Source organism: Saccopteryx bilineata, chromosome 4, assembly GCF_036850765.1.
Source record: "Saccopteryx bilineata isolate mSacBil1 chromosome 4, mSacBil1_pri_phased_curated, whole genome shotgun sequence".
Taxonomy (NCBI): domain Eukaryota; kingdom Metazoa; phylum Chordata; class Mammalia; order Chiroptera; family Emballonuridae; genus Saccopteryx; species Saccopteryx bilineata.
The window spans coordinates 56,410,352-56,528,971 of NC_089493.1; the positions used below are offsets into that span (position 1 = coordinate 56,410,352).

The following is a 118,620-nucleotide window of genomic DNA, read 5'->3' on the forward strand; positions in this document are numbered from 1 at the left end:
AGGAGTATGATACCCCTGGCTTTTGTTTTTTATTCTCAAGATACTTTGTCTATTCAGGGTCTTTTGCGGTTCCATACAAATTTTAGGACTGTTTGTTCTGTTTCGGTGAAAAATGCCATTGGAATTTTGATAGGGAATGCATTGAATTTGTAGATTGTTTTGGATAGTATGACATTTTAACAATATCAGCTCTTCCAATCAGGTGATGACCTTTTAGAGGAGCTTTGTTCCCTGAAGCCTTCTGTCCATGTGTGTCATTTGATGGGCAACCACCTCATTTTGGATGCTGAAAGTCTACTTTCCACCCTTACCCACTCAGTAATGGTTACTTATCAGCTGACAACAGCCCCATCTGATGACGGCAAAGCAAGCTGGTACAAGTTCAGCCACACAAGCCTCCGGTGAAGCCTCTGGCAAGGAAAGTTTCCAGAGTTGAGAACTTAAGCAGGTTAGCTTTGTGCTATTTGTTGGGGGGGGGGGGGGCTCAACCTTCAGCTTCAATACTTTGGTCATTTCATACATTTCTGTTTGTTTTTCCCCTTTGCTCCTCTAACAAAAAAAAAAATCATCCAAAGCATGTAGCACAATCGGTCTAAGTTTAAATTCTCTTTTAATTGCTACCCATTCTTCCTCGTTAACCAGGTCTCTGTTATAGATATGCAGTGAACATCCCAACACTCTCCTTTTTTCCCATTAAGCACAGTTCACAATTTTGCCTTACTGTTCCATTAAATCCAACCCACTTTTTAAAAACCTCTCCATCTCTGGGGATCCCTGGAGAACACTTAGAGGTGCATGTTCAAGGAGAAATTGAACTTAATGTTTAGCCAGATGTTATGGGAAAACCACTGGAGTGGGAGTAACAAAATGCATGTTCATGGCCTGGTTTTCCTTTAACTAGTCCTGAGATATGGGGCAAGTGATTTCACCCTGATGGGTTCAGTATGTGCATCTCTGAACTGCAGTGGCTCCTCCCCCCTCTTGGGTGCCTCTAATACATTCATCTTCTAAAGCCCTTGATGACAGATCAGACACACAAATGTCTTTAAAACCACAAATGAAATGCTCACTCACCTCTCGGGAGCTCACTCAAGGCTCTTTATCAGGAGTTGCATGCAGAAAAGGTCATCCTTAAGCCTACTCTGGTCTGGAAGTACTTGTAACAAGATTGTCTTTGTAACTACTTCCTTAACCAGACTTCAGAGACCTTTATTAACCAAGCAATAGCTGAACTGATAGGGAAAGAACAGTTGTACCCCTTGAAATGGGGATGGCATGTGCTTCCTGATTGCTCTCAGCAGAAAATTTTCTCTATCCCTCTGAAACCACCATAGACTGGTGGCTTCACCAGTCACTGAGGCCAGCCTGAGAGTCCACTTAGGCTGGGGGGTCCTCATAGACCTGAGAGAGGAAAGGGCTGGTCAAGCCGCTGTGGTCAAAAGAAGAGGGCAAGATGGACCAGGTCATGAAACCGGGGGTCATGTACCAGTGCTCAGGGTGGGCACTCTTCAGCAGACCATGTGGCCTGAACAATGTCCGTCAGCCGCAGGGAGCCAAGAGAACAGGCCGGGTCACAGCGGGAAGAAAACAGCCCTGCACCAGGAGCAGTGCAGGGGCACTCAGTGGGCCGGGGAAGTCAAAACACAAATGACAAGGGTGGTGAGAACAGCAAGTCATGATAACAGCAGCAGGAAGATTTAGGGAGTATTGGGGACAATAGGTTACCATATTTTCCCATGTATAAGGCACTCCCATGTATAAGATGCACCTTAATTTTGGGGCCCGAAATTTGAAAAAAAAATTATATAAAGTTATTGAACTCAAGTTTTATTCATCATAAAATGCATATAACTCCTCATCTACACAAAAAGCGGGAAATTCAAGTAAAAAAGTATAAGATGCATCCAGTATTGAGACCCCAAATTTTTTGAGAAAGGGTTTGTCTTATACATGGGAAAATATGGTAATTAGACCTTGGACTTAACAACATGGATTACATACAAAGGAGATCATAATCACACAAATATGACTAGATGTATGTATTCAAATATCTAAATAAATGTAGCTATGTGAGAAAAGTGGGCAGAAATAAGCAACAGCGATGATAATATGCACTGGAAACAGAACTAAGACACTGATTTAGACCAAGATGCAAAATGCTTAGTACAGTGCTTGACACATACTAGGTACTCGATAAATCACGTAAATCCCTTTCTTCCATCTTCCACTGCTACCCAGAGAAGGGACCTGCCCCTCATCTCAACTCACACCCCTCTTGCCCAGAGAATGAACGGATTATAAACAACCCTGAACCTCGTCTGCTCATCTGTTATTAGGGGAAATCTAATTGTTTAGTAAAGCTGTTCACTTGCACACTACTGTGCTATTTACCTATTCTAAAATAATGTCTTTGCATCTGAATTTCGAAGGTAAGACCTTATCAGGAAGCACTATACAATCCACAGAAATTATGCATTATTGAATGCAGCCCCTCTGCTGTCTTCTAGTCTCTAATATGTTCCCTATCCAGAAACTAGAGCGCTGAAGGAGAGGCTTGTCCACTTGGCATTGCACTTAGAGGGCTTCTCATTAAAGGCAGTGAGAGACCAAGGACACTAGAGTGAATCCCTACACGTTCTCTTCCCAATGGGAGTGATCACACACGCCTACCAGCTGCTTCCACAGAAAACTGCGTTCCCAGGTCAGCCGCGTTCAGGAGCGCGCGGTCCACTGCCCCACTGAGAACGGCTGAAGTCAGGGCTACAGCTCACCTGGGAACTGGGGCGCCATACCTTCTGTAGGCAGGGCGTCCTTCCCCTCCGCACGATGACATCACGGAGCGGAGTTGCTCCATAAAAGCAACTCGCCAGAAGCCGCGAGCGCAAACACCACAGCGCCAGAGCTGCGCACGCGGTTCAGAGCACGCCCGCCAGCCCCAGCTCCGGGACCAGAAACAGAAGGTGCCCCAATCCAAGGCAACCCGCGTCTGCCCAGCAGGAGCCACCCGAAGATGCCCCACTGCAGCTTGAACGCAGCGGCCATGCTACTGCTCGTGATCTTAAAGGAACAGCTTTCCAGCCCAGCCCCACTCAACGGTAAAGTTTCTGCCTCTTTCCTAACAGTCCTGGAGCGCTCAGCCACACCTGGACGGAAGGATTTCCTGCGGGACTCTTTTAACAATAAAGTTAAAATCATTTAGAGGAAAACAGGGAAGGACATGCATACTATCAAATGGCACATTTTTTGAAGGGATGCTCCATTTTTCCTTGGAACGCACGACCTGCTTTGGTTGGGGGAAACGCATTATTTTCGTATTAATATTTTTGCATGTCCTCTAAGCACCTGGAGCTCCGGAGGGGTTGCTTGGGAACTTGCTCACTGGGGAGGGGGAACCAGGATTTAAAATATTGTACTCCAGTTCACGTGCGGATTGTACAGTGACTGTGGCATCCTGAGCAGTGTCACTACCAGAAAGGGTTTGCAGTCGCTCCGGTGCAGAACCCTCCGACCCGCGACCTGCAGTGGGTACTTTACTTTGGAGGAGAGACTCGGCCATTAAGTTTTACGTACAAGTCAACGGGATGATGTATTCCATCCTTAATCATTGTTTTTCTCTAGAAGGGCTCTACTGTCCTGAATGTACTGTGTATGTGCACTCAGATGAATATACACACCTTGTTTCTGTGTGTAATTAGGGCTCTTAACCCCAAAGGGCTGGAAGCTGAGGGTGTGGAGTTAGGTGTCGAAGGTGGTGGGTGGATGCCACTGTAGACTCAGATCTGTGCAGTCAACTGGGGTGAGTAGGTCAGGTTAATCAGTCCTTTGTAGCAAGAGGAAGATGCCAAGCTTTTCCTTGCCTCTCCAACAGCTGGGTGAATGCTTTTCTGAGAGAGTAAATAGTGACTTTTGTGGAAACTTCCTGGGTAATAGATTGTGGTTCCTGCTGTTGACAGGGTTTTCTTCAAGCTGTAGAGACATTTGTGGGTGCTGTGATTCTTGAACCCAGGTTAGATTGAAACGTTTATATTAGGGCCCAAAGGGACCATACTGGCTTAAAATCTATTCTCCCTGCCTGGGCAGTGGTGGTGGGAAATTGTCCTGTTCAGAAGCGTGAAAGCTTGAACCCGGCTTTTTCTCAGAGGTCACTGTGCCTGGAGGGCAGGGCCGGAGAAAGTGGGGAGCTGGGCTGTCAGCAGCTTTGGCTAAGTTCAGTTATAATCCTCTGGCTGGCACAAACAGTGGTTTTCAATCTTTTTATACTCGGAGACTGGTGAAAACAGGAGAATTATTTTGGGGACCACTAAGGCCAAAATCACCCTGAGCATAAGCAAATTCTACTAAGATCATTAGGTCTATAATATTCATACAACATCAGGGTGGTTAACTCTTTCATGGGCCAGTAAAACATTTCTGGCAGACCAGCAGTTGATAAACACTGATATACCCAATATTGTCTCCCTCAGGGAGAGAGAGAAGGTAGGTGGGAGAAAGGAGTTAGATAAAAGTGGAAATTAGTTTTTAAAACTGCAAACGTTAACGTGTATTCCCCTCTAGAGAAAGCTGTACTGAGACCTCAAGTTTCACTAGAAGTCTCCCTTTTATTTCTTTTATTATTTATTTATTTATTTGAGAAAGATAGACAGGAAGGGAGAGAGATGAGAACCATTGTCTCGTTGTTGTATCACTTTAGTTGTTTATTGATTGCTCCTCATATGTGCCTTGACTGAGGGGCTCTAACTGAGCCAGTGACCCTTTGCTCAAGCAAGCGACCTTGGGCTTCAAGCCCGCGACCTTGGGCTTCAAGCCAGCGACCTTTGGGCTCAAGCCAGCAACCATGGGCTTCAAGCCAACAACCTTTGGGCTCAAGCCAGTGACCATGGGATCATGTTGATGATTCCATGCTCAAGCCATTGACCCCACACTCAAGCTGCTGAGCCTAGCCTCATGCTGGTGACTTCAGGGGTTTGGAATCTGGGACCTCAGCATCCCAGGTTGATGCTCTATCTACTGCACCATCAGTCAGACTAGAAGTCTCTGTTTTAGTTCTAAAACAAAAAAACAGCCATTCATTAGCTCTCTTTTGTCAACGTCTATTACTGCCCTTACTCTGAGGGAAGCTCCTCTTCCCTCTTGTTCTTTCCCTGCCCAATAACCCTCCCCTTCCTTGCTTTTCCTCTTCTCTCCTTTTCTCTCCATTGCCACCCTGTCCCTTCCCCATCCTCCAAGTTTGGATGGGGGAAGCTTGTAGTAAAAACTCCACTTTCACTTCACACTGAGTAACCCACTTGCCTACCTCTGGATTCTAAAAACACAGTTTTTATTTTGTTATTTCTCATGAGACTCTTGGTTTTTTAACCACCTTGGGGATAGGGTCAAAGCAAAAATCACTGAGGTGTAGAGGATCAGTATTAACCCAAGGTTGGGGCTGGAGGGGGGTTAAGCTGGGTGTTGGGGTCAAAGTGTAGTCTGTCCTCTGCCCGGGGCATTTAAAATTTCAGAAATTGGCACTGGTGCATGTCTGAAAAAATCTATCTGGGGTCAGGGAGGGAGGGAGCAAAGTAAGGTGAAGTCCAGTGTCCCCCGGAGAAAACCTTGGAATTCTTAGTTGCTGTGAGGGAATATTTCAGTGACTTCTGCAGAGTCTGCTCTGTCTGGACCTGGTGTGGAGAGCTGGGCAATCTTAAGAACTCAGGGGAGATTTGAGCACCCAGGACAGGAAGCAGGCAGGGCCCTGAATCCTTGATCTGAATCTTTGTAAATATCACTCCCTCAGTGAGAACCCAGGGCATTCTCCCCTGCCCAGTACACACTGGGCCTGCAGGTTCTAACAGGCATTGGCTGGGCCTTCCAAGGCTCTGACCTTCTTGGGAAGGAAACAGTTCCCCTCCCAGAAGGGCCTACTCCCTCAGGAAGCCACCAAGGTGTAGCTGCAGCAGCCTTGGCCTGACCTGTCTTGTGGGGTCAATTTGGCTCTGTTAAGACTCCTGCTCCTAAAGCTAAAGGTGAAGAATCAGAAGGTGGTGTTTCCAAATAAAGCAAACACTCACACTTCCTTTATTAAGTCAAGATCACTCTCCCTTTCATTTTATGGTGCTTATTTCCCCCAATTTCCCTCTCCTGAGCCCCTCCAGACACTGCCATTTATAAACAAAGCACCAAGTCTTTAGGAGCAGTCAGGCTTGCTCCGAGAGAGGAGGGCAGGACAAGTTGCTCTGGATGTTGCTGCTTTTCAAGAACAAGTCTTGGATGCTGTGTCAGCACCGAGGCCCTACAGCCTTAGATGTACACTCTACAGCCTTGGTCTCCTTGAGCTTCCCAGAGTACTGTGCTGATGCCTCAACTGAGGCTGAACACTACAATAATAGGAAAAACCTCAGTTAGAAAGCTTTGGGGAGCAGAGCAGAAAATGCAGGGTATTGTGGGTATGATTCATTTGGGGGGAAGTGCAACTAAAACTTCTGGCCAAAGCAGGACTGCTCAGAGGCAGCAGCTCTTCTTTGGTGGCCTTGAGGATCAGCAGAGCGGCCTGTGTTTCTCCTGGTGAGCAGTGAGGAGGAACTCCTGATATTTGTACAACTTTACATTGCTGACTTCCAAGTGCTCTACCTGGCTAAGTGGAAATGATCTTTTTTTTTTATTGATTGGTTTTAGAGAGACAGAGAGAAGAAGGAAGCAGAGAGTAGAAGAAAGAGGGAGAAGGAGGGATAGAGAATAAGAGGGAGAAAGAGGGAGGGGAGGGAGAGACATTCATCTATTGTTCCACTTAGTTTTGCATTCATTGGTGGCTTCCCTTTTGTGCCCTGACTCAAAATCGAACCCGCAACCTTGGTGTTTCAGGAAGTTGCTCACCATTGAGCTAACTGGCCAGGGCCTGAGTGCAAATAATCTGGCTTCTCTGTCTGAAATCCATGATTGTATTTTAATAGTGAACTCCTCAAACAAAATGCTGAAGGAAAACGTTCAGGGAAGAGGTATGACGTCTTCTGGATCTTAGCTCGAAGGCAATGCTTTCTTTGTTCCTTTTTGTTATTACTCTAGTGAAAGGCTAGTGTAAATTTGGGTGTCACATACAAATTTGGTTTACCCATGGTTCTGCATATCTTTAGCTAATTGGTAATGCAGGGGAGATTAATCTTGGGACAGTTAACTCTGGTTGGGTCCATAGGAGGTTTCAGGAGTTCTGTGGACCTCCTGAAATTAATTGTATATGAATTTTTCTGTGTCCAAGCTTGTGAGCATTGAACTATATACATCAGATACTTGGAACGGTCTGGATTCTCCTGCCCCCCAAAGACCAAGAAGAGACTCAAAGATTCCTTAAGTTCATGGGAATTTAGGAGTAAGATGTCAATAAATGACTAAACTGAAACAAATCATGAAAGAGCAATATAGGGGCATGATTTTTAGTGATGTGGAGATAATACCAAAGAATTAATTAAATTATTCAAAGTGGGTATTCAAAGTGGGTGCCGTAGGGGTCAGGAAAATGACTGGGAGTGTCAAGGACCGGGTTTTGGTGGGTTTTTTTTTTAAATAAAAAGCCTTGTAGAACCACCTGACTCTTCAAACCATGTACAAGTATATTTTGATAAAATTACCAATTAAGCCCTGGCCAGTTGGCTCAGTGGTAGAGCGCCGGCCTGGCGTGCAGGAGTCCTGGGTTTGATTCCCGGCCAGGGCACACAGGAGAAGCGCCCATCTGCTTCTCCACCCCTCCCCCTCTCCTTCCTCTCTGTCTGTCTCTTCCCCTCCTGCAGCCAGGGCTCCATTGGAGCAAAGTTGGCCCAGGCACTGGGGATGGCTCTATGGCCTCTGCCTCAGGCACTGGAGTGGCTCTGGATGCAACAGAGCGATGTCCCAGAGGGGCAGAACATCGCCTCCTGGTGGGCATGCCGGGTGGATCCCGGTCGGGCGCATACGGGAGTCTGACTGCCTCCTCATTTCCAACTTCAGAAAAATAAAAAAAATTTAAAAAACCAATTAATATTGAGAATTAAATAATTAAAAACACTGAAGCAAAGAAATGAAACAGAACAACAAAAATATGAGATTAAACCAGCTTAAAAAAAATAAAACAAAGCTCTCTTTTAATTTTTAAAAACCATAGCCTGGCCTGTGGTGGCACAGTGGATAAAGCATTGAGCTAGAACACTAAGGTCGCCTGTTCGAAACTCCAGGCTTGCCTAGTCAAGGCACATACAATAAGAAACTACTGCAAGTTGATGCTTCCTGGTCCTCTCCCCCCCTTTCTGTTTCTCTCTCTTTTGCCTCTCTCTAAAAATCAATCAATAAAATCTTTAAAAAAATTAAAAACCACCATCGACTTGAGTAGGAAAAGAAAGGAGGCGTAAAAACCTTTGTCTTCCCACTGTCCCTGTGGGCTAAGAACACGGGAACATTGGGAGAAGCCAGGAGAGAGGGACTGCTTCTAGGAGAAGAGTTGAACAGTCCTTTCACTGTGATGTGTCCCCGTAGACATCCTGATGGAGGTGGCGGGGAATGAGAGCCCAGCTCTGCAACCAGTGGTTAAAAAAACACGTTCTGATGTAGGAATGAAGGAGTTTTATGTGCGCAGGGAGCAGCCTGGGAAGCGGTGGGTGACTTTTCATTGTATTCCTGGCAGAATTTTTCCTACGAGTTCCTGCCATCCCTAGAATGTGATTCGGAGGAGGGTGGAGGCCCCCCCACAGAAACACCCTCCTGTTGAGATTAGTGCTCTCCTCTCTGGGTACTGATGTGAACTCTTCTCCAGGGTATGCTGTCAAGTGGGAAAAAGCAAGATGCAAAGCGTTGTTTCCAACATGCCAACATTTCTGTGGGAAAGGAGGGTGGAGACTACAACTACAGAAGCGTGTGGTCATGCTGTGAGGGGTGTCCACCCACTGGGGAAACTGGCCGTTTCCAAGCAGGGCGATCCCACGGGAGTACAAGACAGTACAAGAGCTTGCACTGTCTACCCTTCGGCAGCTTTGGGGTTAGAACCTTCTGAATTTATTACTACTGAGCTAATAAAATTCAGCTTCTCTAAGATGTCTGGGGAAGCCTCCCCCCTCCCCCATGGACTCTGCGCACACGTACTGTCTGTGCCGCCCTGGTGAGCATGGCTGCGAAGGAGAAGCACTGCTCGCACGGGGACTCTGGAGCGCCACCTTTAGGTTCTGGGCTCCCATCTCCTTTTCAGTCTCACCCATTTCAAAATATAATCAGTGTTTTTCTCTAACTTGTTCAAGCTCAGTTGTACTTACTTTGCTTTGTTTTGTTCTTTGCAGGATCCAAGTGGACCTATTTTGGTAAGTACAGACCTTAACTATTTTTTATGAGATGGCCTTGCTTCATGAGACAGCCAGAAATGTCATGATCTGTGGAGAGTCTTTTGTGGGGTTGAGGAGAGCAGTTCTGATATGGTTAAAAGGGCACAAAGGCCTGTCTACAGAATGGCTCTGTACAGGTAGCAGACTGCGCTTTCCCCATGCCAACGAGACTGCTCTGTGCACTTGAACTTTGACCAAACCTCCCACGTGAAGATGCCCTGGGTACTTCCACACTGCCAGGGCCCTGGGCAAGAGGGAGCCTTTCTCTTCCGCAGGACATTTATCCTCCAACAAACAAAGAATAAAGGCTCCTTTCTGAAAGTTTGGCTCAGGCCTCAGAACTCAAGCTGTCGGTATGTCTAGAGTTAACATCTTCTTGCCCTATTTGTAAGCAAGCAATAGACGAAGTGGAGATGGTCAGTCCTTAGTAAAAGAGAGACACTTGTCTTAAATGGGGAGAGAGTGATATCAATTGTGCAACAGGGTTTCTGTGGGTTTGGGTCAAGAGTGACATTGGCCACTTGCAGGTCTGCAAGATCAGCAGCTTGAAATCAGCTTAACTGGTGTATTGCAGTGAATTGGAAACCTGGTCATCAGCTCTCAGAGTGGGAATGGGAGGCCAAGCAACTGGGTCCTCCGGCAAGTGCAGGAATGTTAATACAGTGGTCCCCCCTTATCTGCAGTTTCACTTTCTGTGGTTTCAGTTACCCAAGGTCAACCACAGTCTGAAAATATTAAATGGAAAATTCCAGAAATAAACAATTCATCGGTTTCAAATTGCGCGCCATTTTGAGTACAGTGATGAAATTTCTAGCTGTCCCCCTCTGTCCCGTCCGGGATATGAATCATTCCTTTGTCCAGTACATCCACGCTGCATGTGCTACCCGCCTGTTAGTCACTCAGTGGCTGCCTTGCTTATGGGGGGTGGGGGAAAGACCACATGCACATAACTTTGGATACAGTACTATAATTGTATGGGATACAGTACTGTAATTGTTTTATTATTATTTTTGTTAATCTCTTACTGTGCCTAATTTATAAACTAAAATTTATCAAAGGTATGTATGTGTAGGAAAAACAGTCTGTAAAGGGTTCGGTACTATGTGTAAATTCAGACATCTACTGGGGGATTTGGAATGTATCCCCCATGAATAAGGAGGGAATGCTGTAATGTCCTGTTAGGGACAGAGTCACAAGGGACTTTCAAGATAGCTTGTTATGGTGAGCAAGAGGGTAGAACTGGGCTCACTGGCTCAGGAGGGGTGGTGACAAGCCAGGGAAGTTGATTACAGGCAGTCTCCAGGTTATGAACGAGATAGGTTTTGTAGGTTTGAAAATGTTTAAGTAATTATATGCACAGAAAGGTAAAAATAAATAACTTATGTTAAGACAAACATCTGTCCAATGTGCATGTAATAGGTAAATGTACCTGTTCCAACTTACACACAAATTCAACTTTGGAGCAAACCTACAGAACCTACTTTGTTCATTACTGGAGGACTGCCTATATTACCTTGGGAGCAGAATACAGAGAAAGACCTGGCTTAGATTTGAAAAAGTTAGCCTTTGGATGTTTGGTAGCATAAGAGGCATAGAAAAGTCATCAAACTAATCAATCAATTACCTACAAGCCAAGGTCTTCTTGGCTCTAGCATTTTATAGCTCCATCATTACTAACATTCCTTATGTACTTATTAGGTAGAAAGCATTGTTGCTAAGTGGGTGGGTAATTAGAAGGATAGGCTGTGGTCTATAGCTGGGAATTACTTAAGACTGACAACAGAAAGCAGAATATAATAGGTAATAATAATAGATAATAAATGGTTCAGTTCTCTGATGGTTCAGAGAAGGATGAGAATGCTAGGGCTGCATGGTCAAGGGAGGCTTCCTGGAGGAGGAAGGCTTTTACCTGGACCTTGAAGAATGGGAGGATTCGGTGTGACAGGGTAGAAGTGCTATTGGCCAAGATGATGATGGCATCACATGAGCAGAGGCAAGAAAGAACAAAGTGATATTTGAGGGAAATCATGTAGAGAAGGAGTTATAGGGGAGTGATGGACTCTAAGGTCAAAAAGATAGGTTTGGTCAAACAGAGGAGGCATTGTAGGCAGGCCAGAACCTTCCCACTTCGTCTCATAGAAGGAGGGGCAGGGCAGGGAGTAGTCTGTGTTTTAAGGAGAGTAATTTGGTGGTGGGGGCTGAGAGGGAGGTGAGGATGGGCATGAGGCAAAAAGGTGTTTGGCCTTTGTAGCAATATCATTCTGCTTTAACATCCATTTTTTTGATGACAGCAGAAAGAGCAAAGGAAAGGGCAGGGCAAGAGGCCCCACAAAGGAAGAACAGAGTCAGGGCCTCAGGCTGCTTGGGCAGGTGTAGTGGGCGGGAGGTGACAAGAGCAGTGCTGGCACGGAAAGAAGGCGGGACTCGGGTCCTGGGCCTTATTCCATATGATCTTGAATAAGCCACGGGAGCCCTCTGGGCTCACTTTTCCCCTACCTATAACCGGGGAAGACGCTGTCTAGATCAGTATCCCTCCAACTATGGCTTGTGTCCCTTATATCAGAACCACCTGGAATGCTTTCCAAGTATGCAAATTTCTGGGACTTAGCCAGGACCTGGGGAAGGGAGGGAACCTGAAAAGCTTGTCTATTTCACGTACTTCCCAAGTGACTCTTACTCACACTCTTCTGGAGAACCACTGACGAGATGATTCCCAAGACCTTTCTAGCCTAGTCAGGGGTAACTTGCCCTACCTTTTCTATTGGCCTCTGAGGTATAATGGAAACACAACTCAAATCTCTCCAGGGCTCCTTGCCTCTGACAGCTCCCACCCCGCTCCCAAGGGCAGAGTGTGATAGATTCAGAGAATGGAGAGTCAAGAAGTTGTGGGAGGAAGATTTTTTTTTTTTTTTTTTTTTTGTATTTTTTCTGAAGCTGGAAATGGGGAGGCAGTCAGACAGACTCCCACATGTGCCCGACCGGGATCCACCCAGCATTCCCACCAGGGGGCGATGCTCTGCCCCTCTGGGGCGTCGCTCTGTTGCAACCAGAGCCACTCTAGCGCCTGAGGCAGAGGCCATAGAGCCATCCTCAGCGCCCGGGCCATCTTTGCTCCAATGAAGCCTTGGCTGTGGGAGGGGAAGAGAGAGACAAAGAGGAAGGAGAGGGGGAGGGGTGGAGAAGCAGATGGGTGCTTCTCCTGTGTGCCCTGGCCGGGAATTGAACCCGGGACTTCCACACGTCAGGCCGACACAGGAGGAAGATCTTACTGCCCCTTAGTCGTGACATGGTGTTCCCCAAAGGAGGGCCTCCCTTTCCAGCCATACTGACTAGTTCAGAAGCATTTCCCCCTGATCATTAGCACTGGCCAGCCATCTGTCCCTCTGTCCTGCACAATTAAAGCAGCTCTTTGCTGAGGAAGCAGAGGGCAGAGTCTAATGATGCACACCATGAGTGTGGAGGGGTATTGAACACAAAGGCAAATCTGGCTTTTCATTAGTGAAATGAGCACATGTGATATGGAGTTAGCCCTCAGTGGGGGCCAGTGAAGGAACACGGAGGGAGGACAACTGAGGAGGCAGACACGTCCTGGCTGGCAGCTGGCACCTGGGCGCAGAGTCGCGTAGGTGAACAGAGGACCTAGCGTAGGCACTGGGAAAAAAATCTGTTTCCAAGCAGTAAGGGCTGCACGGAATGGGGCAAGTCCAACCAATGCTATGTGGTTTTCCCAGGGTGCAGACCTCAGCTACTTCGCGTGTAGATGCTGCTGAGTCATCCTGATCCAGGGACCTCCTGCCGCCTGGATCACATGGCAGGGCTTCCAGAAGCACATGGAGAGAGAACTCTACCCCCATGCCCCTCCACACTGAGTCACCTCTCAGATGCCCGCCCTGGAGACAGGGGTACCCTCTGACAGCTAAGGGCAGGGGGCACTCATTCCCTGTGTCCTCCTTCTGGGTGGCTAAAGCGGCAGCTGGGCAGCTGCTGGGCTTAGAGCTGCTGAGTGGGCCCTGCCCCTGGAAATCAGTGCCAATCAGTCCTGCTGGGAATTACCTAAGGCTCACAATTCTGAAGAAGCCCTGGTGGCTTCATCAACTCTGAACTGGAGGGCGGCTGTAAGTCAGGTTGTCATTTGAGCTGAGGATAACCTCCGGCCGACTATTCTTTTAGGAGTCAGGAGAGTGGGTGCCCTCAGGGCAGGAGGTGGCTGGCAGGAGGCATGAGGAGAGGTGCTGGTTATGTTCAGTTTGTGAAAACCCATCCTCCTGCTCACTTATGATCCAGGCATGTCTCTGTATATATATTCTAGTTGATAAGAGTTGACAAATTCCAGTTGGCTCGAGAGTCATCCTTACCCTGATCGTTTTTCTTGGGGAAGGGCTAAGAAAACTAGCAAATGAAAAATATCCCTTAGTGTGTTCAAAACAACAGAGCAACCAAAAAGAATGACTCTTACGGAATTAACAACCCAAGAACATGTCACGTGAGCAGAGAATGGGTACCACGCTCCATTCATCCTGAGGGTGACCAGACATCACTTTGGTGTTCCTCAGATGTGAGCTAGTTCAGAAATCAACAAATATCACTGTTTTCTAGAGATTTGAGGCAAAGAACACCCTTAAACCCTCAAAGGAGAAGGGATAAAAAGGGGCCAAGGCAGCCAAGCTCACCTCCTGGATGGTGAGAGAGCCTCACCTTTCCCCTAGTTAGGGCCCAGTGAGGCAACCGCTTGACCAGCCCTTCCACCTGCTGCAGGGAACACTGGAGGATGGTGGCTTGGCCTGGGGGTGCCAGGCAGCAGGCTGCAGCCACTCCCAGGCCCTCCTGCCCACGTGCTCAGCAGTGGCTGGACAGCCTTCAGCTCTGGTAGGACACCATGTGACCCAGGAATGCCACAGCATTTCTCATGCTGCTCTCTTTTCCCTCAGACTGTGGATTCTCTGTCTTAAAGAATTGCCTTGATGCAGTGGATAGAGCATCAGGCTGGGATGCAGAAGACCCAGGTTTGAAACCCCTAGGTCTCTGGCTTGAGCATGGGCTCACCAGCTTGAGCGTGGGGTTGTTGGCTTGAGTGTGGGATCATAGACATGACCCATGGTCGCTGGCTTGAGCCCAAAGGTCACTGGCTTGAAGCCCAAGGTTGCTGGCTTGAGCAAGGGGTCACTCGCTCTGCTGTAAAACCCCCCCCCCCCATCAAGGCACATATGAAAAACCAATCAATGAACAACTAAGGTGCCACAACGAAGAATTGATACTTCTCATCTCTCTCCCTTCCTGCCTGTCTGTCCCTCTCTCTGTCTCTCCCTGTCTTTGTCACACACACACACACACACACACACACAGGAATAATTGCCTTTGGGCCTGATCTGTGGTGGCACAGTGGATAAAGCATAGCTCTGGAATGCTGAGATTGCGGGTTCAAAACTCTGGGCTTGCCCGGTCAAGGCACATATAAGAGTTGATGCTTCCTTCTCCTCCTCCCTTCTCTCTCTCTCTCTCTCTCTCTCTCTCTCTCTCTCTCCCTTTCTCCTCTCTGAAATGAATGAAGTCTAAAATGAATCAATAAAGTCTTTAGAATTTTTTTTAATTGCCTTTGGGGCCCTGACTGGGTTGCTCAGGGGATGAGCATTGTCCCCGCGGTCCAAGGTCACAGGTTCGATCCCCAGTCAGGGCACACATGAGAAGCAGTCAATGAGTGCACAGCTAAATGGAACAACTAAGTGGAACAATAAGTTGATGCTTCACTTTCTCTCTCTCTTACCCCTGACCCCTCTCTCAAATCAATGGAAAAATTAAAAAATAATAATGATAATTGCCTTTGGGAATCAGGAAAGGATTCTCTATGGGGCAAACATTATTGGTTGGCCAGGCTTCTGGATTCCACCTCCCCCCACCTTCTGTCCTGAATCTGCTGGAATATTAAATGGCTGCAAGTGACCTTTCCCTGGGACTTGGGACATCCTTCCAAGCCCTTCCCAAACTCAGAGAACCAGACACGAAACACATGGAAGGAGGCTGAGAGGAAAAACTCTTTCCTTTCTGTTCTTTAGAAGTGATGAAGGGACCATGTGACCACACACTGAAATGCAGTATGAGCTGCAGGCCAAGTTAGAGCCTAAAGGGAGAACTCAGAACGGCAGTCAGGCAGCACGTGCAATCCAAAGGCTGCTTGAATTAAGGAGGGCACTTGTTCTCCCCAAGGCAGAGAGGTTGAACCAACAAAAACACCCCAGTGACATCTCTCCCACTCCAGCTGCCCTTCTGAGGATGAATAAGGAGAGGCCCAGGCATTCAGGGGAGAGAGCAAGCAAAGACCAGAGCGTGTTTTTCATACCAGGAAATCCTTAACCCTGTGTCTTGGGGCTGTCCCCTGTGGCTGGCAATCCAACAAACTACCATTTATTAGCTCTGAGTTATAGTTCCAGTCACTTGTAACTGGAGTGGTGATGTGCCTCGTCTGAGTAGATGTAGTGTGATTCACCCCCTGGTAATTATTTCTCATCTTTCCTGAGTTGCAGCATTGAGGTTTGTGAGTTCTGGAGGATCTTGGCCTGTAGCTGCCCAAATATAGCCATCCCTTAACAACTGGGTAAAAAGATAGGGAAGCTAGCACTAGTTCCTAAGGCAGGCGTGGTGTTGGGGGGCCGGGTGAGGCAGAAAACCAGGAGGAAGAAATGTAAAGAGTAGAGCGCCCCAAACCAGGCAGACCTCCATGGGAATATCTGCTAGGTCACTTTCTGGATGAATGACCCTAGGAAAGTAACTCAACCTCTCTGAAATCTCGGTTTTTCTCAACTACACCATGGGATTAATAGCATCCATCTCAGTGGTTCTCAAACTGTGGTCCCCAGACCAGCAACATCAGCATCACCTGGGTGTCAGAAGCCTTTCCCAAACACTAAGCATTAGAAGTGAAATACATTTAAAGGGGTTGGGAGTAAAAGCCAAACCATTCATCTCCTGATCTTCAGCAGAAGTAAGATCACCATGTGTGACTTGGTTAGAAATGCAAATTCGTGGCCTGTTGCAGATGGATCAAAAATTCTGAGGCAGAGCCAGCAATCTAGTTTAACGAGGCCACTACAGCTCACTCAAGCTTGAGAACTAACTGCTTCATAGAGTTGTGGTGAGGATTAAATAATACAGCAGGATTAGATAAGGTATACATTGAATAAGATGCCTTAGGAACTAAACTCATTTATATCAATTAGCCTGTGGTTAAAACTGGTTTCATTATATGTCATTTCTCTTAAAAACCTATGCACCAGGTCAGGTGAGGACTTGCTGTATACAGAAAGAGGCTAACAGGGCTGGCACATTGTAAGCAATCAGTAAAACTAATCATCATTTCTTTCCCTTCACCTCAAAGTTATGGTAAAATTAGATTAGCTAATATGTAGGAAAATGCATGTATACTCTATAATACCAAATAAACGTGAACTTTGTTAGAAAGGATCTGCTTCTCTGTATCATTCCAGTTTTAGTACTTGTGCGTCGAAGCAAGCACTCCATGCTTTTCTGAATTGCCTGAGTTTCTAACAGCAAAGAGATACTCCTATTATAGTCTAAACCAGGGGTCTCAAACTCGCGGCCTGCCGAACAATTTTGTGCGGCCCGCAGACTAATCCACGAAGTTCAAAATATTTTGGATAAAATTAAGTAAGCCTAGGGGCCTACTTGTATTTTTCATTTCTCTAGCATCCTAGCTAGATATTAGCTTAGTTAACAGCAGTTGTGATGCAAACTACAGTTTCTGGTCGTTTTGTGACACTGAGTAAACTGCATGTACGATTGTGCTTGTTGTACTGATTTTTTTTTGTTTTCAACTGCAGTGAGAAAAGTGTTGCGTAACAGTTGCCTTTTGTAGACCTAGTGCGGCCCGCCGAATGGCTGTGACCTTGCTCTGCGGCCCACATGCTGAGTTGAGTTTGAGACCCCTGGTCTAAACAAAGGGTGTTCCTTTGTGAGAAAGAAACGGGTTGAATGAAAAGACAAGAGTTCTAAGCCTCACAAGGGCATCGCAGACCAGAATGTTTTTTCTAGCCTTGTCCATCCGACCAGGGTGAAGTCAGACCTAAGCTCCCTGGTGCTTCCCTGGCCTCTAGGGACTGGATATCCAGTTCCACAGCCATGGCCGCTTCCGCCATGCAACTGAAGTCAGGGGAGAGGAGGCCAAGTCCCCAGCCTCCCCACCTCGCCCATGGTGGCTGTGCCCCATTCACACCTGAGCCTCTGGGCTAAGCCTTGACCTAGGGCTCAGGAGTGAAGGCCTGAACCTGGGAAGAAACCTGGGTGTCTGAGCTACATAAGCCCAGCCCCGTGCAGGGACCCTCACCGACCAGAGGCAGAGTAAAGCCTTGGAACTGCGAAGTGAGAGCTGGCTTTGGGACCGGAGTCAGCCCTGCCAGGCCTCTAGCTGTGCTCAAACTTGCCCTTTCTGCTTCCTGCTAGTCTGGAACCCAGGCATTCAGGTGAGGGCAGGGCACAGCCCTCCAGGTGCCAGTTAATGCCCTCGGTAGCCCTTCCCGGGCACACAGAGAGGCGCCCTGGGGTAAACCAGCTCAAAGGAAAGATTTAAAATAAGGAGGTTGAATTCAAAGCAGGTGTGTGAAGGCAGCTCCAGGCAGGTAGTAAAAAGTCTGGTTTCTAGGAGGAAGAGAATGGATCAGAGGTTGTTTCAGTCTCCTTGGAGGGAGTAGGGACCCCTTTCTTGGTCTATTACTGTCTTCCTGTGTAGTGGCAGCCGGGGGGTGCAGGATGCAGGCACCGCTGTGGAGCTCAGGAGCACAGCCAGACTCCTCTACGGGCTGCGCCTTATGGCCAAGAAAGAGAGCACCTGTTGCAGACAAAGGCCATATTTCATTGGTTCTCAGATATATACTTTGTCTACATTTTAGCCTCTCTGAACTTGAGATATATCTTATCATCAGTAGCATCTAGAAACCAGGAAATATGGTAGTTGTCTCACACTCACTCACTGAGAAGCACCCTGTTAGGTGCTAAGAACACAAAGAAAGTACTTGAAATGATTAATTTCAACAATTAAATAGTGAAAACAGTGGTGGCAAAAAAATAGTGTAAAAATAATACTAGTTTGCATACTGTTCAACATACATACAAGAAAGATGGGGAAAATTAGATTTTTATTTCTTCTTTTCCAAGTGAAAGGAGAGGGAGATAGAGATAGAGATAGAGATAGAGATAGAGATAGAGATAGAGATAGAGATAGAGAGATAGAGAGAGAGAGAGAGTCTCGCATGCATCCCGACGGGATCCACATGGCAGCCTCGTCTGGGGCAGATACTCTGCCCATCTAGGGCCATGCTCACAACTGAGCTATTTTTTTTTATTTTTTATTTTTGTTTTTTTTCTGAAGCTGGAAACGGGGAGAGACAGTCAGACTCCCACATGCGCCCGACCGGGATCCACCCGGCACGCCCACCAGGGGGCGACGCTCTGCCCCCCCCCCCCCCCATCGCTCTGCCTCGACCAGAGCCACTCTAGCGCCTGGGGCAGAGGCCAAGGAGCCATCCCCAGCGCCCGGGCCATCTCTGCTCCAATGGAGCCCCAGCTGCGGGAGGGGAAGAGAGAGACAGAGAAGAAGGAGAGGGGGAGGGGTGGAGAAGCAGATGGGCGCCTCTCCTGTGTGCCCTGGCTGGGAATTGAACCCGGGACTTCCGCACACCAGGCCAACGCTCTACTACTGAGCCAACTGGCCAGGGCCACAACTGAGCTATTTTTAGCACCTGAGGTGGAGTTTCCATGTAGTCATCCTCAGCGCCTGGAGTCAACTTGCTCAAACCAACTGAACCATGGCTGCGGGAGAGGATGGGAAGGGGAGAGAGAGAAAGAGAAAGAGAGAAAGAGAAGGGTTGGGGGAAAAGCAGATGGTTGCTTCTCCTGTGTGCCCTGACTGGGAATAAAACCCAGGATATCCACATGCCAGGTTGATACTCTACTACTAAGCCAACTGGCCAGGGCCAAAAGTTAGATTTTGAGCTATAACTTTTTCCAATCTTTAGTCAATTCATAGTTCATATATACTTTTTGATGATGTTCAATCAGTATTACAAATGTTTATAAACAAAGCAAGTTGAGTGCTACTTTTTTATTTAACAAAAGTATCCCTTTAAGGATCAAGCTTTCCAATGACCTGACAAGCATCTGATTTATGCCAACCAGGAAGGAACAAATAGCAGCTGCCACCTCCTTCTGTCTAAAGGTTGTGTCTATAACTGGTGTAACTCTGAATGAAATGGTTCTTTCAGCTCATCTAACTTCTTAACTTCTTAAATGATTTTGCAATCATTAACTTGTGACTGACTAGTTCAGCTATGTGACTTTTGGGAGAAGTGGCTGAGATCTTCCCAGATTTGCTTGCAGGTTTAGGGCAAATGGCTTGTGCTGCTCCCACCTTCTAGGACAGGTGGCTCAGGAAAGGCTCCTTAGAGATGCTGAAAGTGAGATTTACTTATAGCGGGAAAGTTACATTGGCACATGGCGCCTGATACTTTCATAGGGTGGTGACTCCTTTGTGCCCCGTCTTCTGAGGATTACATGAGAAGAGGAGGAAGGAGAAGAGGTGACTCTGAAGGTTGTGTAACAAAGAGGTTTTGTAGCAAGTCTGAGGCGTGCAAAGGATTGTTTGCCCTCTGGCTTTGGCCACCAGGAAGCCCAGAGGCAAATCGGTGGCCCCAACTTGAGTAACTGTCTCCTGTGACCTGCAGATCTAAAGAGTCTCTCTTGCCTTCTAGTTTAGAGGGATTTTTCCTGGTCCTGAGCCAAAATGTTACAGCTTAGACTGCAGAAATTTATTTCTAGAAGATGCACCCTACATTCTTATCCTTCTTTTTTTCTGTCTCCCTTCATGGATACCATTGTTTAAAAGATCTGTTTTTAACAAATTAATATACAAATAAAATAGTTAATTTTCTACATTTATTATTCATCAAAGGCAGATATAAAAAAAAAACAAGTTTTTGAGCATCCCAAGATAACTGGTTCACATTCATTCCACAAATATTAAGTAAACACTAAGTGCCAAGTGTTGGACTAGTTGCTAAGGAAATGATGACTTAGATATGGTGCCTGTCGTTATGGGCCTGAGAATCTCATAGGAGACGGTAAATTAGACAGGGTCTTACACCACAGAGCGACAAAGCACGGAAGAGAGCGACCTCACCTGGTGTTTTTAGGGAAGGACGAGAGCGGGCTTCCTGGCGGAGGTGATGTCCAATCTGAGACTTCCAAACTGGAGGACACATAAGAGCTAGCCAGGCAAAGGGAAGGGATACAAGGGCATTTGTGCAATGATCACCTAGGCTTGTACATTCTGGGGACTACCCAGGACCTCAGTGAGGAGGGAAGGGGCAGGAGAGATGGGCCAGGGCCAGAGTATGGGGAGCTCACGAGTCAGACTGAGGAGCTGGGACCTCATTCTGAGGCAGCAGGGGATTGCTGGGGCACTCTAGAACACCGAGGTGATCGGTATGTGTTTTAGAAGGATCAGCCTGGCTGCAGGTTGGAGAGTGGATTGAGTGTGAAACACTGGAGGAAAGAAGACCAAAGGGAGGAGGGGATCCAGACCTGAACAAAGGGAAGGGGCAATAGTGGCCTGACCTCTTGGTGTAATTCAGCTGGAAATGTAGACATCTAACATTGTAACTGGCCAGTGCAGCCTGATTGAGGATGAGTGCTCTGCTTGTTGGGCGTCATGGAGTATTCAGAAGTATCAGTAAGAGTGACATTTTCGCTAAGGTGGGGCCCCAGGGGGTGTTGATGTAACCAAACTTCCACCCCAGCTTGTAAATGAGGCAGGAGAAACTCAGAGCTGTCAAGTGGACCAAACAGAGCATGAGGAGTCGAGTCAGAACCAGAACCAGGTCTCCTGTGCCCATCACGTGCATTTTCCTGGCCATCTGGTGAATGCTTGTTTTATGCCAGTCATTGTGTGCCCTACCCTACACATCATGAGGTTGTGTAAAAGCCATTCAGGAAAGACAGTGATTTTTTTTTAAGTAAATAATATAGATTTTCCAGAAACAACTTATGGCAAATTAACTTGCTTTACTTTCCTACATCAGGGCAAGAGGCTTAGTGGTTAAAAAAAACAACATACACACACACAATAGACTTAATACCTCTTGACATAAATGTTTGGTACAGGTCCTTGTGAGACAACCATGGAAATGTGGATAAAAGACCAATGTGGTTGCTATGGAAAAGAATCAGTAGAATCCAACATCAATCCTGTCATCACATGGCTGAGAGAGAATGTCGAGATTCTTCCAGGGGCAATCCTAAATCAATACCCTTTTTGGATTCTCAGGAAGGGAACGGGCAGCTAAAGGAGTGTGGTGGTACAAATCGGAAAGATCGGTGTTAGAGGGGAGAACAGGGGGTAGGGGACAGGCACAGGTGAAGAAGCATGCCAGAAAAGCGGATCCAAGTGAGTGGGCTGGGCTGCAGGGCAGAAGTATCACGTAGTGAGCAAACATCATGTAAGCTCAGCAAACTGCAAGACAGAGCCCAGCTGCAGACTGAGTGGAGAGGAACGCCTGGCCTCCGGGCTCAGTGTTTCTGGTTATTCAGGAAGGCCTCATTCACACATCCACATGCCCACATCCACATCCACACTCTCAGGACTGCCTATACCCCCCACCCCCACCCACTCCCACCCCCATTGCCTACACCATGACCTTGCAGTGAGCCTCTCGGTGCTTTCTGAGTTCTGGGTATAGATACTTTCATCTCATGCTTGGAGCGGGGGTGTGTGTGTGTGTGTGTGTGTGTGTGTGTGTGTGAGAGAGAGAAATCTTAAAGTTACTCCTCAGTGCTTCTTATTGGCAGCTCCCCAATACTCTTCCCAGCTTTTTTAAAAATTATTTTTATTTTTTATTTATTTTAGAGAAGAGAGAGAGAGAGAGAGAGTGAGAGAGTGAGAAGGGGGGAGGAATAGAAAGCATCAACTCCCTCCTGTATGTGCCTTGACCAGGCAAGCCCAGGGTTTTGAACCAGCAACCTCAGCATTTCAGGTCGATGCTGGATCCACTGCGCCACCACAGGTCAAGCCTCTTCCCAGCTTTTGATAAACTTTTTTTTTTTTTTGTATTTTTCTGAAGCTGGAAACGGGGAGAGACAGTCAGACAGACTCCCGCATGCACCCGACCGGGATCCACCTGGCACGCCCACCAGGGGCGAAGCTCTGCCCACCAGGGGGCGATGCTCTGCCCCTCCGGGGGGTCGCTCTGCCAAGACCAGAGCCACTCTAGCGCCTAGGGCAGAGGCCAAGGAGCCATCCCCAGCGCCCGGGCCATCTTTGCTCCAATGGAGCCTTGGCTGTGGGAGGGGAAGAGAGAGACAGAGAGGAAGGAGGGGGGCAGGGTGGAGAAGCAAATGGGCGCTTCTCCTATGTGCCCTGGCCAGGAATCGAACCTGGGTCCCCTGCACGCCAGGCCGACGCTCTACCACTGAGCCAACCGGCCAGGGCCGCTTTTGATAAACTTTTTAATCTTTTTTTTTTTTTTTTTTTTTTTTTTTTTTTTTTACAGAGGCAGAGATAGACAGGGACAGACAGACAGGAATGGAGAGAGATGAGAAGCATCAATCATCAGTTTCTCGTTGCGCATTGCGACTTCTTAGTTGTTCATTGATTGCTTTCTCACATGTGCCTTGACTGTGGGCCTTCAGCAGACCGAGTAACCCCCTGCTGGAGCCAGCGACCTTGGGTCCAAGCTGGTGAGCTCTTTTCTCAAGCCAGATGAGTCGGCGCTCAAGCTGGCGACCTCGGGGTCTCGAACCTGGGTCCTTCCGCATCCCAGTCCGACGCTCTATTCACTGCGCCACCACCTGGTCAGGCTTGATAAACTTTTTAGTGTGATGTTGAAACTTGTCCCTCAGCGAGGATGAAGTACGGAATGTGCCATCACTGAGTAAAACTGAGTGCGCAGGGTGTGCAAGTAAGACTGAATGTGCAAAGATGACTGGTCAGAAAACTTGGTATACCCTGGAAAAAAATGAGAACTGCAGGAACTGAATGCTTGTAACTGCCCTTACGATGCGTAGGTACCTTGTGGGTTAATAATCAAGGGCTATCTTTCCAGCTTGGGCTAACCTGTTATCACTGGAGAATTGTTCCCGTGATGGTGTTTTTGAGCATGGACCCATGCAGGACGGTCGGCATTCTAGGGCCTCCAAGGAGTTCAGGGGTGAGCCAAGAACATTTCTAGCCTCAAGGAGAGTTATCCAGATAGAGGACGGAAGGCCCATCATGTGGGTGTGATACCCTCCTAGGGGCTGCTCGGGTAAGATGCTCAAAGCCAGCCCAGGGGAGGGGCTCAGGAGACATTTCTTGAGTGCATGAGGAAAGAATGGTTTATTCTTTTATTTTTGGCTCTGAGAGCCAGGGAAGGCACCAGGGAGAAGGTGACACTTGATCTGGGCTGGTAGGATTTCAGAGGGGAAACCAGTCTGAAACAAAACGCCGCATTACCGTGCATTTCTCATTAGGAGTAAAAGGAGACGCGGGGAACCATAGATTTGTTTTCCAGCGAGGTAAAAGGGTGAACTTTCTCTAAAGGATTGGAAAACACCCCTAAGAAAAAAAGGAAGAGTTGAAACCATTCAGTTCAGAAAGGCCTGGGAACCAGCATGTCTTGGAAGTTCCTCACATCTGGATCTGACCTTTGCTACCGCGTGTAATCCTCACCACATCCCTGTGCCACTTTCATTCTGCAAGAGAAGCTCAGGGAATCTCAGAGACGTGTTCAAGGTCACAAGCTGTGATTGGCAGCTTGGTCAGATGACTCCAAAACTCTCTTCTCACTGCCTTTCATGACCTTCCCACTGTACTTCTTGCCTCTCTGGAAAGGAGACTGCCTGCCTGATGGTCTTCAGGTGCGAGAAGAACCATTAAAAAGCAACTTTTCTCCCCAAGAAGGGAAAACTGAGGAAGTATCTTTAAATAACAGCAAGCGTGCTATAGATTAGATATCAGAAAAGACTTTCTCATTGTGAAAACTGGTAGTGGAGAATTGGGTCGTCACATCGGCTGGCTTAGGCGCCAGCTTGCCTTCACTTTAGACCAGGTGCCACCCGAGGTAACTGCAGAAAGTTTGTGTCTTTTTATCCAATCTTTTCTTTATGTTATTTCCAGACTCCCCAGGGGATGTTTACAAGGTCGTATATCCCTCCGTTGCTGCATCTCCCCTCTAGCTCTGGACAATTGCCCAGGGCTTATCTCCTAGTCACCTCTCACCACCTCATAACCACTGCCACTGCCCAGGGTATGACCCTCCAAAGCCTGTGGAGGGGAACGTGAGCTGTCAGGCTCAGACCCAGCCTGGCTACTGACTGGAGTGGGCATATTACTCATTCTCTGGGCTTTAGTCACCTCACCTATTAAATAAGAACATAGTACCTATGTTGTTGGGTTGGTATGCAGATTAAATTAATTAGTACATGTTAATATGGTTGCCAAACTATGGTCCCCAGTCTACCAAGAAAAACGGTTTTCTTGAAACACAGCTGTGTTCATCTGTTTGCATATTTTCTGTGGCAGCTTTTGCACTATAACAGCAGAGCTGGGTGGGAGTGACAGAGAGTGGATAGTTCCCAAAGCCTGAAATATTTATTTTCTGGCCTTTTGCAGGTAATGCTAGCCAACCTCTGATACAGAAGGATGCATGGCACATAATAAGTTCTCATTAAATGGTAGGTTAGAGGACCTGGCCGTTTGGCTCAGTGGTAGAGCATCAGCCTGGTATGTGGATGTCCTGGGTTTGATTCCTAGTCAGGGCACACAGGAGAAGCGCCCACCTGCTTCTCCATCACTCTGCCCTTTCACTTCTGTCTCTCTCTTCCACTCCTGCAGCCATGGCTCAATTGGAGCAAGTTGGCCCTGGGGTACATGGCCTCCTGAGGATGACTCCATGGTCTCCACCTCAGGCACTAAGAAGAGCTCAGTTGCAGAGCAACAGAGCAACACCCCAGATGGGCAGAGCATCAACCCCTAGTGGGCTTGCTGGGTGGAACCTGGTCGGGATGCATGCAGGAGTCTGTCTCTGCCTCCCCTCTTCTCACTGAATAAATAAATTTTAAAAAAGATAGGTTAGAAAAACCCAACATTATACTAAGTAGGCCTTGGAGTTTAACAAAATTTGATTGAGATCCTGGAATGACAAAAGGTAAATATAACCTAAAAGGAAAATCCAAAACAGATATCTCTGTCATTAGTACTCCCTGAGAGCAGCAACCATCCCTTTTCCCAGGGGTCCTCCACCCTCATATTGTTGGCACTAGCCTTGCTTTCCTGGCCTGGAGTCCTTCTATGCTTCCTCTTCCCTGAGGCCGGACCTCTTTCCTCCCCCAGGATTACTGACAGAAAGAGAACCCAATTCCTTTGGAAAGAATCTCTTCCACAGTGTGTGTGATCTGTTCCTTCCTTACACGTGGTCCAGACAACACAGTCACAATAATCTAGTCCAGGGCTTCTCTGCCTATGCACTATTGACATCTTGGGCAGGATAATTCTTTGTTGTGGGGAACTATCTTGAGCATCATAGGATGTTTAGTAGCATCTCCGACCACTACCCAGTAGACACCAGTAGCAAAAATGTCTCCAGACATTGGCAACTCTCCTGATGGACAAAATCACTCCTGTTGAGAACCACTGGCTGAGTTTAAAATAACAGTATGGTGGCAACAACATTCCAGTCCAGGACAATAAAATTTATATTTAGAAAAACAACATTCTTTGCAAGGACATGGATCTGTTAAAGAGGCACTCCGTTTGTATCACTGGACGGCTGACCCAAACGCTCAGCCTCTCAGCCTGAAGCCGCGGCATTGGCATTCGGATTGCTGCCGCTGGGGCGCTGCCTTTGTCTTTACTGGCCTCATGCCTGTGTAACTGAGAAGGCTTATCAAAGCGCTCCTTCCTACAATGTGGGTAGCACCTCCCCTCCCCAAGGACAAAGTTCTGACCCCTCCCCCAGAATGTAGAAAATGCTGAGGAACCCCAGGCCAGTTTTCCAGTTTCATCAGTTTTTACATCCTACTGTACCTCAAGTGATGGGAAGGAACTGCTGGCAGCTTTAAAATAACAGTTTTTTTCACTAATTCATTTATTCTGTCAAGCCGTCCTTAGTGATCGCCTTTGTGGACTGGTCAGCAGGGATCAGCGACAGGATAGCACAGCATTTGCCTTCAGTGGGCTGATGGTTGAGGGGCTAGCAGACACGTAAACAGTTCATCACAACAGATAAAATTAAGTGCTATATGATAAAGTTCACGGGTTCTGTGGACACAGAATGGATACAAAAAGTTGCAATTTGGGTGCAAGGGTGGCTATTAGGCCTGCCTAAGGAGCTGATTCTTGAAAAACAAAGGAATTAGCAGGGCAAGGAGAGAGTGTGTGTTCATATGTGTGCATTACAGAGATGGGACAGCACCCCACTGCAGGCAATAGAAGTCCAAAAAGCAGGCGAGAGTGTGCGGCCCAGTTAGAGAGTCAGGATGCTGGAGGCCAGTGCTCCCTGGGTCTCCTGTTGCATCACGTGTGTTAGCAGAGATACTGACGGCTTTTGTTCCAGACTCTCTTTTCAAGGATGTTTATATAGAAAGCTGTCTTATGAGATAGAGAGAATGTTGTCTCCTGCCAGGGCAGAGAGCAGATTTGTTTCCTGTCAGTAAAATAAAGATAATGTCTCCCTTGGAGGCAGAAGTTGGGCAGGTTTGCTAATTGCCCCCTTTAAATGATTGAGGTTTCCTAAGCTGGAGTTCCTCAGCCACTTGCCGAGTAATTTGCCTGTGCAAGCGTCACCTGGTCCTGTGAAATTGAGGCTGGGGAAACAGGCGCAAATGTCGCTCTGAGACCTTCATGATGAGCACAGCACGTCCTCGAATAACGTCATTTCATTCAAAGTCGTTTTGTTATAACATTGATGAAATGCTGCAAGAACTAAACTCTTGTTTATAGCAATTAGCCAGTGGTAAAATTGGTTTTGTTATATGTTGTTTTGCTTTAAGTTGCAGAACCTGTCAGTGACATTTAGTGAGGACTTACTATATTAAACTGTCCTTAGTCTCTGACTAAGGAGTCTCATGTCTTCGCCAGCATCCACAATACACAAAAGTGTGGTGGGCTAATTTGTTAATCTGAGTGAAGCCTTGGACACCCCCCACACCTCCCAGTTTTTTTTGTTTTTTTTTGTTGTTGTTGTTTTTTTTGGTATTTCTCTGAAGCTGGAAACGGGGAGAGACAGTCAGACAGACTCCCGCATGTGCCCGACTGGGATCCACCCTGCACGCCCACCAGGGGGTGACACTTCGCCCATCCAGGGCGTCGCTCTGTCGCGACCAGAGCCACTCTAGCGCCTAGGGCAGAGGCCAAGGAGCCATCCCCAGCGCCTGGGCCATCTCTGCTCCAATGGAGCCCCAGCTGCGGGAGGGGAAGAGAGAGACAGAGAGGAAGGAGAGGGGGAGGGGTGGAGAAGCAGATGGGCGCTTCTCCTGTGTGCCCTGGCCGGGAATTGAACCCGGGACTTCCGCATGCCAGGCCGACGCTCTACCACTGAGCCAACCAGCCAGGGCCACCTCCCAGTTTTTGACAGGTGAAAGGAGGCTGGCATCATGAGGATCTAGGGGGCTGCACTTCAGACCTTGGGATTAATCCTGAAGGCTTAAGGGGCCACTGAAAAACTTTCAGCAATGAAATGTCTTGATTTGGTGTACATGCGTGTGGAGGGCAGAGGGTTGTGAGGGAGGCCTGGACAAACAAGACTACTGAGAGGATAGATAGGGAGCTATGGGTCTGAACAGGGCTGTGCTGGGAAGGACAAATGAAGGCCAAGTTTTCTGTTTGTTTGTTTGTTTGTTTTATTTTTCTTAAGTGAGAAGCAGGGAGGCAGAGAGACTCCTGCATGCACCCCAACCGGGACCCACCCGGCAAGCCCACTATGGGGTGATGCTTTGCCCATCTGGGGCCATTGCTCCGTTGCTCAGCAACCAAAATATTTTAGCACCTGAAGTGAGGTCATGGAGCCACCCTCAGCTCCTGGAGTCAACTTGCTTCAACTGAGCCATGACTGGGGGAGGGAGGGAGGGAGGCAGGGAGAGAGGGAGGGAGGGAGGGAGGGAGAAAGAGAGAGAGAGAGAGAGAGAGAGAGAGAGAGAGAGAGAGAGGGAGAAATATATATATACAGAGAGAAAGAGAAGGGAGGAGAGCTGGAGAAGCAGATGGTCGCTTTTGTCTGCCCCGGGAATCAAACCCGGAACATCGACACGCTGGGCCGACATTCTACCAGAGCCCACTGGCCAGGGCCACTTTGTTTGTTTGTTTTTTAATTCTATATGGTCCTTGATAGCATTTTTTTCTGATCCAGGAATCAGTCTAGATAGCCTGTTGCATTTATTTGGGTGTCTCTTTAGATCCCTCAGGCCCTTGATAGTTCTGGGGCATACGGACCAGATAGCCGATAGACTGTCCCTCAGCTTGGATTTATCTGGTGTGAGATTCAGGTTGTACATTTTGGCATGAATCCCACAGAAATAATGTGTTCTTCACCATGCATTACATCAGGAGACATTTGATGCCACTTGTCCCATTACTGGTCATAATATTGATGTCTGTTCGCTTTCTCCATTTAAATGGTACCATTTCCCCCTTTATAAATAATAGGTAATCTGTGGGAAGATCCTTTGATACTGGGTGTAGACATTTCAATACTGATTGTATATAACAGTATTGTATTAATTGTTAAATTTCCTGACTTTGATAATTATATTGTGATTTTTAAGAATATGTCCTTGTTATCAGGAAATGGATACTGAAGTATTTAAATATGACAGGGCATGATGTCTGTGACTTTCTCTCAGAGGGCTCAGAAATAACAATAATAACACATGCATATATGTATATAGAGAGAGGGTAATAAAGCAGGTGTGGCAAAATGTTAACAACTGGTGATTTTACATGAAGAGTAATGAGAATTCATTGTGCTATTCTTATAATTTTCCTGTTTACTTAAAATGAAAAAAGAGTAAAATTGTTATGTCTCTGTGCCTAGAAGTGGGGGCAAAGGAGAGGAAAATAAAGAGTCGATAACGATTCCAGGCTTTTGGTGTGGTGGGTGGGACCATCCGCTGACACAGAGGATGTTGAAGGAGTTGGAGAAGGTTTTGGAGGGAGGTGAGTGAGAGGAAAAGATGGTGAGTTTGCATATTTTAAAAAATTATTAGCCCTGGCCAGTTGGCTCAGTGGTAGAGCATCAGCCTGGCATGCAGGAGTCCCGGGTTCGATTCCCAGCCAGGGCACACAGGAGAAGCGCCCATCTGCTTCTCCACCCCTCCCCCTCTCCTTCCTCTCTGTCTCTCTTTTCCCCTCCCACAGCCAAGGCTCCATTGGAGCAAAGTTGGCCTGGGTGCTGAGGATGGCTCTGTGGCCTCTGCCTCAGGCGCTAGAATGGCTCTGGTTGCTACAGAGCAACGCCCCAGATGGGCAGAGCATCGCCCCCTGGTGGGTATGCCGGGTGGATTCCGGTCGGGCGCATGTGGGAGTCTGTCTGACTGCCTCCCCGTTTCCAACTTCAGAAAAAAAGAAATTATTTGTTTGCCTGTCTGCCTCTCCCTCCAGCCATGTCGGATGTCAGGAGTCTGCATACTAACTAGTGGAGGCATCCAGTAGGCACTAACTGGTCTAGAGCTCAGGAGGAAACCGTGGCAGGGCAGAGGTGGTGTTGAAGCCATGAGAAGGGAGGGGACTATGCCAGGGGAATGTGTGTGAGCCAAGGACAAAACCTCAGGACAGCTGACACTGAGGGACAGGTAGCTACAGAGAGCTTAGAAGGGTTAGAAAAAATGGTAGAACAACTCAGACAAAGCCATGTCCCCAGAAACCGGGAGAGGCTTCAGAAATGAAGGGGTTGGGGAAGAGGTACCATGGCCAAGGGCTGCAAGAAACACAGGGCTCAAGAGTCTATTTGAATTTAGTGGGACGTGAGCTGGGGAGTCAGCATCCCGGACAGCGAGATTGAATGGGAAGAAAAGATGCAGAAGTGAGCAGTGTAGGCTCTTGTAAGATGCTCAGCTGCAAAGAGGAGGGGAGAAATCAGAGCAGAGGAAGGCAGCTACTCGTCCTAGTAAATAAGTAGCAAAAGTCCACAACTAAATCATTTGTATGGGGCCACGTTCAGCTTAGATAACTGGGTTCGTCCCTGACATATTAACTGCCCGATCCAGTCACGGCTTCCTCACGGCCACAGCCAGCCTTACACTGTCAACGAGGACGAGTGCTGAGAAAGTGGATGGGAAGGGAAGACATGTCAGCCAGAAAAGGCAGCTATGCTAACGATTAAAAGCACCTGTGACAATTTCAAATCTCTCTTTGCCAGGGAAGGAGACTCACTAGGCTGCCTCTGTCCACATTATTCGTTCTCCCACCAAGTTCCTTTTAGTGTCAGAGAACATTACTACATCACCTTGTACAGAAGATGCTTTTATTATCATTATTTTTTTAATTGATTTGAGAGAGAGAACAAGAGAGAGAAAAATCAATTTGTTGTTCCACTTATTTATGCATTCATTGGTTGATTCTTGTGTGTGCCCTGACTGGGGATCAAACCTGTAACCTTGGCATTTCAGGACAACACACCAACCAACTGAGCTACCCAACCAGGGCCTATTATCATTGCTACCTGAAGATTTCCCTTTTCATGCAGGAGCCTGTTACAAACAATAGCCTCATCAACCCCTAGAGTCTTATTTCCTCCCTGTTACTTTCATGCCAGCTCTGTCCCTGGCTTATTTTCTGAAACCCACACAGGACAAATGCCAATGCTTAATCTCAGTCAACAACCATTTTACAGAAGAGAATAGCAATTTAACCAGAGTCAAATAGGTAAACTACAATAAAAAGCAACCCTTAAGGGGACAAACAAATACTGGTATATCCATTCAATGGGATTACTCAGCCATAAAAGGGAATGAAGCACTGATACATGCTACTGCACGATGAACCTTGTTATATATACCAGATGAAAGAAGCCAGACACAGACTATGATTCCATCTAAATGAAATACACATAATAGGCAAATCCTTAGAGATAGAAAGGAGATGAGTGGTTGCCAGGGGCTGGGGGGAAGAAGGGAAATGGGAAATGACTGCTTAGTGGGTATGGGGCTTCCTCTGGGGTGATGGACATATTCTAGAGCTAGACAGTGGTGATGGCTGCACAGCCCTGTGAATATCACCAGTGGTCAATTTGTGTTGTATATATTTTGCCACAGTAAAAATTAATTACAGTTGACCCTTGAACAACACAGGTTTGAACTGCCCAGATCCACTTATATGTGGATTATTTCTGGTAAAAACACACTGGGCTGGGGAAGGGGTGTTCTGGAACTAATCTCCTGAGGATACCGAGGGGTAACTGAAGTTTTAGGGAAGTTAAAAGTTATACAAGTTGAAAAGTTATTTCAACTGCATAGGGTATTAGTGGGCAGTGTTGGTTCCCCTAACTCCCAAGTTTTCAAGTGTCAACTGTAAATTTTTTTTTTTTTTTGGAAAAAAAAGCAATCTTACCTGACACTGGAGAGAAAAAAGCCCTGGTTCCAGCCACGACGCTGCCGACCTGCTGAGAAGGGCTTTCCACCAGCTTCTCTTTACTTTGGCTGCATATTAGAATCACCTGGGCTGCTTTTTAAAGCCTTCTGTATCTGGACCCCACCTAAGGCCAATTAAACCTGCTCTCAGGCCCTGGGTCAGGAGCAAAGTTAGAAGCTTTTGGAGATTCCAGTATGCACCCAGGATTGAGAAATACCGTATTTCCCCATGTACAAGATGCATCTTAATTTTGAGGCCCGAATCTTTTTTTTTTTTTTTTTTGTATTTTTCTGAAGCTGGAAACAGGGAGGCAATCAGACAGATTCCTGCACGCACCCGACCGGGATCCACCCGGCATGCCCACCAGAGGGCGATGCTCTGCCCATCTGGGGCGTTGCTCTGTTGCGACCAGAGCCACTCTAGCACCTGAGGCAGAGGCCATAGAGCCATCCTCAGCGCCTGGGCCAACTTTGCTCCTATGGAGCCTTGGCTGCGGGAGGGGAAGAGAGAGACAGAGAGGAAGGAGAGGGGAGGGGTGGAGAAGCAGATGGGCGCTTCTCCTGTGTGCCCTGGCCGGGATTCAAACCCGGAACTCCTGAACACCAAGCCAACGTTCTACCACTGAGCTAACCGGCCAGGGCTCTGAAATTTTTTTTTAATGTATTACCTAAAGTTATTGAACTCAAGTTTTATTCATCATAAAATTCATACAACTCCTCATCACCTGTCAAAACTCCCATCCATTAGCTTGTCCTCATCTGTGTCTGATGACTCGTCCTCAGTTCCATCTATGGCATTTGAAATGCCACTACCACTATATAAGACGCACCCAATTTTTAGGCCCCAAATTTTTTCAGAAAAAGGTATGTCTTAGACATGAGGAAATAGGGTACTGCTCTAGACCCATGGGTCTCAAAGTGTGGTCCCAGACCAGTAGCATCTGCCTCACTGGAAATATGTCAGAAATGCAGATTTTTTTGGCTCTGCCCCTGTCACGGAGATAATGACTACTCAGAGACCACATGGTGTGCACCGAGGGACCTAGGAGAGACCGCCTCACGATCCCCCATACAGGTTTCGTGAGACAGCCCTGACCCCCAGTCCTTACAGGTATTTATTGATATACATAAAATAAAAGCAGGGACAAATGAAGAAGTAAGGAAGCAGAGAAGAGAATGAGGAGAAGAGAATGACAAGTCGGGAAGTGGAACTTCTTTAGAGCAGATTAAAGGGCAAGCGAAGTAGCTCAAATGTCCCCATCTATTGATTAATCAGAATTGCTAATTCTATCCCTGTTGTGCTGCATTCAGCATAGTACCATGTTTAGTACTTTTGTCAGTAAAGTCACTGTGGCCTTTGCCTCTGTCCCTGTTTTATTTTCCTATTCAGGGCCTCTACACACCCTAAAGTTGCCGAATTTGGCATTCTGTGGGTGGGGCACAGTGATTCAGCTTTTAACAAGCAAGCCACCCCAGGGAATTTTAATGCACACTCAAGTTTGACAACCACTGTTCAGAGTCTAGACCAAGTATTTTACAGAAAGTTTTCCTCAACCAATGAGAGTTTACTGAGCATCCAGCAGAAGGTTGGTTCTGTGCTGTGAAAATATAGAGACTTAACTTGACTCTACATCTAGTGGGTTAGATTCTTGGGAAAGAACTTGTTCATTAAACTGAGATGAAACTTTTTATGATCAAATATATTCTATTGTATGCCTATACCCCATTTTGTTTACCTACTCACATGCCAACGGGCAAAGTAACTTAGGTTACTTCCACCTTTGGGCTGTTATGAATAATTCTGCTATGAATATTGGTGTACAGGTATCTGTTTGAGTCCCCACTTTCAATTCCTTTGAGTCTATACCTAGTAGAGTTGCTGAATCACACGATAATTGCATGTTTAACTTTTTAAAGAAGCATCAAACTTTTCACAGTGGTTGTACTATTTTATATTCCCACGGGGAATATCTGTTTGGGATGATGGAAAAAGTTCTGGAAATGGATAGTGGTTCTGGTTCCACAACACTATGAATGTACTTAATGCCACTGTACTCACTTAAAAATGGTTAAAGTAGTAAATACTGTTACCACACACACAAAAAAAAGATGAAATGAGCCAAGAAAACAGGTTTAGAAAAGGAGGTTATGTTCCCATGGTCAACAATGAGTAGCCATCTTTTTAAAGAGGGTAGAACAGGACGGCCGGCTTGACTGTGGACTTGGCACGTTCACATCCATCATGCTTCCTCTGAAAATGAGCCAGAGAAGATCAAAGGGAATAATATGTATTGAGCCCTGGCTGGTGACCCAGGTCTGGCTGGGTTTCATTCTTCAGGTTAGGCTGTTTCCTTACCACTTTAGAAACTTGTCTAACTTATTAGTAGTTTGTTGTTTATTGTTCAAGAGCCATTTGCTGAACACTTCAGTCTACCAGGCTCAGTGGGAGGAGTTGGGTACACAGGAATGAATGAGCTGAGAGCCTCGTGCAGTGGTTCTCAGCATTCATCAAGCACCAGAATCACCTGGAGGGCTTGTTCAATGACAGATGCCCGGGGCCACCTCCAGAGTGTCTGACTCGCAGGTCTGGGGTAGGGCCCGAGAACCTGCATTTCAAGTCAGTTCCCAGGTGATGATGATGATGCTAATGATGATGATGCTGATGCTTGTCCAGGGACTGCACTTGGGGAGCTTCTGGTCTACTGCAGTAAAAGATCTAAAATCTTATTTTGACAAGTGTAGGTGCTGCTAGGAAAGAGAAATGCAAAGGGCTCTACAGGAGCATGGAGAAGAGGGAAACACCTGTCCTGCCTTCAGGGGTGAGGCAGGCAGAGAGAGGGCTTTTCCGCGGATGGAGACGGGAAGCAGCTTGGTGTGTCTGAATAATGCCAGCAGCTCAGCATCGCTGCAACACAATGTGGAGGTGAGAGAAGGTGCAGGGAGGCCCGGAGGGAGGGCAGAACTCTCCCCAGTAAACACTCTTTAAGAGGGTGGCAGAGATGCAGGAGCAGAAGCAAGCAGTTGTTACCCATCTACCTTTGGCAGCCTCTAGGTCCCACCCTCCCCCCTATAAAAACCTTCCCTCCAGAGATAACCTGGCAGAGTCCCCTCTTCTTCACCCCACTCCCTCCACCTCTACTCTCCCCTCCACCCCAGCAATACTGCCAACAGATTATAGGACAGGGAGGGCCCTCTAGACATGGTAAGGTAGAGAGGAAGGACTTGCCAGGGGCTCACAGAGTTAAGTTGACAGCCCCAGTCTTCAGCAGCCGCCTTCTCACTTCCAGCCTGCACAACAGGCCCCCTCTGCCATGGCTAAACCAGAAATGATGCTAAGAGTGGCTTGGGAGGATTTATCCAATCCTAGTCTCAGTCCTCCTTCTCAAACTGACCCAGACAAAAACTGACATAAGAAAGAAAAAAGTTTGCCTGATCAGGTGATGGCACGTGGATAGAGCATCGGACTGGGACGTGGAGGACCCAGGTTTGAAACCCTGAGGTCACCAGCTTGAGTGCAGGCTCACTATCTTGAGTATGGGGTCACTGGCTTGAGCCCAAGATCATTGGCTTGCACCCAAGGTCGCTGGCTTGAGTAAGGGGTCACTAGCTCTGCAATAGCTCCCCGGTCAAGGCACATATGAGAAAGCAATCAGTGAACAACTAAGGAGCTTCAACAAAGGATTGATGCTTCTCATCTCTCCCTTCCTGTCTGTCTGATCCTATCTGTCTTTCTCTCTGTCTCTATCACAAAAAGAGAGAGAAAAGTTTGATATAAAGTATGGATTAAAGCATCTTTAGAAAACTTTTCTACTTGTATTGATCTATAACATAAAATCCAAGGAAGAGTGAGCCTGCTGGGGCAGTCCTGCTTGAAGCTTTGTCAGTAATAAGTAACCTGACCCTCGAGCCCTTGCTCACTGCCCCGGCTCTGATTCATTTGTAACATTGACACCGGAAATGTTTCAACACCAGTTTGATTCCTTGGCTTCTGTTTGTTTATAACAAAATCATAAAACTTCATCCAGCAATCATTAACCCACACCCCTGCTATCCTCCTTTCCTTCTGGGCAGGATCTTGGGCTTTATGGCGATGCTTTTCCACTGGGCCGGCAGGAAAACAGGCACAGTCAGCAGAATGTGGCCTTCTGCGGGAGTGGGGTGGGTGGTCAGAATCCAGCCACAGTGGACGCTCTGGAAACTCCATACTACTGACAGGCTGAACCCCACTGGACTTCTACGAGAAGCTGTATATAGTTTAATCAACTCCAGAGTGTGCTTCAGGAGATATAAAGAACACAGTAAATCTATTTTGAAAATGTGGCCTCCACATCCCAACAACATTCTGGGGAGTTGTATTGAAATGGATTTAGAGAGGACATGGAGGCTGCCTTCCCCTGTGAGTGGGGTCCTGTGGCTGAGCCGTTTTCTCTGTGGTCCCAGCCACAGGACCATGACTGATGGATGACCCCCAGAGAATAGTGGGTTCCAGCCCCCTGAAAGGATAACCTAACAGATAGCGGAGGTTACTTGAGCAGGTGCTGAATGATTCCTGCTCAGCCTTGTCACAAGGCAGTGCCCAGCCTAGCCAAGGGGAAGCCAGATGAATCCTGTGTTCTTTCTGAGTCTTTACATCACATACACACAAAATATACAAGCACCCTGCTGCTGCAGGGCCTCTGAGCACGCTGTGCCCTCTGTTAGGTTTTACTCATGGCTCAGTCCCATCCTTTAAGTCTCAACTTGAATGGCACGTCCTCTGAGAAGCCTGCCTGCACCGTTGCTGACTAGACCATTTTACAAATATTGATCGACTTACGACCTATGCAACTTATGACCATTCGACTTTATGACCACAATCGCTAGCCACGACTGCTCCACGTCTGGCAGCGCAAGCGTTGCCCAGCTGGGCGTTCGACAGTGCAAACCAGCTTCTGGCAGCACTACCATCTCCACGTGCACTATTTCAACTGTTATCCCAGACTCGGTACAGCAATTTGTGTTTTGTGTCTTGGATATTTTTCATCAAACCCCTCCCAAGATGTCTACCAAGAGGAAATTGTCTTTGCAAATACGAAACCAGTTATACTGGTAATGCAGTGTTTTACTTAAACCTGACGAATGTAAAAATAAGAAACAAAATGGTGTAGAGATGATACAAATGGCATAAAATGAACAAAGAAAATTATGATATATAACAATAATGAAAGAAAATTATGATAAAATATGACTTAAAGATTTTTATAACATCATTTCACAGTACTGTACATATAGCCTCCTCAACTTACAACCAAATCGTGTTACGACTGGTCTGTCAGAACCAGTCGTGGTCGTAAGTCGAGCACTAGCTGTATTTATGTGTTAGTTTGCTTATTTTTAACTTACTATCAATCTCTTCCACTGGACTATAAGCTCTATGAGGAACAGAGATCAGATCTGTTGTGTTCTCCATTGTGTCTGCAATACCTAGTACAGTGTCTGGCACATAGTAGGCACATTTACTGAAAAAATGAATAGATTAACTTCAAAATTAAATAGCACTCCAAGGAGGGTGTTTAGCAATTTTCTCCTTTACTCAGCATTTGAATATTCATTTTTATTGCAAATGTAATCTATCTCATTAAATGTATATTCAAATTTGAGACATAAGCTGTGATCACTTTCATCTAAATACACATGCCAGGATGAATTACATTTTTACTATAATCAGATCATGTTACAAACTTTGAGGGCTGACCTAAGGTTTTACTGTACTGAAACTTTGACTAAAGGTATGTCAACATCCAGAATGTATAACCCTTGCCACTCTAAGTTTATCTGTTGGGGCAAGTTTTGACCTGACTGTGTTCGGTAGCCAGTCCAAAGTGCCATGCCCTGGAGCAAGTGGCCAGGACTGACTCCCAGGCAGCTGCTTGCATTTACCTGGACGCTGAGGGGCTCCACCTCAAAGAGTAGGACCACCAAGGAATGTCCGCGGCAGCAGGTAGATCTAAAGGACTTAAAAGTGTCCAAAAAACCAACTCAAAATAGGATAATGAATGTACTCTTTTTTTTTTGAGGTCCAGACTCATCAATACAGTTCAAGTTATAAACAAATAAAAATGAAAAATTTACTTTTATTAACATTTTTTATATATTATTCTTGAGCACACAGGATGAGAAAGAGTAATCAGAATGAATGGGTAATTACATAGTTCTTGTTTTCTCCCAGGCATAATGTGCTTTTGTTATTATAATATGTGCTATAATGTGTCATGTTAAAAAATTACTCAACCCATAAAATTTTTACTACCTGAAACTAATAATATTATATGTCAATTGTAATTTAAAAAATTGTTTTAATTTTACTTACCCCTATTATCATGCCTGAAAAAATGTTATAATAAAATTATCCTTCATTTACTTGCATAAATTATTTGCCCAAGGCAAGTAGTGAGTCTGTACACACATAGGTAGAGTAAATACGCCCATGCTGGAGAGAGATGAAAGGAGGAGGTATAGGTAAGAAGAAACTTGAGACATATTAATGAATCACAATACATGGACCTTATTTGAACTCTGACTCAAATGAACTGTTAAATGAATTGGTGGAACAATTGGGGAAATGTGAACACTAACTGGATAGTTGATGACATTAAGACATTATTGTTAACAGTTTTAAGATGCAAAAACAATATTGTGGTTATTTTTTAAGGGCTCTTTTCTTTAGTTATACATAAGCAAACATAGATTTTTTTTTTCTTCAAAGTAATCCATTGGAGGGGAAGTGGATGGGGTGGGGGATAGATGAAATCAAACTAGTTGTGAATAGTTAGGTACATGGGGCCATCATACTATGCTCTTTATTTTTGTATCTGCTTTGAAATTTTCTGTAATTAAATTTCAAAACAAGGCACATGTATATTAATAACCCAATATAAGTTCAGTTTTTAAAATATCCCATGGACATTTTTAGGCTCATGGGTGTGCTCTGGCTGCATACATCTCGGAACATGAGAAACTTAGACTGCTGGTCTTCCCATAGCCAGTCCTTCTCTCTGATCACCTCTGCCGGCTTGCAGGGTCCCAGGATTTCTGACTGGGCATTTCACCCTCTGGGTTTCCTTTCCAGGCAGGCTTCAGTGTTCTGGTCTGACCTATTCGGCAAACATTTACTGAGTGCCTCCTTCAGCCCAGAGTTCATTTCTACCTCTGCCGGCTGCTGGGTCCCCACCCCCACTCTCTTCTCAGGGTCACACTCCATTAATGAGCCCCTCCTTCTCCTGGGCCCGCCTTCCTTCTCTGCTCCCCTTTCCTTCGTCATGGAAATATGCTCACATCGCTCCATTGAAAACCCAAAGAGTTCCTGTTACGCCTGACCTGTGGTGGCGCAGTGGATAAAGCGTCGACCTGGAAACACTGAGGTCGCCGGTTCAAAACCCTGGGCTTGCCTGGTCAAGGCACATATGGGAGTTGATGCTTCCTGCTCCTCCCTCCCCCTTCTCTCTCTCTCTCTCTCACTCTCTCTCCTCTCTAAAAATTAATAATAAAAAAAAAATGAATAAAGCAAAGAGTTCCTGTTACCTTCATCTTCCTATAATGCATGTGTGCGCGCACACGCATACACGAACACTCTTCTCTTGTCCCTTTATGGCTAGATTTCTGAAAATGAGCTTAAGAAACCCTTCAAATCAATTCATTAAGTGTTTCATAAGTGCTGCTGTGTGTTCAGACATGGGGGATGTGAGCAAAAGCTCTAGTCTTTGAAAGGTCTTTAAAACTTGTAGACTTGGAGTTTTAGACTGGAATGGGTTTATGTTCTAGTCTGGAGACAACAGTCCTAGGTGAAACAGGTAAATGACAAGTCGAGTCACTGTATTTGTAGCCTAGCTAAGGCCTTCGGGGCAGGGAGAAAGCCCTGGAGTAGCTTTGGCAGGACTTGCGCTGGACTTTGAGGAGTGGATAAGATTCGGAAAGCTGAAGAGCAAAAAAAAAAAAAAAAAGCACTTTATGCAAATCCTTAGCATAAGAACATTTATGAAGGTTGGTGGGCATATCACATTCTGAGGACAGGGAAGCTGGCCTGGCTGTGGGGGCTGACCAGGAGGGCCGCTGCAGGCCTGGCAGGCTGAGGCGTTTTAGGCTGGCCGTGCAAGATGGCTCTGGTTCTACTTTGTTTCACTGAGGTGGGGCAGGGCATATGCGAGAGAAAGGGAATGGAGGGACAGGGTGCTGCCACAGGGGCAGGGCCACACCTGGTTAAACTGGGTTATATAGGAAAGGAGCCTGGCAGCCAGCTAACAGGAGGGGCCGAGTCAGGGGCCCTGCGGGGAGCCTTTGCCATGTGATGTGGCGAGGGCCTCTCAGGGGCAGTGGAGGTGCTGGGGGAGAAGGAAACTAGACTCCATGACTGAATGAGGACAAAGAATGGACTGCGCCAGGCAGCGCTGAGATTTTGAGTCTTGAGAGAGTGGGTTCAATTGTTCTCTGATGAGTCATTGCCCAGTTAAATCGAGATCTAGGCCCTAACACATCAACAAACTGCTATATGTGGACCTTATTTGAATCCTGAATTTTACAAATAAGCCATGAAAAAGTTATGAGATAGTTGTAAAATTTTAAAATTCTGCCTGGACTTGATACTATTAAGGAATTGTTTACTTTTTAGATGTAGTAATGGTATCATGGTTTGAGTCCTTATGCTTTGGAGAGACATACTGAAATTTGTTCAGATGACATGTGTTTGGATTTATTTCAGAATTACCCAGGGCCGGAGGAGCGTGGGTGCGGCACAGGCGACACTGGCTTGGCTGCGGAGTGGTAGCTGGTGAAGCTGGGGGCCATGGGGCTCATTTGCTCTTCTCCCTACTGTTGTGTAGATGGGAAATTTTCCCCACAAAAGTTGTGGGCCTCAGGCAATGCACATCTTGCATCCTAGGGCTTATATGTATCATTCCCAATCAGAAATCACAAGAGGCATTCTGAGCTGTGCCACATTTATCTCTTGTTACATTTCAAAACAGAAATTCAGCCCATGTCTGTTTTGCCTAAAGCAGAAAAATTCATGAACTGGAAAGAAATAATGCCTTGCTTTTATGTGGAAAAACAAACTGGGAGATATACATGATCTCCTTTATCACAATCAGGGAAGGAATCCAACCAACTGAAGAAGCAAAGTCAAAACTCAAGAGGAAAGTCACATTTTTAGGTAGCTGGAAACCGATGCTTCTTTTGGAAGAGTTGGTCCCCAGGAAGGTGTTCTGACAGGACAGCACGTGGCATGAGGGTGAGAGCTGAGACTGGATTGAAATACGACAGCCTGGACTACAGCCACCAGTGAAGAGGCAGGGTTATCATGGTGGCACGTCGCCCATTGCCCAGGCAGAGTGTGGGGGCCAATAGGCATCTTGCTGCCACCCTGGTACTGGTTGTTCTGGTGCCCTCCCACGTGGCATCTTTCTTCCTCACTTACAAGCCACAAAGATGGAGGCTGCTCTGACCATGGCCCAGCCATGCAAGATGGGGACACCAGCCATCATCCGCTGGTGGAGGGTTTTATGAACTGGCATGATGCCCCATACTTGGCAGGCCATCCCCCAGGCTACAGTGGCAGCCACCAGATTTTTTTTTCTTTATTTTCTTTTTTTTTTTTTTGGTATTTTTCCAAAGTTAGAAGCGGGGAGGCAGTCAGATAGACTCCGGCATGTGCCCAACTGGGATCCACCCAGCATGTCCACCAGGGGGTGATGCTTTACCCATCTGGGGTGTTGCTCTGTTGCAGCAGCAGCCATTCTAGCACCTGAGGCAGAGACCATGGAGCTGTCCTCAGCACCTGGGACAACGTTGCTCCAATGGAGCCTTGGCTGTGGGAGGGGAAGAGAGATAGAAAAGAAGGAGATGGGGAGGAGTGGAGAAGCAGATGGGCGCTTCTCCTGTGTGCCCTGGCTGGGAATCTTACCCAGGACTTTCACACGCTGGGCAGACACTCTACCACTGAGCCAACCGTCCAGGGCCCAGATTTCTTTTTTAATGAGTGGTCCCAGACAGAACAAATCCTCATGTGTATAATCTGGAAAGCGAGGAGGGTAAACTTTGAACTTAAGGAAGTAACACTATTTTCCTTTTCTTTTTTTTTGAGGGAAAAAATATCATATTGAACAATGAGAGGCTAGGAGATTAATATAGGTGTGTGCTTTCCTGGGGACAAACAAGCATTAAATTAGCATGAGAAAACATGTGAGGGCCTGCTCTGTGCCAGGCATTGTGGACAAGGCAGGGATGAATGAGACATGGTTCTTGCCTTCAAGGATAGTGCAGGAGAGGGAGGAGACAGGTGCACAAATCTCCTGGGTAAATACTGAAGCACTGACCAGGCGGTGGAGCAGTGGATAGAGTGTTGGACTGCGATGCAGAGGACCCAGGTTCGGGACCCTGAGCTCGCCAGCTTGAGCGCAGGCTCATCTGGTTTGAGCAAAACTCACCAGCTTGGACTCAAGGTCGCTGGCTCGAGCAAGGGGTTACTCGGTCTGCTGAAGGCCCACAGTCAAGGCACATATGAGAAAGCAATCAATGAACAACTAAGGTGTCGCAACGAAAAACTGATGATTGATGCTTCTCATCTCTCTGCGTTCCTGTCTGTCTGTCCCTATCTATCCCTCTCTCTGACTTTCACTCTCTCTGTAAAAAATAAATAAATAAAATAAATACTGAAGCAGAAGAGCCACAAGTCCTGTGACTCAGGCCAGGTAACTTAGCCAGTCTAACTTTGGGCAAATTGGCTCATCTCAATTTTTCATCTATAAAATGAGGCAATTCTTGCCTTGCTGACACTGTAGCATTGTAAGGATCTAGACCACTAAAATAGTAACAACAATAATAAAGAAGCATCAGCAGTCACAGTAGAAAAGGCTTTCAGACCCTCTCACCTGAGGGCCTGTGACTGCGCTTAAAGATGAGTACCCCTGTGGATGGCAGACGAGACCCACGGCAGGTTCCTGATGCAGACGCTGTCCCTCTCCAGCCAGCCCAGGAGCAGTGGCACCCTGTGCCCTCAGTCCCCTAGCTGGTTCTCACTAGGCACTTGGTCACATGCCCAGGAGCTGCCTTGGCATCAGCAACCCTCTTCAACCCGTTCAAACTCACCTGATTCAGAGGGTGAAGTCGCTTAGTTCTAGTAATCTTAATAAATCTTAGAGCTTAAGAGCCAGAAGGGACATTCTAGAACATAGTGTCCAATCCTCTCATTTGTACGAAGGGCAGAGGAGACTCGGGCAGGGAATGTGACCTGTTAGAGGTCACGGACCCCTGGTTCCGGAATCTCATTCTCTGGACTCTCCCAGTCCAATAAAGCTGCCTCTCTTTCCTAGAAGGTTTTGCCACCACTGACTCTACTGCCTTTTATAACCTTAATCTCTCCTGTCTCCAAATACCTAATTCAGCCTAACACCAAAGAAAAGAGCAGTTGGGACAAAATAATAGAAAAATTCTTCCTAATAACTTTTCCCAAGCTCTCTGTTCTCTGGGATCTTTCATTCTTTGGGAAAATGTTTCCTGTGACCCCCAACCATAACATGAGTTCGCAGAGATGAAAATGAGATGTCACAGTCCCCAAGGAGCTCTTGGCTTAGCTATCACTAAAATGTTCCTTCATGAAGCCTTCTGGAACCACTGCTCTGGGGAAAGAGAGTCCTCACCTAGTGCCCTCTGGTTGTGTGCACGGAGAAATCTCTCAGAGCCTCTTTACTTCCTGAGAAGTTTCATTGATGCCCATCTGGCAGCTTCCGCCACCCTGACCTTGTGCCCAGGTGGTGTAGTGAGCAGAGAAGAGGCCGGCAGCATTGCTCTGGAAGGCTTACCACCCAGACCTTCCTAACCCCTCAGGTGTGCATGACACCCCAGGATTGCTTTATCTCTGCTTCCTCCCGTCCCTAAAGATTTTGGTTTTGCCCTGAGCTGAACAACTGTCTTCCTCGTCTTCTCCCCCAGTCACCATCGTGGTATAGTTGATTTGCTTTGAGTCCAGGACTTTGAGGCCTTGCATATAAAAACAGTATAGTCCAGTGGAAAATCTGACTGACATGTGCAAGTGAGAAAACTGGGGTCCAGTGTGAGGTTGGACTGGAGATTCTGAAATCCCTTGAAGCTCTAACATTTCTGAAAAGGTAAATCCAAAGGTCGGGCAGCCTGAAAAACCTGCCGGGTCTACTGCCTGCATCTGGACCTAGGACCAAGTCCTCTCAGCATTCCAACTGCACGTGGGCACCAAGTTTGGCTTCTGACTCTCCCCACTTTCAGGTGAGGTCCCCTATTTAGTGAACAAAGTGCAGGAAATCAGGATTTTGTGGGCCGGCCATAAACACACTGACATTCTTGTGGAATGGTGCTGTTGTCTATGGAAGGGTTCCCAGAAGAAGTGGTGTTCCTTCTGCCTCTGCTCTAGTTAACACCCTCTCTGAAGGTGTTATAAACACAGAAATAAAGGGCTGAAATGCTGATGAGTGGACCCCAGAAAGCTTGGTTCCCAGCTCCAAGAGAGCCAGGCCACCGCCGTTCTCCTCTCAGGAGCCACGATGTGCCGGTTATCTGCCTTTCTGGAGAAACCTCAGTCTGAAAATCTGCTTAATTACCATGGGAGATAATCTTTTAAACATAGCTTTACATTCTTGAAAGACTTTTCCCTATGAGAGTAAGAAAGTTTATCTGAATGCGGGATTGGATTGTTTCTCATTTCCAGAGGAACGACGATTACCTGGCAGTTACCAAGAAGCCTGAGATCTGGGGGGTTTATTTTTTAAGTCTGTTCCCCCTCACTGATAGTTTGTCACATTGTAAAAATTAGTTTATAGTATTGTCATACTTCTTCTTAGTGTAAACCTTGCACTTTGCTCTGTCATTCCTGGCTCATGATGACTTGATATTTTTCAAGTATCCCTATCAGGTTGGGTTCTATACTTGTCCTAGGATGTGAGTATCAGGAGTCAATGTCCTCTAGAGCAGTGGTCCCCAACCCCCCCAGGCCGCGGACTGGTACCAGTCCGTGGGCCATTTGGTACCGGTCTGCACAGAAAGAAGCAATAACTTACATTATTTCCATTTTATTTATATTTAAGTCTCTGAACAATGTTTTATTCTTTAAAAATGACCAGATTCCGTTACATCCGTCTAAGACTCACTCTTGACGCTTGTCTCAGTCACGTGATATATTTATCCGTCCCACACTAAAGGCCGGTCCGTGAAAATATTTTCTGACATTAAACCAGTCCGTGGCCCAGAAAAGGTTGGGGACCACTGCTCTCGGGTTTTCTCTCAGGAAGATCATACCTGTAAACCCATTAGCCTCAGAGACCTACCTGGAGCTGTAGTCAGTCAGACACCAATTTTTCCAGCCACTAGAATGCAAGTTGGGCCAGCAGGGTCTCTAGTGTTGTGTTCAACCTGGCAGCCTTAAGACCCAGAGCAACCCCTGCTCATAATAGATAAATTGCTGAAAGTCAGTAGGTCTTCATGTGGAGAAAATGTGTATTGTGTCACAATATGAACAATGGACAAAGTAAAGGCGAGCTCAGTGGCCCTAGTCCCTGGCATGGGGCTGCTCTCGTCCTTCTTTCCCACATCAAGTCAAGAGCACGTGGTCTTAAGGCGTTTGTTGGACCTGATTCTGTAGGCTGAGATCTCTGAGCCTTGAAGAATTTACCTCTGTGGATTAAGAAGAGAAAAGGAGTAAATATATTGAACACAGAAATAAAAGGTGAGGAAAACTGAGTAAATCTTGGGCTTGAACCTCTCCTTCCAGGTCCTGACGGGGAGAAGAACTGGCCCAAGCACTACCCATCCTGTGGGGGCCTGATGCAGTCCCCAATCGACCTGCACAGTGACATCCTCCAGTACGACGCCAGCCTCGTGCCCCTGGAGTTCCTAGGCTACAACGTGTCTGACGATGAGCAATTTATCCTGACCAACAACGGCCATTCAGGTGAGGGAGAGACCCCAGAGACCTGCAGGGGATGTGTGAGCTCCCCTCAGCTCCCTGCCTGCCAGGGGAGGGGCACCACTGAGGCGCCTGAGGGGAGGGGGCGAGGGGAGCCCGTGGGGGAGGCCCAGACCAATCTGTCCAGGGGATGCTGAAGGCCCTGGGCTCAGGCCTTTCTGCCAGGATGGCACCTCTCAGAAGAAGCACGTGTTTTGGGATGGGGGAAGAGACAGGCCTGAGCCATTTGGCCATTGGCTGTGGTGCGGGAGTGAACTCTTAGGCATCATGACTTCAAGGAGCCACAGAGTTTGCTGCAGGCACGCAACACATCCAGGCTTCGAGTCAAACCTGGATTTGCATTCTGGCTGGAGTGCTCATGACCTCCTTGAATGTTCACCTGGAAAATGGGCATATTAGTGGGTACTGTGAAGATGAGATGTTACTATGTTGGGATCTGTTATAGATGCTTCAGAAATAGCAATTATTATTATATTTATACTAGTTGTTGTGATCAAATTCTGCAGCTTGGCAGGTACTTCGTTAAAGGTTGTGTCTTCCTAATCAGGTATGCAATGTATGGACATGTAAACAAACATCCGTCCACTGGTCTAGTATTAGTGTTCCTGCCCCATTTTCCAAGGGGGACCAAGAAGGTCCTGGAGCCACTGGAATTACTTTGGTGAATTAGGGACGTCCTCAAGGAAGGAGGCCAGGTTTCTGACCCACAGGCTGTGTCTCTGTAGTCTCCATCTTGCTGTACCCACCTGCCGCCTGTCTGGGCCCGGGCAGGTGCTGGCTACCTGACTCTGAAGGTGCCCTCTACTCCCCACAGCGAAGCTGGAGCTGCCCCCGGGCATGTATGTCCAGGGCCTCCCCTCCCTCTACAGCGCCACCCAGCTGCACCTGCACTGGGGTAACAAGAACGACCCCCACGGCTCCGAGCACACTGTTGGTGGGAAGCACTTCGCTGCCGAGGTGAGTCGGGTGGCCAGGCTGGCAGAAGCTGCCCAGCGGTAGGCGATCTGGCATTCTTCCACTAGGCTGGTGTGCAGATAAGATCAGAGCACGGGCGGGGGGGGGGGGGGCGCTGCCTTCACGCTCTCTACACCTACACAGGCCCCGTCGTAGGCAGCGAGGAAGGGGCAGCGACTCCAGCCATCCTGCAGCTCCTCTGCAGTGTCCTGGTCCCCTCGCTCTCCTAAACAGGCTGAGCGTGTCTGTCTTTCACTGAGCGGTGCTGCTCAGGAGCCAGTGCTCCCAGGGGCACAGTGGGACACATATGCCCCTTTTCTAGGCATCACCCTTCAGTTGGCACAGAGTAAGATCCCGCCAGCGGGTCTCGCTGATGCACCCCACTGCTGAGTCATACTAGGCTAATAGCTCCCCAAAACGCCTGTCTTTCACCACATGCCATGCTGTTTGCCTAGGTCTTTCCCATCCCATCTTTCCTTTCCCTGGACACGGGCTGTGCTGGGAACTTGGGAACCCAGGTCCAGGGCTTTTCTTCTCCTTGGCCACAAATCAAGAGATGACTGGCCTCATAACGTTCAGGGCATTATGGCAACCAGAGTCTCACTGAGGATAGCTTGGGACTTCAAAAGAGCATTATGCTATGGAGCCCCTCAGGATGCCAAAGGAAAACAGGGAGACGCCGCATGTACAGTGGGGACAGAGGGGTACAGTTGCTATTTCAGAGCTCCCATGGGCTTGAACTTGGGGGAGTGTTCTGAATGTTTACAGGGCAATACAAGGAGATAAATACTACTGATTAGCCAGTGGAGCCCATAGTAAATACTAACATGATCACTCTCCTCTGTTCTTAATTGCTGAACTGGTTAATGTCTCAGGCTAATTATAGGTTGAATTACAAATGAGGGACTATAATTCTGGCCAAATAGAATGGCACTGCTGGAGGTGCACATATTTCAGAGCACGCCGCCCTCTGAATCTCCGAGACCGTGAGTTCTTCCCAGCTAATTGCAATCTGGAGGCTCCTCCTTTCCCATGGGGAATAAAGAAGGAGTTAGGGTATAGGCTGGGAGAGTTTGGACATTTAAAAACATTTCTAGTTATTGTATGTTCTGCTGACATCATCAGACCAAGAGTTTGGTAAAGATGGGCCATAAGTGTCAGTAACAGAGAAAATACATCAAGTTAACCCTAAAGTGATAGATTCTCTATGGAGGACCCTTCCGAGTGTAAAGGTTCTTCTGGATTCAATCTCTATAAGAAAACCCTTATCCTCTCAGCAGGGAATTTCTTTTGTTTGTATTAATCTTCACCTGCTCTTGATTTAATCTCAACACAGTGAGGAAAATGGTAAGACAGAGTACAAGTTCAAAGGCCAGCTATAAAGAGAAATAAGGCTCTAGGACCTCTGGGGTTTTAGCCATATAGAATTCTGCTCCATTTGTCAAAGTGATGACAGACCAGGATGGCGTAGGGCACTACAGGAAGCTATGTCCTTTGGGGCGGGGGGGGGGGGGGGAGAGGATGGTGAAGTAGGAGCTGCTAATAGGACCACTTAAAAGAAGCAATAATTATAATTTGATATAATTTTTATTTATTTATTTTTATTTATTTAATTTTTTTTTTTTAGAGAGACAGAGAGAGAGTCAGAGAGAGGGATAGATAGGGACAGACAGACAGGAACGGAGGAGAGATGAGAAACATCAATCATTAGTTTTTCGTTGTGATGGATTAGTTGTTCATTGATTGCTTTCTCACATGTACCTTGCCCGTCGGCTACAGCAGACTGAGTAACCCCTTGTTCGAGCCAGCGACCTTGGGTCCAAGCTGGTGAGCTTTGCTCAAACCAGATGAGCCTGTGCTCAAGCTGGCAACCTTGGGGTCTCGAACCTGGGTCCTTCACATCCCAGTCCGATGCTCTAAACATTGCGCCGCCGCCTGGTCAGGTGATATAATTTTTAAAAATTAGAATTAGAAAGGGCCACTTAAAAAGTAGGGAACATTGAGCTGTAGTCAATAAAATATTCTTGAATTCTATATATAATCATATACAATAGTAAAAGAGATGGATAAAGAAAAACAAGAGAAAAAATTTCAATGTATCACAGTCACAAGAGGCAAAGAATCAACAAAAAATGCATGTTTCATATCTATAGATCTATTTACTAATACAGTTTTTTAGAGAACAAGTGGTACCACCTTTAGGATTAAAAATCAAGTTACACATTGCCAGAATTTGTCATAACTATGTCTTAGTGCTCACTTAGGCTTTTTTTTTTTTCACTTAAGACCAAATATTAGACAATGTATTAATACATGTGAGGAAAACAGATAAAGAATTTAAGCCCAATAAAGAGAACCCCTGTATCTTCTATATACTTCTCTTTCCACATTTCTAATTGTAAGGAGGTTCTTTGGGCTGTTGTCTTGGCAATAGCATTATGTCCATCTCCATGCATTCCAATCTTCAATTGCATTGTCCCCAGTGAAACAACATCAGTAGAACTGGCTCCCTGGATCTTATTCCCTCTGTCTCTAGCATTATCTCTAGTGTCCCACACCCAGAAGGGAAAGTTAATTGTTGTACCATCACTGCTCCCAAGAGGATGTGCCAGAACCCATACAGAACTTTTCTTCCTGGAAGTCATGGTCCCAGCTACTGAGCTTTCTTCCGCCATGTTAACTGTTACCTCATCACTGGGCCCAGTTATAGAGGAATTAGAAAAAAAATCCAACTATTAAAATGTCAGTAAAATCTGTAGGGAATAGGGTAGAGAGTGGCCTTTGAGTGTATTTATTGCACTTTATTGGAGCGCAGCAATTTAGCTTATTCATACAAAGACGTTTGTACCTTTCCATATGTAAACACCGTCTTCTATAGAGTCCTATATTGTTCTTCCAACATCTTTGGACTTCCAAGCCAGTCTGTAACTCTGCTGTTCCACTCCTAGCTGTTTATCATGGAGAAATGAAAGCTTTTGTCCATACAGAGGCTTGTACGCAAGTGACCAATAGTGGATTTACTTGTAGTAGCTAATACAGTTCTAGAAGCTTCAAGACCCAGGTATCAGTCCAGCAGAGTGGGCTGGTGGTGACAGCTCCGTCCCTGGCCTGTAGTGGTCTTCTCACTGGGTTTCACACGGTGGAGAAAGAGCTTGCTCGTCGAGAGGATGTGACCTCACCTAGACTTTTTTACCTAAGATTCTTCAAAAATTTCTCTTTTCCTCATTTTAATAATGACAATTTCTGCTCTGAAAAAAAATGAGTTTAGGTTTTTCTCATGTGAAGGTAAAAGTCTATATTCATGGAACAACGGTTTTGTTTTGTGGCCAGTTAAACTATGGCTGATGAGGGTATGATATTGAGTGGGACACTTGAAAGCATATCAACACAATAAATTAAAATTTTTAAAAAATATGGCTGGTGAAACCTTTATAAAACCATGCTGTGATTTTTCTCCCCCTAAGGGATAAATGTGTGTCCTACTCTGGATACAGTTACAACTAAGCGACAGTTAGAGGTTTACTGCCCCAGCCCCACTGCTTCCAGACCACAAGAAACCAGTTTGCCCTAGGCTCCAAAACAAGTAAAAAAACCAGAAGGGAGAAGTGCTTCAAAGTACCCAGGACTTTTCACGGCTAGTATAAAATTCATTCATTCATTCATTCATTCATTCATTCATTCAGTATCTATTGTGCACCTGGTACTTCCCAAGCAGCATATCAGACCCCAAGAGGCAATGAATTAATAAGATGGACAGTCTGCCCTGGCAGAGTCTGCAGGGAGGAACGGGGGAAGGGAAACCGAGAAGGCCGGGAGGGGAGGGTCTGAGAGGCATAATCTCCCTGGGGGAGGTCTGTCCTCCCCACTGGGTTTCAGTCTCCTGCAAAAGCGAAAGGTTACCATGAATTGCCCACCCCCTCATAAGCGACTTCTTGCCTATTGCAGCTGCACATTGTCCATTATAACTCGGACCTGTACCCCAACGCCAGCACCGCCAGTAACAAGTCAGAAGGCCTTGCTGTCCTAGCTGTTCTTATAGAGGTAAGAGATGTTAAAAGGGATTTTACGTGAAATTTGGAGCTTGGATGATATTAGATGTGGCATGTGGTTCCATGCACACCTGTCTGTTGGATGTGCATGGTTCACGCTCAGTTTGGCTGTCTTGTCTCCAGAACAGGGGCTACTCCCCATAAAGTTCCTTCTCTCTTGGCCTGAAGGCAGCACTTTCTGTGGCAGGGCAGCAGAAATGGACATGTCCTTTGTGACACTGGAAAACTGAGCCCTACTTCTCAGCCCTGTTGCATAAGACATGGGATGGTTCAGCTGGATAGGATGTGTGAGTATGTGTGTGAGTATGTGTGTGAGTATGTGTGTGGGGATGGGGATGGGAATCACTCAGTTCTGCACCAGCAGATGCTGGAACTCCTGACGCACTCCTGGTATCCAAGTTCCACCCTTTCTGTGGACCCTGGAATGAGTTCTTTCCCAATCTCAGAAAGTGGGAATATCTCCCGATTCACTTGCATTATTTTTCCTTAATGAGACGGCATGACCCTTGTTTTTCAACATGCTTACTTGCATGACTTGGCTTCATGAACTCAAGCTCCCTTAAGTTCTGGTGAGAGAAGATGCATTCAGGCTCACAGCCAGGTCATCAAGAACACCAGCTATATTCCTTGCCCTAGGACACTCACCAGTGCTGGGATTCAAATAATTTAGCAACCAGAACTCTCCCCTAATGACTGTTTTAAGTATAAAGAAATGATATACTGAAAGGTAGTTTATTTTTTCATACATTTAATACTTAAATAAGAACAATAAAAGAGGCATACAAAACTAGAATATAAGAGTTCTAAAATATTAATTAAAAATATTAAATAATACCTTACAAAAAAACAATAAAACTGTTAAGATGTTTACATATTGCTGCTGCTGCTTGTGTGTGTGTGTGTGTGTGTGTGTGTGTGTGGTGGGTGTGTATGTATGTGACCGAGACAGAGACAGAGAGAAAGACAAGCAGGCAGGCAGAGAGAGAGAGATGAGAAGCATCAATTCTTCGTAGCAGCACCTTAGTTGTTCATTGATTGTTTTTTTTTTTGTTTTTGTTTTTGTATTTTTCTGAAGCTGGAAATGGGGAGGCAGTCAGACAGACTCCCGCATGCACCTGACCAGGATCCACCCGGCACGCCCACCAGGGGGCGACGCTCTGCCAACCAGAAGGCGATGCTCTGCCCCTCCGGGGGGTCGCTCTGTTGCAACCAGAGTCACTCTAGCGCCTGGGGCAGAGGCCAAGGAGCCATCCCCAGCACCCGGGCCATCTTTTGCTCCAATGGAGCCTCGGCTGCGGGAGGGGACGAGAGAGACAGAGAGGAAGGAGAGGGGGAGGGGTGGAGAAGCAGATGGGTGCCTCTCCTGTGTGCCCTGGCCGGGAATCGAACCCGGGACTTCTGCACGCCAGGCTGATGCTCTACCACTGAGCCAACCGGCCAGGGCCTTGATTGCTTTTTTAATATGTGCCTTGACCGGGGTGGGGGGACTCCAGCAGAGCAAGTGACCCCTTGCTCAAGTCAGCACCCTTGGGCTCCAGCCAGCAACCTTGGGCTCAAAACAGCCACCATGGGGTCATGTCTATGATCCCACGCTCAAGCCAGTGACCCCGTGCTCAAGCTGGTGAGGCCTTGCTCAAGCCGGATGAGCCCACACTCAAGACAGCGACCTCGGGTTTTTGAACCTGGGTCCTCCACGTCCCAGTCCGACACTCTATTCCAAACGTCCCCAAACTACGGCCCGCGGGCCGCATGTGGCCCCCAGAGGCCGCATGTGGCCCCCTGAGGCCATTTATCCGGCCCCTCGCCGCACTCCCGGAAGGGGCACCTCTTTCATTGGTGGTCAGTGAGAGGAGCACTGTATGTGGTGGCCCTCCAATGGTCTGAGGGACAGTGAACTGGCCCCCTGTGTAAAAAGTTCACTGCACCACCACCTGGTGAGGCTCATATTGCTTCTTGATTGGCGTTCTCACTTGCAATTTTTTTCACCTATGGATGGAATGAACATCACTACCAGTGCTTAGAATATGCTGTTGCACAGATGAAAGTTAAAAAAAGAGTAAGGAATGTAAATTTGTGATTTCCACATTGGGCAGCTGCCCAGGCACCCACCTTAGAGAGAACCCTGATTACAACTTCCATTTTAACAACCGGTTCGTCAAACTCAACAAAAATTAGGTATCGGTTCTGCTAAACCGGTGCGAACCAGCTGAATCCCACCACTGACACTCAGGCCCTAACACCTTGGGCTGGAAACTATACCCTGAGCTACAGGAGGGCAGGGACTATTCCACCAACTCTGTACCAGCCTAGGACCCATCATATGTGTCCTAGGACGGGGCATTATTCAGGGAGGGCCTGGCAGCGGTGACCATGTACCCTCACCTGAGCCCTTTCATTAGCACTGTCAGTCCCGGCCCAGCCTATAGAACCTTGTCCCAGTTCAACCCGCCCCTTCTCTGTTGCAGGAGGGCTCCTTCAATCCTTCCTACGACAAGATCTTCAATCACCTTCAAGATGTAAAGTACAAAGGTGAGGGGTCCTGGGATATTAATTCACCCTCTGTAGGAAAAGGATGAAGTGACTCCCATGTGACCCGAAGAAAAATGAATGCTGAAGGCAAGTGTTGTCTGTGACTAGGTCCTTGGGTCAGATGGCCCAGAAAGAGGCTGGTTCCCATTTCAAGGCTCAGTCCTATGCTCAGCTGCCCCACTGCCATAGAAACAAGGATGACACCATCCCCCAACATTTCTCTCCAGGCCAAGAGGTGTACATTCCGGGTTTCAGCATTGAAGAGCTGCTTCCAGAGAGGCCTGCCGAGTACTATCGCTACCAAGGGTCCCTGACCACACCTCCTTGCAACCCCAATGTGCTCTGGACAGTTTTCAGGAACCCCGTGCAAATTTCCAAGGAGCAGGTAAGTGTTGTACCCCTCCAAGTCAGAGACCACATGGTATCACCCATATCATAATCATTGACTTACTTTCCTAGCTTAGAGTTTCGTAGACAAGCTTATGCAAAACCTCTCCAAATGTCACAGGTGCCTGGGAAGCGCAGCAGAAGTTATGTGTGGGGCAGCAAGTCAAATGGGAAAATGAATCTATCGCCACAGTTCTTGAAAAAAGAGTTGTTAAGTTGCATTTCCTACTATACGCTCAGTGGGTGGTGTTCGCCCCGGGAGCGCATGGTCCCTGGACAGGGGCAGGATCAAGTAGGTAGGATCAGGTTAAATCATCTCACAAACTGGGAAGCTGGGACTGCAGCACTGAGAAGTGAGGTTCTGCACCCGCAAGGAGCTCAGTCTAGTGAGGACAGTGATGGTTGGAGGGTTGAGGGAAAACTTGCAGGATCACTTCTGGTTAGCGACAGAGCTAAGAGTTCCAGGTCGCTGCCCGTCCCTCTAACTCCACAGCCTCAGTGTGTCAGGAAGAAAAGAGGCTGGCAAGAGCTGGGGCAGCGCTGCACACTGGCTCACGGCCCACCTACCCGTCCCTGCAGCTCCTTTTCTCCTAGGAGCTACTGATCTGAGTAACCTAGATCAAGGGCAGCAGGTAGACGGACAGGAATAAAGATGTGATGATGAATCAAGAGCAGAAATGTTGGGGGGAAGCAGTAAACTCCTGACCCAGAAACTGCCTTGGAAACAGATTATATAATCTATGTGGGTATACAAAAACTCCATGGAGCTGGCAGTCAGATGACCTGTTAAATTCTCACCTCCTTCTTTCTGTTCCTTCTGATGGGACCATCAGAATAAGGAACCCCAAACCCCTCTGGTTCCAAATCACACTCAGGAGAGGAGTGCAGTCTCTGGCAGAGGCTGAGGAGCCCCGCCAGCACCCCGGATTTTCCTTCCTGCAGGGCAGACTTCAGGCACAAACTGGAGCTAACAGCACTAACCTTCCCCAAAGCCTGGGAGGCGGGAAGACAGGTCAGCTCCCCCAGGCCCAGTCGTCCAGATGCCCGGGGGGCAGAGTAGCAGTTCCGTGGCTTTCCCAGCTACTTTCTACCGTGTCTCCACCAAGGCCACGGGGGTGAGAGCTGGTAGTGCCCTCCTCCTAGAGGTCAGGCAGGGAGCTGCCACTCTGCCCACAGGGTGTGTGTCTGCTCTTCTCCCCATAGCTGGTGGCTCTGGAGACAGCTCTGTACTGCACACACGAGAATGACTCATCCCCCAGAGCAATGGTCAACAACTTCCGGCGGGTCCAGAAGTTTGATGAGAGGTTGGTGTACATCTCCTTCCGACCAGGTGAGGACATGCAGGGTGTGTATGGGGGTGGGGAGGGCAAGACGTCCATTCAGTATGGAGTCGGGGCCCTGCCCTCACGCTCTGTCCCAGATGCCCTTGGGTGGGTTAAGAGCACTCTAGCCACCAGGGGAACCAGGGTGCACGAGGATCTATCACGTGTGGGTTTACTGAGGTCTCCCCCTGCTCCCAACTTCCCTGGGCCTCTGTAGGGAAGCACAGGCCAGGCCTCCGGGCACATGGACCAGAGCCCTCATTGAGTCTGGGACTCTCCCATGGACAGGGAAGAAAAAATGTTCAGGGGGACTGCTCTTCTCTGGAGACCTACCCCTTCTCCTAAGGCATATGATAGCCTCCTTTTTATGAGATCACATGCTTAACTTCTTAGTCTAGGCTTCCTTAGCTTCAGGCCCATCTTCAGCCTTGTTAGGTGATTTACGGCACCACCAGTACCATCAGTGCCCAGGGATGCTCTTTTGAAAGGAGTCACATACAATGTGGTCACAAGCAGCTCGTGGTCTAACGTGGCAGGGCCCGTCTGCACTCACTGCCTTGTTGGCTCATCTCCTCGAAGTCTGCTTAAGCACAGGCACACAGGATCTATTATATTGAGTGAACCTTGTTTGCTTTCTTTCCAATGCTATGGAAGCTCAGTTCTTCCTTTCAATCTGTAACCATAACTCCCCAGAAGGACATTTAACATCTTCACTCGCTCAGTACCTACATCAGTACTGCTGGAAGCCAGGGGCCTGGGAAAGGGGGGAAGGGGTTCACACCCTTCTTCAAACCTCCAAGTTTACTGTCTCACTGTAGATAATTGAGCTGCTCCCGACTTGAGAGCCTGGAGTGCTCAGAGCAGGTAGGTCCGTGAAAGCACCACTTTATCCTCTTACACATCACTTGTGACCAAACTGGGCCAAGTGTTCATAGTTAAAGGTGGCCATTAATCCACTTGCCAGAAAACCAGCTCCCCTTGTCTCTCCTGGTACACCTTGTTTGTTCCTTTCTTAATGTGTGAGATTATAAATATCACCTCCTAAGCATAATTGAACATATGAAGATTATATTTCAAAGCCCTCGTCAGGAAACTTTAGAAACAATTGACTCATACATCTGGGCTCACTTATGTCCTTCTCTGTCCATTATTTAATCAAGAACTGCCCAAGAATGTATCTTTTGTGTTCTCTTCAGATATCACTTAGTTAAGGTAGTTTCCTTCTTTCCTTTTATTTTCTGCTCTGAAAACTGAATCTGTGAACAGACCTTCCTAAAGATTGTGAATATAGATGATGATGGCCATGACAGCATCCCTAGGAAATGCCTCCAATGGACAGCCTGGTCCCTTTGACCTATTCTGGATATAACTTCTTCTTTTCCTTGTCCTCAAAACGTGGTACATAGTAGTCCAAGGTTAAATGGAAATACCTCAACTCTTAAATAAAAGAAAAAACTCTGCCTGCAGAGAAGGGACTTTGCCCACATAGATCAAGTAGAAGTTTGCTTGTGCTTCGAGGATAATCATCAGCTCTGTTCTCTGGGCTGACCTACACAAGTCACAGGGGATAAGGTGACAGATACTTTGTGTCCTCCTGGCTGAATGAGGTGGCAAATTATGTCCTTTCTTTGGCCTTGGTTTCCTCGGCCACAGGATAACAGGTTGGACTAGCTGTGTTAACGACCTTCCAGCGCTAGCGTGTTACGATGCATGTTAGTGGACACTAACAACTGTCCATCCTGACTTTACGTTGCAGGGGCAAGTGTTAAGGGCAGTTACAGAGGATCGGAAGAAACCATGCAGAAACATGATTCTGACATCCCAGAGTAACCCCCTATTTGTAGCGATGAACTGTGGTGTTGGGAGTAATTAGCCATCTTCTTAGACCGCCTCAGGTCTAAGTTGGCGCTTATAGAGTGGGCAGGGCAGTCAGGGGTGTAGCAGAGCGCTTTGGTAGACCCTCCCAGTCTGGCTAAGGGAGCTTGTGAGCCTCTAGGCAGAAGCCCATAGACCACATCCCTGCTTAGGACATCACAATCAAAGCCCAAATGCAGCTTTGTCACTGCCCCTCCTGCACAGCTCACCCAGAGCTGCTGCTCTCCGGAGCCCAGGCTGGGCCCAGCTCTCTCACTGGAGAGTCCATGGCAGTCCAAGGCAAACCTGTTCATTTGGAGGCTGATTATAGAAACTTGGCCAGAATTCTCCCCTTCCTATCACTTCCATAAGATACAGGCAACAAACAGGGCTGTTAGAAAGGACAACGGGGTGGCAGCCCCACAGGAGTGGAACCCCAAACCTCACGCGACCATGGCGCCTGCGCTCAGGAGGGCCTCACACACCACCGCGAAGCGGCCTCGGGCCTGCCATTTCAAACGCACGGGTGAGCCTGTTCATCAGCGTCAACCTGGGCAATCTGGACTCAGCTATTGTACTCAGTGCCCTGAGGCATGTTTGTAATTAGGTGTGGTTTACTCAGGGTGTTCTCTGGAAGTTATCAGGAACTATGGAGTTAGAAATGTTCACCAGGAGAAAAGTGATGTTAAAGAAATCCTCTGGGAGAGAAAGTACATAGACTTTGAGAGGAGGAGCTGGGATTTAACCAAATTGGAGCAACTGGGACTGAACTGTTTCACCTGACCCTGCTTTCTGCTCTGCTGCACTCAGAAGGGAGTACAGGACCTGGTTCTGTCCTCAGGAGGGGTACAGTCTAACCAAGGCTTAGCCCCAGGGCAGGGTGTTCCAGCTCAGGTACTATTGCCATTTGGAGGCTGGATAATTCTTGTTGGGGGGGGGGGGCTGTCCTGTGCATTGTAGCATTAGCAGCACCCTTGGCTTCTACCACTGGGTGCCTGTAGCATCCCCCAGTGTAACGCCCAAAATGTCTCCAGACACAGCCGACTGTTTCAGGCAGAGGAGGAGCACAATCGTCCCTCAGTGAGAACTACTTCCCAGGGGTTGTACGATGACTTTTCTCAGCCCAGACTCATTTTTCCCACTCTTATCACAGCATTCTGGAGTTTTATCACACGCCCTGGCCTTTATCCTATTCCAGCATGACATCTACAGTCTGGTGATGATGACCCCTGAAACAATACGGTTGGGGTCACTAATGTAGAACAGTCACACCCAAGAGAAACTCTGGTCCCCGTATTCTTTTAGAATGTGAGTGTTCTTTTTATATAATTGGGCCTGCCCAGGCTGAGAGAAGTGGGTACGAGAGAAGTACTCCTCCTTAAGGTTACAGAGCTCTTCATCGGGGCCCCGGAGTCTCCCAGGCAGCACCTTTCTTCAGAAACCCTTCAGCATTCTTCTCCCTCCCGTTTGCACAAGGCTTCCTCTTGTGAATGTTGTTGTTTGTTGCCTTTAAAATGCCCGCTCTTTATGGAGAGGTGAAAGTCATGTCAGGCACCTTTTTCAGCTCTTAAAAGTCGCCTCTTCCAAGTGGCACAAATGGAACGCTTGAGCTGAAGAGGAGAAACGGGACTCTTCGTCCTTAATGCAGGAGCCCGGAGAGAGGGAACACATTCTGGGACCGTGCCGATCTCGCAGGGAGTCAGGCACCCAACGTGAGGAAGGAGGGTGACCGCAGAGCAGAGTCACAGCCCAGGGGTCCAAGTCTCGGTTCCTTCATACCTACAGACACCAACACTGGGTCCAGGTGGTGATGGGCAATATATCAAGAACCCATCCAACCTAAATACTGATGTTATTCCCTTGCCAGGACAAGGGAAAGTTGAGGGGCAAGACTAAATGTTTCTATAATCATGTCTTTAGTGGGCCTGCTCTGAGCAGCTGCATGTCACCCTGCGGCGAGCGGGGTCCAGCCGAGACACACTTAGACAAGGGCGCCCACGGCAGATCTGTGGTGTTGCATGCTTAGAATCTGCATGACCCTATGAGAACTGGGTAGTTTTATAAAAACCTTTAAAAAAGAGATAGAAAAAAAATCTTACAAAGCTGAGATGGCTAATTATCTACTTTTTTGATAATTTTTAAGAGTGTATGTTTTGTGCTTATTGACCCTATGTTTCTAAAAGTTCCTGTTTATAAATAAAATATATGTATCCATTCTCCCAAAGTACCCAAATGAAAGACCAGAGGAGTTACCACCTTCCAACGCCCCCTGGGTACAGGGGGCTGAAGAGTCAGCAATCATCAAACATGCTAAGCTGCAAAGTGCAAAGTCCTAGTCCCTTCAGCTAATGCAGTTTAACACACCACATGCTTTCTGAGCACACCCCAGGCTAGGCCCCCTGGGGAACAGAGAGTCCAGCACGGATGTTATCTTGCTCCTCACAACAAGCCTCTAGCACAGAGCAGACCATGTTCGGAAAAGACAGTGGGCAGAGGGGCCAGGCAGAGAGCAGGGATACCCTTTGTGAGGTGGCCAGCTGGTCTTCCCAGCACCACATCCCCGGCACCGTCCACACTACGATGGGCCCCCCTGAACATGGCGGCTGCTTTCATGGGTGCACACCCTTTACTTAGGCTCACACTGTTCCCCTTGGAGTGTGCCTCACCTCTTCTACCTGGAAAATTCTTGCAACTCAATTCTCGTCATATCCTCCCAGAAGTCTTCCGCATTCCCCTGATGCACAGTCTCCTCCTTCAGGGTGGCCAGAACAGTGCGCTCATCTTTTTGAGTCTTAGCGCACCACAGGGTAAGATTTATTACCATTCAGAAAAAGGAAAAATATGTGTTATCCACACACCACAAGCTCCTTAAGGACAGGGGCCATTGCCATCTTACTCACTTTTTGTGCCTGGCATTGTGCCTGGCGCACAGGACAAGCTTGAAAGAATGTAACCAATTCGTTTCCTCCCCTTCCCCTCACCAGCCCCTTCTCTGCAGAATGATTTGAACATAAGTCTGACCAATTGTTAAATTTTACTTCTGTCTTATTCTGCTGTGATCAGTTTGCCAACAGCATTGAAATCAATTTATTTGTTTAAGAAAAATGAAAGATCAGCTTTAACTGCCGAGTTCTGAAGGCCCAGGAGGGAGTTGCCTAGAGATGCTCTCAGGCTTTCTGGCGCTCTGGCCTGACAGGGATAAGACGCCCCAGTCCCATCCATCGTTCTGTCTGCACGAGCAGCCCGGCCACCAAGGCAAGCAGACAGTGCTACACGCCCCAGGCTGGCACTGTAACCCGTGTCATCGCCCAGGATGTAGGTCCCTCAGAGCAGCGTGGCTCTCTCTCCTGGGCCTACATACCTGCTTCTGGAAGGCAAAGCCCTCAGTCCTGATCATGGTTGTAGAAAACCACTTAGTTCCCTCATATAATCTGGTGGTATCTTTTTGGAAGATTTGTTTGTAGAAATTATTTTTTTACTGGGTTATTTCTTTACAGTGTTACTAAGGAAAAGTCCCCAGTTAAATATGTACTCCAAAGACAGTAATGTTCTGCAGTTACTGAAGGCATCTTCCTTTGCTCTTCTTACCAAAGCATCATCCAAAGGAAGGGCTAGCATGTCAGTTACTTGAGTCCACGACATGTGTTTTAATCGTAAAGAGTTTTACCATTCAAAACTGGATTACCAAAACTCTCCCTGCCTCTATTTTCACTACATAACATGTCACCTACAAAAACAGTCCATACTTTAAAGTAATACTTTGAAAAAGGCTGTATTCCTTTTTATCCAAAATTCTGTTTGAATAAACAGAATTGCAAATAGAACTAGAAAATACTAGACGTGTTCCAGGAACCGCAAGCTGCGTCAGAGAGGCTCTGTTCCTCCGGCTGGACTTCTGTTTGCACTTGAGGCTTCAGAAGACCTCAAAAGCAGTTAACCAGCATCCCTCGGTCCAGCAAGATGCCAGTGGAAGACAGCTCCTGAGCCAGCCAGACCAGGTAGCAGTGCCCCTGGGGCAAGCAGCCTGCCGATCTTCTCTGGGGGTCTGTACCTTCCTGGGCGAGGCATGTTGACAGTCAAGTTCTTCTGTGTCTGGGTGGTTTCCTTCTGTGTCACATTGCCTTCTCTCTGCCTGCCCTGGCACGTACCAGAGCGCTTTATGGAGCGCGGATGGCACGGCTTCCCCATGTCTGTACCGTGTGCAACCTTTCCCCAGGGGTTCAGGGGCCCCTCTGTTGCTTTCTCACCCAGTGGCTCTCATGGGCCATCTCTGTCAACCAGCCTGTCTCCATTGCTCCTGTCTGTCCCATTGATCTTCAGTGGGACTACTTGTCTTATCTGCCCTTCAGAAACAAACCATTTCTTTGTTTAACCTGCAGGTGAATTTCTCTAGCTCTATCTCTCCTGCACCATCTGTGATGCCTGTTCTGTACAGCTCCGCTGTGATGCAGGCTTTGGTTTCTCTCTGGGCCCTAGTTCTCCAGTCACCTCCACAGCTCTCCCTGTGCCCCCAAAGTCTCCCTGGCTTCCCTTCTTCCTTTCATTAGTAGATACTTTAGTATCTGCCTCCCGTGCGATGCTGGCCCTGTGGGCTTCATCCAGTCCCACAGAGAAGCCCTGCTTCCTTGATGGTTGGTGCTGTCTCAACCGGCAGGGGACGGCATCCCAGCATCTTCCTGCCTGGGGCTTCCTGCCTGGGGCCAGAATTCTAAGGAGGTGCCACCCTCACCACCATTCCTCTTCCGTAGTAGCTTATGCTCTTTTCCTGATCAGTCAAACTGCTTTGTTTTTGCTGCATCAAAGTCTTAGCTGAAAGCATCTGTCCCGTCTCTGGGGCTTCCCTTGTCTTTGAGGTCGCTGGGTCTCCTTTCCCTTTTCCAAGGAGAGGCAACTGAGGCCTGACAAGTAGTTGGCCGGGAGCAAGGAACCCAGCTCTAGGCCTGGATAAAATTAGGCTGTTACTTATAGGGCCTGACAGAGAGCCAAGGGGTTTACTGCTCAGTGAGCCAGGAAAGCCAAACTCTCTCTCCAGAAAGTCAGCACACCGGGCTCCTGAGAAAGCCCCACTCCCGGAGGCCTTGCTCATGCAGACCCTGCTCAGCTCCCTCAGACCACGGCCCAGGGCCTTTGTGCAGCCCCAGAGTGGGCTGCTCAGCTGTCTGGGGGCCTTGTGGATGTCAGGATGTTTGAGGTGACTGTGACAGTGATGTCTTTAGGAATGTCTAGTTGGATGGCTTGGCCCAGTGGTTAGGCTTACTCTACTTACAGTTTTATGTGGTGAGAACCCATTTGGTACAAGCATCTGGAGTTTTAGGAACAAAGAACAAAAGTGTATTTCATCAAAAGGCGTGAAAAGGAAACCATGACTAGTCGGGGGTTTTCTGGTTTGTTGTTGTTTTTAAGATCCTAGAAGCCTTAGTCGCCTCTAGGTACCTTAAAAAGAAAAAACTCCAAATACCAAATTATAATGTACAGAGGCTACAGACATGCAGGGAACAGAGCGTGTGCTAATACAAACACCCGACACTCTCCCCAGGGGGGACCTCATGTCCTGAGTGTCTCCCGACTCACAGACAAATTCTTGTGTTCAGGTTAGAAGAGAGGGCCTGGGGCGGGGAATGAGACGAGGGGAGCCACTCTCTGCCACGTGGGAGGCCATGGGCTGCTAGCGGTGGCCAAAGAGCCCAGAGAACCCTGTTCTTTGTGGATAGCTCCTCTCCATACCTGCTGTTTATTCTTACAACAGTCCAGGACCACCTGGGGAAGCCAAACCAGAGACTGCAGAGGCCAGCCGTGGGCCAGAGAGATGCAGACTCAATGGGAGATTGTAGGAAAGGGCGGTAGGGAAAGGACCCAGGGCTGATGGCTGTAAGGGAATCAGCCAGACTCTGGCCACAACAGAAGGGCAAGCAAAACCTCACTCTGCAGTCTCAAGTCGGGTTCCCTAGGGTGTCAAGTGACCCAGGGGTAAGTTCCTGGCCCTCGCCTGGCATCTCATACTTAGTCAGGGCTCACCTAGATCTCAGTTGCCATTATGAACTCTAAGGACACAGGCTCTCCTTAGTGTCGGGCTGAGTGGCCACCTTCTGCACAGCTCTAGCCTCCAATGTCAACTAAAACAAGCACCCCTACACACACATATGCTAGAAGTTTCTACTGAAGTCAGAAAACCATCAGACAGGAGGGTACATATGAACAGACTTTGTGTAGACGGAGGGTCTTCCTGGGAGCCCGGGAGCAGCAGCAGGCTGGGCGACCCCGGGAGGCTTCATGATTGGGCTTCTCTGTCTCCCTGAAGATGGAGTCGCCCGTGACCTGCCCCCAGGGAGGTTCCCCACAGGTTGATGATGGGATTTCTCCTTAGCTAAAGGGACACTACTATGTCAGCCCACTGAGGACTCCTAACTCACCCCATTTATCTACAACAATGACGTGCTGAGAGAAGCCACAGTCCCCTGGTTCCACATGGCACAGAAGGAAGGCTGGGGTGGTGGATGTGTTTCCCCTGTTTATCCAGTGGGGCCAGGGCGAAAATAGAACCAATCCATGACAAGACTGGATGGCGCAGGGCAGAAGTCTGGTGACATGTTCCAACTAAGCTCTGCTAGCCCCAGCCAGCCAGACGGGGCAGATCCCTTACTGAGGAAGAAGGTGGTCTGCTAGCCCCAGCCAGCCAGACGGGGCAGATCCCTTACTGAGGAAGAAGGTGGGAACCAGAGAAGCAGGCAGACTCTGGTTCATATCCTTCCTCACCTCCCATTTTGGCCACTTTGTGTTAAAAGCTGAAGTCTTGCCCAAGTTAAGTACAGTACGCTGTGATTAAAGGGCATTAGGAGGAGGGATCACTTGTGAATCTCCGAGGTAGGCAGTTCCTCCTACCTCGTCTGAATAAGCCTAGCACCTCCAACCAAAAGGTAGAGAGCTTCGACACATTGGTCACACCCACCAGTTTGACTCAGTTAACTTCCCATCTTTTCCTCCTCTTCCGAAGTGCAAGACATTACCTACGCAGGACTGAGTCGGGGTATGTGGCCGGCGGGCCGTGCATGCTGCCGCTGGGTGCTCACTGTGATTCTCGGTGTGATCGTGCCTGTGAGACTTCTGGCCCACCCTCTCTGCTTCTCTGTGCTGTTGCTATGGCTCCTGGCTCTTTCTCACTGTGGGTCTTTGATCAAGTCACTCTTTGATTCAAAAATGAACTGCCAATCAAATGCTCCCCTAATGAAAGACCTAATCACTCTAAACAGCATGCGTACATTCACAGAGCCTATCTAAGATCTTCTGTTGGCCATGGTGGAAAGCCATTGCCTAAAAACATGCCTGAGCCCAACGTGGAGGTCGGGTGACTGGCTAGGGGACTTTGGGGATGGGTCTCTGGTTGTTTTGGGCTGTGCAATGGAACTTGAGCAGCCCTGATAAAGAGGCATCCCAATGGGCCTTAAATCCAGCAGGCAAAGATGGAGTAAGTTCTTACTCAGTAGCCCAGGGTTTCTCAAAGTGTGGTGTATGGACCACGCACATCAGCATCAGCTAGAGGTGTCTGGTAAAAATGCAGATTCTGGGCCCCACTCCAGATTGAATCAAGAGTCTCTGGGGTTGGACTCCAAATCTACATTTTAAACAAGTTCTTCAGATGATCCTGATGCAAGTTTGAGAACCCCTGCTGGAGAATGACCACAATTTGCAAATGGCCCCCTCTGAGTAATCCAGCCAGTCCTGCTACCAAAGACCAGAACCTGAGAAGAGGTGGGGAAATGACGCCCTTCGGTGGGTGGGTATGCAGCTGTCATCTGACTTCACACCCATGTGCTGCGGGAAGAGATGAAGGGGAAGGGAGGAGTGTAACATGTGTCCGCTGCCTCTTCACCAGGAATCATTCTTTCGGTGGCCCTGGCTGGTGTTCTTGGCATCTGCATTGTTCTGGCAGTATCCATTTGGCTTTTCAGAAGGAAGAGAAGGTGAGCTGGTTTTGCTTTGAAACGGGAGTGGGTGGCTTATGTGTCCATGAGGTTTAATTTGTCCAGGAAGGCAGCCTGCACAATGAAGGGCCCCTTCACCTTTACCAGCACTTATCCTAGGAGTGCTGGTTCCCACACACCACTTGCTCAGGCCTCCTTTGTATGAGGCCTGGTGGTTCAAGGGTCATTGTGCTCAGAACTGGAAGTATGTCTGCCGGCCTTGCTGCCATTGCCAAAAGCTTGGGCAAGTCTCTGGATCTGGGGTAGGGGGTCCCATTTGCCTAATACGAGCAGCAAGGAGGCTGTTTTCCTTCTAAGATCTTTACATCTGCTTTTCTTCTTTTTATCTATATACTGTATATTGTACTGTGTGTTTACCCCTCCCTCACAGTCTAGTCCCCTCCCATCTCCACGTATCCCCCTGGACCCTCTTCTGTCTGCTCCCACCCCTTCCCTCTGCTAATCACCATGCTGTTGTCTGCGTCTGGGAGGTTCTTTGTTTTTCCTTAATCCCTTCACCGGTTTCACCCAGTCTCTGACAGATGTCCGTCTACTCTCTGTATCTATGAACCTGTTTCTATTTTATTTTGTTCATTAGATTACACATATAAGCGAAATCATATGGTATTTGTCTTTTCTGAGTACAAAAAGGACAGTGAAGAAAAAGTTGATTTCTCAACTCACGTTAGCTATTGATGTCCTTTGCTCATGTTTTTTATTGTCACATTTACTTTTTCCTAAAACCTAATTTATTTTTCCTGGTATAAAAAGAAAGGCTGCCAGGAACCCCGCTATGGAATCAAAGCTTTGAAGCAGGGTGGTAATGAGAGCTTCTTCAAAATGCAAATCTACTATTGTCAGACATTAAAAAAGAACAGTTGGAAAATGAACAGGTCCCATGTTGGTTAATGCTTGATTTGTAGCCATTCCCTCCTAATACCAACAGAATTGGGGGAAGGTCCCCAAGAGAAGAATGTGACCCCTAAACCTTGCCTCATTTCATGGCCGAGTCAGGCTACACGCGGCCTCTCTCTCCTCTTTAACTAATAAGGCTCGTGTGTTCTTGTTCCGGTAGCAAAAAATGTGACAACACTAAAGGCGTCATATACAAACCAGCCATCCGGAAGCAGACTGAGACCCACGCCTGAGGCCCCAGCACTCCAGGCACGTCCACGGAAGAACTTTGCTTTGGATGCTACACACAGTGGCTCCCTGGACACTTGAAATACCTGAGAGTTCTACGGAGCTCAACCTGCAAACACCCCGGACCTTGGCGGCCTCTGGCTGGGTGCCCCTCATCCTGATGCTGCAGCCACCCGCCATGCAGCTGCGGATGGGGAGAGCTCACCACGGAGGCAGGAACTCTGAGAGTCTGTCTGCTTCATCTTGTGAGACCCGTAAGAGGTCTGGATTCCGGGGACACAAACCATGTCGACTGGTGGGGGATGTTACTGATTGAAAAACATTTTTATCCAGGGGTTCACTCAAGCGTTGGTGTCAAATGTCCTGGAAATTCTGCTCTTTGTCCAAGCTTTGAAATGTGCCACTCTGCATAGGTGTTGCTTTTGAGACTCAGGTTTGTTTCCTCAGGGAAGACATTGCTGTCTTCCTCTGATTTCCTTCTACTGTGACAAAGTTTTGGTCTGACCTTGGCACTTGGGGAGTTAGGGAGAGGGGAAACACTGATTCAGGAAGGGTCAAGGTACACGAGACAACAAGAGAAATCCTTTAAAAGATAGTGGAGGCCTCTTCAGAATCCTGTCCTTTGGATCAGAGGCACTGAATAGGTCTGAGAGAGAGAATGGGAAGACACACACGATCTGAGGTCTCAGAAGGTCTAAATATGAGAAGGACGGGATATTAAGCCCAAGCCCGGCCTCTGCCGGTTTTATACAGTACAGATTTATAAATAATCAGGCTCTTCCTTGAAAAGGTACCATTGCTTTCTCTTTCTTAGAGCAGATATGAGTTCTAAGAATCTGCAGAAGCAAAATGATTCAAGAGCTTTGTTTCTTTTGCCCAAATTTCATTTCTGCCACCTTCATGGGTCCCTACTGTCAACCTGGACTTGGGACCCACCTACTTCTCTGACATCAAGAATGTCGAGCCATGGCTTAGTAAAAATGCATTTTCAAGGTATAAACAGCGGGCAGTTATCTGTGGCAGGGCTGGCAGTGTGGTATTTACGGACCAAGCTAAAGGCATGTTACAAAGATTCCTCGGGGTCTCCCCCCAAGTCCCAAAGACAGCTTCTGAGAAAACTTAACTCCTCCCCTCTCCTCCCACGGATGTGAGAGCCCATGGAGGTCAGCAAGGTCCAGGACTGGGAAGGACCTCCGCCACCAGCCTCTCCAGGTCTGCACCTCCCAGTTCACAGAGAACCGTCTCGCTCCCAGTACTCTGACAGCACGAATGTCTTCTTGAAGCACAGGGTTCCTGATGTCATTTTTTCCTTCTGCTCCTCTCTCGACTCTGAGAAGTCTTTGTGCCTTTCACTACTGTCACAGCTTTTCCTGGTGATGCACGCCCTCTGTCTCGGTAGCTTGCTTGTTTGCTAGGCAAGGCCACAAAGGCCCTACTGGAGACACAGAGACGTGGCCGTTCACGAGACTAACAGCACTGGGGCCCGGTGTGGCGTCCCGACTATGCCCTTAGCATACCTGGTGCTGAACAAGTGACAGCAGGGATAACCCTGGTGACCGAGCATGTGAATTAGGTCATGTTTTCTCGGCCTTGGACCAAAGATGCCAATCAGAAACCAATATAAACCACCCCAGAGCTGTGAGACAGACTCAAGAAGCTCGCTACATCTTTTATGGACGAATTGTATGAGAGAACAGAGAGATCACTGTACCTGGCACAGTAGCTTTTCATAAAAAGAAAGGTTTACTGGGTGGGGAAGCAGTGCGTTTCTCTTGCGCGTCCTCCCTCAGTACAGCCCAGGCTCTCACTTCTGGTCCTCGTGGCCGAGACAGAACAAAGCCAGGGAAGCAACAGAAGGCTCCATAATCAGTAGTCAATTCCTGCTCGTCCTTATGGGGTTCCTGAGGTTCTGCCTTTAGACGTGGGAAGGTTTTCTCTGGTTCGCACTCAGTCGGCTGACACCAGCGGCACCACAGCAAACCAGTGCTGGGGAAGGCGTGGGGGCGGGGCGCTGGCTTCTGTGCCTCTGACGAACGGGGTCTTGAGTCTCTCTGCTTTGTTTCTTTACTGTCATCTGGTAAAAATAGTAAAAACCTGTACCCGTTTTCTTAACATTCTTTGCTGCATTGACTATTAATCCCATTTTAAGTTCAGACCTTAAGTTCTTCTCCCCTTCACTAAGCTCTCTGAAGGCCCCCTGGCTGGCGCTTGGGCAGCAGGGCGTCTGCAGCACCCTGTCCCTGTGCCTCGGATGGACCATCGCCACTGTGACGAAGGCTGTTTAGCACTTCCGTATTTATTGTAAGAATGATTGTAATGAACACACATTCTGTAAATATGCGAAATCATAAATAAAAGACTTTTCACATGACTGGGTTTCTGGAGGTGAGCTGAAAGCACTACTATTGGCAGAGCACTTTGTAGTCCCCTGTCTATGCTGATGAGCGACCAGTCGGAATGCATGATGATGTCGTCTGCATCCCAAGCTTAGAGCCTGGCTCCAAAGGAAAACAAGCTGAAGTACTTCGTCACTTTGCTGAGGATGGAGGCCGAGGGCGTGTGCGGCCCAGGCCACCCAGCTGCTGACTGTGGAGCTGGGAAGTTGACCGCGATCAGGGAAAGGGCCTTGAAAAATAGGTCCGATTTAAGCAGATACTTAGAAAAGAGGGAGATGTTCTTAACCAAAGAGCCAGGAATACAGGAAGTGGGTCTCAGGTCTCCTTACTTGACTAGGTATTGTACCTAGTATACTGGTAGCCTCTCTTGGTTGCCTGGCTGTTACCTTAGTTTGGATCCTTTTGCAAAACATGCTATCTCCCTCCATACAATCTTTTGTCTAATTCCAGCTCTCACCTTCAGGTTTGCTCAGGGAGGCAGTCCTCTACAGGTTCCATGTCGGCCCATCATTGTTCATTTGAGTATTTAGAAAAGCGTCTAGTTTTCACTTCGATTGCCCTCGTATGGAGACAGGTACGACAGAAGTCATCTCCCGTCTCCCTCCACAGCCGCTCCTCCCGTTCCCTGAGCTCCAGACACACTTGCTCACACTTGCAGGGATGAGCAGCAAGTGTGGTGGCGAGAGCCATGGGCTGGCGGGGGACACTCGCGTCCTCCTTCAGCCTGGTCATGACCTCTTCGGCGAAATCCCACCAAATGGACAATCTGGAGCACACAGTGCACCAGGAATACAACAAAATATATAGTGTAAGATGTAAAGTTTTAAAGTTCTAGTAGCCACACCAGAAATGTAAAAGACACCACTGACACGCATATATTTTATATAACCCAACAGGTCCAAAATACTATCATTTCAAAATGTAAACATATTTTGACATGAAATATTTTCACTTGTTTTTTTCATACTGAGTCTGAAATCTGGTGTCTATTTTACACTTTTAGCACATCTCAATTCAAATGCTACATTGTCACTGAAAATATTTGATCTATATTTAGACTTCATAAAATTTACAGTTTGAAAAGGCAGATTCACACATTTGCTCCAAATACACTCAAAAGTTTTCCAAATATTTGAATCAATTATCAGCTTTTAAACTTATTAAAATAAAACAAAATAAAATGAACTGAGTTTCTCAGTGTCATTAACCACAGTCCACGTGCTCACAGCCACTGCGCAGACACAGAATACTAACCCTTTCCTTGGACATCATACCCTTTGAGAGGGTAAAACCTAGTGGACTTTCACACAAAAATAAACGCTGCCAGAAAGCCTTGGGGGGAGGGGAAGGAGTGGAGGATGGGAGATAGAGGATGGGGGATCTAAGGAGGCAGACATGGAAGGTGGCAGGAAACAGAGCAGATGGAAAATCAGTCCAAGGTGAACAGAGCAGCTGAGACCAGCTACCTCCCACCTCTTCTCCTGGCTCAGGAAGACACACGTCCCCAGCCCTCCCCCCCAGCCACGCCCTTTGGCCACACCCTGGGGTCCAGGCGCTCAGCAACGACCACAGGCTGGGGTGTCCCAGTGGCTGATGGGAGCCAGGGCTGTTGACACAAGGGCACCTGGTTAACTGCGGAGACCTCAGCGATGTGGGACCCTGCCCAAGTGCTAACTGCAATCCCACCAACCCGCATGTCCTTAGCGTCCTAACATTCCCGCACCTGACAGGGTATCTCCACGCTTCTGGAGCCAGCCAGCCCCATGGGGTTGAGCACCTGAAATCTGAGTCTCCTGAATTATTAAAAAGTCACCTTCCTTTCTTCCTTCAATGCATGGGGAGAAGTCTTGAGACCCACTTACAAAAGGAAACCAGACCTCTGGGGTCACCTGTGGGGACGCGGAGGTGGCCACTGTGCAGTGGGCACCATTTTGGCATCACCACTCATGTCTACATTGGAAATGGCCTGGCAGGGATGCATGGCCCAGGGTGGAGGGGGGAAGGTGTGACAACGCCACATAGGAAGATTCCCATCCGTGCCCTTTCATCATAGGATGCTGGGCAGAGATGGGGCCGAAGTGCTTTGTGAATGGAATTCTCACCGTAAAAATGTATTGCAACCGAGGCAGCAGATCATTATGACTGCAGGTCAACCAGGGCTTCAGCATTGCCTCCTATTTGTTTACCTTTGACTGTTCCAATGCACATTCATGCCAACAGGGCGAGAGGGAGCGCCGCCTGTATCTTACCAAGTGGGAAACTAATCAAGGGCTCTGGCTGTGGGCTAAGCCAAGGTCACACAGCTTCTACAGTGACAGTGTGGGGTCTGCCTTCCACAGCTCCAGCGACATGGAAACACCTTCTTATAATAGAATTTATTATGCTTATCTCAGCCATGCTGTAACCTCATAAAACCCCACAGGCTAAAAACACTAAAGACATCTGTGCCAATGATTTCTGGAAAGTCAACTACCTCCTGCCTCCAATCTGATTGGTAACATTAAACCCTGGCCTCTGTTCAGGGAAAGTCTGACCAAGAATTAACAACCTCAAGTAAGGAGAGGAGTCAGTTAAGCTCCTGGGCTGTTACCCTCACCTCTTAATTTAGCAGAACAAATTCCCAAGGACACAGTCATTGAACTTTCTCTTTTCCTAAGGCTGAACTGGAAAGAAGGAATAAACACACACACACACAGAGTATAATTCTATTTGTATAAAATCTTAAAATATGCAAACTAACCTATAGTGGCAGAAAGCAGATCAGTGGCTGCCTGGGGAATGAGGCTGGGGGCAGGGTGGAGGATGAAGGCATATGAGACATTGTTGAGGTGATGGATGTGTTCATTCTCTTGATTGTGGTGATGATTTCTCCACATATGTCCAAACCGTTCAGATTTTACACTTTAAATATGTGCTATTTATCTTGTATCAGTGATACCTCAATAAAGCTGCAAAAAAAGAATAAAAGAAAAAAGGAAGAAACACCCCCCCCACCCCCCACCCCCGGCCACACACAAAGCCCAGGCACCCTGCCCACTCCTGGCATTTCCATTCAGAGCTTGTCCTCCTGGTGCATCCAGAGGAAGAAACCTGTTGGGGGAGCCCAGGAAGGAGCGTGATCTCCATTCACCTGGCTGGGTATGACCTCTCAATACTCAAGTCAGTGATTTTCAACCTTTATTTTCTCATGGCACACATCAACTAATTACTAAGGGGAAAGAGGTCAGTGCCCCTCTTTCCCCTTAGTAACTGCACGTTTTAAAAATTCTTGGTGTGTCGCGGCATACCAGTTGAAAATCGCTAAGTCAAAATCATTATTTCTGCCTGGCTTCACTCATTTCAAACATTAACTTTTAATTACCTGCAATGAAAACAACAAACTTAGGGCCTATGGGTTCAAGGTCAGAATGAGATCTCTATAGCAACTCTGTGTCAGCAATGACGGGGTCCAGCGCCTTCTCTGGAAGGGGCAGAGACTGCTGGTGAGGCAGGTAACACAACCAGTTACTTCATCGGCTGACACTAGTTTCCTAAGCTACCTAGACATCCAACAGCTCACACGCATCTCAGCTTCTTCTTCCCAACCACCTAACACAGAACCACCTGCAAAGCTTTCCCAAATATGGGACATCTTTTCTGTGAAGACCATGCATGGTCAGGAACTTATCACTCCGTCCTAGCTACTGGGTGAAATGTGGAATAATCTGTGATGCTGGGATATACTAGGAAATACATATTTGCTCCCCAGTTCCTGGCAGTGTTCCTAAATATTATTCACAATAAGCACCTAAGCCATACCCAAGTGTATGCTACAGAGGTGGTGCGTGGACAGGGGCGCTGCTTGCCAGAGGAAGCGGCCGTATGCTTGGGGGATGGGAACTTTCAGCCCCACTCCCTGACCTCCAGGGCCAGAAGAGGGGTGGGGATTCAGTTTAATTACCAATTGCAAATGATTTAATCAAGCATGCCTCCATAAAACCTTAACGAGATGCTCAGAGAACTTCAATACAGGATTGTGCAGAGAGGACGGTGCGCCTGGCGGGGGCACAGATGCTCAGCATTCCTTCCCCATCCTTGACCTCTGCACCTCTTCATCTGGCTGTTCATCTGCATCCTTCGTCATACCCGTTAAAATAAACTGGTGAATATAAGTAACTGTGAGCTGTTCTAAGTTTTGTGAGCTGTTCTAGCAAATTATCAGACCTCAGGAGAGATCCTGGGAACCCACAACTTTTTTTTCATTTGTAAAATTTTATTTATTAATTTTTAGAGAGAGATGAAGGGGAGGGAGGGTGGGAGGGAGGGAGAGAGGGAGGGAGAGAGAAGAGAAAGAGAAGAGAGAGAAATATTAAGTTGTTCTACCTATTTATGCATTCATTGGTTGATTCTTGTATGTGCCCAACTGGGGATCAAACCTACAACCTTGTATTGGGACAATGCTCTAAGTCTAACCAACTGAGCTACCTGGCCAGGGCTGAGAACCCACAATTTAAAAGGCTTTAACAAAAGCCAGTTGGTGAGATTAAGGGATTAAGCAAATAACAAACTCACAGACACAGATAATAGTATGGTGACTACCAGAGGAAAAGGAGGGTTGGAGGAGGTAGAAATGGGTAGAGGGGGGATAAATGGTGATAGACATGACTTGACTTGGGGTGGTGAGCACACAGTACAATATATATAGAGAGATAATGTATTACAGAATTATACACCTGAAACCTATATGATTTTATTAACCAATGTCACCTCAATAAAGTTGATAAAAAAATAATATAAAAAATAAAACTATGTGCCTATGTGAAAAATTTTTTTAAAAGAAAGAAAACCAGTTAGTCAGAAGTATAAATGATGGGACTTCCAACTGGTATCTAAAGTAGAGACAGAGCTGACCCGTGGTGGCACAGTGGATAAACCTGGAACAGTGTCAACCTGGAACGCTGGGGTTGCTGGTTCAAAACCCGGGGCTTACCTGGTCAAGGCACATATGGGAGTTGATGCTCCCTGCTCCTCACCCCCTTTCTCTCTCTCCCTTCTCTAAAATGAATAGTCTTTTAAAAAAATAATTAAGTAGAGACAGTCTTGTGGAACTGAGCCCTTAGTTTGTGGGGTCTGCACTAACTTTGGGCAGGTAGTATCAGAACTGAGTTAAACTGTAGAACATCCACAGTTCATGTTCGCAAGAATTGGAGAACTGCCTGGTTGTGGGAAAATCCACACATGTGGTATCAGAAGTGTTATGAATAAAGGAAAAGGCATTTTCCTTTATTTCATGTCTATCTTTTTTTTTCATGTCTATCTTTTGAACTAATTTCCAACTGACTTTCTTTCTCATGCCTCCTCATTCAAACGCAAAGATATAATGAACAATTACTGTTTGCTAAGCACAGATTAAGTGATGGTGATGCAACCATGACTTTGATAGAGTTTCTATATTCAGTGATAATTGGTATCACAATCTTACTTGGGGAGAGAAACAGAAACCACCAATCATAATATATAGAAGAGCAGTATGAAGAGAACACTAGGTGTCCGTCGACAGAAGAACGGCTAAACAAATTGTATATCCATAAGATGGAATACTATTCAGCAAAAAGTTGCAAATTATTGATATACACAAAAACTTGGGTGAATCTCATAAAATTATGTTGGGTGAGGAAAATCAGACATAAAAGAGTATATTTTTTGTTATTCTATACATATGAAGTTCAAAACAAGTGAAACTAATCTATGGTGATAGAAGTTGGAACCCGTGATCCTCTGTGGAAACAGGGACACTCCCTGGGGAAATGTTCTATATCTTAATTGGAGTGGTGGCTATAGAGGTGTACACATTTGTCAAAATTCATCTAATTACACATTTCAGATCTGTGCTTTTCCTATATGTAATTATTCTTTATTTAAAAAAATATATATATATATATATGGAATTGGAGTGGAGAAAGCCACTTGATTCTCTGAGTTTTATCAGGAAAGACTTCACAAACAGTAACATTTGAGCAGGATCTTGAAGGAGAACTGGGTTGTTTCCTGGTTGGAACTAAAGACAAGGCAAAAATGTGGAGGTATGAGAGTCTACTGTGCATTTTAAGTAGAAACCTCGGGGACGTGATTGAGAATGTGTGGAGAGAATAGGGAATGGTGACAGGCAGGAAAAAGTAGTTGGAATAATACTGTGAAAGGCTTTAGCCCTGGCTTGTTGCTCAGTGGTAGAGCATTGGCCTGGTGTGTGTATGTCCCTGATTCGATTTCCAGTCAGGGAACATAGGAGAAACATCCATCTGCTTCTCTACCCCTCCCCATCTTGCTTTTTTTTCTCTCTCTCTCTCTCCTCCTCCCCTCCTGCAGCCATGGCTAAATTAGAACAAGTTGGCCCTGGGCGCTGAGGATGGCTCCATGGCCTTGCCTCAGGCACTAAAAAATGGCTCCAGTTGTTACAAAGCAAAGGCCCCAGATGGGCAGAGCATCGCCCCCTAGTGGGCTTGCTGGGTGGATCCTGGTCAGGGCACATGCAGGGGTCTGTCTCTGCTTCCCCTCATCTAACTAAAAAAAAAAATATATATAAATATAAATAAAACGGCTTTGAGTGACATACACTTTCTAATAAAGACAAGAAATTATAAAAATACCTAGATTGCCTGACCAGGTGGTGGCGCAGTGGATAGAGCGTCGGACTGGGATGCAGAGAACCCAGGTTCGAGACCCCGAGGTCGCCAGCTTGAGCATGGGCTCATCTGGTTTGAGCAAAAGCCCACCAGCTTGAACCCAAGGGCGCTGGCTCCAGCAAGGGGTTACTCGGTCTGCTGAAGGCCCGCGGTCAAGGCACATATGAGCCTTGAACAATGAACAATGAACAATGAATCAATGAACAACTAAGGTGTTGCAACGCGCAATGAAAAACTAATGATTGATGCTTCTCATCTCTCTCCGTTCCTGTCTGTCTGTCCCTGTCTATCCCTCTCTCTGACTCACTCTCTGTCTCTGTAAAAAATAAATAAATAAAAAAAATTTTAAAAAGCCTATATTATGGTTTTGTCTGATTATATAAATATATGCTCATTGAAAAAATTAAAATAATTATGTATAAAGACAAAAGTCCCTCATAATCTTATCTCCCCAAAGTCATTGCTAACAATTTAGTTTTCTATACTTTATGCATATGCATATTTTAATGTTCATTTTTAAATTTTTAATAAAATGGAACAATAGGATACATATTATATGCTCACAAGATCTAGGACCATACATATTATATGCTCACAAGAGCTAGGCCCAAACCTTCTATTTTCACTCTTGTATTCTCAAAACTAGCACAATGTCTAACACAAGAAATATTTCTTGAATGGGAGAATGGTCTATAGCAGGGGTCCCCAAACTTTTTAGACAGGAGGCCAGTTCACTGTCCCTCAGACCATTGGAGGGCCGTACTATAAAAAAAAACTATGAACAAATCCCTATGCACACTGCACATATCTTATTTTAAAGTAAAAAACAAAATGGGAACAAACATAATATTTAAAATAAAGAACAAGTAAATTTAAATCAACAAACTGACCAGTATTTCAATGGGAACTATGGGCTTGCTTTTGGCTAATGAGATGGTCAATGTCTGGTTCCATATTTGTCACTGCTAGCCCTAACAAGTGATATGATGCACTTCTGGAGCCGTGACACGTGCATCCCACGTCACCGGAAGTAGTACTGTACGTGAGCGGTGCTGTGCTTTGCGGCACATACAGTACTCCAGGAGCACAGGATGTGGTCTTCTCACTGACCACCAGTGAAAGAGGTGCCCCTTCTGGAAGTGCGGCAGGGCCGGATAAATGGCCTCAGGGGGCTGCATGTGGCCCACGGGACCATAGTTTGGGGACCCCTGGTCTATACCTTGCTTTTATTTTCAACATATTCCAGATACCCTTACTGTATGATGGCTGTGAAGCGTTCTGCTCTTTTGATGCAAAGCTCTAGAGATAGACATTTGCTGCAGATTTCTTACAGTAGCAAGACTATTATAAGATCCTTGTGGCCCTGGCCTGTTGGCTCAGCGTCAGCCTGGCGTGCAGGAGTCCCAGGTTCGATTCCCGGCCAGGGCACACAGGAGAAGCGCCCATTTGCTTCTCCACCCTTCCCCCTCTCCTTCCTCTCTGTCTCTCTCTTCCCCTCCCGCAGCCGAGGCTCCTTTGGAGCAAAGATGGCCTGGGCGCTGGGGATGGCTCTGTGGGCTCTGTGGCCTCTGCCTCAGGTGCTAGAATGGCTCTGAATGCAGCAGAGCGATGCCCCAGAGGGGCAGAACATTGCCCCCTGGTGGGCATGCCGGGTGGATCCTGGTCGGGCACATGCGGGAGAGTGTCTGACTGCCTCCCCATTTCCAGCTTTGGAAAAATGAAAAAAAGAAAGAAAAAAAAAAGATCCTTGTGCGCTTGGATATATTTATATAGGATAAATTCCTAGAAAAGGAATTGCTGGTTCAAAACACACACATTTCAAAATTTTATAAATGTAATAGATTTTGCTAAATTACCACCCAAAGCGTTGTACTAATTTGCTTTTTCACATCATGCTGTTTCCACCATAGGCTCAACAACCTTTGATATTATCAATCTTTTTCATCTTTGACAATCTGGTAACCTAAAAATTATTTGCTTGTTTTACATTTCTTTTATTAATAATTTAGCATTTTCTCTTATGTTTATTAACTATAACATTTTTTTCTGTGAATTACATTTGTCCTTTGTTCATTCTTTTTTCAAAGATATTTTTGGGGGGTTTTTTTGTTTTTTGTTTTTTTGGGGTTTTTTTTGTATTTTTCTGAAGCTAGAAACGGGGAGAGACAGACTCCCGAATGCGCCCCACCAGGATCCACCTGGCACGCCCACCAGGGGGCGACACTCTGCCCACCAGGGGGCGATGCTCTGCCCATCCGGGGCGTCGCTCTGCTGCGACCAGAGCCACTCTAGTGCCTGGGGCAGAGGCCAAGGAGCCATCCCCAACGCCTGGGCCATCTTTGTTCCAACGGAGCTGCGGGAGGGGAAGAGAGAGACAGAGAGGAAGGAGAGGGGGAGGGGTGGAGAAGCAGATGGGCGCTTCTCCTGTGTGCCCTGGCCGGGAATCGAACCCGGGACTTCTGCACGCCAGGCCGATGCTCTACCACTGAGCCAACTGGCCAGGGCCGGTTTTTTTTTTTTTTTAAGACTTTATGTATTCATTTTAGAGAGAAGAGAAAGGAGTAGGGGGAGAAAAAGGGAGAAGCAAGAGGCATTAATTCCCATGTATGCCCTGATCAGGGAAGTCCAGGATTTCAAACTGGCGACCTCAGTGTTCCAGGTCAATACTTTATCCATTGTGCCACCACAGGTTAGGCCTGATCATTTTTTACTAAGTCTTTTTTTTAATTATAGAAGCTTCTTATATATTATAGGTGACAACTCTTTGTAATACATATCAAAAATATTTCTCCCAGTCTTTTTGTTTAGCCATATCTTTTGCTATACAGTTTTAAATTTTGTGTAGTCAAATCACTCCATTTTTCCCCTTTTGTAATTTGTAGCCTCAGCGCACTGCTGATAAATATTCTCCATCTTAAGATTATTAAATTGTTTTAACATTTTCCTAGTTCTTTTATGGCTTTATTTTTTGCATTTGTACTTTTAATATGTCTAGATTTTGTTTTATAGTGAAAGTGAGGAAAGGACCTAGCTTTACTTTTTTCCTTCCAAATATAATCAAATAAACCATCAGTTCATTTATTGAGGAGCTGATCCTTTTCTCCATGGATTTAAAATGACAATTTTATTATATACCAGATTCTTTATTATATGCGGCTTAAGTGTCTGTTTGTTGCCAATAGCTTATTGGCTGCTTGCGTAACTGTACTAACCAATGGGGTGAAGTTGCCACGGCTGAACGCAAATTGAGCGGGTCAGGGGGAAGGTGAACATTTGTTTGCATTGGCAATCATCTGCTTTTGAAACAATTTAAGGCTGAACGCAAATCGAGCGTGTCAGGGGGAAGGTGAACATTTGTTTGCACTGGCAATCATCTGTTTTACATAAAAACTACGTCTTAACGTAATATCTTTTAAGAATGCCTCCTAGAAAATACAGCACTGAAGAGGAGAGAAAAGGAGCTAAAGCTGCACAAAAACGGCTTTCTCAAGAAAAAGAAACCACTGAGCAGAGAAAGACAAGGCTTGCTTCAGTCGCAGAGCAAATGCGTCTTTCTCGGCAAAATGAGACTGATGAACATAGAGAAACAAGGCTTGCCTCAGATGCAAGACAAAAAAGCCTGTCTCAACAAAATGAGTCCTTTGAACAAAGGCAGGAGAGAAATGCAAAAAAACGACAGAGTAATGCTGACCCAAACGCAAAAAGGATTAAAAGTTTCAAACGGAGAAATTTTAATTTCTGAGCATTCCTCTGGTGACATGAATATTAAATGTGAACACTGTCAGTCCTTAAACTTCAAGTTAGAAACTAATCGATTTGACTGTGGCAAGAAAGGATTTTCTCAATGTTGCAAGTAGGAAACCCCGTGGGGCACTAAGCAAAGGGGCGTCCTCGCCACCTGCCCTGGGTAATTCAGTTTGAATTAGCAGACACCTTTGCACAAATCATTTTAATTACAATTTATAATATCTAGAACAGCGGTCATTTCATATGACCACTGGGCTTTCTAGTCTCATATAAACATGGGGCCTGTTCTGGAACTTTCTATCCACATCCACTATTGCAGGTTGATGGTATACTCTGGTATCTAGCAGAGTAAACATTTTAGATACGCTTTATTCTCTAAATGTAGCATTGCTACCAATCCAATCCTGAGGAGGGAAGTCAACAAGCAGGACCCAGGTCCATTTGTCACATTAAAAAATGTAAATATCGATATCCTGGGGATTCTTCTTCTTTTTTTTCTTCTTTTCCAAGTCAGAGGAGGGGAAATAGAGAGACAGACTCCCACATGCTTCCCAACCAGGATCCACCTGGCAATCCGTCTGGGGCCAATGCTCTGCCCATCTGGGGCCATGCTCACAACTGAGCTATTTTTAGCACCTGAGGTGGAGGCTCCTCAGAGCCATTTTCAGTGTTTGGGGAGATGTGCTTGAACCAATCGAGCCCTGGCTGCAGGAAGGGAAGAGAGAGAAAGAGAGAAAAATAAAATGGGAGGGGTAAGAAGCAGATGGCCACTTCTCCTGTGTGCCCTGACCAGGAATCCAACCCAGGACATCCACATGTCGAGCCAACACTCTACCACTGAGCCAACCAGCCAGGGCCACGGGTATTCTTTCCTAGTGCATTAAACAGGTTAAACAGGCATTTAATATGAAGAATCATCTTTTCATTCATGCTGTTTTTTTGTTCAGTTATTACAGAACAGAATGTTTTGAGTATAATAGTGATTCTATAAAGTGCCTATAAACACATTTCCAATAAACATGTATATTTCTGTAATTCTTTCCATTTACCTTATGTCTATTCTGATTTTATTTACTGAAATGTAATTTTGTATCTGTTGACTCAGATAACAATTTTGGGTTTATAATCTGAATGTCAGTTTTATAATAATTCATTTTTGTTGTATTATACAAAACCATTGATCTGTAATGGATTAGAAAACTTAAAAATAGCTCTTCATTTCAGATAGTTTGAGAAGCAAACTAGTTCTAGAGAACCAATCAATTTTAATTTCTAATTCTTTGCTGCTTGTATAGAGAAATATGATTTTGTATATTGATCTTGAATTCTATGACTTCGTGAAATTCACTAATTTCTTGTTAACTTTTTGTAGCTTCTGTAGGATTTTCTATGCCAACAATCATATCATCTGAAAATAAAGAATTTTACTTATTTATTTCCAATCTGTTAAGACATTTCTTTTTCTTTTTTTTTTTTTTTTTGTATTTTTCTGAAGCTGGAAACGGGGAGAGACAGTCAGACAGACTCCCGCATGCGCCCGACCGGGATCCACCTGGCACGCCCTCCAGGGGCAACGCTCTGCCCACCAGGGGGCAATGCTCTGCCCCTAATGGGCGTCGCTCTACCGCGACCAGAGCCACTCTAGCGCCTGGGGCAGAGGCCAAGGAGCCATCTCCAGCGCCCGGGCCATCTTTGCTCCAATGGAGCCTTGGCTGCGGGAGGGGAAGAGAGAGACAGAGAGGAAGGAGTGGGGGTTGGAGAAGCAAATGGGCGCTTCTCCTATGTGCCCTGGCCGGGAATCGAACCCGGGTCCCCCGCTCGCCAGGCCGACGCTCTACTGCTGAGCCAACCGGCCAGGGCCACAACATTTCTTTTTATTGTCTTTTTTCACTGGCTAGGACCTCCAGTATAATGGTAAATAAACATGTAAAAGCAGACACCCTGGCCTTATTTCCAATCTTAGTGGAGAAAGCATTCAGTCGTTAATCATTTGAAGTATGGCTTTAGCTGTAGGTTTTACACAGATGTCCCCTTTCAGGTTAGAGAAATTACCTTTTATTGTATGCCTAGTTTGTTGAGTTTATTTTTAATAAAAAATAGTTGTTAGATTTTGTTAAAAACATTTCTACATCTATTTATGTGATGTTTGTTTGTTTTAGCCTGTTAATATAGAAAACTGAATGATATTTTTATGTTAAACCAACTTTGCATTATTGGTATAAACTCCACTTGGTCATATGTACTATAACTTTTATATATTACTGATTCAATTTGCTAAAATATTGTTGAGAATTTTTGCATGATAGATATTTGTCCATTTCATCTAAGTGTTTAATTTATATATTAGCATTTAAAAAATAATACTCCAATTTGAATTAATAATGTAGCCTCTGTAGTGATGTCTCCTCCCTTTCCTGATAGTCATCATTTGTGCCTTCTTTCTTTTTCCCTCATCAACCTGGCCAGAGCTTGATCAAGTGTGCTGATTTTCTCAAAGAACCAGATTTTTGTTTTATTGATTTTCTCTATTGTTTTCCTGCTTTCTATTTGATTTTGCTCTTCTCATTACTTCCACTCTACTTATTTTAGCTTTAGTTTGCTCTTTTTCTAGTTTCTTAAGTAGAAGCTTAAATCATTTATTTTAAATACTTTTACTTATCTAATAAGCATTTAATGCTCAGATTTTCCCACTCTCTTCCCTCCTTAGGAACTTTGCTTTGGCAACTATCCCTCCTCTCTCCTGCATCATCAATTTTCCCCTTTCCATGGAGTCATTCTCATTGACATACAAACATGCTGTTATAGTGCTATAATATAGGAGAAAAAAGAAAGAGAAAAATACACTGTCTTGCCCCCACATCCTCCTCAGGCTATCAAACCATTCCCCTAGTGTAATTATATGATTATCTGTACTCTATATGCCATGTCTGCTTCCTTATCTCTCAATCTCTGTAATCCACTCTATTTAGGTATTCTCCTGACCACACTGAAATTGCTTTAATCAAGGTCACCCAGAAAACCCATCTCTCCATATGCAACAATCAAGTCTTACTCCTTACCCTATTCATTACTCAGCAGCATTCGACATACCTTCCCCGGCTCTCGGGCCACCATACTTCCCTGGTTCTCCTTTTCTAAGCGACAAGTCCACCTCCTCTTTCCAACCTCTCAACTATAGTGCATCAGTGTTGTCCTCAGTCCCCACCTTTTCTTCTTGACCCACATTCATTACCCAGGTGCCTTCACCACTTCTAAAATTTTAAGTATCATCTTATATACTGGAACTATATATATTATTTAAAAATCTGTAGTGCATTTTGCAGTTGCCTTAAAGTAATACTTATGTGTTTTAATCAGGGCAGGTAGATTAAATGTTCCACAAAGACAAAGATCTCTACCGCCCTGTTATTTCTTTTCCATCCTTTTTTTTTTTTTTTTTTTTTACACAGAGTGAGACAGAGAGAGGGATAGACAGGGACAGACAGACAGGAATGGAGAGAGATGAGAAGCATCAATCATTAGTTTTTCATTGCGCGTTGCAACACCTTAGTTGTTCATTGATTGCTTTCTCATACGTGCCTTGACCGCGGGCCTTCAGCAGACCGAGTAACCCCTTGCTGGAGCCAGCGACCTTGGGTTCAAGCTGGTGGGCTTTTTGCTCAAACCAGATGAGCCCATGCTCAAGCTGGCAACCTCGGGGTCTCGAACCTGGGTCCTCTGCATCCCAGTCCGATGCTCTATCCACTGCGCCACTGCCTGGTCAGGCTTTTCCATCCTTTTAAAGCATCTAACACAGAAGTCTCTGCATGGTAAGCCCTGATTAAAACTGTAAACTCCATCTCTGATTTTGCTCAAGCATTAAAAAACATCTTATTTTAGTACTGGTAAGAGAAGCAAGGTTTACAGTCATCCACCTTTGAGCAACAAGTACCACCTACAAGTTATTGAACCTTAAAGCCAGGATCTGCTCAGGGTTCTTAATCTATTATGGTGACCTTAGAATATATCAACCCCCAATTCTTTTACTGAGAATGAGACCATAAGCCAGTTGAGTAGTTCCTTCTATTCAGTCTCTTCAATGAGGTGAAGATAAAATATACACGTCTTTCCACTGGAGGTTTCTCACGTGTTGAGGCTGGTTACAGGGAAATCCCTGTTCCAACCAAATACCAAAGAAATAACAATTAATCTAGAGCTACAATTTCAGTGTGGAAGGACCAACAAATTATACTCAAATTTGAGCTATTACTTCAGGAATATACATCTCTTCTACTGGCTTATAAATTAGGAGCAAAGGCCCTGAGAATATTTCATCTAACAACCCAGTCAATGTACAACTGGAGCAGCCTCATTTCAAACAGAGCAAATAGGCATCACATGGTTTTGAGCCTCAGACCACAACAAATCTCTGTACAGCCTTTCTGATGGCAAAGATCAAGCTCTGCCTCTTAGCTACACGGCCTCCTACACAAGGGGAAGAAAACCAAAAGAATTCTATAGGCTGCTCAGGGTCACTGGGTAGAAACTAAACTGTACTCTCCTCGTCAATCAATTTTCATCTTTAGCCATAATTATATGGTATTTTATAAATTAGCTATTTTATAATTAGAGTTTTCAAAGTGAGCTTCCAGAATCTTTGAAGATTCTCCTCCACTTGGTTTAAGACATTGCAGGGAACTTCTGTGGACCACACTGTTTCTGAGCACACAGAAATGAAACAAGCATTATGATTTTAAATAAGATAACAAAGATTCATCTTCAAAAAAAGTCTCAGAACTGACCAGTCATAAACAACAGAATGTACAGCCAAGTTTTGTAAATGATAAATACAATAATAACAGATACTAAAGGATACATTATTCCAAAAAAGAGGAAACATGGCAAGTGAGTAGTGTCAAACAATCATTTTATTGTACACTGAAAAATACAGGTCTGGAAAGAGTCTATTGCATTGTGTATTGAATGTAAGGTCTGATGTTGCAAGTATATATGATAACAGTATAACACATAAAATAATATATATTGTACATATAGATAGTACTCAAATTTCTGAACACTAATATTTAATAGAATGAAGTAAAAAGACTTTTATTATATGAGAGAATGTAAATATTACAATCATAAAGTGCTCTAAGCAAAGCACTTTAAAACTGTTGTTATGACATCTGTCTACCTGGAGTTAGGAATGGTGGGAACCAGAAAAAACTTAGCTAACAAAAAGCCAGCACTCTCAAGAAGTACCTGAGAGTGCTATCAACTCTGTGGATAAGAACACCTGGCATTTGTGAGTGATTCTGACACTCAGAAAACAGTGAAATTTGTTTGAGAACAAAGGTATTAACATTGGGAACAAAAGTCATTTTCTATGCTGTCTGCAGGAATCGAAGCCATTTTCTATGCAGCCTGCAGGAATGTCGTCTATTCCTTTCAGCCATATTTTCATTAAGATGTACTACAAGAGGCCATCCTGCCAGTTAGGCAGGATCGAGGTAACAAAAGAATTAAAAATAAATACAAATTTAATGGAGAGCAACAAAATCAATATCTATTATTCACATGGAAACATATTCAAGAGCTGCAACAAAATTCACATTCCAAGGTCAATTTTCCTATACCTACATTTCCCTCCAAACTGAGAAAGCCCTGTGTGGAGGAGCATATAACATCAACACCCCCTCCGCCGCTCCAAATACTATCCAGGGTTCAGAAAGCTCACGATAGATAACAAATTTTTTAAACTTGGATCTCAATATATATACAGCAACAGAGGAAGACTATACTCTCCCTGTGGGCTTCCGTGGCATCAGGCGAAGTAAAGCTATAAATATTATTTGCAACAACAGGGCCTAACCTAACTATGGCAATGCTCACATTCTAAGAGAAATCAGGATTACAAAATTCCTTTATTCATAAGTAATCAAGGATTATTAAATAACTTCCTGAACTAAGACAATAATCTCACCATCAAAGAAAATTTTCTTCTGACCTGAGAAGTTTCTTTAAGATGTTATCATCTTAGCTTCTTTACTTAATATTAAACTATCAATGCACAGAAGACATCTGTAGAGCTCAAATATAAATAATATTAAAATTCTCAGATTGCTCTACACTTTATAGATCAGCAAATATCTTATCAGACTATCCATTAAGAGATTTGTAAGTCAACAATACTAACCAACTACTTATTTTTCTTATTCTGTTCATCACAAAACACCATATTCTAATAGGAATAAAGCCCAGGTCAGTGGGTATCTTGTTCCCCGCAACACTGCACAGTAAATTTCACCGTTTAGTCTCTATGTCCTTGACTTTCTCCATGACTCTTCTAGTCTAAGGAAAATCTTGCATAAAAGTGGTAAATTGCAAACTCCAGCAGAAGCTCTGGTATTTTAGGGGAATCTATAATTGCTTAGGAGACTATTTACAGTCTTCCTTCTAGAAATCCTACTGCTCTTGAATCCCTGGATTGAGAAATTCTAGTGATTTAAACACAGCAGGGGATTTCATTGAGAAAGGTCTAGTTCAAATGTAAGGTTCTGGTCCCTACTTGGGCCAGCCCAAAATATTGGCCAAGTTTCCATTTTGAACATGTTTATGACCCCTCCCCACTCTAGTATGTCAAATTCTTCCATCTGTCATGTCACTGGTGAGCCCTGCCTTTGCTGCTCCAGAGTCATTCGAATGTTCTACTGCACAAATGGGGTTCGCTGAGGTTATCACTTGAACGTGTAGGCAATTTCCATTGTATACCATCAATGTCCTAAAAGCCATCAACTGGGAACAATTTCTAGTGAGTCAAGGCACAATTCATTGGATTTCCTCTTTATAAAGGATATCAAAAGAATTGTTTAGAGGCCAAACACCTTGGGATTCCTATAAAAGGAATGCTGTATTTGCTACCAAAACCTAGAAACATTTACTAGACATACTGACTATACAGATTATATAAAAGTATGAATTTGGCGGTTTAAGACATATTTCTAATTTGATACTACACCACTCGAGGGAAGTGCTGGTTAGTATCACAGGAGCAAATTAAAAATGTCAACACCACGCTGTGGGTTTGTTTTCCTCATGAACTTCCTCCGGCTCCAGTGCCGCCTGCCGCAGGTCACGGCCGCAGCGGCCCACAGGGCTGCAGACAGGACAACGGCCTCACCTCGACCAGCCCAGCAGCTAGCACTCAGAGTGGGCAGAGCCCACGAAAAGCCTGACCCTCTAGAAAGACAAAACTGCACAAAAATTCTTGGTTTTATAATACTTTCTTTCTCAGGAAGTCAGAAAATTGGTTTTTAGTTAAAGAAACTGAATCTGTGCTCAAAAACAATGTAATGCCTCAAAAAGCAAAATGTAAGATAGAAAAACTACAGACAAACACAGCTTGTTAATCAATAGCTTACTTTGGCTAAATTATCATAGTAAGTCAGTACAATTTATTACTGCATTTAAAAGCACAGCCTACCATGTTCTCGTAAAACGGTACCAGTGGAATACATGAAAACAGTTGAGAGAGATGCTAGCCCTTTAGCCTTTTGTGACTTCAGAACTAAAAGACAATGGCTGACCAGGATTTGACACTCAGCACCAGGTGAGTTAGGAGACAGCTAAACATCTTACCTTACTCACTTACGGTGGCCTCAGGAAATTCCTATTTGGACACTGATGTTCTCAACCTGGCTGCACGTCAGAGTCATCTAGGAAGCTTTTAAAATTACCAGCTGCCCAGACCAATTAGGTCTGGAGAGTGAGCCCCCAAATCAGCATCCTCTGTTTCCCCACCAGGTGAGTCTCGTGTGCAGTAGGATGCACCTCCTTTCAGAGAGCTGCTGCATGAAAGCCATAGCATATCTACAGTTCTGTTTTTACTAAATCCCACCAAGAAAGGGGATTTTTATCAAAAGGCACAGTTGTGCTTCCTCTGAAGACGCTGCTTACTGTTTGCGAGGTGCAGGCTCTCAGAGGTTATCTGGAGCGCTGGTTGAGAAGGAGGAAGTCCTTGTCTTGGCACAGCAGGCAGAGTCTCAGGCTTCGGCAGCTGCCTCCGGCAACAAAGAATGCCCAGACACCCATGACCACCAGGACCAGGTATGCCGACACCAGACTGATTCCATAATGAGGACTAATAAAGGTCTGCAAAGAAAAAACAAGTCAGCTTGGGTAATAACGGCTAGCTTATTAAACACATGGAGTAACCAGAGATAAAGAAAAATATAAAATACTTTTAATAGCTGGGGTGCGTTTTCCCAAACATCCGACATATGTCATGTCTTGAGGAGCACCAGAACCCACAAAGACACGTAGACCAACCTCGTCAACTGACACTGGCCCATTCTGTGCTTTTCTGTATTCAGTGGCAACCCTAGAAGGTGATCAGAAGCCAAAACCAAATGGAATGCCCAGCAGAAGATGCATATTATATAACTGGGCCCAATTTATAATCAGTTCTAGGTTAACTGGCTCTTAGAATCTGGAAGAAAGCCAGACAAGTCCAAGTTACGTTAGTATGAACCTTTAGTGTTTAAGGGAACATGCGGGAACAGCCTATCTCTTTCAGCTGCACAACTGCTATGGGTTCCAAAGGTTCCTTTGAAAAACTCTGATAGGATGGCCGAGAGGTACTGTGCCATACATAGTGAAGACCACAGTGTCTATCCTAACAAAGCTTAAATACTAGTAAGGGAAACAGGTAACAAATGAAGAAACAAACTAATTAAATAATTACAAATTGTGATGCATGTTAGATCAGAATGATAGCTGTGATCGTGACAGGGTACGTAAGAATAAGGTGATCTACTGAGAGTGGTCAAGGAAGGCCCGAGGCAGTGGCACTAAACTGAGACACACAGGAGGAGGAGTGAGCCAGCCATGTGTAAACTGAGGGAGGGAACCGAAGGAGCTCGGTGCATCCGAGAACCTGAGAAGAGTCCGTATGAATCATGTGTAGGGACGGAGGGGCAGCACATGAGATGAGGTCAGAGAGGAAGGCAGGGCCAGCTACAGAGACTTGAGGAAGACCAAGCTCGGATTGATGGATGAGAATCAAGTCCAAAGAGTGATACGCCTGTGAGATTTTAAAAGGCAGATGTCAGGTAAGCAGTTAGGTACATGAGAAGGACAGAGGGAAGCCTGGACTAGAAGAAGGAACATAGAGGCACAGACCATGGATGGTATTTAAAACCATGGCTATGCATGCAACTACTCAAGGAGCTACTGTAGAGAGAAGGTAAAGAGAAGTCAAGACCCAACCCTGAGAAATAAATTACTTGTGCTGGTATCCCAGAAGCAAATCAGAAGTGTCAACACCAGGCTATGGACTTAACACATTGAGAAAGAGTCAGCAAAGGAGTCTGAGAAGAGCACGCAGGGAGGAGAGAGGAAAACAGGACAGTGTGAGGCAGAAGTCAAAAGAGCAAAACATTTCAAAGAGAAGGGCAACTCTCTTTAAAGGTTACTGAGATGAAAAAAGAACAACATCCATTAGATCTGGAGGAATGGAAGTCCTTTTTGACCTTGACAAATGCGGTTTTAAAAGGCTGGTTGAGTAGAAGCCAGACTGGACAGTAGAAGTATGGGAGGGAAAGAAGTGAACAGAATTTGTGGGGATAACTGAGAAGTCTGCTGCGATAAGGAACAGGAAATGAAAGGGTGACAGATATGGGAAGAAGGCAATAATGAAGAGTTTTCTTTAAGATATGTCTGTTAGCTGATGAAAAGATGGAATGGCTGGTGATGTAGACAGGGAACACAATCAAAGGAGTGAAGTGCTTAACTAGGAAAGAATTCGGTCTAGAGCCCTAGTGGAGAAACTGACCTTTGACAGAAGGACGGAGCCTTTGCTGGGCCAGTGGCAGGTGGGGATACGGGTTCCCACCTAGCCTAGCATTTACACCTCACAAGGGAGGACCGGACTGGGTCAGTTCGTCACCGCACAGCTCTGCCTATAAGGGGCAGGAGAGTCTCCAAAGCGCCTCACTGCCTTAAAGCCCAAGGCCACTGGCTTGACGTCCAAGGTCACTGACTTGTGCAAGGGGTCACTAGCTCAGCTTGAGCCCACTGGTCAAGGCATGTATGAGAAGCAATCAATAAAAAAAACCCAACTAAGTAAAGCAACTACGAGTTGATGCTTCTCATCTCTTTCCTTCCCTACTTCCTGTCTCTCTCAAGAAAAATATACTAGAAAACAAACTTTCTTTTTCCTACTGGTTGCCCTCATGTGTATTGGCAAATAATAATTTTTTAATTTATTTAAAGATTTATCAATTTTAGATAGAGGAGAGAGAGAGAGAGAGAGAGAGAGAGAGAGAGAGAGAGAAAGGCAGGGGAGGAATATGTGCCTGACCAGGCAAGCCCAGGGTTTTGAACCGGCAACCTCAGCGTTCCAGGTCAACGCTTTATCCACTGCGCCACCACAGGTCAGGCTCATTAAAGAATTTTTTCTAGTGTCTGGCCTGAAGCTTCCTGCTCCTCCCCCTTCTCTCCATCTCCTCTCTAAAATGAATACATTTTAAAAAAATCTTTAATGAAATCAAACAACTTTGTCTTCCTCTAATAAAACTTAGGTGATTTACCTACCTATCGTTCATCCATTCTTTTATTTTATTTTTTTACAGAGACAGAGAGAGGGATAGATAGGGACAGACAGATAGGAACGGAGAGAGATGAGAAGCATCAATCATCAGTTTTTCATTGTGATACCTTAGTTGTTCATTGATTGCTTTCTCATATGTGCCCTGACCACGGGCCTTCAGCAGACCAAGTAACCCCTTGCTCAAGCCAGTGACCTTGGGTCCAAGCTGGTGAGCTTTTGCTCAAACCAGATGAGCCCACGCTCAAGCTGGCGACCTTGGGGTCTCAAACCTGGGTCCTCCGCATCCCAGTCTGACGCTCTATCCACTGCACCACCACCTGGTCAGGCCATCCATTCTTTTAAACAACTTTTCATTGAGAGTGGAATCTACCATTTTAAGATTTTACTTATTCATTTTAGAGAGAGGAGAGAGAGAGAAAGAGAGAAGGGGGGAGAAACAGGAAGTATCAGCTCCTATATGTGCCTTGACCGGGTAAGCCCAGGGTTTCGAACCAGCGACCTCAGTGTTTCAGGTCGACACTTTATCCACTGCGCCACCTCAGGTCAGGTGAATCTACCATTTTAGACGTGGACTTGAGCTCCAAAAAACACAGCACAATGGCAATACTCACCAGGGCTGACACCAGCAGATGCGTCAGAAGAACAGCAACAGGGGCATACCACTTTTTCTTCTCACAGCCATCAAAAAATACAATGCCCCAGAACATGTGCAGCAGTATGATAACCAGAGTCATGAAAGCTGAAAGACAGTCATCCATTAGGGCCCAGTCACATGAACAACAGATGCCAAAGCCCACTGACCACCTGGCCACGACACACAAGTGCTCAGGGCACTCCACACTGCTAGGCGAGCCCGACTAGCATCTGGCAGAGACAGGATCCTGATTTGCTCACGTGCTAACTTGGAAAGCAACATCCCTGCACAAGGGGTTGGCTATGTAGCAGCTTCTCTGGAACGTGAACCTGATAGTCAACTTGAACCTGGCTTTCATGGAGTTTCTCTGAGGAATGCAATAAAACTATTGCTAATCAACTTTTTCCAAATTAGCCTTCTGCACTAATTAAGAGAGACTTTTCTCAATTAAAAAGAACATCTTTTGTTTAAACAAGTCTTATAACTAAAGTGAAATTTCTTGGATTATTTTTAAAAAGGTAATGGAAGAATAAAAACTATTAAATATCTCAATAATTATCTAAGGTTCTTCCTAAGCAACTGAAATTGAATTTGATTAGCACACATAGCTTTTCCAGTGGAATACTGTATATGTGCGTGTGTGTGTGTGTGTGTGTGTGTGTGTGTGTGTGTGTGTCCTGGATAACTTTATTTATTTAAAATGGTGAAGTTCCACATATAGGCATACAGATTTCCTTTTTTGGCCATGTAACAAAATACAATTAACACCAACCAGTTTTGCAAAACTAAAAGTCTGGTGACTCTCTTTTACACTGCTGGTAGAAAAATAATCTAGTGTTACAGTACTATAATGCAGGTGGCCGAGGCCAGGCAGGTTCCCATTGGATTTGGGCAGACGGTAGAGGAACTGCGAAGCAGAAAAGCGCTGGGCTATGCCCATTTATTAGAGTCTCACAAGGGCAGACGAGTCTCACATCAGGTAGGGGGAAAACAGCTTCTCACAGCAGCCGGTGAGCAGAGGAAAATCACCCCTTGTGGTGGCAGGCAAGTGAACAGGAAAATGGCCCCTTACAGTGGCGGGCAAGCAATCCGCACCAAGGGATAGCACCTGTAGCCTTCTGTAGGCTATGCACACGTGGCTCCGTCACGTGCTCACACTAATCATGCAAAGTGCAAGGCAGCAAGCCTGTTTTCCCTACAGCTGTGTTCCCTATAACTACCTACTAAAATTTAAAATTTGCATACTCTACTGCACTCCAGCAATTCCTCAGCTAGATCTATATTCTGAAGCAGTCTGTTCTTAAATCAATCGATCACTGACACCTGAGAACTTGTTAGAAATGTAAATTCTTGGGACCCACCCCAGACTTCCAGAATCAGACACAATAAGCCCTGAAATCTCTTTCAACAGCCCTCCAGTTGATTCTGATGCACAGTCAAGTTTGAGAACCACTGCTCTACAGAAACTCATATATTTGCACAAAGAGATATATGATTATTTATGTCACTATTTATAATAACAAGAAATGTCCATCGTTATCAGAACACATAAACTTCAGTGTATTCACACATGGAATACTATGATCTACAATATAAACGATCTCAAGAATATAAGACTGAGTGGAGAAAAGAAGTATACTGTGGAAAAATGACTGTTAGTCACTTACACAAAGCCAAAAAACACAAAACAATATTTAAAAGTAAAACTGTTGTGTTTGGAGAAAGTTAAGTTGTTACATCTAGTGATACAGCATGCCATCATTTCCATTAAGGATGGTAAATAACTAAAGTAGAAGAGGGAGGTTTCTGTTGTTTAAACTTGGGGACAATGGCAGACTAAACTAAAATGATATATTTTAACTCCAGTGATGGTCCTGGAAGCAGAAGCTACCCTGAAGACAGATGTCTGGTGATGTGACGGTGTAGAGTTGAGACCACTAAAGGCACTCAGGAGTTAAATTTAGGTCAGAAAAGACAAGGGTAAAAACTACAACCTACACAAGCACAAATGTTCACACTGTAAGGTTTTCTTAAAATCTACATGTCAATCAAAAGAGAAAGCAATGACAGCATAATGTGTCGTCTATTTGTCAGCTCATGTTTGCCCTTCTGTCTATGCATCACCATGAACACTGAAACTATAGGTAAGTCCAGGAGTTCCGCTACTTGGAAAATGCTCTTAGAGAATTTTCAGTTCATTCTCCTCCAAAAGAGCATAATTTTGTGAGTGTCAGACAAGGATCGTCAAGATATCATTAGCCCTTACCTTTCTTTCAAATTCTAAGTCTATATTTGTTTGAAAGGCCCTTTTCTGCTTTAAAAAAATACTTTGATGGACTGACCCTATCTCCAAGGTAAAGTTTATGTGTATGCCTGTCCATGCCAGGCACTGTTCCAGGCACTGGGGTATCATGGTGCACAATACCCAGTCTCTAGAACTCTGCCCCATCTTTTCAGTTTACTGTCTTATTAACACAATCTTTATTATATGCTGCTTAAGTGTCTGTCTGTTGCCGATAGCTTATTGGTTGCTTGCATAACTGTACTAGCCAATGGGGTGAAGTTGCCACGGCATTCAAATAGTCCCGCCTTCTGGCATGCCACCTCACAAATTGAGGTTTAAGATTGGAGCAGGGGTCTTTGCAATGGTACAAGACTAGAGGTTCTCCAATTGAAAAATAATGTCATAATAGCTAAGTCTTTGACTGGCTCCTCTAAAGGTGAAATACATGTCATTCCAAGAATTGATTTGGCTCCATCTCAAACAGGGTTGCCGTTTCAATTGAGACGTAGACAATTTCCTGTAAAACTTGCCTTTACTATGACCATCAATAAATCTCAGGGCCAAACGCTTAAGTGTGTTGACATTTTTTTACCTGAGCCTGCATTTGGACATGGTCAACTTTATGTTGCCTGTTCAAAAGTTCATGAAAGAACGGATGTAAAATTAAAAATAATTGATGGTTCTCTGCAAGGCGAGCTTAAAAATGATGGAAAGATCTACACAAGAAATGTTGTGTACAAAGAGATCTTTGACATGTGAATTAACATTTTATTATTTAAATCACCTTTATTTATTGAGCTAGCGGTGGCTCTTAAGAAATGTACCGCCAGTGGTTTCCTTCATTACACTCTACTTTAAGCAATTAAGCAAGTAGAAGGGGGAAACCCCGTGGGGCAGTAAGTAAAGGGAGTCCTCGCTGCCTGCCCTGGGTAATTCAGTTTGAATTAGCAGATACCTTTGCACAAATCATTTTAATTACAATTAATAATATCTAGAACAGCGGTCATTTCGTATGACCGCCGGGTTTTCTAGTATCTAATAAGTGAACTTGACTCGAAGGAACCACTGACATGAACAGGATATCTTAAGGCAGGGGCCCCCAAACTTTTTACACAGGGGGCCAGTTCACTGTCCCTCAGATTGTTGGAGGGCCAGACTATAAAAAAAACTATGAACAAATCCCTATGCACACTGCACATATCTTATTTTAAAGTAAAAAAACAAAACGGTAACAAATACACTATTTAAAATAAAGAACAAGTAAATTTAAATCAACAAACTGACCAGTATTTCAATGGGAACTATGCTCCTCTCACTGACCACCAATGAAAGAGGTGCCCCTTCCGGAAGTGCGGGAGGGGCCGGATAAATGGCCTCAGGGGGCCGCAGTTTGGGGACCCCTGTCTTAAGGGGACCTCCTGGACAATTATTAAAACACTATATTTCTACTCAGCCTCTTATTTATTCAGCTAGCACTCATTTCTGTCTGGCTTCCAGGATCATCATAAGTCTTTACTATTACAATGTGCTGTTTAGAATTTTATTGTTTATTCTCTCCCCAATTGGTAGAAGTCCAATAGAAACCGAGACCTGGATATCTAAACTATTCTGCCACATACATAAAGCTAGAGCTACATACAAACCATTTTGATACTTTTCTCCAGTAAATGGAATTAACTCCAACTAGAAATGAAGATTTGCTAACAATATTTTAGGGTACTATCTTTTAACTACAAAACCTTTCTCATCTCATGTTTTTTTTTGTTTTTTTTTTTTGTATTTTTCTGAAGCTGGAAATGCAGAGGCAGTCAGACAGACTCCTGCATGCGCCCGACCAGGATCCACCTGGCATGCCCACCAGGGGGCAATGCTCTGCCCATCTGGGGTGTTGCTCCGTTGCAACCAGAGCCATTCTAGTGCCTGAGGCAGAGGCCATAGAGCCATCCTCAGTGCCCGGGCCAACTTTGCTCCAATGGAGCCTTGGCTGCGGGAGGGGAAGAGAGAGACAGAGAGGAAGGAGAGGGGGAGGGGTGGAGAAGCAGATGGGCGCTTCTCCTGTGTGCCCTGACCGGGAATCGAACCCGGCACTCCTGCACGCCAGGCCAACACTCTACCACTGAGCCAACCAGCTAGGGCCTCATGTTCTTAAATATAAAATTTTGAAAGTCCTTCAATGAATCTAACCCTAAACTTTGTTTTCTTTTAATATTCTTTTTTTTTTTTTTTTTTTGTATTTTTCTGAAGTTGGAAACGGGGAGGCAGACAGACTCCCGCATGTGCCCAACCGGGATCCACCCGGCATGCCCACCAGGGGGCAATGCTCTGCCCATCTGGGGCGTTGCTCTGTTGCGACCAGAGCCATTCTAGTGCCTGAGGCAGAGGCCACAGAGCCATCCTCAGTGCCCAGGCCAACTTTGCTCCAATGGAGCCTCAGCTGCGGGAGGGGAAGAGAGAGACAGAGAGGAAGGAAAGGGGGGGAGTGGAGAAGCAGATGGGCGCTTCTCCTGTGTCCCCTGGCCAGGAATCAAACCCGGGACTCCTGCACACCAGGCCGACGCTCTACCACTGAGCCAACCGGCCAGGGCGAGTTTTAATATTCTTAAAAGAAGAAAAAACTTCTGTAAGTTAATCATAAGATTATAAAAATTAGTTTATAATGCAAATTAATGAAAGGAGCTTCTATAATATTATTTTGTGTGTGAGAGAAAGAGAGAGGGACAGATAGAGACAAACAGGAAGGGAGAGAGATGAGAAGCATCAATTTTTCATTGTGGCTCCTTAGTTGTTCATTGGTTGTTTTCTCATATGTGCCTTGACCCAGGGGTTACAGCAGAGTTAGTGACCCCTTGCTCAAGCCAACCTTTGGGCTCAAGCCACCGACCATGGGGTCTTGTCTATATCCCCACTCTCAAGCCGGCGACCTCACGCTCAAGCTGGTAAACCCACAACTCAAGCCAGATGACCCTGTGCTCAAGCTGGTAAACTCAGGGTTTCGAACCTGGGTCCTCTGCATCCCAGTCCGACGTTCTGTCCACTGCGCCACTGCCTAGCCAGGCCATAATTTCTAATGTTATGAAACAATCAGAAAGCTGAACAAATCAAATAAGTACTGTTGTGTGAAACTGTGGCTAATTTAATAATGGACTTTCTCTTCTAGTAATCATTTAAATCAAATTATCTTGGTACAGAATGTTTCTATCTAATATAAGCAAAATGTTTCAGTGTTATCTTTAAGAGGCTACATTTAACTATTTGATTCTTTTATACTTCCTGAACATACCCCAAATACTCTAAGTTCATAAATATCTTCATTTTCACATTTGACCCTCTCTCCCTCATTGCTGATATCTACATTTCCAACCTTGCAAAGACAGCCTTAAATAGTCAACTAATTATAGTACTGGATCCTGCCAGCACAGAAGTTGCTATCTTTTGGTTTCCCCTGACGACTTGAGTAGCTCTGCCCATGCCAGAGAGAGCCAAGGGCTGCTGCTGGGTGGTGGCAGCCACAGACAGGATGTGATTAACAATGGGCTTCTGGCTTCATTTTCCTTTTTAAAAACGTTTTCTTGATTGATTTGAGGGAGAGAGAAACACTGATCAATTTCTGTATGTGCAGAGATAGAACCTGCAACCTTTGTGCATTGGGATGATGCTCCAACCAACAGAGCTACCTGGCCAAGGCTGTCTTATTTATCCAAGTAAGAAAAGGGTCTGGGGTATCAAGATTCTGTGAAGGGAAAGACTTGCTTCCATCCCTCTTGGTTGCAGAAACTCTCTGGGTTTTTGTTTTTTTTTTTTGTATTTTTCTGAAGTGAGAAGCAGGGAAGCAGAGAGAGACTCCTGCATGCAACCGACTGGGATCCACCTGGCATACCCACTAGGGGGCGATGCTTTGCCCATCTGGTCCCTTGCTCCATTGCAACTGGAGCCATTCTAGCGCCTGAGGCAGAGGCCATGGAGCCATCCTCAACACCCGGGCCAACTTTGCTTCCATGGAGTCTTGGCTGCAGGAAGGGAAGACAGAGATAAAGGAGAGGGGGAAGGGTAGAGAAGCAGATGGGCACTTCTCTTGTGTGCCCTGGCTGGGAATCAAACCTGGGACTTCCACACGCCAGGCCAATGCTCTACTGCTGAGCTAACCAGCCAGGGTGAAACTCTTTTGGTTCTTGAGTGATCTCTAATGACCTAGCCCAAGTAGAAGTCAGGCCAAAGAACTAAATTAATGTTTCTGAAAATGCCTTTTCTGAAATAGGGATTATTTAACTTTAAACTTTTGCTTTAAAAAATTTAAGAGAATTCTGTTTATCTAGTTTATTGAAATATAAATGTACATATATTACTAATCAAATAACATTCTCCAAGATTAAAGATACACTTTGAAAATCATCTCATATTATATAGCATAAGGAAGGCATAGTACTGTTTTTTAATACCAACCAGATCATAAAGGAGACGTCCTGAAAGCAATTTGGATGACTACAGGTGTTTAGGTAGCATTTATCATTTCATATTTATGACAGTGTTCCCCAAGTATGTTTATGAGTCAAAAAGACTGTCAAGGATACAATTTTATATTTAAAGCTCCTCTAGCAAATGTTGAAGAACAAAGAAATTCCCTCAGATTAGCTCTTCAGTGTGGAGTCAGTCAGTGGGAAGCCCCTTAGAAGTTGTTTGATCTAGTCCCCTATGCAATGAAAAAGTAGATCCCACAGATTCTAATACTCTCATTTTTGGAGTTTATTTCATTAAACAGTGACTGTAGGAAGCTCATTCTCAGCTGAGCCGCCCGAGGATGGCTGCCTGTGCTCTGCACACTTGGTAACGCATCACAGGCCGCTGCAGTCTATGGCAGGCCAAGGGTTAGTAAAAGGACATGCCACAGGTACAATTTTCCATTCTGTTATTTGAGCAGCTTGACTCAGACTATTACACAACTGATATAGTGAAAACATATATTTAATGATAAAACTGATGACATATTACAGCATACAAAATATCCTTGTGTCATAGCCAGCCATTAGCTGTGATAATATTATAAGAAATTAAGACCCTAATAAACTCAGAAAAGGGTAAGAACTGCAGATTAATTTCTGTTGGCTGTCATTTTCTCTGAATGATCAACAGACGTTATATTTTCTCTACCACTTTGTAGTTGGTAATGTAGTAATTTGAGATAGTCTTGCTTATAAAGAGCTTTCATTTAAAAATCTAAACATTTAACAAACTGCCACATTGTAGAGATTATATTTTAAAATATTTTTGTGAAAGTGAATAAATGAAAAAAGAAACTCACTGAGTTACACAAAGAAGATTTCTTCTCATGCTCAGTGGTCTAAAGCTGACTGTGCTTTGACCAAGGCTGGGCTCAGCAGGGCAGCTCTGCTGCGGGCTGCTGGGTTTGGCACTGCAAGCTGGACCCACGCCTGCTCTGCACATGTTCATTCTGGAGTCCAGGCTATGTGGGCATTAACTATGGAGGGTATGTCTCATGGCACATGACCAGAGCCCAAAAGGGAAGACCAACTATTCACTTTTTAAGGTTCTGACTTACTTCACATCTACAATTGACCAATTAAAGTCACATGAGTGAGCTCAAAGTCAGGGGCAGGGAAGTACATTTCAGCCAGCATGTGGCCAGGCAACGATGTGTATGTATAATTCTATTACAGAGGAATGACAAATTGAGACAAACATGGAATCTTCCATACTTCTCTTACTTTCATTTTTCTTCAAGCTCAATATTCCTCCTTCCTTCATACCCCATAGGACACAGCTTCCAGATTTTTCACCATACTGACAATGTTCTATACCAGGGGTCCCCAAACTTTTTACACAGGGGCCAGTTCACTGTCTCTCAGACCGTTGGAGGGCTGGACTATAAAAAAAAACTATGAACAAATCCCTATGCACACTGCACATATCTTATTTTAAAGTAAAAAACAAAACGGGAACAAATACAATATTTAAAATAACAAGTAAATTTAAATCAACAAACTGACCAGTATTTCAATGGGAACTATGGGCCTACTTTTGGCTAATGAGATGGTCAATGTCCCGTTTCATATTTGTCACTGCTAGCCGTAACAGGTGATATGACGCGCTTCTGGAGCGGTGTCGCGTGTCTCCCGCGTCACCGGAAGTAGTACTGTACGTGAGCGATGCTGTGCTTTGCGGCACCACCACATGCAGTACTCCAGGAGTACAGGATGCATTCACTCACTGACCACCAATGAAAGAGGTGCCCCTCTTAGAAGTGCGGCGGGGGCTGGATAAATGACCTCAGGGGCCACATGCGGCCCGTGGGCTATAGTTTGGAGACCCCTGTATCTATACCAAATTTAGTTCTTCAGTATTCCTATTAAGTCACAATGCTCAAAATTGAACACAATACTCCACATGTGGTCTGACCGTATTAATTTCTCCTGGAGAAAAGTTTAGTGGTCTTTCTGTGCCATGCTATGATGGTATCCTTATACCCCCCCGTGTTTACCACATCTCCTGATTGCATAATTTTCTCTTGTGCTTGATTTAATCTCGTGTTGTTTTTGTACAGTAACATGTTGCACAGGCTTGTAGCCTAGAAGCAATAGGCTATACCACATAGCCTAGGCATGTAGCAGGCTACATCATCTAGGTTGTGTAAGTGCACTCTGATGTTTGCACAAGGAAACAATTGCCTAGTGACACATTTCTCAGAATGTATTCCCCAGTGCATGACTATATTCATCCATTAAGTCTCTATTCAAATAGCACTTCCCCCATAACCTGTGCCTAGCTTTCATTTTTTAAAATAAATATTTATGGGTCCATCTAAAAACAAAATATTCCACAAGGTGCTGGTAGTACTGCAATGAACAAGACAGATAGCCCTTAGCATCTGGTTGGAGAGAAAAGACCTAAATAAGTAACTACACAGCTGACCAATTACTACAACTGCAGTAAGTACTATGAAGGAGAAGTACAATACTACCTGAGCATGGGTGAGAGCTTGCCTTCTGTGTGCTCATGGTTCCTCATCATCACAGTATTTACAACACTTCAGTATAATTAGCTGCTATCATTATTCCCTACTATGAGTAGAAGGCATAGACATTTACTGGGCTGTATTTTCATAGCTTGGTATAACTCCTATTGAATAAAAATGCTTGATAATTATTTGTAAAATGAGTAATTAAGTGATCAAATTAATATTCACTTTTTTTTTTAATGAGAGACAAGGAGAGTGCAGACAGGCTCCCGCATGTGTCCCCACCAGGATCTACCTGGCAAGCCCCCACAGAACAATGCTCTGCCCATCTGGGGCCGCTGTTCTATTGCTCGGCACCTAAGGTGAGGCCATGGAGCCATCCTCAGCATCCAGGGCCAATGTGCTCAAATCATTCGAGCCATGGCTGCAGGAGGGGAGAGAGAAAGAGAAAGAAAAAGAGAGAAAGAGAGAAAGGGGAAAGGAAAGGGTGGAGAAACAGATGGTCACTTCTCCTGTTGCCCTGACTGGTCATTGAACCCGGGACTTCCACACGCCAGGCCAACACTCTACCACTGAGCCAACCAGCCAGGATCTCAAATGGACATTCAAAATACTAAAATAATGAGCCAAGATAAGACTTGAACTTAAGACTCCAATTCCCATACTTGTGCCTCTATTTAGCATTACTAAAAAATGGTAATAATTCTAATAAAAGTTAATGCTAGCGTATTACACAATTACAAATTAAAAAAATAACATACATATTCATATTATTTAGAAACTACACCTATCTATAACATGAAAACTCATGTATATACAGGTATCATACAGTATATATATTACATTAACATAGATATACTAATTAATGACCCCCATTCCTTTTTTTATTATTACTTAGGCATTTATAATTGGATATGTTAAACTAACATAAACTTATAGCTTTAACTGAAAAATTAAAAATGAGCTCATGGTTAAACAAATGGTAACAACAGAAATTATAAATAACACACACAGATATATACAAATTAGGGGTTATTTTTTAATGCAATAAAAAGTAATTTCTTAAATGTACAATTCAAAGCTTATGCTCCAAAGAACAGTGTTATAACAAATAAGAGGCTCTCGCATGTGATAAAGTAACAGCTACTCTTTCCCTCTACAGGGACATATTCATGTCATGGCCAGCCTGCCATCCTAACTTAGCTAGACAGTAAAATATTTTATTTTCTTTCCATTTTCCCATGAATTTACAGAAATTACAACTATAATTCTCAAATTGTTAGCATATGTTTCTTTTACTTTCTTCCAAGAGAATCATTTAAAGCTAGTCATAGGAAAACAGCCTAGCTCACTAAAGTGAATTAGCGCCATCTAGTGAAAGAAACTGGCAGAAAAATAAGTTCCATTAAAAGAATGCTACCTGAAAACCAAAGGAAATTGCTGATGTGGCTGGCGGGTTATGTATAACAGGCCCATTTAAGAAAATATAGAAAACATAGCAGTAATACTCCTCCTGATTATGTTTTTGTTTATTTACATAGGACTGTAACAGATTTTCGGTGTTAGTATTACGTTTGTTCTAAAACACCAGCTACTCAGTACTATAATCATTAAAAAAATATTATAGCCCTGGGCTCAGTCAGTTTGTCCCAAAATACTGAGGTTGCAGGTTCAACCCTTAGTCAAGGCACATATGGGAAGCGACTGAAGAATGCACAACAAAGTGGAACAACAATGAATGCTTTTCTCTCTCACCTTTCTTCCATCTCTAAAAGCAATATACATATATATATTCTAATTATGGAATGTTTAAAAAGAAGATAAAAAGGGCTTTGACTTCCTCCTGTAGACCTTGGAAAACCATTACACGTTTTTGTATGGGTAAGGTTAGTTTGGTGGGTGCGTCACTGATGGATTCCCATGGAAAGTGTGTTGAGAGAAGACTAACCAGCTGAGGGTTGCTGGTAATCTAGACAGGGGATGCCAAGGCCTGAACTGAAGTGGTGGATAAGTGTCCAGTCGGATTGGGGGATCACTACAACATGCAGAAATGTCTTTAAACTTCTGCAGCAATATATATTTTTAAATTTGGTCATACCTCCTTACATGTTCTCTATTATTGAACTGTAATTAATATGCTTAATCATTTTTTTTGGTCTTACTCCCCCTAGTAAACAACAACTTCCTTGAGGATAGAAATTGCTTCAGTGTAGATGTTAAATAATGAATTTAGCCTGACCAGGCGGTGACTCAGTGGATAAAGCGTCAGACTGGGATGCCGAGGACCCAGGTTCGAGACCCCGAGGTCACCAACTTGAGCGTGGGCTCATCTGGTTTGAGCAAAGCTCACCAGCTTGGACCCAAGGTCACTGGCTCGAGCAAGGGGTTACTCGGTCTGCTGAAGGCCCGCGGTCAAGGCACATGTGAGAAAGTAATCAATGAACAACTAAGGTGTTGCAATGCACAACGAAAAACTAATGATTGATGCTTCTCATCTCTCCGTACCTGTCTGTCTGTCCCTGTCTATCCCTCTCTTTGGCTCTCTCTGTAAAAAAAAAAAAAAAAAAAAAAAAAAAGAATTTAAAGATATGTGAATGGGGTCATTTATTTCAATTACATAACTTGTGTAGATAACAAAACATAACTGGGGTTTTTTAAAACTACTTATAAAAGATTCTTGTGAAATCTAGGAGAAATTTTATGTTAGTTAAATACATTACCAACTCTCAAATGTGTAATCAGTGCATCATGATGACAATTTTTTTAAAGACTTTATTTATTGATTTTAGAGAGAGGAGAGAGAAAGAAACAGGTGAGGAGGAGCAGGCAGCATCAACTCCCATATGTGCCTTAACTGGGCAAGCCCAGGGTTTCGAACTGGCGACCTCAATGTTCCAGTTCAACGTTTTATCCACTGCACCACCACAGGTCAGGCATGACAATTTTTATCTGATGGATATAAAAGCACTTTGAAATTAGTTGATCTTTTACTGCATCTTTGGATAAAAAGGACAACTCATCTATTATCATTTTTTTATTTTAAGAATATAGTGGCCCTGGCCAGTTGGCTCAGTGGTAGAGTGTCGGCCTGGCATGCAGGGGTCCCAGGTTCGATTCCTGGCCAGGGCACACAGGAGAAGCGCCCATCTGCTTCTCCACCCCTCCCCCCTCCTTCCTCTCTGTCTCTCTCTTCCCCTCCCGCAGCGAGGCTCCATTGGAGCAAGGATGGCCCAGGCGCTGGGGATGGCTCCTTGGCCTCTGCCCCAGGCGCTAGAGTGGCTCTGGTCGTGGCAGAGCGACGCCCCCTGGTGGGCAGAGCGTCGCCCCCTGGTGGGCGTGCCGGGTGGATCCCGGTCGGGTGCATGCGGGAGTCTGTCTGACTGTCTCTCCCCGTTTCCAGCTTCAGAAAGATAAAAAAAAAAAAAAAAAAAAAAAAGAATATAGTATAATTTATTTTTAAATGTTCAAAAGCAGGAAAACTAAGTATTAATTTTCTTTCAAATATACATATGACAGTAAACTTTCATGTTTTACCTTCAAAACAAAATATGTATAAATGTTAAAAACTTAATTTTCAAACCCTATTAACCTAGGGAATAACTCAAAATCAGGACAATGCTTACCTGTGAGGGAGGAATAATGAGGAACAGGGACTCAGAGTTCCCACTAATGTTCTAGTTCTTAAGGAACAGGGAAGATAGGTCATTATTCTTTAAACAATACATATATGTTTAAGTATACACTTTTAAGATTTCTTTTTAAATTTATTGATTTATTGAGAGAGAGAGAGAGAGAGAGAGAGAGAGAGGCAGTGAGAGAGGAGCAGAAAGCATCAACTCATAGTAGTTGCTTCTCATGTGTGCCTTGAGCAGGCAAGCCCGGGTTTGGAACTGGCAACCTCAGCATTCCAGGTTAGCACTTACTGCGTCAGCACAGATCAGGCTAAGTATACACTTTTAGATATATGACATTACTTCACATCAAACAAGAACCATTTTTTTCCCTTTCAATTTCAAGATTGAATTATACTGCCTATCCCAAAAAGGAGCCAACATAAATTAACTAAAGATTAGGGCTTATACTAAAGATAAACTAATAAAAACAAAAAAGAGCATATAGCCTGTAAAAAGTCACTGGTAGTATATCAATTATACAGCAACATTCTTAGTATATTAAAATAAAAATAAACTTTATACCAGTTAAATTCCACTCTAAAATTCCAAAATACTCTAACCAAACTTTTTATTTTCCTAAGCCTTTTCTTTGGGGTGTGTAACAGTGTTTTGCCTTTAAAAGTATAACATAAATTTCTATTTATTTGAATTCCTAAGCCAGGAAATTCTGATAGGATGAGCATTTAGACCAGAAGCCTGAACATTCAGAGCTACCAAGCACATACCTGAGTTCAGGAAGAACTGAGGAGAGTCTCCATGAATGCCCACTGTGCCTGGCCCCAAGGAGTCAGACAGGGTGTTTACAAAGGAAAATACTCCACTCATGATTCCAAAGCCCAGGCCAGAAACTAAAGAGGAAGAAAAACACTGTTAAACCCCTTCCTGCTATAACTCGTCTTCAAAGCACATCTCCAAGGATTAGGAAATACTATTTTGTTGAAGGGTTTTGAAAGGGTGCACATGCTATTGGGGAAGAGTGGAAAGCTGGCTCAGAAAAGACCGGTGCTTGGCTATATGATGAATCAAGTGAGAAGGGGGTAGAAAACAGGAAATGGATAGTGGAAGGTAGCAGAGAAATGAAAAAATAGAGAAAAAGATCTAGCCTGGCAGAGAAGCAATAGGTGAGATAAAGAAGGACACGATGCTGAAGCTCTGGCTTTAGTTTCTGATAACGGAGTCTCAGAATTAAGTTTGATGGCTTAGAACTGGGAACTGCACGTAAGGGTGACTGTGCATTGTAAGGAGTGATCCCTGGGCCAAACTGGGTGATGCAACCTAGAGACCTAGCTCCAATCTTTAAAACACAATTCTAATGATTACAGCCAAAGTCATGATAACCACCCAGAGAAGGCAACAGTAACCTCACTTGGAAATTGTTAATTAGAGTGTTAAAAACCTAACTTTTAAACCAGGCTAGTATTTAATGGGCACACAGATAAATGTCACCTGCAATCACTTTCCTTTACATAAGGACCCTGAAAACCTAGAAAAAGAAACAATGTACACCAACAGACCAAGACAGTAATAAAATACTATCTGATATCCACAAAGATATAAAATATAAAACTGATTTCTATGCCAAATTTGACTTTTTTTCTTAATGACAACATGTAGTTCTAACTTACCATAGGCCAGCAATTGAATAGAAGGTGCTGTCTCATCTGGGTTTATAGTCTTCAAACCGTCATTGGCTTTTCTAAAATAAAACCGCACAATTTTTTTTTTTTAAAATATAGTATATCAGGAAAATACACAAGATACTTCAAAATTCAGATACTTACTGAGGCTTTTGATAAAGTTATACTCTAAATCTGAAATCCATTTAAACAAAAACCCAGCAAATTTTCCTAAAATCAACCAAAATTTCCAATGCACTGTTGCCTTTTACTGGACTTTCATATAAAAGAGGAAAATAAAAAAAATACACAAGTAAGCAAGCCATCAGAAAAGAAGCAATACTTTTTGAACTTAGTAAACACTTAATCCAATAATTTATGGCATCTACCACTCTGAATTTCTCCCTTTTCCCAAAGAAATACAGCTTCAAGCCCACTGTGATGACACTGTTATAACTTCTACCTGGACTATACTTAATGTGAAACCCTCCCTTCTGGCTTCCACTCCTCAGAACCTCAACTGTACTCAACCTTCAAGGTCTAGTCCAGGCAGCAATTTTTTAAAGAAACCACCTTTACCAACGACTGGAGATCCTTATTTCTTTCTCTTAAATCCTATAATACTGATGGTCTGAACTCCTATATGGGTATTTAATCATATGGTCATCTGATTCTAAAATATTTTACATATTTGTTTTATATCCCCCCCCCATGAAATAGGTTTCAGGGGAGAATAAAATGCTACCCTCAGAAAAGGAGTTACCTGAATAAAAGATTAGAATACTGCTTAATAAGAAATGATCCTCAGAGTGATCGATCATATCTGTGCTTCCACTGTGGACAACTGACCAACTTACCGAGTCCCTGTCCCCAGCACTGATGTGTTAGTAATGTGAGGTGTGGCTGGCAGGTTCCACTATCGTCATTATTACTAACCCTCACTGGCTAGAAACTCTGCAACAATCCTTGATTCAAAGGATATTTAACTTATATTTACTATAAATATAAATATCATTAAATTAAAAGCAATGCAGAGTTCAACCAAAACAGTAATAATCAGAATGAAAAAAGGTCTTTTATTTTTCTAAATGCAAAAGAAACAATTAACGGCCTGGCCTGTGGTAGCGCAGTGGATAAAACATCAACCTGGAACACTGAGGTCGCTGGTTTGAATCCCTGGGCTTGCTCGGTCAAGGCACATACAGGAAGCAACTACTATGAGTAGATGCTTCCCGCTTCTCCCCCCCTTTCTCACTCTCCCTCACTTGTTCTCTCTCCCCCTCTCCAAATATCAATCAAAAAAAAAAAAAAAGGAACAATTTGCTACTTCAGTGTTCTTCACTCGGTAGGATCATTTGGTAGCAAGGACATGAACCAATGACTGTCAACTTCTTTCCCTGGAGCAGTAACCAAATAAAATGTCCAACTTTCCTAAAACAACAAACTTATCTGTCACAACAATGTTGTTAAAGGTTAATTAAAACTTAGAAACAGCCTGACCGGGCGGTGGCGCAGTTGATAGAGCATCGGACTGGGATTCAGAGAACCCAGGTTCGAGGCCCTGAGGTCGCCAGCTTGAGCAAGGGCTCATCTGGTTTGAGCAAAAGCTCACCAGCTTGAGCCCAAGGTCGCTGGCTCAAGCAAAGGGTTACTCAGTCTACTGAAGGTTCGCGGTCAAGGCACGTATGAGAAGGCAATCAATGAACAATTAAGGTGTTGTAATGCGCAACGAAAAACTTGATTGATGCTTCTCATCTCTCCGTTCCTGTCTGTCTGTCCCTGTCTATCCCTCTCTCTGACTCTCTCTCTGTCTCTGTAAAACAAACATACAAACAAAAACTTAGAAACATAGTAGTAATAATCTCCATCAACACATGAATATAATGGTATAATAGAGTCCATAAATTTTGGAGGATTTGTTTTATATAAATTGCTTAGAATGAATAAAAGATTATTGCTATTTGGTATAGCAAAGTACTGCTACCAAAAATGTATTAAATATATAAATTCAAAAATTAGTAAACTTCCACCTGGCCTGTGGTGGTACAGTGGCTAAGCATCGACCTGTAATGCTGAGGTAGCTGGTTCGAAGCCCTGGGCTTACCTGGTCAAGGCACATATGACAAGCAATCAGTGAACAACTAAAGTGAAGCAGCTATGAGTTGATACTTCTTGTTCCCCCACCCCTCTCTCTCCTCTCTGTAAAATCAATAAATAAAATCTTTTAAAAATTAGTAAACTTCCTCTTCTACATTACAAGTTTGTGAGAGGAAAGCTTTATGGCACTAATAGTTCTCCATGTTAGGATCAGGAAGTGAAAAAGTACAAAACACCATCAACTTCCATGTTCCTGACAGACCACATGACTGAGGATGTAAGGGACAGTGTTCTTAACATGACTATTGTACTGAAGTGGAAAATTCTTTGTTTTCATTTATTATAGCTTCCAAGAACAAAAAATAAAAACCTCAACTTTTCAAATATAAACTTTAAAAACTACTAATAAATCATTCTATCTTTTCCCATTTGTTATGATTCTTTTTGTACATGTGTGTAACAGAGAGACACAGTACCAAAGAATATGCATATAAGTTAAATACATGGTTTTAGAAATTTTAAAAAGGTTGCGGGTTCAATCCCGAGACAGGGCACATACAGAAACGGATCAATGTTTCTATCTGTCTCTCTCCCTTCCTTGTTCTCTCAAATCAATAAAAAAAAATTACATATACTTATTCCTCTTAAGAAATTATAGCAATGATTATCTTAACATTTTTTTATAAATGGAAGATTTCCCCAAATTACCAAATATTTATGGTAATAGCATTACAAGGCAAAATTAAATTAAACTGCAAGGCTTCGATACAAGCCCCAAAAATTCTAATGTATGTTTTAGGCAATGTACAGGACCATAACTTGGATTTTTAAAAAGATATTAAGGTAGAAAAGGCTATCAGTTATGGCCACAAGGCAATTTCTCTCAGCACAACTCATTGCTAGGCAGAAATTAAATTCACTCATTCAAGAAAAAGTACTATTCCTAACCTTGACTCATAAAATAAACGTATATTAGACTGCAACTATAAATATTGTGAGTCAAGTCCATATATGTAAAAAATACTGGTGCAAACTGTACACATTTTCATCTTGGCATCAAATTCAGATAGCAAAAATTTGATGTAGCTGTAATTTAAATTTAAATGTTCAAAATGTACTTTGGCAGTGGAATACTTAAACTACTGATTAAACCAAAGTTCCTATATTTGAATGCAATGTAAAATGAGAAAATTAAATGTATTTATATAAATGTTAGCCATGAATAAAGTATAAAAATAATTCTCAAACTTCTTTTAAAACATGACTATGTAACAACCAACATTTCTAAAATCTGCTAGGAAGATATTGTACAATATCCCAAGGCTTGCTAAAGATGCATTTCGCAAAAGCAACCAAAGGTACCTATTAATACAGGCTTTTCCTAATACCTTTTTGCAAATTTCCAAAGTTCCTTTTGGAGCAGTAAACATGTTCTTCCAGAAGGCCAGAGAGGCTTCTCTGAGCTTGCTAGCATAGAAGCCTACAGCCTGACAGTCATAATTCCTTCTGCATGTGGCCCTAGTCCCTCACTGCCCTCATTAAAAAAGTCAACCAATGTTCAGTGTACAGCCCTTTGGAACCACAGGTTAGTGCCAATCAAGAGTGCATTTCAGGGGGGAACTGTGAAGAAACAAGCAGATGTCCATTTAGCCACTCTAGGTAAGTCAGGTTTTAGAATCTCAAGTCCTAAATCCATGTCCTAACCTGTGAAAATCTAGTAAGAATTTTGCTTCAAAATTAGAACTACCGTATGTGAAAATACAAAAGCAACGAGCCAAAGATGCTGCTGACAGGAAAACCCAGCACAACCTGAGCTGAGGTCATAAGAGTGCAGGGCCCAGTCAAGGGCGGGAAGGGCCACCGCCCTGGGCACTCCCACCACCACAGCGGGGTACTCTGCTGGCTCCCGGCACAGGCAGACTCAGGGCACTGACAAAAAGCGGCATGCCTACTGACAATAAAGAACAAAGACTGCAATAGGTTTGGAAACCACAGACGTGTCTTTTAAGGGCCAGGTAAAAAAATGAGGAACATTTAGCTGTGAGAGAGAAGATAACTACTACATGGCAGAGATTTCATTCGACTATGTGGTTCTTTAGTGGGGCAGAGGTCAGAAAAAGGGAGATTTTGATTACCTTAATAATACTCTAAAGTTAAAATTAAATTTTGGAATGGTAAAAACTGCTGCATATCAGAGACAGTCAACCACAGACAAGTGCCCGTCTCTTAAGGATATTATATCCCTGTGGAAACTTACCTTTTATCTCTGCTATTTGTGGGCTGCTTTTTAATATTTCCAAGAACTAATAAAAATTTCATTTTTAAACCTTTTCTAAGATATTATTTTTGCTTATAAGCAATGGCTTCAGGGTTTTTGATTTGTAATTTAAATTGCTTCATTATTAAATTTCAATATCTCTTATTAAAAGCAACAAGTGAAAAATAAATAAATAAATAAATAAAAGCAACAAGTGGTACAGAGATGTGTTCTAGAACTGTTCACCTGAAACCTGCAATTTTTTAACCAGTGTCACCTCAATAAATTCAATTTAAATAAAAAAGTAAAATAAAAGCAACTAAAAAATACGGAAAGCCTAGCATACCAGCAAGAAGAAATTAGCAGAAGTTATTATAAGAGATATTGTTGAGGACCTGTCTTGGTTACATCCATGAAATGAATGGAGTGGCTTAACTATCTCATTTGCCAAAAGGGAAAGAGAAAGCTCACTTATCCTTCTACTAAATCTCACCACATAATCAAAGTCAATCTCATGACTGCCTGAAAGATAGTACGGTTCTAAGTTCAAGCTGTGTTTCAAATTAGTGGTTTCATGTGAGGTCCTCATGAATCCTAGATGACATACTTTCTGGCCTAAAGCCCCCTAAAGGGAACTCATGCCCATGGCTTTTTAAATATGTGTTTTTCTATTACAGATATGAAATCACATGAAATATCTCAAAATTAACCCCTATCTTCCCTAATACAACCAAAATAATGGCAGGCATAATCTTCATAAGAATTATTTATTTTATTCGGTGGCAAAGGGAAGCTGATATATATTCTAAGGTGGAATGGTTGGGTTGTTTCAATGCCTATTTCTCTAGCTTATTTTTCTTCTTGGCACTTATTATCTTCTAATATATAATGTGTTTTCTTATTCATTCCTTTGTTGTCTGTCGCTTTCCAATGTAATATAACCTCAATGAGGACAGACACTTTTAATCATGACCTATCCCCAGTGCCTAAAACAATGCCTGGTATTGAGTAAATTTTCAAAAAATATTTTTTGAATGAATGAATGAAGGAATATCTACAAGCTAAAATACTCAATATTTTCAGATTGGAAATGTTCTAATCCCTTGACTTCAAACTATGTTGGAAGGCATGGACCCTCAAATACCACACTATGTTAATGTTTCAAATTACTAAATTCATAACTCAGATTAACTGCAGAAAAGGTAAACAAATATTTAACTTACTTTAAAAGTCTATAATATGCAAACCGAAACATTTCTTGGATAAGGACTGAGATTAACACTCCAAAGATCAGCAGATATTTCTGTGTTGGTCCATCTTGGTTGCCAGTAATGGTTCTTGCCATGAACCAGACAACGGAGGAAAGCAGTAGAGATATCAACCAGAAGAAAGCTCTGAAATTTAGGGGGGGGGGTGTCACAAGTAAACATAAGTACAAGAAGTATTTAAAAAAAAAGTAAGTGGCCTGACCAGGCAGTGGTGCAGTGGATAGAGCATCAGACTGGGACGTGGAGGACCCAGGTTTGAAACCCTGAGGTCACTGGCTTAAGCATAGGCTCATCTGGTTTGAGCAAGACTCACTAGCTTGAACCCAAGGTCGCTGGCTTGAGCAAAGGGTCACTCGATCTGCTGTAGCCCCCTGGTCAAGGCACATATGAGAAAGCAATCAATGAACTAAGGTGCTGCAATAAAGACTTGATACTTCTCATCTCTCTCCCTTCCTGTCTGTCTGTCCCTATCTGTTTTTCTCTCTGTCCCCTTCTCTCTCTGTCTCTGTCACACACACACACAAAAGTGCTAGTAAAGCAATGTTCTGGACCCATTGTTCTTAATCAGTGGTGAATTTTCTCTGGTGAAATGAACGTGTAATCCAAAAGGAATTTGGGAATTTTCCTAACAATCACTCTTCTTCAGTGACCCTGCTACTTATTAAGCACATCTGCAGACTATATGCCAAGGGCTATCTAGCTGGAAACTTTATTTACTACTCTTCCTAATTAATGCTTTGCTCACTGATGTGCAAATATAAGTGTATTTTCCAGGAAAAATGTTGACCTCTCTAATAACAGGAAGTTGGTATAAAATCCAGAAGTTGAAAACCTACACTCTGATCTAGCTCAGTTTTCCAGGCCTGGTTTTTACAACATTCCTGTGGATTTAAGTGATTATAACAAGCTTTACAAACCTTTTGCCCAAACCTCCATAGCTTTTTAAGTGATACTGTGATGCAGCACTTTCTACATGGTTGCAAGAGGTGAAGAAACTCGGAAAAAGTGAGCATCACTGGCCTAGCCTAGCTGTTTCCCTCGGTGCCAAGTGGGACTCAAGGGTGTTAGGGGTACGTGGGAAGCCTCAGTAGGAGCTGCCGGACAGAGGAAAACTGAGGATTATGACCATATTCACCACCAGAGTTCGGTATTTACCAAGCTCCTGCAAGAAAACCCACTGACAGGTGCTTCTGTGTTTGTACAGACTCCCACTCTTTGGCTGCACACCTGACTCACCTAGGAACTTAAAAAAAAAAATCCTTAGCCTGAATCCCACCCCCTACATTCCGATTCAGCTGGTCTGGGATAAGGGTTGAGGCATCGGTATGTTTTAAAGCGCCGGATGCCCAGGTGCTATGGCTCTTAAACCCTTTGGGATTGCTGCATTTGCGAGAATCTGACGTTAATTGGGGACCCCCGTCTCCAGAAAAATGTAAGATGCATATTTGAACTTATCCACACTTTTTTTTTCATACAATTTAAGTGGTTTCACGACTCACTATAACCCACCCACGGTCCCTAGGCAAAAACTCGGGAGCCAAGTAGCAGGGTTTTTGAGATCTACAAGGTGAGCGCCTTTGCCAGGGCCCGCCCTCGGGGGTCGCGGGACTCCTGTTCTTGACACGCTGAGCCTCGCAGGCGGGCCGGGCACCCAGAGGAGCGGGGTCTCGGCTCTCCCCATCTCAACCCTTCTCCTCTCCACAGCCCAACAAGGTAGAGCCGTGCGGTGGGGACGCCAGGGGTCGCCGGTACTCCCGGCGGGGGAGTGGAGCTCTGGGTCCGGGTTTCCCAGCCCAACCGCCTTACCCGACGATGAGAAAGATGATGCGCAACGGCTCTGTGGCGATGGTTAAGATGTAGAGGGCGAGCGCAGGCCCGAAAGCAACGAAAGCACAGCCGAAGAACACGGCCGCCGTCATGGCGAGCGCGGAAGCCGGCCGGGGGGAGCCTCGCAGGGGCGGGAGGTACTCCGGACGCAAATACAGCTGAGCGTAGGCCGAGCCGAGAGCGGGGCGCCGCGGGACCGGCGCGGCGGAGTGAAGGTGGGGCGCGGGGCGGGGCGGGAGCTGAGCGAGCAGGGAGGTGGGGCGAGGAGCGGGGCGCGGCGACGGGGCGTGGCCGTGCTAAGGGCGGGGCGCGGCGACGGGGCGGGGGCGGGGCTGAGGACGGGGCGGGGCGGGAGCGGGGCGCGGCGACGGGGCGGGGCCGTGCTAAGGGCGGGGCGCGGCGACGGGGCAGGGCCGTGCTAAGGGCGGGGCGGGAGCGGGGCGCTGGGGCGGGGCTGAGGGCGGGGCGGGCATCAGGCTTCACCGCCCGACTTCAGTTTCACCCGGTGTCTGAGGCCATCAGGGCGGAGCTGCAGTTCCTGATCCTGCGGCGGCGTTAGTTGGCGACTTTAGTCGCCACCCGCACCTCTCCCCTTACATCTCACTGCACTTACACAGAGATCGGGCCAGCGGTGCCGGCTGCCATGGCTGCCATATGGCGAAGAGTTACCCAGAGGATAACTCACAGAGACAGTTAAAGAATGAAATAGCGGTGGAACAAGCTGTCCTTCTCAGGGTTGTATTGGCGAGCTGGGCAAGTCTTCAAAAAGTTTTGAAGGCATTCTGTTATCACCCTGTAATAATAGTGATATCTCCTTGCTCTGTTTTTACTTGCTCATTTGTCTACCCCATTAAAAGCAAACTTTTGGAGGGTAGGGGCTTTATTTTGACTTTTATGGTTACCTCAGTACCTAGAAGGTAAACACTATATCTGTTCAATTAATGAAATGATTTGAAAAATGGAACTCATCAACATTTGCTATTTTATATTAATTTAATAATTTATGAGAGATTTAAAGCCAAATTAAGTTTTCTGATCAATTCATATCTAAGATTTTTCTCCTTGTTTAGTGGGAATAATAATAATATTATTAGTAATAATATTAATCCAATAAACTCATGGGTTATTTTGAGGATTGTGCCTGCACGGTAAGTGCTATATAAGTGTTAACCATTTCTATGCATTCCTTTTTTTTTTTTTTTTTTTTTTGATTATTGATTTTTAAATTTTTTTAGGGAAAGGAGAGAGAGAGAAAGGTGGGGGAAGAGCAGGAAGTATCAACTTGTAGTGGCTTCTGTAGTATGTGCCTTGAACAGGCCAACTCGTTCCAGTTGAGCCATGGCTGCACAGGAGGGAGAGAGAGAGAGAGAGAAACTAGAGGGGGAAGGATGGAGAAGCAGACTGGTGTTTCTCCTGTGTGCCCTATAGGGAATTGGGGAATCAAACCCATGATATCCACATGCCTGGCCAACGATCTACCACTGAGCCAATTGGCCAGGTCCAGGTACCGTATTTCCCCATGTATAAGATGCACCTTAATTTGGGGGCGTGAAATTTGAGAAAAAAATGTATTACATAAAGTTATTGAACTCAAGTTTTATATTCATCATAAAATTCATACAATTCATCAGTGTCAAAACTCCCATCCATTAACTGTCCTCATCTGTGTCTGATGACAGACGAATCACTGTCTTCAACAATGAGTGCAAAAACAAGCAGGAAAAAACGGAAAATGTAAGTAAAAAAATCTACAACCACTGGATAAGAGGCACCCAGTTTTTAGACCCCAAATTTTCTGGGGGAAAATGTGCATCTTATACACAAGAAAATACGGTATTTAATTTTTATGGTAAAACATCACCTTTGCCCATCTAAAACAGACATGTATATTTTCCATTTATTCCACAGATTACTTCATTTTGAAATATCTAGCACCTATTGGAACTCAGTTTGAAACAACAGTTCAGAGTGGTGGAGTGTCTCACCATTCTTTTGGTTCTATCCTGAATCAAAGTTATCAAATGCAATTCCATTATATCAGTTCCATGCAGAAATACCTTCACAGAAGCATAATATGCTTGTGTCCTTGGCATAAATGAAGATTTTTATACAAGAAACAGTCATCTACATTTCTTCTTGCATATTTTATAAAACTGATTCATTATCATTGTTCACTATCTCTAGCAATTCAACATGCAGAGCTGTCATGGGAATGTGTATTCATGCTACCTTGACCATATTTCAGTTCAATCTTGGCCCCCAAATTCAGTTAAAAAATGGGAAGGCAATGCAAAATGTAATGAGTCTGCCCCCATCCCCATCTGTGAAGACATCTTTAACTGATGTCTGTTGGAATAGAAAAGAAGAAAGCAACTAGACCAAACTGGCAAAATAACCAATAAAATAGTTATCTTCAGCATTCATGGTTATTTACTAATAAAACTTACTGCAAGTTTTCTCTGAATAATGGCACCTTGCTGTTTAAAAACCACTTTACACTGATGTCAACAATTGTGTTTACAAGTGAGGAATTTGAGGCTAAGTAGTGGTGTTATTGACTCCTTAAATTTTTATGAACTTATTATTAGTTTTCCCCCAAGACCTAAAAACATAAGGGTACTTACTAAGTGAAGTTGGCAGCAAAATCCCTAAAAGGTGACTGGGAGAAGGAGGCAAACACACACTATAGCTACAAATATAGTCTGCTGAGAATGCCTCAGAACTGGGTGTGTGTTGGGGAAGAGGGGGCAAAAAGCAATACCATAAATTTTAGCAATTTATCAAGTAAGGCTTTGACTAGCTACTAGTAATTCACAATGTACTAATGAATTCACTTGAGCTTTATTTCTGCAATGCTGAGAGATGTATATCTACTCAACCATTAATTAATTAATTCATTAATTCAGAATGCATGTTGAATGCCTACTAAGTATCAGACACAATACAAGACATTGGGAATACACCAATGAAACAGATGTGCTCTTGTCTCCACGGAGTTTACAGTCTAGTGGGGAAGCCTGACAGTCAAGCATAGAGTGCTATGAAAATATGCAGGAAGGGGACCCAATCAAGACTTGTGAGGTTTTGCTAACAATAACACCCACCCATTCAGGTCTCATCTTCAAAGTTAGTAAAGCTAGGAAGTAGGAAAGAAATGGAAGAACAAGTGAAAAGGCCTCCAAGTAAAAGAAAATAGTTCATGATGTCCTAGGAATGTGAGAAAAGGAACAAAAGACTGGGAAGTCCAGCAGGTTAGAGTTTCCCTCAAATCCTGAGTTTATCTAGGCGAGGGATACAAACATGGAAAATGGGATTCTAGATAGATCATCTTTAGCATACTTGCAGGCATGAGATGATGGTGGCCAGAGTTGGGGAAATAGGAGGAATCTGAAGAACGGCAGACAAATTTAGAGTTTCTGCAAACAATTTAGTGACTGATGAGCTACACAAATTGAGGGAAAAGGGAAGTCAAGGAAAGGTGTATATATATAAAATTAAATTTTTTATTTTTTCAATTATAATTGACATTCACTATTATATTTATTTTGTTATTTAGACTCCACATATAAGTGAAATCATGGTATTTGTCTTTTTCTGTCTGACTTATTTCACTGAGCATAATACTCTCTAGGTCCATCTGTGTTGTTGCAGATGATATGATTTTATTTTTTATAGCCTAGTAATATTCCATTGTATATATGTACCATATCATCTTTATCTGATTGTCTATTGATAGACACCTGGGTTGCTTCCATATCTTGACTATAGTATATATTAAATGGCCTTCTTTGTCTCTTGGTATAGCTTCTGCTTTAAAGTATATTTTGTCTAATATAACTATGCTTCCCTAGCTTTGTTTTCTTTTCCATTTGCATGAAATATCTTTTTCCATTCCTTTAATTTTAGTCTGTATCTTTTGATATGAAGTGGGTCTCTTGTAGGCAGCATATGTAAGGGTCTTGTTTTCTTCTCCATTCAGCCACCTTATGTCTTTTGATTGGAACATTTAATCTATTTACATAGATAGTAATTATTGATTGGTATGTAGTTATTGTCATTTTATTATTCATGTTTTTTTCTTTTTGTTTTTTCAAGATGTCCCTTTAACATTTCATGTAATATTAGTATGGTGGTGATTTCACCAGGTGTTTTGTGTGGTTAACAAATGTGGAACCAAAATGGCAGCAGAACCAAGAGCTATCCATCTTTTGATTGGAGCATTTTTGTCTTTAATTATTGATAAGTATGTAGTTATTGCTATTTTATTAATTGGTTTCCAATTGTTTCTGTAGTTCTTTGTTCTTTCTTATTCTCCTATTCTCTTCACTTGTATATTGATGTCTTTCTGTAGTGTTGTGTTTAGATTCCTTTCTCTGTTTGGGGGGGGGGAAGGAAGGGAGAGAGAGGAGAAGCATCAACTCATAACTGTGGCACTTTATTTGTTCATTGATTGCTTCTCATACAGGGGGCTCTAGCCAAGCCAGTGACCTTGGTTAGACTCAAGCCACCAACCTTGGGCTTCAAGCCAAGCAACCTTTGGGCTCAAGCCAGTTACCATGGGATCATGTTGATAATCCCATGCTCATGGAGACCTTGGGGTTTCGAACCTGGAACCAAAGCATCCCAGGTCGACGCACTATCCACTGCACCACCGCCAGTCAAATTGGATTCCTTTCCCTTTATTTCTTGTATATCTCTTGTAGATTTTTGGTTTGTGGTTACCATGTGCTTATATATACCAGGCAGTTTATCACAGTCTATTTTAAGTTGATAGTCACTTAAGTTTGAACAAGTATAGAATTACTACCATTCTTACTTAACCCTGCACATTTATATTCATATTTTTGTTTTGTGCATGTTTGTGTGTATCCTTAATTTACTGTTGTGATTACACATGATCTTCCTACTTTTGCCTTTTAGTCTTTATACTAGCTTTATTGTTGGTTGATCCATTGCTTTTGTTATGTGTTTGCCTTTGTTAGTGAATTTTTTTCTTTGTAATATTTTTATTCATTTTCTTTAAATTCTTTTAGTGATCACATAAAAAAATTCTTTTAGTGAGAAGAGAGGCAGAGAGATAGACTCCCGCCTTGACCAGGATCACCCAGTAAGCCCACTAGGGGGCGATGCTCTGCTCATCTAGGGCCCTGCTCCCTTGCAACCTGAGTCATTTTTTAGCTCCTGAGGTGGAAGATATGGAGCCATCCTTAGTGCCCAAGGCCAGTTTTAAAAACATGTCAGCACTGTTTAAACTGGCTTGGAGCAGAATAAGATTAGGGAGTGGGATACTGGTTAGGAGAGGTTGCAGAAATATGGGCAAAACATGAGGAGGCCTAAAATAATGATGATGAGACCTGAACAAAAAGGACAAAATAATGGATGACTATATAGATTAGCAAGATTAGGGAGTTAGGACCCATAAGACTTGGAGGCTGACTGCTTTGGGATCTAGGTAGATGACAGTGCCATCTATTTTGATGGGGAAAAGAGAGAGGACAAGCTTCTCCTCCTGAATTGAGGGTTGCTGGGGGAATTGCTGGCGATGGGGAAGGATGGAGAGCTGAGCTGGAGTTGGAGACGTGTGGTTCGATTACCTGTAGCAGATTCAAGAAGAGATGTCCAGTAGGCAGACTGACTTCAAAGCCTGGCAGTTTGCAAAGAGCTCAGGGCTAGAGATACACATTTGAAAGCTGTGTGAACATCCTATTGTTGCTGTAATAAATTACCACAAATTTAGTGGCTTAAAACAACACAAATCTATTTTTTTACAGTTCTGAAGGTCAGAATTATGAAATGAGTCTTAAAATCTAAAATCAAGCTGTAGGGTCTGGCTGGTCCCTTCTGAAGGTTTTAGGGGAAAACCCCTTCCCTCACCTTTCTCATAGCCTAGCAGCTACCGACAGTCCTTGGCTCATAGCCCTGCATCACACCTTTTCTCCTTTTGTTCCCATCATCACATCAGTTCCTTTTCATTCCGACTCCTGTGTCGCTCTCACAGAGACCTGTGGGATTACGTAGGGCCCTCCTGGATAATCCAGGAAAATCTTCTATCTCAAGATCACAACTGCAAAGTCCCTTTTGCTACATCAAATTACCACTCACCAGTTCTAGGAATTAGAACATGGACATCTTTGGGGGCCATTATTCAGCTTACCACAGCAGCACATTTAAGAGCCATGCAAAAGAATGAAATTACTTTGGAAAAGTGGGGAAGACTGTCACGTCACAGAAGCTAAGGGAAGAGAACATTTCTGGGAGGGAGCAACATACAGGTCAAATGCTGACAAGTTAACCAAGATAAGGGTGGAAAACGCAATTGCTTTTGCAACAAGGCCATTGTAAATACCATGTCAGTGAAGTGATGGAGGGGAAGTAGGCAGAGGAATAAACGGGAAATGGAAAAGCGAGGACAGTATCTATAGGTAACACCTTGCAGAAGCTTAGCTGTAGCGAGAAAAGGAAAGAGCAACAGGTGAGAAGGACATGAGGCAAAGGGGTGGGCAGGTTAAGGGTGCTTAGATGCTAAGGGGA

General features: G+C 44.9%; 2 protein-coding genes and 1 non-coding gene across 5 annotated transcripts; 1 reads left to right on the plus strand and 2 right to left on the minus strand.

Moving 5' to 3' along the window:
- The first annotated feature begins 2,726 nt into the window (after nucleotides 1–2,726).
- CA12 (carbonic anhydrase 12) lies at nucleotides 2,727–68,440 on the plus strand. 2 transcript variants are annotated; one of them, XM_066276275.1, is made up of 11 exons: nucleotides 2,728–3,095; nucleotides 9,270–9,290; nucleotides 45,679–45,858; nucleotides 46,688–46,830; nucleotides 50,773–50,868; nucleotides 53,342–53,405; nucleotides 53,633–53,790; nucleotides 54,996–55,122; nucleotides 63,960–63,992; nucleotides 64,839–64,926; nucleotides 66,002–68,440. In XM_066276275.1, the coding sequence occupies exons 1-11, from the start codon at nucleotides 3,011–3,013 to the stop codon at nucleotides 66,072–66,074; spliced, it is 1,068 nt and encodes a 355-aa protein (XP_066132372.1). In that variant the 5' UTR covers nucleotides 2,728–3,010; the 3' UTR covers nucleotides 66,075–68,440. The 2 variants fall into 2 exon arrangements, with proteins under 2 accessions (XP_066132373.1, XP_066132372.1); XM_066276276.1 differs by lacking the exon at nucleotides 63,960–63,992 and having other exon boundaries at nucleotides 2,727–3,095.
- On the minus strand, nucleotides 27,827–27,902 carry TRNAA-GGC (transfer RNA alanine (anticodon GGC)). The gene has a single exon. It is a non-coding gene; the product is annotated as a tRNA-Ala (tRNA).
- An 18,293-nt stretch (nucleotides 68,441–86,733) lies between the features above and the next one.
- Nucleotides 86,734–112,312, minus strand: APH1B (aph-1 homolog B, gamma-secretase subunit). 2 transcript variants are annotated; one of them, XM_066275874.1, is made up of 6 exons: nucleotides 112,069–112,312; nucleotides 110,218–110,388; nucleotides 104,650–104,720; nucleotides 103,750–103,872; nucleotides 90,074–90,201; nucleotides 86,734–87,004 (listed from the first exon to the last, which is right to left on the minus strand). In XM_066275874.1, exons 1-6 carry the CDS (start codon nucleotides 112,179–112,181, stop codon nucleotides 86,837–86,839), a joined length of 774 nt encoding a protein of 257 aa, XP_066131971.1. In that variant the 5' UTR covers nucleotides 112,182–112,312; the 3' UTR covers nucleotides 86,734–86,836. The 2 variants fall into 2 exon arrangements, with proteins under 2 accessions (XP_066131971.1, XP_066131972.1); XM_066275875.1 differs by lacking the exon at nucleotides 110,218–110,388.
- Between the last annotated feature and the right edge of the window lie 6,308 nt (nucleotides 112,313–118,620).

Excerpts from the sequence above, each read along its gene's own strand:
- CA12 (XM_066276275.1), top strand. The coding sequence starts at position 3,011 with ATGCCCCACTGCAGCTTGAACGCAGCGGCCATGCTACTGCTCGTGATC. Across the intron at positions 53,791-54,995 it reads TGCAAATTTCCAAGGAGCAG|CTGGTGGCTCTGGAGACAGC; the intron begins GTAAGTGTTGTA and ends TTCTCCCCATAG. Across the intron at positions 63,993-64,838 it reads CTACGCAGGACTGAGTCGGG|GAATCATTCTTTCGGTGGCC; the intron begins GTATGTGGCCGG and ends CCTCTTCACCAG.
- APH1B (XM_066275874.1), bottom strand. The coding sequence starts at position 112,181 with ATGACGGCGGCCGTGTTCTTCGGCTGTGCTTTCGTTGCTTTCGGGCCT. Across the intron at positions 103,873-104,649 it reads TATTCAATTGCTGGCCTATG|TTTCTGGCCTGGGCTTTGGA; the intron begins GTAAGTTAGAAC and ends CTTCCTCTTTAG. Across the intron at positions 87,005-90,073 it reads ATCTGCTGGTGTCAGCCCTG|ACCTTTATTAGTCCTCATTA; the intron begins GTGAGTATTGCC and ends TTTTCTTTGCAG.